Source organism: Amphiura filiformis, chromosome 17 (assembly GCF_039555335.1).
Source record: "Amphiura filiformis chromosome 17, Afil_fr2py, whole genome shotgun sequence".
In the NCBI taxonomy this organism is placed as follows: Eukaryota; Metazoa; Echinodermata; class Ophiuroidea; order Amphilepidida; family Amphiuridae; genus Amphiura; species Amphiura filiformis.
In genome coordinates, this window is record NC_092644.1 from 54,604,303 (window position 1) to 54,724,422 (window position 120,120).

Sequence of the window (120,120 nt, forward strand, 5' to 3'; positions counted from 1 at the left end):
GAAACTAATGGTCAGAAATAAAGTAAAGAAAGAAAATTCCACCATCAGAATAATTTTTTATTATTAATATTATTATTATTGGATCAATCGATCAATTAGAATAGATGTCGATTCACAGGATGATCATAGCGGTCAACGGATTACTGTGTGACAACAATAGCTGAGCGGAAGGTTACCTGTCGTCCCGTAGCCGCTTGTGCAGTTGCACTGCCTTATGATAAAAAAAATGTGCTAGTGTATAAACTTCTCTGCATTCTCAGCTATAATTTCACCACTTGAAACTCACTTGATTATCAGTGAAACGGACAGTGAATGTGCTATTTTGCATACAAGACTACTCATATGACTATACAATCCATGGTCTTGGTTGGCACAGGTACTTTTCAAATAAGTAGTCAGTGTATTTAAACGTCCACAGATCAGATACAATGGCTTCAGAAGCATATAGTAACACAGAAGCAGGTGATGATGTCATTCTTCGCAAGATCAACACATTTGTTTTTCTTGATCTTGAAACTTCTAATCTGGAATCTTTTGACAAACCGAAGATCATAGAACTTTGCATGGTAGCTATCCATCGCAATGTATTGTACAACCAAACTGATGCAAGTGGCCAGCAGCATCAAGCTCATCTTCCTAGAGTTTTGGATAAAATAACGCTTTGTTTCAACCCCAACAAATCAGTGGGCCCACGTACCTACGATCTTACAGGGTTGGACCATTTCAACATTGCAGAGAGTGCCAAAGAAATCTTTGACGAAGATGCTGCTAAACTAATGCAGTTATTTCTTCGACGGCAACAGCAGCCTGTCTGCCTTGTTGCACACAATGGTGACAGATTTGACTTTAGACTTCTACGGACTGAGTTGAAAAAAATTGAGCAAAGTTTGGATGATGGTGTTCTGTGTGCTGATTCACTGATTGGATTTTATGAAACGGATTTGGAAAGCAATCCTGATACCCAGAAAAGTCAACAGCACACAGTTAGCGTTGAGACACCAATAAAACGGGCACGCTATGAACCGGGAGCTGTTCCAACGACTCCTTCTAAGCAGGGACGTCGTATTAATTCCCCATTATCCTACTCTTTGGAAAATGTCTACATGCGGACTTTTGGCCAGTCACCACTTGCAGCTCACACAGCAGAGGGAGATGTGATGAGTTTGATCAGAATCTGCCAAGCACGAGGAAAGAGAATCTGCCAATGGATGGACAATAAAGCTGTGAAACTTAATGATATTGAGTTGTATTACATTCCAAGTCCTCCAAGACATTCCAAGAAAAGTCTACAGTATTGAATTAACATGTACAATGTCTCATCATTATGATCATGCAGAACTTTACAATGTAGTCTCATTCATCATAGTGATAGTTTTGATTTGATGTATGGTGCCCTATGCTTCTGGGCACAAGGCCATGGAAAAAATTGTTTGGATAGGTTTGCATACTACATGTACTAGCTGTACCCAGTACTTGAAAAGTATTTGGTCACTGGTCAGTCAAATCAATATTTTATGCTACATGTAGTAATTTTTTTGCATGATAAACATAGTCCAATGAATATGATCTGTTTTTTTTTCTTCTTAGTTACCAACTATTATAGTACCGGTACTCATAGTGGTCATAGTCTGAGCTGAACATACATTTACATCACAAGCTACATGATATGTAGCTTTGCTCTGAGAGGCCTCAACCAATTTTGGCAGATAGGGTTGGTCGAAAAACCCTAAACAAATCAATTATTTTCCATGGCCTAATAATAGTGTTGTTCAAGAAAATGATAAATTATAACACTATTTGAATTTCCAACACTAATCCCTACACTATATCCTCCTAAAAACCCTAAAACACAGGGTTTGAAGGGTATGTATACTGACAGCAGTTACAAGGGATTGATTCAGCACAGACTGTGGAAAATTATTGAATCATTGACTGATTCGCTCATTTTATATTTTACTAGCGGGAGACCCGCGCTTCGCGCGGGTCCCCGCTAGTTGAGTAAACGGGAGCGGTTAGTAAACGGGAGTGTTTAGTGAACATGGTAAACGGTAATGATAATCATGGTGTCTTGGTGTAGATTATTCATCCAGTATAGTAATCATGGTAATGATCATGTTAGCTTGATAATTATATGTTAGCTCCTGTCATATTAAAGAAGCTAAACTTTAAGTGAATATCCAGACTTGTGATAATGTTGTTACTCACTCAATCCTCAGATTTCTTTTGAAACAGCTCGTGACAAAATGGTTGACTTTAACTTTATCCCAACAAACATAAAACATTAATGTTAGACGAGGTTGCTAGAAAACGTTTCAATTTCGGGTTATAATGGTATAAAATATGTAAGCAACATGTTTAAAAGTTGCAGTAAAACATTTTAAGCGAGCCCGTGTTGTTAATAGCTAGGCCTACATTAGGCCTATAGCCAGGATTTATTTGCGGGGCCGCAGAATTTCCAAAATGTGGACTTTCAACTGAACAGTTGAACGACTGTTGGCATTTTAACATTCCCTCTGAAGAGTGGACTTTTTTGCAAATCGGTCACCCAATGACCCCCTTTTCATCAGCTTATACCCAATTAAATGATCCCCCCGAAATGGCTTCAAGGCCAATTTGCTTTCACTAAGTTTATAATTCTAAGGGGACACAGCCGGCTGCACGGCGCGCGACACAATGGTGCTTCGTGGCCATGCAAAAAGGTGGCGGCAAAAACTTCGAATGTGCCCCCCCCCCCTTTCCCAAATTCCTGGATCCGCCACTGTCTCAGAGAAGCAGTCAGTACACATACGCAGGCCTACCCGCGGTAAGCCAACATTAAGTGCGTCCATACCATGCGCGCAATGTGCGTGAAACCATGGTGCCGATGTACGCACAGGTGCGTGACTCGCCACTTACCGCTGCTGGTTGGACACTGCTTGCATTTGACGCGTTTGCTGTCATGACCTGACCCATAAGGTTATTGACCTCAACGGCCTAGCAACCGATCAATTTTTTGTTATTTCCATAGTGATTGAATAGTTTTGCAAAATGAACGCCAGATGGTTTAATGGCAATATGTCCCCGATCGATGTACGACAAAATCAGAGCTGAAAATAAAAGCATCTCGGAGCCTGCTTCTGGACAAGATTTAGCGACTTCCTTTTATTTATATAGATGTAGATTGATACAAATTTAGATGTACATGTATGTATACGTAAATCTATGCAATATTATACCACTCAGCAATGTGCTTAATATTGTTTTATTTAGCACATTTTTATTGGAATTTTACTTTTTAGACTTGTACATATACATTGTAATACTAATATTAAAATGACTATATTTTCATGTACAACCAGTATGTAGCTTTTAGGTGCAATGTATATGTATCACTATCATTGTAATTTAATTATTATACATAAACAGAAATATATGGATCATGCACTAATTGTAGGTGTACACTCAGGTAGCAATTCAAATGCACTCGTATGGACATTTTGTAAACTCTAATTAACAATTTTTAGCCATGTTTTATGTATGTATGATACATTGTTTTATGTTTGGATATTCTTTCTGAAATGTATCTTAAAAAGGCATTTCGTGATCCACAGCCTCATCCCCCCCCCAGTGCCCCACTTTTCTCAAAAAAGGTTGAGATTTTTATACCACTGGATACCTCTGGCTACATAATGTTTACGTACCAAAAATTTCTTGCAGATTAATTTGTTTAGCAAAGATATTGCCAAATTTGAATTTGGTTCTTGTATAAGTGTAATACACATAATCATGCATAACTCAAAAATCGAATCAACTGAAATTTTTGGGAAAAGCTTTTTCTTGGATATCTACTGAAAAATGCCATAAAAAGAGGATGCTAGGATCACGAAATCCTCCTTTAATTAATTACAAAATTTACATTGTAAATTATGTCTTTTTCCCTGGTCTGGGGTTGTATTTTGATTGCATAATTTGCTTTTAACCAACTACACATGTAGTTGATCCGGGTGGACATGCTTGCTTGGGTCCTGACTCCTGATGGGACCAGGCTCAAACAAATAATTATTGCTCAAGCCAAGTTAAAAAGCTTTAAGTACCGTACATGTATGCTGATTGGTGATAAAAGAAAACAGAATTGATGAAAAAGAAAAGAAATGGCACTCCTAATACTCAAGTAAACAATTTTGTTTTTCGAGGGAAATCCTGTCTTCTTGAAGGGGCAGTTTGAGGGCACATACTCTGGAAATGCACAATATTGACAGCTCTGAATGTTATTGTGTTTGATAACCATATTTTTGTGAGTTTTCTCAACACTAACAGCAATTTGTAAACCATTCATAGTTTCACATACATAATGTACATGTACGCCAGAAAAGTCCATTTTAGGGGTAGGGGGATTTAGAGTCCACTTTTTGAATGTATTTATTTTTGAACAAAAGTCCATGTTTTGGAAATCCCCCTTCATGTAAAAAAAAAATCCTATTCCAACTCTGATGATGATGTGGAAATAGGCTGTCAGGTGATGGTAGAAATTACTAAAGCAAAATGAAATTTCAAATATCACAATTGAAATATTTGAAGGTACATGTTGTTTTGGGATTTCCCCTGGAAGCCTCTGATACCCATCCCAACCTTCCTTTATAACCAATTATTTATTGATATTATAGTATCATGTTGTCTGTAAACTACAATTTTTAGCCTTTTAGTTAGATTAGTTATAATTAGTGTGTTTTACCACTTGTATTATTTGTGATATGATCAAGCTAAATGTGTTGGTTTGTCGGTAATATTGATTTTGAGATGCAGCCAATAATAATTTAACTTCTTATATTTTCATTGTTTTGAGTACACTGAAATAAAGCAAGTTCAATTGTAATAGAATTTTCAGTTGATTTTGCCTGACAAGGACTCGTTTTGCTTTATTGCATCACAATCCACCTTTTAGTATTAAACATTTTCATGATGTGTGCTGTCAGAAAAAAAATTTTAAAATATGTGTGAACTTTGCATGTAGTATAACTTAGGCAATAAAAATATTTGACCGTGACCTCAAAACTTTTATTTGCTGCCTATGTCTGTTCTATTGCATTTTGTGTGTCTAATAGTAAATCTCAGAAGATCGAGATCCTAAATGACATTATTTTTGAACAATGAATGACCCTGAACCCATGTTTGGTGGCCAGCTCTTCAACCCCTTATTTGTGTCTGCTTCTTGTAAGTCACTTGCTTGCTCATTCTCTCACCCATTAAATTGTTTTTTTAAATGAATCTATTTACATGATTGATTATGAGCAATGAGCATGCCAAAAATTGCTGCCCCACCCTCTGTGGCTCCCAAACATACTTGTCTCTAGCCCATCTCGGCCTGCCAAAAATGTATTTTCTGGGCCTAGTGCCAACAAATCCTGGCCTTGCCCCCTTTGCACATGGCAAAGTTTTGGGAACATTAATTTTGGAACCCTGGATTTGAATGTTTCTATATACTGTTTTCCTAAATAAGCCTTTTAGACTGTGCCCATGCATAAATGTGTGACAAAACCCTCCCCTTTCTTTTGGCTTGTCAAATATAATCTTGCCCCCTTTTACTTTCATTGAGCTTGACCAACGCTTAAAAAGAACCCGCTTCGTAAGTGCAGTAATAACACATCCCCCCCCCCTGGATTGACACACATGCTGCAGAGGACACCAGACTTCAGAATCTCATGTCTCACTTTTGAAAAAGAAAACAAAAAGACCTCAAGAAACTCCTGGAAAAGACAAAACACTACAAACAGTGTTAAATTTATCCCTGGGAATTATATTGAAGAAAAAAATGGAAAAAAAAACCTCCCACATTTTATTATCCAAAACATTTATTTTATGCGGCCTAAAAGTTGTGACATCATCTTATTAATATTCATCAGCTGGAAGCGATTGTGGACTTCACAGTACACAATCACACAATCTTTTGCAGACGAATTCGTACACAATGGTGTCACAATTTACAGGGTTTTTGTTGCTTTTCATCTTTATTTCATCAGTAGATTCTGTAAGTATTATTAAATTTTATAGTACTTAGTCTAATAGTAACCCAAATTTGCTTTTAAGTATGGAAAAGCAACGATTTTTTGCTGTGATCATTTTGAGCCTGTCGAATTCCACAGGCACAGCAAATGACACAATTTCTCATGTTTTTGATATTCTCTGTAGCGGATTAAGAGAAAACCCTATTTTGAAATGTGAGTGGTGAGTTTAGTATATTTTTAGCTCTTTTTTTTGCACCGCAAAATAGCGAAAAAGTCAATATATTTTATTAATTTTAAGCATGTTAAGAGCCAATCTCCCTTTTACTTATATCTGGTTCCATACAGCAATACACAGTATTGCTGTCTGGTAAGCAGGTACGAATTGAGACGTTGTGAATTGAGACGTCGGAGCCGGTCAAACACAGAGGACTAGCCTACATCCTGTATCCTACTATCACTCAAACAAGCAAATCTCTTCACGAATTCACTCACCTTGCGATCCTACATCATCAGTTGAAACAAACATCTAAGTTTCCAAAAACAACTTTGTCATTCCTCAAAACTACAAGTAACTTCATTAATAAAAATTGAAATCATACTATTACCCGTTATTGAAAATTTTGTTCGATTTATGTGAACCAAAAGAACGCATCGAGTCGAGTTCAGTTTACCAAAATGGTAGCTCCTGCCTCCTGGTCACCTCAGATATGACGTCAGTATCAAGCTGCTTATTAAACGGTGGATCGGATTGGTTGAAATCAACGCCACGCTTTTGACCTTACAGGGGTCAGAGATATGCATATTCATGTATGAAAACAGCGATGCGGATATAGTATCATCACCGAGAACTGAGAATTGCGACATTTTCGATGTTTGTACCGGGAATTTCAGACACGGAGACTCATGGAGATTTCAAAAATTCGTCCAAAGGTAACCAAAGGGTTGGGGATCGCATTTTTAACTATCACTAAATGTTTCGAATTGAGGTCGGCTAAAAAGTAGACAGTTTCGGGGACTGTAATTGGTGTAGATGTCACATTTTGAACAGTGAGCGATAAGTGACCAATTTCATGCTCAGCACAAGTGACTATCTTTACACAGGGTACCTTTTACTGTCTATTACATGAATAAGGGGGGTTGTGATACAAAAAAAATAGAATTGTCTCTAAAAAATAATTTTGGTACATATTAGCACTAACAACTCACATGTAAAATTTGAGCGTGCACAGCGCCCCCTCGTTCAGCTTTAAAAAATTCTTGAAATTTCAGCCTTTCTGAGACTGAGCCTTACTTTTATGGTAAACTTTGGAGGTGCATATTTAAACATCGTGCGCCATCATCATCCCAACCTGCATTTTGCATTTTTTTAAAGTACCAAATGGTTACATTACAAAAACCAAGAAAAAAAATTGGGATCTTGATGGCGCACAAAATCAGCAAATCCAATGATTTGATGAAAAGCGCCTCGTGCAAACTTCAAAGCATCATAACGGGCTGCACCATCAAGATCCCAAGTCCGAACAAGTTTGAAATTAAAGACCTCCATGGCAAGTTTCATTTTTCAGCAAAAAATTTTTGGGATTTCGTTGGCACAGAGTTAACAGAGGTCAAAGGTCAAAATTTCCTATTTTTGCACGCCTGTATTATCGCACCAACGCCACCTGACTCTCCGAATAGCATTTCATCAAAGAAGAGGTAATTCTCTGCAAGAACTGAAAAAATTAGCTTGGGATCTCTTGATCTTCATATTTTTTTGATTTTTTGAAAATGGACTTTTGGAGGTCAATTTGACCTCTTTTTCCGGATTCCTACTCGAACAATGACGCGCAGCACAATGTGGGCTTTTTACTGCATCACAAAAAGTTGCGCCAACAAGATCCCAATTTTATTTTTCATCGTCTAGCTTCTTTGGTGACCAGTAGACAAAAAACAAGCAACAGCTAATTGGGATCATGTGGGCGCACTAATAGCAGTCAAGTTAGCTCAATCGATAAGGCGTTCGACTGTGGTACGAGAGGTTGCGGGTTCGAACCTGGCGGTGCCTATACGCTCACGTGGAAAAATTGAGTTAGCTTGAAAGTCCCCTGGACAAGGAACTCACTGCTAATTTGTCTCGTTGTAACCCGTACGAAACTCGGGGAGCTGATCCTGGTTGCGATGGTTATTTGTGGAATGTCTAGGGTGTGCGCTCTTGAAGCAGCAAAGTCCCTGATTTGTTGTTTAATGGTTTGTGGAATGATGTGGGGCCGTAGTGGTCAGCGACAACCTGTAAAGTGTGCTGAGGCTTGTGGATCAACGCGTCAGGCGTTGTGCCTGTCAGCGTAGCGCACTATAAATCACTGCGCTTTTTTTTTTTTTTTTTAATATAAAAGAGGTCAAAGGTCAAGCTTTGTGCCAAAGTGACGCATATTTGCCTATGTTGCAGCACGAAAGTGGAACTTTGACCCGCAATAAAAATGTGCGCCATCAAGATCCCATCTTACTTTTTGGATGATTGGATAAAGGGGCTTATGTATAACTGATAACAAGTAAAAAAAAAAGTGGGATCATGTGGGCGCACTAATTCAATAGAGGTCAAAGTTCATACTTTGTGCCGAATTGGCATTATTTTGCCTATGTGTAGCACAAAAGTGGAACTTTGACCTGCAATAAAAATGACATCTCAGCAGTGGGGTTTGACTCCCACCCTTTTTATTTTACCCCCACCCTTTTTATTGAGGCACCCTTTATACTGACAATTCCTGGCCCCCCCCCCCCCCACATTTTTTACTGAGGCACCCTTTATACTGAAAATTCTTGACCCCACCACTTTTTGCTTTTTTCCGCTATAACTGACAAAGTCGCACGCAATTTGGTTCGAAGTATCAAGTACGCCGAATTCTGCACCTATTTCACACGTGCGAGTCCGATGTTTTTCTCTCCATTAAGTTGATACATTACGTGAACAATGCAAAAACTACTACTGTACTGTAAAATAAGCATTTTAATGAATAACTGTACTTTTATTGAGTTCAAATGTTGTTCTTGTCATGAAACTTGACGTATGCTTGTTCAGCGACTATATCCTACTTCTTCCGTGCTGCTTCGCTCAATCAACTATGCATGTTAATGACGTCCACTCATATACGATCAATGTAAAGAAAAATAACACGTCATGGACAATCGGACATTTGCATATGACGTAGGTGTTTTGGCAGCGCCCGGGAGGATATTGTGTACATTGCACTGGATTCACGTAAACAAGCGCGAGCCTGCATCAAATGGAATTTTATCTTGCGACATAGTGTGCAAGTTTTGGTGATTTTCTTGAACTATGATTATTTTATCATTCAATAAAAATATACTGTAAGTTGGAAGAAGCCCCACGCTTTTTATTTTAATCCCACGCTTTATATCAGTCCACGCTTTTTACCCAAAAAGTTTAAACCCCCACGCTTTCACCAATTTTCAGAATTTTGAACCGGCACGCATTATAAAGCGTGGACTGCTGAGTGTAAAAGTGCGCCAACAAGATCCCATCTTACTTTTTGGATGATTGGATAAAGGAGCTTATGTATAACTGATAACAAGTTTAAAAAAAGTGGATCATGTGGGCGCACTAATTCAATAGAGGTCAAAGTTCATACTTTGTGCCGAATTGGCATTATTTTGCCTATGGGCAGCACAAAACTGGAACTTTGACCTGCAATAAAAATGTGCACCAACAAGATCCCATCTTACTTTTTGGATGATTGGATAAAGGGGCTTATGTATAACTGATAACAAGTAAAAAAAAAGTGGGATCATGTGGGCGCACTAATTCAATAGCTCGTCAAAGTTCATACTTTGTGCCGGATGCCGAATTGGCATTATTTTGCATGAACTTTGACCTCTATTGAATTAGTATTAGTAATATGCTACTGTGTACCTGATATTTACTTTACAGCCAGATAAGAAATCAAACTTTTTGAATTGTTTCAGCAAGAGGTATTTATTTTATCATGACATGTTTTGTGATTTCCCCATGAGTGCAACGATAAGTGTCCCTTTGTGTCCGAGAGCGGAGATGGACAGCGAATCCTGGCAAAGACAACCAATGGGATGAACCGATCTATCCCAAGTGACGTCATGCTGACTGAGAGAATAACAGGAATTCCTTTAACAACAGGACTTTGCTGTAATCCTGATATACAGCAAGACAATTTGTTTTTATCAGCGCTCCTCGAGCTAGACGGTTGCATGTTCTGAATAGCGCCATTGTGTACATGTTCTGCGCGAAAAGAATGGTGGCAGGGGTTACCGGAAAATGGGATGATATTGATATTTTGCCATACCCGTTTTCCATTGAATTATCCATCTAGACAACTTGAACAATGCAATTTATGTTTAAAATAGTAACATAAAATAAACTAATTTTTTAAAATAACAAAATATATTTTATTTGTTCCAGCAAAGAATTTCCAATATAAACTGAAGGGGTCAAAATTTACTAGTTAATTTACCAACTCCTAACAAAATTTCTAAAAATCATTTTTTACCACATTCTATTGTATGACATTTTCAAGGGGTACACGGTAATACACAATGTACCTTGGCATTTTTTCGTAGATTGGGTATTGAGTCTGATAGATATCAATGAGAAATGACAAACCTGAAAATTTGAGCCTCTAACTCTGTTTTGTTTTCGCACAGCATCAATTTGAAATTTAGGGGGGTGGGCATGAAAAGCGCATGGTCGCATCACTCGCATGAAAGTCAAACTTTAAGAGGCTATTTCTCCCAAACTACACCCCCCTAGAACATTCAAATACCGTACTGTACTCTGGGTTTCCATATCTTGCTTCCAAGCAAAGTTTATACAGAGCCCCAAAAGATTGAAGAAAAAAAAATGGGAAACATTTCATTTGAACCATACTCTGGGGGCCTCTGCCTGGAAACTAAAAATATTTTTAGTGTCCAATTTGTTGGTAGATAATTTTAAGTATGGTACTAACTATCTCATCAAACCTGTCTGAGCTCAATTAGCTCAGTACTCTGGGGCTGATCAAAAATGACAATTTATTATTTCAGTCATACATGTAACTTGACTCCCCCTACCCCCTAAAATCAATAGATTGGTCCCAGATGAACACCTCTTTGCTTGAATCGATTCATTGATTTACGTCGGATTTCTGAGCCCTCTTTGTTGTTCCCAGCATGCATCATGTTTGACTGTCGATCACTATCCTTATGTATACAATGTAGGACTAGGCTAGTACATGAGTACAACTGCAAGCAAGACTTCAGCTATGTAGGCCCATGCAGCAGTATTGTTAATTATCTTGTACCATTTGCATTAATGTATTTTCAGGGTGTTGAAGAGGAGTTCTTCAAAAGTGGTCATACCAATAACTGGGCTGTGCTGGTAAGTTAACAATATTACAGAAACAAATTGAGTCTTTTCATTGCAATCCTACAAGGATTGAATGTCAGGCATGGAAGTTGACCATTAATTTTAAATAGCCTTTTACTTGGCAAGTTTTCTTTGTCTTGATCAATCAATCAAGTTAGAGAAAAAAATGTTATTTAACAGTTAACTTAAGATTTATCATTCATCTTGATTTCATTCAATTTAAAATACAACAAACAACAACTGATATTGAATTTAGAGGTACTTGGAGGTTGGATTGCCTGAATCAATTCTAGTACCCCCAGCCTAAATTAAGTTCTTTATATATAGCAACAACAAAATATACTCCATCATGTCAACATATAGCTCCCTCCAACAAAACTGTCGAAACTGAAAAATCCTGTTTTTGTGGGGAAGAAAATGCAACATGAGCTAAATATGTGTTTGTTAAATTTTAAAACTAACATATCAACTGTATGTGATGCATTAATCTTATGATGTGATCAATTTGACCCTCCTACATAAATTTATTAAATTGCTACATTTCTATGAAAACTACAAAGTACAATTTAGTACCAGTATACTTCCTGTCATCTTGAGTTTAGTAGTAATGTAGGTGCCTTTGTTGCAGTGCAAGCCTGCCAACAAATTAGCATTGTACGTGTGAGTGTACACTCTGTGGGATAAAGATAGCACAGTGAAATAAGGATCTAGGTCACAACCAAATTTGACGTGAAACAGTATAGTACTTTGTGCGATTAAAGCTTCATAAATATGACTTAAATTTAACAAAATCTTGACTCATTTTGAATGGATGCATCATGCTGTATGTTCCAAAACTCTTTCATTTCAGGTGTGCACGTCTCGGTACTGGTTCAACTATCGTCATGTTGCCAACACACTATCCATATATCGCAGTGTGAAAAGGTTAGGTATTCCTGATAGCCAAATCATCCTTATGTTAGCTGATGATATGCCATGTAATGCTAGGAATCCTAGACCAGGTAAGTTGCAGTTTTCCAAAGTACACTTTCTTCCATTCAATCATTGATATTATTTTTATTCATAGTTTACAACTTAATGCTAGGGCTACTTTGAAACGCTATTGAATCCCTTTCAACAACGAAAACAAGCTAAAGATCATCTAATTCACATGATTCTTTCATTCGGAATGTGTTTGTCATTGCCGCTTAACCTTACAAGAAGATCAATGATTTCTCTGATGATATCAGCAATGAAACTAAAGAATATATAAAGCGGTAATGTTTATTAGCTGCTACTCCCAACAATAAGATGAATTTTACGCGATCATGCGTAACCTTGCGTACACTACTGGACTGTGGATTCATCACCGATTAACAATGCTTGGCTCCTGTACAAAGGTATAGGAAGGGTTATTGAAAACAGTATAGCCCACCATAAAGTTATGATAAGCAAGGTAAGGAGTATTCATAACTTCACAAATCACAATGGATTATTTTTATCATATTTGTTCAAATGTGAAACAGACCCCAGCTCACCGAGTCATCAATAAACATGTTGATTAACAAATAATTTTATGCAGTAAAAAATATTGTTTCCATTCTTTGTTTCTGTTCAGCTACTGTTTTTAACAATGCCAATCAGCACATTAATGTGTATGGTGATGATGTTGAAGTAGACTACAGGGGATATGAGGTAAGCACAATTTGAAAACTCTCAAATATGATTATAAATGTTTGAGCAAAAATCAATTCATTTGCTTGTAAAAGGTTGCATTTAGTAAAACAGTATGAAAATCCCAGTGAAATGAGCATTTTTACAAAATGACTCGATTAGGTTTGGGCAAACTGGCATTTTAAATGAGAGAGTGAAAATATCAGGACTCATCGGGATTGAACACTGGCCCCTTGATAGCTGGTCAAGAGTTTCACCACTGCTCTACTTGATTCATAGCTGGTATTTACAAGTACAGTCTCAATCAGTCTTGATTGCCTACTCTCTCACTGTATGATGTATCATAATGGTCAATTATATTTTACTTTTACAAAGTGGCAATATGTATACTCCTGAAACTTTGTGTACAGGTTGCAGATGTTTCAAGCTTGATATTTTGATCTAATGAATCCTTCAGAGGTATAATTATTTGTCATGTGCTTCATCTTAATTGATTGGCTGATTAGAGATCACAGCAACAACACCCAGGTTACATTTTGCATGCACATAGTGATCCATTTCCAATGTTCATTTACTTCTATGTTTGCATATGAAAGATTTCAGAAGGATTACAAAAATTCCTTTATTGTGGAGCATCATCCCATTCATCTGACAATAAATTACCGGGGTAGATGATAATGTAATATGTTAACCTGAGTAGATATTGTGTGCTACTGCTTACAACAGATGGAATATAAGGACAGATTGCAGAATAGCAAGCAATCTCTGTGATTTCACAAAGTTAATAATAGTAGCACTTTGTTTTCACACACAGGTAACCGTAGAAAACTTCATCCGAGTGTTAACCGGTAGGCTCCCAGCCAGCACACCCCGATCAAAGCGTCTATTGACTGATGACCGTAGCAATGTGTTAGTGTACATGACTGGACATGGAGGAGATGGATTTCTCAAGTTCCAAGATGCTGAAGAAATTTCCAGTATAGAGCTGGCAGATGCCTTTGAGCAGATGTGGCAGAAGAGAAGGTACCAATATAAACAGATTAGATTCATCTTTCTTTACTGATTATAGCGTACTAGCACTGCTTTCCAAACAGGCCCTCACACTTTGATCAACAAATTATCTACCATGCCTGCACCAAAGGTGTCCTCATATTTTCATACCACTCGGGCAGCTAAATCTACCTTCATGATATACTGTAGAATTCCGTCTACAAGCTTATATGCCTCGAAAGGAAGGTTTTGTAACGAAAGAGACGAAAGGCAGACACCTAAACATTACAATAGATTGGTCTTACAATAATACATTTTTGTACATCCGCCTGTTTCAGTAATATAGTTGCTCAAACTCCAAATAATGTTTATTTGGAGAGTGTCTGCCTTTCGTCTCTTTTGTCAAAAAAAACATCATTTAGAGGCATATACGCTTGTAGATGGAATTCTGTAGTATTTCATTTCCATTTAATCAATTGAATGAAGAAGTCGAGAGCTGCACCTGACGAAATCTCAACACCTGTTTCAATCCATTGGCAAACCCGTTTACCTTGTTGCTTGGATACCTACCCTGAAAGCTGCTCTACTTACGCATTGGTCTATGTAAGAAAACACCAAAAGGCAAATTTAAGAACAAGCGATATAGTTCAAAATCAGCAAAGCGGAAAAATTTATCATGAGAATACATCCACTTTTACGGTAGAGCAATTTAATAATTATTTATTTACTTTTTTTTCTTCTCATTTAGATACCATGAGCTACTTTATATTATAGACACATGTCAGGCAGTGTCCATGCTAAATCATTTCTACTCACCAAACCTACTTGGTGTTGGCAGTAGTCAAGTGGGTGAAGATTCACTCTCAGTAAGTACTAATTACATTTCATTACAATAGTTTGCACAAAACTTTCACACTGCCAGATTTGGCGCTGTTTACAGGGTAAACAGGAAGTGCAAAATTTCTGATTGGCTAATTGAGTCGGCACCTCGTTCGCCCAACAAGCTGTGTAGCATCGTATGATGCAGCTGTGACCGAGTATTTTTACACGAATCAGGACAAGTGGTTGGCTAGTATGAAAGGTCTTTGCAAAATGTAGCTTGGTTGCTACTGTTGCTGCTTTTATCTTATTCTACTTTGGAGAGCATTTAAAGTGGGTGAATATCAGATACATGTTAAGTTAACTCCCGCCCCGTGGGTGTAGACTAGATGACAAGTTCAACATTTTCTTTAAGCATTCAAAAATTACAGAATTGTACAAATGCATTAAGATTGGTATTATGGTATTAAGATTAAGTAAGATCTACAAATGCTGCAAATTTGTATGGATTATTACAAATTAGAAATTGGCAAAATAGAAATTGTTCACTGTCAGATAAAATCAAATCATTTCAAAACACTTCATTCAGATGTTTAGGCCAATTTTATGTGTGTGTCTCAGAGCTTGAGAAGATTTTAAATACCAATGCGGTATGCAGTCATCTAACTCAAACTCAGTCAAAATAAGCTAGAGATGCTAGAAATGTTCGAAATATTTTCACCAATTTAAAGTGTTCATCACACAATTTTTCCAACAAATGCTTTTTAAAACATACTTTTACTAATATTTTTATATTTAAAAACAAATCAATTGGGCATCTCTGAGACACACTCTGTTTTTTGCCTTGTATGTAAAGAACCATAATTAATATTTTGTACTGTTTGTCTGCAGGGATATGAAATAATGTAAACATGCATTCTTTTTAAAAATCATTGTAAAGAAATAAACCGGTATTAACAAATTTCACGCACCTATTTTCTTTGCGATACAGCATCATGTGGATCCAGCTATTGGTGTGTATGTGATTGATAGGTATACTTACTATGCATTAGAGTTCCTAGAACGAGTCACGCCAACCAGCAGTAAAACTATAGGAGACTTTGTGAGTATAAATCTATCTGCACAGAGGCAATGCTGTGCCATTGGGGTGTACTCAGTACAAATGACCACACGGGGATGTGCCGCAAACATGGGTCACATTTTTTGGCCATTTGGTATATCAATGACCCCTTTTTCTAGATCAATATTTTCTGAAAAGAAGCCCAGTGTTTCCTATCTGTGTCAAAATGTTCGAAATTTGCTAACAATTTTGGGAAGTAGTAAAAATTCTTTTTTTCAAAAAACCTTGACTTTTGGTGCAGTGATGTGTCCAATTTTTTTTGGAAAATTGGTGTATGGATGGGTCCACTTTCAAGTTCTCAGCAGCATATTTCTACCCCAGAGAAGATGTAAAGAAAGGAGATAGATCCAGCTATCCTCAAACAAAATATGTGTGTTGCCGCTCATTCAAAAGCAATCACGCTATTTAGGTTTAACAATAAAATACAACAAAGGGTTCGAACCCATGACGGGTGTGATACACAAGTTACTGCTTACTAGTTTTAGGGAAAGGTCAGTGTCTGTATACCATCAATACTATGCATACCATGCATGCAGATCCTAACATCCAGTTTATTTCAAATAAAATATGACCAAGTTCCATGGCAAATAATAATTTTGCACGCTTGGTTACGCTTTCGACCTCTACGATTCATGATACAGACTATTTTCAATTATCAAAATATCTTTATTAGGTTTGCAGGAAATGACAGGAAAATACATAAAAACAATAAAATATAGATGATCAAAAATCATCCCTTTTCTAACAAAATCCTAAAACACTCTCCTAAATAATTAATATATGTTCCAAAATGGGCGGATTTTTTTGGAATCTTTACAAAACCACATTTCTTTCTTATAGTATCCACGTGTGGTATCCCTTCAGAGCAACATTAGGTACTTAACACACACGTGTTATACTTTCAAGGATTCTCTATAGAAACATTGGATATGGTTTCAATTCTGGAGTGAAAATTAATCAACCGTAGTCGGCAACACACATCACATCAAAGGCTACTTTCAAGTAGATGTGTAACTACTTGAGAATAAAGGACTATGAATAGGTGCGACAGGATTACCTACGGGATTATCTCAAGGATATAATTCCGTTCTCCCTCCTTTCTTTACATCTTCTCTGTTCTACCCAAACCAAACTTGAATCCCCCCCCCCACACACACACACCTAAATGTGCATGTGACACATAATAAAATAATGGTAATTAATTTGTCACTTAAGCAATTACTCTCATTAGCTCTGCAGATGTTGATAATAAAAGTTTATTTAGAAATGAAATGAGTTCAAGTCCCAGGTTGATAACCTGGATGTTCATTGCACTTTTTCACTGGCTGTCATTTATGTATGTGGAGACTTTTTGTGTTAAAAACTTTTCTCATATGAGTTTGAGTTTATTTAGAAATGTAATGAACTTGAACTAAAAGTTTTGTTATTACAGTACCTTGTGATGTACAGTACACAACGTAAACACAGAAGTTGGGTTCCGATTGTTGATTGAAACATGGCAAAAAAACTTTTGAAACATCAGCACCTGATGAGTTGTTAACCAAGCCATGTCATACAAATGTGGGAACTATTGCAATTTCATCTTACAATTGTTTTTGTTTTTCATGCACAGTTCAAAGTGTGTCCACAGCACCAGTGTCGGTCAACACCAGGATTCCGCACAGATCTGTTCCGCCGTGATTATCGGAAGGTGTTAGTGACAGACTTCTTTGGAAGTGTCCGTAATGTTGAAATCTCCAGTAATAAAATGCAATTGACTAACGCAACATCTGATGAAAGACAAGATGATTTAGGGCAGCAATATGGTACAAAGAAAACCAAAAGGAAGGAAGATGGGACCAAATTGTCATATGCTATACAATTTCCTGGAGATAAAGAAATAGGAAAGGTAAAAACAGTAAAGAAGACAGTTTTGGATTTCAGAGACTCAACTTCTGATTCACCATTTTGTATGCAAAACATATAAATAAAACAATTATGTCAACTTTTATGCCTGACACAGCAAAGTAAGGGGAACTATTTACATTCAACTACATAAACAAGCAATCCCACTGTATTGTATTATACAAATATACTATGAAATAGTTGACCTATTTCCCTGATATAAACCATGTCATAGAAATAGTCCAAAATTATATCTTGGGAAATAGTACTTGTGATTAGTAAATTCCTAAATTGACTAATGAATTGCCATGATTAGTTCATTAATATTTATAAGGTGTAATAATGCCAAATACTAGTAGTATTGTAGTTTTCATCTTCGTTAAGATGGCAGTACTGACAGTCCTGACCATTCTGATTCTTACTATGTTCCTTTGGAAGAAGAACCAGATGTTTGTGAATATATTCTATAACATATTTCAAATATTTTTGAAGAAAATAAAAAATATGTGAAATAAATAATTATATTGCATTCTTCTTTTGTTTGTTTTCAGGCAACACAACCAACAGTGAAATTTTCCAACTTCTTCATCTTGGGTAGCAGTGCATTTCTAGGACTTGCAGCCATTGCTTGCTTTACAAGAACTTTCTCATGATGAAAGAGACGATCAATTGTTTGTATGCAATTTATGTACAGGGCATAATATAGCCGGTATCGCATTTGCATTTTGCAAGACAGTGTAGCCAGTGTATGTCACATGGCTAGACAAATAAAATCTTCACTGCAATTTTGTTATGCAAAATTCTGACACTAAATTATGCCCTACTTATGTACTGTGGGTGATGCGTAACAGGATTTTGTTAATGCCATTTTATAATATGTATACCATTTTCTCTCTAATGTAGTAGTGACAACGTCAACAAGTTGAAGCAGATGTTTCGTGCGTGCATCCATGCGGCATCTTAATTGCATGGATGTGTATACCAGCACTTAAAGCAAATGTTAAGTGCGTCCAATGAAATGCGCACTGACGTCACTACCACACCAGCGTGGAAAATAGTATAGCTTATGTGGTATCACATGTGAGAAAGAACACTTGTAGATGGTTTAAGAAATGACAAAACGGGTGTTCTGTTATCAGTCACTTCACATTTTATGAATTTATATGCAATTTTTGTATAATGAAACCATGTTGTCTTTCATTCTAATTGAGTAGTGCAAGTCTGTGGGAGTATGCTTATCATCAAGCAGCTCCATGGAAAATCTACCTGTTGGATTTCATTGTATAGGGACGGATTTGTGTTCCCATGTAGCTGAAGCAACCTAAGAGATATTTGGTGAAGCAAGGGTGTACATTGCAAAACTTTATACATTGCTAAGCCCAATAATTACAATAGACCTTTTCAAGTTTCCAGATTTGGTTGTTCTGTTGTTAAAAAGTAAAAGTCAATGAGCTAGAGAGCTGTAGTAGAAGTTGAAATTATTTGAATAAAATTAGGCTATCCCTTATTTAAAAGTTAACTTTTTCAGAGTCTTGGTTTAGCTGTGACATAGCTTGTGACACCATCACAGCATCTTCATTCAACATAGTGTTTACAATCCTCCGGTCACATGGCCGTGACAGTGCATCAGACATGTCCTGCTTCCTTGCATCCTTTACCCTTCCAACGTAACCTGCCAGACTCCCTTCATTTGCATGACCAGACACTTTGCATATATCTCGGGTAGCAAAGCCTTCTCCATCGAGGATTGTGATATAAGTTGCACGGAAAAAGTGATTTATGTACACCTTTGAAAGCTCCGCTTGCTTTGATAAGACGTTCATGAAGCTACCCAGTGTTGTCTATCCAACTGGTGATTTCTTGTACCAGGAAGAGTCTGAATCTGCAGGTGCAACTCATTTTGGAGTTCGGAAGAATGCTTCACAGTCAGTATTAAGTTTAGAGACATACGTTTTGAAAGATGCGACCGGGCATTCATCGGTATTGGTTGCATACATTCGCCCTGCATCTGCTCTTGATGCTTGGTTGTCTTCTCGTGTCGTTTTTGTCAATTCTTCTACTGCTTGCACAACATACTCTCGTCCATCTGAATCGGCTTGTACGATAAAGTGACCCTTCTTCAAATCTCTTAAATTCTCTCTGCCTCTACGACAGATATACAACATGAGCTCAAACCAAACCTTGTATTGAAGTCCAGCTGGTGAATCTTGATTAAAAACACCAGAACGATACAGTGTTTCAATGTCATTTTCATCAATTGATGCATGGTGTTTCACATCTCCCTTGCCAATTTTTTTCAGCTGTACCAACACCGCTTTGAAAGAAACATTCGCATCGGTAAACTCAGTATCTTTGATGATGTCAATAAATCCAGGCTATTCGTTCTTTAGATGGCGATTCAGTCCGGTACAAATCGCATTCATGGATTCTGTTTTGTATTCATCATTGTCTGTTTTCCGAAGCTCCGCGTAGAATTTTTCCAACAGTTTTGCTAATTCCACCTAGAGATTCAAAATTTTCAGGCTGCCCCTTTTCCCTAAGATATGCTCGAAGAATATTAACTGATTTTTTTCGTTGCCTTGATTGTGTTTTCTGAATCTTTATTCCTTAAAAGCTTGTTAAATTCTTCTTCACCAAGGCTTGCGAATCTCCCAGGTCTGGGAGCGGCCATTGTTGTTGTCATAGTGGTGCCATGTGTGACTAGGCTCCAATGATCCAATACACACTCATGATAAACACACGGTATCAGCAAAAATATGATTGATCAATATTTAGCTTACATGCTCGGATGCTGTACAATACTTTCATGAATATTGTACAGCATCCGGTAACTTTGCAAAAAGTAAATAATACACAGTTTTGTTGTGATAAAAAGCATGATATAAATAATTATTATTTCTATTTGGCATGAATATTAATTAGATGGTCCTGGCTAATCCACTTGCATTGGCTACCCACCTTTTGAGTGATTTTGCCAGGTGCCATCAACATCCTACGTCAGTTGTGTTTTCAAGCAGTGCCTTCTTAATTATTGATAATTGGGAGAACAATTTTGAAAATTTATCAAAGAAAATTTGATCATACAATTCTGTTTCTTTTTATTTTTACTTACCGATTTAGACCACTGCATGATATTATTAGTTATTAGGTAAGGTTTGGGAGCCTAATGACGATTTATCATACCAAAAAACAACCACACCATCACAACAGTGAGACGTATTCCCTAGTCCTTTTTGCTTCAGTTCAGCCATCGCGGCTTGAAGTTCTGATTTGCCACCCAAAACGCTGAGTCTTTGATAATGTCCATGTCTGAATTGATTGACATTCAGCTTAGCATACCTATTCAGGCTATGTCTGAAGTTGTCAACACTGGCACACTTGTATTCTCTTCCATCAATGGTCCTGGCTGGGAAGTAGTACTTCACTAGTATCCGTGTAAGCTCAGGCGTACTCAGCTGTGCTAGGGATTTCTTGCCGGTTCCCTACAGATAACTATACAGTGCCCATCCGCTTTGTCATTAGCCCTCTGTGTGCTTATATGGGTCGCATTGCGACACTTTGTCTCAATGTCTGCCTGAATGAAAGTGGCAGGGACTGGTTTGGTTGCCTGACACTGAAACGCCATTGTTGTCAAACAGCCGCTGTCATGCAAGTTGCTATGCTAACTACACATACGCTATTTTCTACTGACCTGCTACAGCGCGTTGGGACGCACTCAGGGGTTATGATACGAGAAATATCATGTCAGTAAATTGGGGCGTTTTTCCTGCATCATACATTTGTTCCTCAAGTATAAGAATGCAGTCATCCAGCTTTTCATAGAAAAGCATAGTAATCCACATTCCACAGACATGGTCATCATTTAGTGACCAGTGTTGAAACCTTCACATTTTGTTGTTTGAATATTATTCCTTATAAAACTTCTGAAAATCCTTTCAATTTTTGTTGAACGTCACCCATACAAGTTTGTTGATTTGGAAATTAAATTGCTCGCTACAACAGTCAGTACATGTAGTGTAAACAATGTGCAGCATGTTCAACTGTGTTGACAGTTGATATTGATTCTTAAATATTATTGTTTGCAAACAGCTGATTGTTTATGTAATGACATGTGTATACGACGAACTTTCGGATTGCGAGTATACAGCCAGATGTAAAAGCATGACTGCCAGACACAAAGTCCGGTCTGCAACTGCCATGTCATCATTGGGTGAAAATGTTGGTCTTTGGCTAAGCCACCTGCATTGGCTACCCACCTTTGGAGTGATTTTACCAGGTGCCATCAATATCCTATGTGAAATATTGTGGTGTTTTCAAACAGTGCCTTAATGGTTTATAATTGGGAGAATAATTTTGAAAATTCATCAAAGATAATGTGATCATAAAATTCAATTTCTTTTTATGCATGAGAAACAGAACTGGGATTGCGGGCAATAGTGTTTGGAAATAATTATTTCGGATCAAAAGGATAATCAGAAAAAAATCCACCTAATGTGGTATTGTAATTCAGTGGATGTTCAATGTGCTAAGCTACATCAGTGAACATGCTTAATTATAAAGCAGCCAAATAAAGCACTGGGAAATCATACAATGAATAAATCTTTTAATTTTGACCACCCGCACTCATAAGGTTCAAATTAAACTTTCTCATCAAGGTTGAACATGTTTTTAGCTGTACAAAGCTGTCTTTTATTCTGTCGAACAAGCTTTACTCTGTTCCAAAATACATGTTTTTATTGCCATTTTGGACATAAAAGATCTGAATTCAAAACCAGGGGCTGCTAATGCTGAAATGGTAGTTTGCTGCCTCATATTGCCTGTGATGGGAGTGCCCAATGTTAGGGGATGCTGATGCTGAAATGGCAGCTTGATGCCTCCTTTGCATGTTTTGTCCACTGTATAGTACTAGGTGTGGCTGATGAGGACTTGCACTGGGAGCTTCAGCAGTAAATGCAGAGGGGATGCACAGATATATATCTGTATTGACATCTAATGAAGTGACTAAACATACACCTTTTTTATTTAAACAATCTTTAAAAATCCATAAAAATAAAAACAAGTGTAAATTATGATATGAACTGTAATTTGTTACCTGCTGATGAACTTGACATGTGGTTCCATCAATAACATCTTATCATTTAATACATTTCTTCTACAATATTCTTAATAATATAATCCAAGCAAAAAATTTGGTGTCATACCACTTATTGCATAGTAAATATTACGCAAATTTTCGGTCATAGACCTTTGTCAAGTGTGAAGTGAAAACCTTTTGCGTGCCAGAAAACAAAGGAAGGCATGAACCCACCAAGGTATGTGTGAGGAGTCGTGCGAGAAAACAAAAAGTGCAACGCGCAGCGTCTAGGGTGGCGCAAATGGGGGAAAGATACACAGAAGGTCATCAAGTTACTGCAAAGAAAGAATGGAGAAAGAAAGGAAATTGATAGAAATGAGAAGAGAAAAAAAAGAGACAAAAGAGAAAAGCAAAGAGAGGTGAAGAAGAAAGTATTACAGGAAATGAAAATGAGGTAAACATTTAAATATTAATATTAAAAACATAAAATTGAATGTTCATCCCATTAGGTTGTAGAGTTCCAAGATTGAAGATGACACGTTGTTCAGTGACTATCTGTTCATGTGTGTTATGCACTTGGGTGAGAGCAGTAACGGTGAGGTCAGTGATGACATGAATGTCACCTCTGAAATGTTGCGGGACAGGTCTGGTGGTGTCACGTATGAGAACGTCACTCTCGTCTGTGTTCGGTGAACCTATCTGCTAGGGCCTGGGTTCAGCTACGCCACTGTTCTGTGGATACACATTTGTGATTAGATGCCAGATAAATCCTCTATCAAAATTGTCAACCTTGTCAATTATCCTCTTCCGTTGTCTCTTTTCTGCTCATTTTGGTCCACACTTTCTAATCTTGATAGAATCCCTGTAGCTTACAGACATGCAAATTGCATTAATATGTCATGCACATATACTGTGCTTAACTAATTCAAATCATAGAATATCAATGAGCATGTATATTAATGCAAGCACTTGTGCTACTGCTAATATCATGTCAATATATTGGATACCATACCTTTCATAACGAACGCCACAAGGCGCCTGCAGCGTGCGATTGCAGTATGCACCTTGTTAGTCGCAATTCCAGCTTTGACTACCAGGTTAAGGGTGTGACCAAAGCATTTCATGTGTAGCCAATCCAAATCTCTGACCGTCTTAACCATGTTTGACGTGTTGTCGGTGACTATAGCTGCGAGCTTTTCTTGCCATTTTTCCCTGCCACGTTCCTTTGCTGCTCAATTCAAAAACTTAATTTAAACACGATAAAAATCAGATTTAACAAAATACAGTTGTGGACACACACATATATAAGGTATTCCACAAAAATACAAAGTATTTATAAAAATATGATAACAAAGATCCACATTAAAATACTCAGGACTATAACAATGTTTCAAAAGAGCGCTACAAAATACAATTTAGTTTAAAAAGCAACAATGCCAAATCATATGTGACTCCTCGCCACAACTGAGCCAATCATCATTTTTGAGATATTCAACCAAAATATTCTGCTTGAAATTAGCTTTAAAATGATGTATATCATGTCTATAGTACTTGACATTTAAGTAGTGAAAATCAATAAAACAGTCAATAACTCCTTTCTTTCCTATTGTTTATTGTTAAGTTTGATGGAGCATATCTCAATAGTGGCACTGGCGACATCCGGGCTCAGTTGTGGCGAGGAGTCACATATACAGAATAATTATACATAATATATAACATACAACTATATAAAACATAATACAGTAATGCACAATATACAAAGTGTAAAATTATAGAGTAGAATGTAGGGAGAAAATAAATGTTCATTTTATTTCACCTTGAACTGAGATACATCGTAGGTTGTTTTTAAATCTTCAGGCAAGGAGTTCCACATGAGGGCACCACAATACGAGATAGACCCTTTTTAAAATCCGTTTTGGGTTTGGGGATAGTTATTTCTTGTGTCCTCTTGTAACCAGAAGCTTTGATATTAAACCTATTGACAATGTAATTAGGTGCTTGATCATTAATTGTTTTGAACATAGTTGTGGCAAGATGGAATTGATACCCCCAAATCTGCTTCTACAAAGCTCCACATCATTTCTGATTTAACAACTAACTGCTAGCAGATGTTCAGAACTTTCTTCATACTCCCCAAAGCAGTCAGTTTCATCTTTCTATCTTTATACAGGGCTGTTTAGTGTTAGATTCTTCAGAGAGTTTTTGATCTTTCTCATCGCCCGGTAATTTCTCATGAATGTTTGAAACATACAGTTCTTAACAGTTCTGTTGTGCCCTGATGCATCCTTGCGTCTCTTGGTGTGGACAACCTGTTAATGGTGGAACAGTAAGGAATTCTTGGGCCAGGGTACCATACTGCAGTAGAAAGGATCCAACCATTTTCATCCACAAAAAGTGGAAAAGGCGTGGAAGATTTTGGAATTCCCCGTGATTCCTACCAGGGGTCGAAGGTCACAGTGGGGCCAAAACTTAAAAATAGTCCGTCCCATCGTGTTTTAATGTATCACAAATTGTTCATCTTACCACAGGGAATAAAAAAGTCAATTAGTTCTGGAGTTATAAGGTCAAACAGGTTAAATGTCAAAACTTTCATACACAGGTCAAAATTTAAAAATGGTCCGATTTCATCAGAACAGGTGTCAAATTACTCTCCTTAATATAAGAAATCTCGAACGTATACTTGATTCACAATTTCAGTGCAATTTGTATTGTCATGTTCCCCTTCTGAGTTAATGCTGCCAAAGTCCAATAGAAGTATGTTCATGCTTGATGCATAACCTTTGACCCATGATTTCATCCGATTCCGAGGTTATGCATTTCTCAAATAAATTGTCCTATTTTGTTTGTCGAGAGGAGTAATTTGAAACAAGACGGGATTCAATCGGTGCATTTTGAAATTTTAGCCTCCATTTATGAGATAGTTGACATTTAACCTAATTTACTCTATAAACTCCTGAACTAAGGGGGCTGGCATTTTCTTCGGAAGGGGGGGTCCCAAAAATACTGGGGGGGTCATAGAATTTTCAGACCAAAAATAGGGGGGGTTATAATTTTTTTAACACCCAAAATAGGGGGTTATAGAATTATTAAGGGCTGGTGACTTAAAATTTTCAAGCTCCAGCTACCTTCTTTACACTTACAATAAAAATTTTACCGCGCTCCACACACTTTCTTCACTTTTAAGTTTTGACGCTCCGCGCCTTAGTTCCGCAATGAATAATTTTTCTTGAGTCTGTGTAGTTGGAAGGGGGGGTCATAAAATTTTTCGACCGCGATAGGGGGGGTCGTAAAAAAATTTTTCCCGCGATAGGGGGGGTCATAAAAAATTGACTCCGGTCACCGACATATTTGGGACCCCCCCTTCCGAAGAAAATGCCAGCACCCTAAGCACCCTAGTGCTATATGACAAATGACGAGTATATTCCTAGCAATGAGAGGAACAATTTGAGGTATATTACAACATGATAGAACAAATTTTACATTTTGGCCCCCATTATGACCGTCGACCCCTTGTGGGAAAAAGAGGGCATGAAAAAAAATTGAACCAATTGTAGTTTTATCATTTGAGGTGTAAGGATGACAAAAATCATCGGTTCCACTAATGTAGCAAGACAAAATGCTAACTCATGTGGCACGATCTGGTCCATGGGGGCCAAAGGCGGCAAATTTGAAACTGAGATAAAGGTAAAAACAATAAAATACATAAGAAAATAATCAAAAAACTTCATAACTTGGGGCTGAGTGGACTTTCAAATCATTGAAATAGTCACAAATTGATCAAAGGGTGTTGTACCACCTTAAACCTTTTTCACATGTAACTTGGGAGTACAAATCTAATCTTGATTTTGTCTTTAAGTGACTCACTTGACTTGATGCAGGCAACTTAGAGGTCCCCAGTTTGATGATTGATATAAGAAGAAGAGGAAATTAAGGTTAATTAGTAGTAATTAGTATAAATTAAACTCTGACACAGTAATGACATGGTGTATTAAACAGAACATCTTTCACCTCTGGTATAAAAATTCTTTTTGCTACTAAAGTGTAAAATCAACTTGTAACTTAATTAGTGCAGCAAATGTAGTCACTGACTTTTGTGATTTCAATTGGATGCCAATTTGGAAGGGTAGAGAATCCAACTAGCATGGCAGATTCCTGCAAAAATGAGCAGTGTTGAGAACATCACAAATTTTATATTACTTTATTGCCTCTAGGAAGGCATATGGACTATATTTACTGTTTTGTTTAATAAAACACTGATAGTGACTGGAAGAATCATGATTACAATGTTGTTTTATGCAAGCAGAGGTGCTTATGCGCCCTGCCAATGGTGAGACGGATGTACACCAAGGGCAATTTATAAATAGATGTTGGCTTCATCAATTTTAATGTGGTGCAGCATTTGTTGTTGTTTTTAAGCTTAAAAGTTCTAATCTAACTTGATTTTTCAAAGTTAACACCATTGCAATTAAGTAGAAAAAAGTCAAAAACCAGTGTAATATACATTTGTACATTTATATCCACATCTGAATATTACATTCAATATTCATTGTGTAGTTGTGATCAGGTGCCGGTTTCTGTTGAAATGTGGCCCCTGGGTTACAAGAAGTTTTAGTGAATGTTAAACTATTTTAAGTTTACTTTTCAGGGAAAGCTTTTAACATGGTAAATGAAAAGAACATATTTTATGCAAAGTCTTTTTGAGTCCTATAATTTTCAAGTCAAATTGGGCTCTAAATGCACCATGCTCTTGTACGTTGTAAGATCAAAAATTGTGCACAACTGCTCACAATTACAGGACGAGCAACCCTAATTTAAGGAAGCTTGACACTGGCACCCCCGGCTGGCTCCCAACTCTACTTGATCCTTGTCATATCCATGCATTGGATAGGTGCAGACCTGAAGTCAAACAGGATGTTTTCCCTTTCCTTTTCATGATCGTTTAATATTGCTTTATCAATAGCTGATTAAAGGCAGTTTTCCAAGAAGGTGCATTGCATTGTATTTAAATATTCAACTCAAAAGCCATTCTGTGTGGTACAATGTATACTTTAATAAATTATTCACATTCTTGATCAATGTTGATAAAAAGAAAAGATATTTTGTAATCTTAATTACATAACAAAGGATATGACAACAAAATGTATTTGAAAGCATCGTTTACAGTTTCATTTATTATCACTCTGATTAAGGGTATACGAGGTATTTGTTGGTGGAAGCAGCCAAAAAAAAATTGATTTTCATTATCTGAATCAATATATATTGAAAAATAACACTTTAGTGTTTTGCAAAAGTTCATTCTACAAATCATATACTTTGAAAACTTGCTTAATTTATATTGTTGTTAATGAGTTATGTACATTTTACAAACTGAGTGTTGTTTTTTCAGCCCTCTTTACAACATAACTCAACCACAGGACCTACAAAAGTATATCTGTGATATTTGAATTCTACACGCTCGCTATGAATTGAGCAATGCAATTTTTGCTAAAGCTCACTACCATTCGCAAGATGCTGTGAACTTCTTTTTTTTCTGCTGCTTCAACCCAACAATACATCGTATACCCTTAAATTTGTCAATTGTAGTAGCTTATCTCTTGCGACAAAAAGCAGTCCTTTTCTATGGGCAGGCGGACCGTTCAGGTAACTGGGCATATTCTTCAAAACTTTTTCAGTCACACTTCAAAATGTATCACTTCACAATATTCAGAAAATTTTGGTCTAATCAATCTACTTCAGCAAACAGCAAACCCAAAATCTGGGTTAGTCTAGCTGTAGAGCAGGTGGTGGGATTTTTTCATCGCTAAAGAATATTGATGTGTGTTAAAAATAGGCAGTCTATTTTGTTATGTTGATAGCAATCACTGTTATAAATACAATCTTGAGCATGCAGGAAGTGAATATGCACTTTGCACTTGTTTGTTATGAGATTGATAACATTATTACTTTATTTTACTAGGAAATGGTACACTTTGAGTTGGCCCAGGTCTGTTCACTGTCAAACAGGTTGATTTATTGATTGCTATGTAATTGGATCACAAAGAAGGTAATACTTTTGCTATTAAAGGAAGGTGACCTGATATATTTGGAAAATAGAATTCGTTAAAATTGATGTATAACAGAAAATGTTGTCCCTTTCCAGCAATCCTGCAAAAAGAACACAAATGTTTCTTGTAAATGGGACACTTTATACAGCATGATAATCATTATAATATTATAGTCTACAGTGTTTCTATTAATGATATTCATTTTATAAATTGATATGAGAGATCATATTTTTCTCATTAACATATTGAAATTAGGAGTTCCAAATCTGTATTTTCGAAGAAATCATCAAAAAATGTCAAATTATTCTCAAACGTGGTGGACTAATTCAATAGTTTTTTGATGATTTCTTCGGAAATACATGTATACCAATTTGGAACGCCTAATTTCAATATGTTTATGAGAAAATACGAGCTTTCACTTGATACCAAAATCTGCAATTTGATGGGGTAAAGTGGGGGGATGAGGCTGTCAATCAGGTTACCTACCTTTAAGAACTGAAAGTATACTTTGCATTTTACAGTGTTCAGACAGGAAATACTAATATGAAATTATCAAGCAGTCATTCATTTGATGAGTGAATGAATAATTATATGAATAATTATTCATTAAATGTTGAACTTGTGTAACACTTTATGAATAAATCCAGATGTGTTGTTAACTCTTTAAGCCATCAACCCCAGTGATTACAATATAATTGATGTACTGGTAATAGTAAAATGCCATATGTTGGTTGCTATAGCAACCATCCACCATCTGTTGCAATATTGATATTCATTGCCTTGTTTAATGATGCATAAAGATAATAAAGTTGAATCCATAATAATTATATCATTAAATGGTGATTTTAATGAATCAATAACCCAAGAACAACAGTGACTTGTTTATTTTGATTTTCAGATTAGAGCCAAAAATAGAGAACAATTCTTTTGTAATGTAGTATGTTCAAATGTACAAATGAGAATTTTATGAGGTAATAAAAATTGGACAGATATATTACTGACATTCAAGTTGCAATTCAATTGGAAGTAAGACTTGCGATTTTTCATCATTACAATCACATTTCCAAGGGTTGAGAGCCAGAAATCCTGAACTCACAAAGGATTCCTGTGTGAGCGTTAGAGCTTTCTGGTTGTCAACCCTCTACTTGTCTATTTAAGTAGCATATTATTTGTATCACTTTTTATAACGTGAGCTGTACTAATAAAACAAGTTCACTCTCAAAATGTGAAATTGATTTTGGTTGCCTATTTGTTTGCTTTGTATGTTATACCATTCCTTTAATATTTAATAATTCCTCAAGAAATCTCACCCTTACGAAAGCAATTTACATGTCCAATGTCCACATCTGATCAGGATGTTTGAGCAACTTGTGAAGCAAACTATTGTGTGGTAATCATTGGTGTTATAGCCAAAATAACAATTTCTCGATCATGAGAGGATTTACCTTCTGCATCAGCGTACTTTTCATAGAATAGCACTATCGCGCGACCTGTATGACCGAACCTTGACCTTGCCTAGCAATGACCGTGTGATTGGTCAATTCTCAAAAGTTGTGTTTGCGCCGTAAGCGCCGGTATTTGCGTAGTACGCTCGACGCAAATAACTACCCAAGTTGGCTCTCATGATTGAGAATTTAATATTTTGGCTATAGTGCGCTGTATATGCATGATACATCCTACAATCCCAAACAAAATGGTTGGAACACTTTGATACGGGTACTTCAAATAATACCCCCCCCCCATTCCCCCGATCAATGTTGCCAGTTGTTTATGCGCCCCAAGAGACACCCAACCTTCATTGGTGGAGTAGGGGGAGGGTTGTAGTAATAGGGAAGGGTTCAAACTTAACACCAAAGAAAGCAAATATTTAGGATGTCAGTCCTATTTTTACACAAGTGTTCCAACTACTTTTGACTAGGATTGTAGATAATGCCCTTCATAAGTGCTTCCCAGCAGGAAATTAAGCAGTCTGAGCTTGTTAAGGTTATTAATTATTTTAAACTGTTGTGATTTGGTAGTTCACAGCATCTTACGAATGGCAGTGAGCTTTGGCAAAAACTACATTGCTCAATTCATAGCGAGTGTGCAGAAGAATTAAAATATCACATATATACTTTTATAGGTGCTGCGGTTCTTGAGTTACGTTGTAAAGAGGGCTGAAACAACAACACTTATGTAAAACATACATAACTCATTAACAACAAATAAATTAAGCAAGTTTGCAAAACGATCTTTTGCAAAACATCAAGGTATTAATTTTCAATAATATATTGATCTAGATAATGAAAATCGATTTTTAGGTTGCTTCGACCAACAATGCCTCGTCTACCCTTGAGACTGATAACTCCAAATTGGGAAGTCAACATCAGTTTGCACTGTTCATTCAGGCTACAGGAACTTAGCTAGAAATTAAGGTGTTCAAAACGTTTTTGCTTTTGAGATGACAGATAACAGAGATTCAAGATGTCCAGAAAAAAGGATGGAATTGTATTTTGGAATTGGTACTCATGGTTATACTGAATTAAAAAATGACACATAATAAAACATTAAAGTCAGTTTGCACATTTATTGTATGAAACATTACAATAAATACAATCACAAAATTACAGCAATACATAAATTAAGTATCAAAAAAATAACTTGTGCACCGTGAAACAAATTTGTTAGATCTTTGGATCGACCATCGATGCTGCTCTGATGCTTATTATTAATGAACTAACAAGTTAATTAGTCAGAATTAATGCTATATTTATATTAATCATTGTCAAAGACACAGGCAAAGATTCATTATGTTATCACATTTGACAATAGTCATTTGATTGATTTCATAAATAATATTAAAGAAGACCAAGAATCAATGGTCGATCAAAAGATCAAACTAATTTGTTTCTATCAAGTTCAAGTTTGTTTTCACCATCATCATATTATGTACGGTAACAAAAATATAAAATGGTAGGACAATCACAAGAGCAAAGCTTGAAAGACTCTCTATTGCCTTAGTGGTGCTGCTCTTTTCCCCCATCTTAATCCTGTAAAATCATTCAAGTTTTGGTCCTTTTGGGTAAGGAAACACCTCTCAAAGCCACAGTGGCTCAAAGACAGTTTAAACTAACCTTATGTTCCTGGAGTTATTTAACATTTATTTTCAAAACTAAAAGAGATTATTAGACTTAGAGTCCTGACTACGCCACATCTGCATACATGTCATTCATGTAGGGCAAAATAGTGTGCCTCCGGCCAGGTTGTTTCGCCATGTGCACAGCATGCTATTATGCACAAACTGTTGCAACACTGAGGCTAAGATACAAATTATGGTTTGATTTTGAGCTCTGTCTAATATTTTAGTGTCCATGAATGACAAGCCAAAATGGTTGATTTATGATAGCGTTAAGCACTGGGCTATTTACAGCCTGGCCTCTATGTCTAATCTCTATGACAAAACCAGGGACACACCTCTTGTTTTTTATCTGAGGCAATACTTACAAAGCATGATGGGAGATCCAGATGATAATAGTGAGTTTTTGTTTTTGATGACGGTGGACGATGATAAAATTTAAAAGCCCTTTCAGTGATCCCAGCGAAAGTGCAAAAAAATTAAAATTGTGTATAAATCGCCTAAAAGTGAAGGATAAATCATTAAAATTGTCATTAGATATTTTTGAAATGAAAAAAGTTGGCAAAAAATGAAGAAAACAGCAGTATTGTCACAGTTGAGGCCTCATTCAAAATACTGTCAGTATGTAAATTACAGATTTTATGTAAATGCCTCATTTTGTGTTAAATACACAGCTTTCGGCTGAACCACTAGCAGGCTATGTTAGCACATCTGTAACAATGACAAAGGTACCAAAACCTGAATTTTCAGTGATGATTTTGACGATTGTCCAGATGAGCAAATCACTGAATGGGCCTTTAATTACCACATCATCAAAAAGTCATTGTCATTTTCATAACTCAAATTTGGCATTTGTAATTGTAGAAACTGGAGGACGACGAAAATGATCCATGCCAGCATGACTTGAGATGTCACTTTACTGTCGTAAATCATTCATCGTCAAAAACAAAAACTCGCTAATGCACCACACAAAACAAAAGATACACATTGCATATTTGCTAGAACACATGAAATGTCATATAAAAAGCTATATAAGAACCAATTAATCTTGTAATTAATATGTTTAATTGTAAAATTATGTCCAATTGTCTTTATTAATTGCTACTTTTAATATTAAAATTCATGTCCAATTGTCGCTACTATTATTAATTAATACTAGTCTTTTAATATAAGATTCATGTCCAAAAAGACCTAAATATTTGAGGTATTTTTGGGGAAAAAATACGAAACATCAAAATTTCCAAACGATGGACGGCTTTTCCTCCCAGCTACATGCGCTTTAAGTACATATCATTAGATTTATAAAGTTTACTTCGAGGACTGCTAAATGTCAAAAATATAAATGTTTTTCCAAAAACACTTCACAAGTATAGCTTCCAAATTATACGATTATTTCCAGATTTGAAAACTTACATTACTTAGGGATAAACATTACTGTGACCAAGGTTGTACCTACAATGGTCACTCAAAAGTAAAATATGCAGCATGTGGAACGATATGCACATTATCTAACATACATCTACATGGCAGAGTTCTGGCAACAATTACATTACACATTAAATGTCACTCATATAATTTTTCATATAAATTAATACAAATATCTATTACAAATTTCCTTTCTTGTCAACTAATTTATGATGTTATCAACATATTAAAATTGATATTTCTTGTCCAATAATTTATTCTGTTACCAACTACTGTATGCTTGCATTTCCCCACAAAGTGGTGAATCTTGGACTTTGGTACACATGTAGGCCTACTATACAACACCTAAATCTGATCAAGTCGTCGGTCGCAACACATAGTGGCGTATAGCCATTTTCCAAATTTTCCGTTTCACATAGTGGCGTATAGATTTAGAGCTAGCTAATATCCTATAATAGTTATTCCTTGTTGACTATTAAAGATACAGTTTAATAGTTTAAACCTTGAACTTTAATTTTTAATGGAATCGGGCCACTGAGAGATAACAGTGGAGGAGTATCGACTCCGTTACTAGTAGCATATCCTTCAAAAACGTTTTGCTCGGAGACGTATTTTGCCCTTCACGTTCGCCAGTATGTGTTGCGACCGACGAAGTAATCATGTAATATAAACACTGTTATTTCCCGAATTTTGGAGTGGATGAGGCCGACCTGGCATTAGCAACACACAAAACTTTCCATGTGATTGGCATGTCAAGGTGTGTCGTCCTTCCCACAATGCCCTTTACATTTTGCATTTATGGAGTGAGTTACTTTAATTTATAGAATTTACTTCCCAGAATGCACTATGCCCAAATATGGGTATTGAATGTTTGTCACTGGTTCTTATCACAGACCCTAAGGGCTATGTTTTTATCAAATATCCCACAATGGTAACCAAAAACAAAAACCTTTTTATTTATTTAAATCAATTTTAATTTCACTTTTGTATCAAGTTTTATTGTTTTATTGTATTTTCAAAAATGAGTAAATAGAATTGACATGTGTACTTATATTACTACAATGTTAGACTGCCAAAATATAGAAGCTGGCCCCATGGAGTCACTCTTCCTGTTATCAGAGAAAGTCCAAATTCTCTATGTTGTGGAAAAAAACAAAGATATCCAATCACACACACATATGATATGTTATTTCTTATCTTAACAATATTTTGCCATATTGATCCATATTTTCCAGAAATGCACAACAAATCAATAATCATTTCTAAGAATTCAAGACCCAAATACATTGTGCATGTCAGCAAAACACAGGTGTTATTCTTAGCCGAGTCTCGGATTGATATTCTTAGAAAGCGTAAACTTGTGATTGAACTAATGTGCACCATAATCTTTTAACATCAGCAAATCTTTGGTTTAAATATTTTCACATATAGATGAAATTACACATTCTGAAAGAAAAATGCACAAAAAAGACACCTTCAACAATAACGTCTTATCAGCAAAATTTGGGAATAAATCTTGGGCACTGTTTTTGCAGACTTGCTATGTTACATCTGGAAAGACATGCATCTGGAAAGACCTGTTGGGCTGGTTATGTAAATGGATATTCCAGTTGAAATCCATACACCCCCTATGGAAGACATTGCTTTAATCATCCACACAGGGAGTGTGAATCTCAAATGTATGATTCCTTTTGAAATTGACACTCCCTGTGTGGGAAATTTAAGGCATGTCTTCCATAGGGGGTGTATGGATTTTAATTGGAATAGCCCAATACATGGCTATGTATTGTGTTGATGGCACAGCCCTATGCAAATGAGCAAGTCTACAAAAACAGTCAATTCTAATTTTAGATTTATTCCCAAATTTGCTGATTTCAAATACCAGATGACTGAGAACATTCCCTCAGTAACATCTTATATAACATTAATAATATTACAAAAGTAATAAAATTTCCATCATAAAAATTCATTTTCTATTATACTACAAGTCAATATAAAATGATCAAGCACACTAAATTCTGAGTTATCATTATGGCTAAGATTCTTTTCTATACAGGATCACTCAAAGTGGCCAATTTTAGACATTGTTTTGTATTGTATCTTTAAAAGTAATGATGATAAGTACATAAAAGTATACATTTTCAGAAAGGAAATGATGCAAGAATCCAACTAACGGCAGATTTCTGCAAAATTGAGCACTTTTGAGAAAAAGCGCTAAAATTGATTTTCCATGCCTATTTTTTTCGGTCCGCCATAACAACTTACCCTAAATATCAAAATTGACAAAAATAGCATATCTGTGTTCTAAAGACACAAATCTAGAATGTGTTTTCTCAAATTTATGAATTTTTCTTCGTTTTGAAAATATAGCTTAAATTATCTCCAATTTTGGTCAAAATTTAAAAAAAGTCAAATTTTGATCTTTTTTGACCCATATTTTTAAAACGAAGAAAAAATTCAAAAATTTAAGAAAACACTTTCTAGATGCGTGTCTTTAGAACACAAATATGCAATTTTCATCCATGTTGATATTTTGGGTAAGTTGTTATGGCGGACCGAAAAAAATTGGCATGGAAAATCAATGTTGACGCTTTTCTCAAAACTGCTCATTTTGCAGAAATCTGCCGTGCTAGTTGGATTCCTTGTGTCATTTCCTTTCTGAAAATGTATACTTTTATGTAGTTATCATCATTACTTTTAAAAATACAACACAAAATAATGTTTAAAATTTCCAACTTTGAGTGATCCTGTGTGCCCCCTTAAGTATGTTTTAGCAATGTAAAAATAATCAAACATCAGGAATTGATCATTCCAATTTTAACAAAATTTACAACATTTTAATTTACTGATTGGCTAAGAATGTATATGAAACATGTTCTGCAACAAATCAACTGCTGGGAACACAAAAATGTCAACTACATGGGTTGCTGGGTGCACTGCACACTAAGGTTTTTGTGATCCTAGCAGCCAAAATTGATTCATTTGATTGATTCTATCACACATGGATCATTGATATCTACACAGACCATGTATCAACAGTCAAAGTCCCTGCGCATTGTATGCTGTGAATTATCCCATATTCCCGAGGGCAGATTGTTCGATTATGCTGTGTGATGTAACAATCACACCAGCATTTCGTGCCTTCGTGTATACGCGATAGAGCCTTGCGTGCCTCCACGATTACCCAATAGACCGTAAAAATATGCGGTAAGTGCGTAGCAATTTTGTCTGTCGCATTTCATGGAATAATCGGCCCGTATTATTGGGTGATGCTGAGACTTTGACTGCTTGTACACGGTCTGTTATCTTTTTTATCCATGAGAATCTATATTATCTACACAGGCATCCTCTCCCTGTACGGGTACCCTATAAACTGAGCGATCTCATGGTACTTTTCCCTCTATTCCTCAATCCATAATACATGTATAATCTTTTGCAAGGTTTCTTTTAAGCGTTAACCGTCGTGAATACAAACGTCAAGTGTGTGCATAGGACTTTGTGCAAAATAATATGCGCTGGACGGTCAGCATGCAGTATACTTGATTTGTAAAAGAAAATCTGCAAAATATTATAGGTACATAGGTACTCCCGAGGTACCTCAAAGACACTCTGAAAGTCCATAGCAAGTAACTGTGTGAAATACAGACTTGTAGCTCCATAATTAAGGTACAGTGGAAACTCTTTAATGCAACATTTGTGGGGTCACAAAATTTAGATTGTCTTATCAGGATTTTTTCTCATCCATCACATATTACATAGGGATTCAGTGCCAGGGACCTGAAAATCAAGCTTGTCTTATCAGGTTTTTTGTATTATCAGAGCTTGTAATTAACGAGTTTCCACTGTAATTACCTGTGAATTTATGGTCTGCCTTACCATGAAGCTCTTGTGGCAAAGTGGTAAAGTTTCCTCTTTTAAAAAATATGTTACAATAGTGACACTGTTAAACCCTGTGAAAAAAAGATGGAAGTCTTATGTACATTGCAAGTTTGCAACCATTTTGAATGACTTAGTTTTGATATTGAAGTTTTAATCACAAATGATTCTTAACCTTGAGTTAGCCAAGGAATTACAAAGAATCATTTTTGTTTTCCACTATTTTGCATACATACTTATCACTTTTGTGGCAAATCTTATCATAAATACAGGGGGATTGAGTGTAATTGCACAATCCCATTGTCAGCCAGCAACCATGTTGGGATCTTGAAGACATTTACAAAAACAATATGTCATGATGCAGTCACTGATTTCTACACCACAGTCCAATCCAATACTGTCAAACTCTCAACTGTGAACTTTATTTCTGTTCTCTGAAATATACCTGTACATATTTGACCTAATAAGCACCTAGTTGCTCAAGACAATTATTTTCAGGAGCACTTACTGAGAAAGGTAGAAATGGGAGTTGACATGCATTTACATTCCAAATACTGTATATCAGAAGTCAAGAAGGTTCAGAACATTCCACAAATAGATTAATCAGGATTGTCCATTAAAATTATATAAATGTTCTCAAACAAATCCTTTCTCAAATGACCAGCTTTGACTTTTCTCCTCTGCTGCTTCCTATTGGTAGCTGACGTAGATGGCGCTGTCAATAGCTGATCATACATGTGCGGAAGGAGGTAGCATTTATTAACAGCTACCAATAGGAAGCAGGTGTGGGCTAATTAGGAGGCAGGTCGAGTGCAGATCCGTCGGAACACGCTTTTCAATACGGAATAAATGCTAACCTCATCGTGAAATCATCCAAGCAGCAAAGTTCATTTCCCATTGAAAAAGCGTTATCCGGCGGATCTGCAGTCGTCTATTCTGTTGAATATTGTATATTATGGGTTTGTTATAACCAAGAAGCAACAGGTCTTCTTTTCAAAGACACAGAAGAGATTATTTGATGTCAGGAGGTGCTTCCTCTAAGGATTTGGATGTTGGGCCAATTTGACCATTTACTAAGATTGTTAGCCTAAAGGCTTGGGCCAAAAATCTTAATAAAACTGAACTGAAAATAACCTCTTCTTCCTTTTTTCTTCCTGGACACCATACAGTCTGCTAAGACTGTATTCCCGCTATAGTCTATGTAACTACCTTGAGTCACTGGCACTAGCTTTGAAGTTCAGCGTGTGCTGCATTGGCTTAGCGTGATTTCTTGCGTGTATATATGCGGCATGTTGATCACGCATGTAAAAGTATGTACACGCACCAAGTAACGCTAAGCTAACGCAGAACACACTGAACTTTGAAGCTAGTGCCAGTGACTCGAGGTAGATATATGGACTAAAGGCAACACTTAATGTCAGTAATTTAAATAATTGCACAATTTTAGTATCTGCTTAAGAATTCTAATCGGATGACAGTTCTTTGTCCTCTTGAATTCCTTTACATATGGGCAGTCCCTGTTTTTCATTTTGGCAAACTAAAAATAAGGAGAGTGAAGAGTACATCTGGACAGTTGGCAAGTATATGTTACCCAGTCTGGGTGGCGAAACTGTTGACGGCAGTCTGAAGCAGATGGTTTCCTCCAAGATGGCACCAAGGCAGGCAATCTCCTGATATCTGTGAAGATCTATTCTCAGTTATCCCACAGAGGATGCTTTGAACACTTCTCCAAATGCACTGGGTAAGCTATGTAACCAGTGAGCCAAACAAGCCAATGTCAACTGCACCATGTAAACATGACTACTAAACATCAGTCGATAAGAAATTAATATCTAATCCATATCCTTTTAAAAGGGCATTTAAGTGATCCATAGCCTCATCCCCCCACTTTTCTCAAAAAAAGTTGAGATTTTTATACCACTTGAAACCTTTGGCTACATAATGTTTATGTACCAAATATTTCTTGAAAAATATCATGAAATTTGAATTACGTTCTGGTATACCATAATGAAATTACAACACATTGTCTATGGAGCAGTGTAATACACATAATCATGCATAACTCTGCTGATGCTAAGATCACAAAATTACTCCTTTAAGTAGAGAAAGTACAGATCTTTTTTTAATAACCAATTGACTGGCTGGGTAATAATATGACAGTTTCAAAGTAACATCTTTCCAATATGATTCAATGGGATTTGTTAGCTCAAGTGAGCCAAGTTCTTACATAGTCTTCTTTTTTCCCCAGGTGATTTTATGATTGGACTCCTCAGGAGGATCCCAATCAGGATGATGGAAGTGTATGGGCGGGTTCATTTTAGCCCATTTGGCATAGATAGATTTCTCCGTCACAAATCTATGGGCATTCTTACTTTGTCTCTCCATGGTATAATAATATCCACACTCAGTTCCACCTAAATTGTTGTAATAATGGTATCGGGTGCCTTTCTTCGCATTGTCACGATATCTGTTTGGAAGAATAAAGATATATTTTTAGTTAAGAGACAGCATCAATAGAACTCATGTTCAAATCATTTTGTCTACATTACAAAAAGCATGCAGAATGAGATCAGGTTGCTGAGCATGACAATTAATGGATATTGTGCATGACCTGTGATAATGTGTTTTTCATTCAAACTAGCTGGCAGAAATGTGATGTGACAATGATATAAAGCCAATATTTCATTTATTCAATCAAACCTTGATTTTGTGTTTATTGCATTGAACCAACAATGAGCTCTCATGGCAAATAAACGCTACCTTGTCTAAATAATTACTGTGCTAAGATGTATGATTATGTTTATAACTCAGCTCTGAGTCTCTGACACAGATTAATCTAATGCCCAAATCTGAGTGTATACTGTATAGATGAGTTGATCTCAATGTTTATCAACAAAGGCAAGGTACTGTTATCGATATGCTTAAGTGAACCCAATGCAACCACTACACTGTTCAATGGCCTTATTGTGATGTGGCGGGAGTTTTAAAAACACAAGCCCTGAACAAAATATGATGCGTGCGCATACTGCCAGGCAAAAAACAATGGAAAATGTGATGATGCGTACGCATACTGCCAGGCATTGACGTCAGAAGTCACCTCATCTATACCCTGTGTTGGAATCACAGATTTAAGTAAAATGGAACTGTGTCGGTTACTTTATTTTTACCAAACATATTGTGTGTTTGGGGCTGAAAATTAAAATTTTCAAAGAAGAGTAGTTTTTCTGACCTGTTACAGTTTGGTAAAGGTGTATTTTTCTATTAATATTGACTACCTTAACATTAACTAACGATGCAATAAAAATTACAAATTGCTTTATATTGTCAGTGTTAAAAAGAGAAACAATTCAACAACACAGCAAACTTTGTGGTAAAAAGATAATTATTATTGAAGGATTGTAAGTAAATTTTAAAACAAAAGCAATATTAAAATGAATGAAATCATCATTAGTTAGGCATTCATAGTAATAAAAGGTAAAGATGAGAAGTTGGCAGCGTATATCAATGAAAATGCAAACTAAGACGATTTCAACAAAAGTGGATTTTTTTATTATTCAAAAGTTATAGTGACCAGGGACGGATTTAAGCAGTGGCCCGGTGGCCCGGGGCCAGTGGATTTTGCCTCGGGCCAGTAAACTTCCAACAATGCTGGCCCGGCGGGCCACTAGATTTTTGATCCTGATATAACTCATATGAGGCAAGATATAATCAGTGATGAACACAATTGGACACAGTTTCTGCTCCACTTGTCACCTGTGTGTAATTTATATTTTTATTTAATGATTTTTTGTTTATTTATTCTTATCATTGCATTGCAAGCAAGTTGGAAATATACGGCCGCTATTTACGGCGATAGGCCTACATACTATATTTCCAAGCTCTTTCATGCTCTATCTGATGATGATAGCGATATCGCAAATACCGCATACTTGAATCTTTTCTTTTGTGAACTTTTGGAACTATAGATTAAGGAAGGACTACTGACTGAACTTGTGTTAGTGACCAGTCTCTCTATATTGAGTATGCGCAGTATAAAACAATTAAAATGTTCAGGTTTGCTTGAATTAAAGTGGCACCATCCTGGAAAAAGATTTTTAGGGTCCATGGTGGCACAGAATAATGTTAACACACAAGTAACATGTGTCAAGTTTGGTAATTGGTAGTCTCTAACTTTAAAAGTCGCATTGGAACGTGCAGGCCCATAACCAGGATTTTTAAAAAGTGGACTTTTGTTCAAAATTTGGACCTTTTTTGACCGACAAGGACTGAAAACCTCTATTTTTCGCTTGCTATGCTTGTGAATGGGACTTTTTGGGTCAAAATAGGGGACTTTGTTATTTGGCAAGGGGGGTTCACCACCTACCCCCTGCATGGTTACGGGCATGGAACATATTGAAAAAGTTGGGCCAGTAAATTTATTGCAGGGCCAGTAGATTTGCTGTTTCACTGGCCCGGAGGGCCAGTAGAAAACTGAAACATAAGTCTGTCCCTGATAGTGACTTTGTAAAATTCTCAAAAGAATTGGTCAGAGAATAGTATTGGGCTTGACTGAAGAGGCTCTTGAATAGCATTTGTTATGTTTTATTAATGTTCCCTTATTTTAAAGGAAACAGTTAGTCAGTTACATGTTGTTTACATCAGAAAAGATACTTAAGATACATGCATATCCCACATTATGCAGAAATCAATTATGATACTCTTAAAGCCATATTATAACATTTCTGTAAAAATAGATTAGTATTTATTTTCCATAAAATGTTAGCTTTTACTGTCAGATATGTCCCTTTTAATTTTGAGCCGAACAAGTGAGATAAAGCATAGGAAATTGGAATTTACTACTAGCACCCATGCATGTCATGTTACTCCCGCGGTTGTAATACGGTACGATCCTCGGGGTGTGTGTGTATGTGTATCCCACACGCTGTGTACGTACTGTGCATACGTGTATGACTAATATTTCCATCGTAATAATAAAACGCCAGTTCCATCGTTTTATTCAAAATCTCGGATTTTGACAAAACTACAGCACCTAAAGTCTTGATTTTTGCAAAGTATCTTTATTGACTAAAGTACATTACAATCGTGTAAAAAACAGAATTAAAAAAAATTTTGAGGCGTTCTCCTCAGCAAATGTTATAATATGGGTTTAATGCAAAACGAATAGATTTGATGGAAGACATGCATGTACAAACCTTGATATAGTACATTAGCATCATGACAGTCTATCCTGATGGCTCCCACTTGGGATAGTGAAATGAGATGGTTGGTGAGCGCTTTGCCCATTTGGCGTACACTCCCTTTTCTGTTATGAAGCGATGGGCGTTCTTTTTCTGTTTTTCCATGCCATTATAGTACTGACACTCTTTGACACCTCTGGGCTCATAGTAGTGATATGGGGTAGTGGTTTTATGCTTTCTGCAAGAGGGTTAATGAAGAGAGGGAATGAAATAGCATAAAGGAGATGAAAAATGAGATGGGAAAGAGGAAGGAATGAGAGAAAGTGGAGGGATGGAGAAGCAGAGAAAATGGGAGGAAGAAGAGTAGAAGACAGGAGGAGAAAAAGAGTGAGTGTTACATGTGAAAAAGCTATTGTGATTAAAAGCACACAGAGAATAACAGACACTTTTTTTTATAAGGAGAGCAATAATTCACACCTCTAAATTGTTTTATTTAGCTGAGCATTTAGGAGAGCCATGAGGAGAGCACATGACTCATCTTTTAAATGTTCCCTTTGTTAGCGTGATTTTGTTCTAGGCTATTCCAGTTGAAATTCATACACCCTTCAAATAGTCACCCATTTGGGTAACCCTATTTAAAAGACACACTCCCTGTGTGCCAGTGCTTGGAAGATTAATATCTTACTGGGGTGTATGGATTTCAACTGGAATACTGGAATATCCCATTATGTGAACAAAACAAATGTTTTATATCGATATCGCTATCATTTACTATCATTTCCAATGCTCTACTTGCGTTAAATTAATTCTCTCCCAGCAAAAAGAAAGTGTCTTGAATAACAATAACATAACTATCAATTTCTGAAATGAAAACTGCAGATTCTAAGCTGCAGGGGCGTAGCAAGGTTGTAAAATGTGGGGCGGCCATGACAAATGTGGGGCGGCCATGGCATCCCCGGCTGCCCCGCTTGCTACGGCCCTGCTAAGTTGCAAAAACATATTCCATCCTGTTTGAACTATAGGTCATCACGTAAAATATTATGATAATAATTTCTGCTTCCCATGTTTTTCACTGGAAGCCATAATTGCACTACTTCCAAGAAAACACGCATTTGAAACCAATTAATTTCCCCCTAAATATAGGCCATGTGTGTAGGCCATGTGTCACAGTTAAAACAGCATGGAATAGTGCAGTGCATGGTCATAGACACACTTACAGTGTTTTGAGCATATACTTTTCAACATTTTCAAGCCTGTGTGTCTCTCCTCCCAATAAAATGTTTGGGGTTATGCCTACCTTTTCAAATTTTGGACAGGCAGTTTTGGTGAAAATGACGGGCACTTGTCAAATCCTAACCAAGACACTGATCTTGGTGCCTCATATAATGAACATAGAAATGGGTATTATCATCAGCCACATTCAGCAGACACAAAACTGTTCAAACAAATATTGGGTTTCTACCAATTATTCCGCAGGGGTCATTATCCTGAATTCAGCAAAAGGGCATTATCCGGAATTGAGCAAAACCCTTAATATAACCCGTACCCGTACCCATACCCTAACCCAACCTAAATTTTCAGAATAATTTCCCTGCCTATGGAATGAATAACGCATTGCTCAGTTAAAAATAACTCCTCTTTGAAATATCAGGCAGAATCCACATTGAGACTCAAAGCATTTCTTAGAACTATTGTATGAAATGTTGCATGTAATACAAATTGAAATTAAAGAGTCCAAACTCTTTGGAATTAAAGAGTCCAAACTTTTAATAGACCAGTGCATAATGCTATGGTGGCTGGGCGCATGAACAAATATTAAACGCGGAGGTACACTATTTCATTTGGCCCCGCATGAGTGACACACAAACATGGCCCGGTTGGGACTCCGTAAATATTATTATACACTGCAATACAAACAACATAACTGCATGTAGACATGTTGAATGTTTACATTAGGTCATGAGACCTATCATTGGGCATGATCTATACAGACAAAGCAAAATTAAGGCAAAGGTAATAAGTATCATCTATTCACATGTAAGGGAGATTGGGGTTAGTTGGAACCCGGGGGGGGGGGGGTACTCAGTACAAATGGCCATATGGGGACGTGCCGCAAACATGGGTAGCATTTTCGGCCTTCTGGTATATCAATGACCCCTTTTTCAAAGCCTATTTTGGTATATGAATGGGTCCTTTTTCAAATTTTTTCTCAATTTTTCCTTAATTTAGCCAAAATGTTCAAAATTTCCCCAAAATTTTGGGAAAATTTGTAAAAACTAAGACAATTTTGGTTAAATTCGGCCGAAAATTTGGCTTTTGGTATATCAATGGGTCCAAATTTCTTGAAAATTTGGTATATTTATGGGTCCACTTCCAAAATGTCAGCGGCACGTCCCTACCAAAACCAAACTTGAGTACCCCCCCCCCCGGGTTGGAACGCGGGGTAAGTTGAAACATTGTATTTTTTTCTGACACAAAAAATTAATTTGGTAAAATACTGGCACCTAGTAATAGGTATTAGTAAGGGTCATCCACCAAATTAGCAACAGCACTGATGCCCCACCAGTGTTGGCTTGGGAAAGGAATATCTGTTTTTTGACTTACTGACTAATTTTTATACCCCTCAGAAAAGATTCGTTATATCCATGTTGTTTGAAGATTCAGGAAATTATTTTTTGAGTATCATAAGCACTAGTAGTAAGTCCCAGATTAATGTTAAATAAAAGTTTTATTGTATTTCTTATTTTGTGTAATGAACTTTGAAATGTAAAAATAGGCATCGGGGTTAGTTGAAACTTTTGAGGTGGGGTTAGTTGACACATGAAAATCACATAGAAAAATATGGTTAAAAATTTGACTGTTTCAAAATTTGTAACATGTTTACACAATTTCTTCAATATTGCTTTAATATGGTTAAAAAGCAATAATACAAGCAAAAGTGCACACAGAAAGTACATTTTATAATATTTTCGGCTTCTCATATTTTGGTCCATGGTGACACTCGTCACCTTGTGTCCAAAGTATTGACCCGCACTCCCACATATTTATTTATTCATTTTTTCACACTGATTGTATGTTAAAGGGTGCCTTCAAGGGAAGTATAACCCTAACAACACAATAATAATTATTTTGAAATTTTTACAAGCCGTGTTTCAACTAACCCCATCCTATGTTTCAACTTACCCCAGGGGTGGGGTTAGTTGAAACACTTTTTTTTCACATTTTCAAATTGGATTATATGAATAATCATAAGCAGGTCCAATAAAGTTTAAGGCTGTATTTGTAGCATGTTTGTATATGTTTATACTGATATGGTTAGTGTTTCTTGAAAGTAATCGGTTTGCGTTAAAAAGACGATTTTGTGAAAAATGTTTCAACTAACCCCAATCTCCCCTACTAATGAGTGTTTGTATAATTTTGAATAATTGCAAAACAAATAAAAAAATATTAGTACAAAAGATATCAATATGATTATGAAAAGAAATGAAAATTATGCAAAATTTAAAAAACATTACCAAAAAAGCTTTAAATGTTAATCAATTTTAACTGCATGTCATTTTACAGTTTTGAACATTACACATTTTGTGGGTTTCTCACAAATGGTTAGTAGTTTTAATATTGTATAAGGATTCAACTTTCAAAAAACATGAAAAAAAACCCATTAAAATCTCCTGCCAAAAATGTGCTAGTATTATGGCAGTAGTAAACCCTTTTCCCCATAACCAGATCTATACCATGTTTACACTATTAACATGATTAAACCATGACACCAAATCAAGAAAGTAGCATTTTCATGCATGTCCTCAAATTTACACAATTCAAGTCGGCAGTGTTTGAACTCACATGATATCAAATTTTCAATTTACATTTAGTATCATTATGAGAAGGAAATAAATTTACAAAACTTAATGTGACTTTCTCACGTCTTCTCGGTTCCCAGTTATTGACATAATTTTAGTTTTACGCTTTGTTGAATTTCTATTCAAATTCACCTTTTGACTTATGACTAAAGAAAAAGGATATGACAAAGAAATTATTATGACTTACTCACATTGGGATTTCACTTTGATATCTGTATAGTGTAAACCCAGAGATCAAAATTTAACAGTCCCTGGTGTAAATCAGAGCTCTTATTTGCTTTTTATCAACTTGTCAAGTGGTCTGGCAAGGTGTGTAAGTTGCTGTCTCATAGCTTTGCCACTGGTATTATAGCTGGTCCATGTCTTGTCAGTCCACATCTTGTCAGACTATTTGGCAGTCAAGTTAGACTAATCAATATTATGCAATATGGCATACATTCGATTCCCCTCCCCCACCTCCCCAGTGTTCTAATTATGTTCTTGTGGGAAAGTTGAGATAACTTGAAATTTACCTGAACAAGGAACCTATAGTTAATTGCCCCAGTCTGTCCGCATGAAACATGTGGAGCTGATCCTGGCTGCGATGGTTCTATGTAGGCTGACTAGGGTTCTATGCCTGTATAGAGATGCATCCCTAAATAATGCTAAAATGGTTTATAATGTATGTCTTGGGCCACAGTAGTCAATGAATTCTTGTAAAGTGTGCTGAGGGCTTGTTGTAGGTTTATGCCTTTGAATAGTGCACTATAAATCATTGAGCTTTTTTTTCATACTACATAGACTCAAATTTTCAGACACCTGGGCAGATGATGTGTGATCATCACAGTGTGATGACCATTACAGCAGCACTGAACGGCAACAAATGAGTGTATGTATGTTGTGTCTTAATCCCAAGATTTTCATTAGGCCTATTCAATGTCAAAAATGTTCTACAGATAATTAAACAGACCGTGGATAGGGCCCATAACACCTCTTGCATATTTTGGGGGCTTTGGGGCATGAGCCCCCAGGGTAAAAGCAGAGGCGGCCAAAACAAAGGGCGGCGGAAGAAGAAGGGCGGCAAAAAGAAATAGAGGCGACAAAAAGCAATTAGTAAAGAAAAAGGATTAAAAAATGGTACTATACATAAAAATGTGTTGCTTTTAGGGCGCTAGCGCTTCATCATTATTTCGAAGGTTCGAAGTGCCTATAATCCCTTTTTTTTTTTTGCTCTTCACTTTTTCAAACCACGGAAAAAAATTGGGTCAAACTTTTCGGGCTGTTGAGGAAGGGCCGGCAAAATATTGAATTTTTGAGGAGCAGCCACGGTACGCCACTGTAACAGGAACATATCTGAATGTCACTGCAATCCATTGACAATTATTTATACAGTCATTATATCATATGGATCATTGGGTTCATGCATAGTGACAACATAATTAAATTTTTCTTTGTATCTTTTTAATGACTCAATGACCTGTGTATGAATTCTGTAGCTTTACAGGTAGATCTAGGGCTATTCAATTTTGCTACAATGAAAAATATGGAATGTCTTCCTCTTCCAATTTTGCAGTCATCAAAAGCTTCCAATTTTATAACCATACATTTTGGGTTCAGGATTAAAGCCTTCACAATCATGCAAACTTTATCAAATTAATGCAGACAAATTGATAGATATTAAATATAAATGTACCAATATTTTTTACTTTAAAATAATTCTATGGAAATGGCTTAAAAAGGTGGACTTTTATCCCACCTTTTTGTAAACTCACTACCAAGATTTTTTAAATTCAGTTTATTCTTTCTTTATCACTATGTAAATCTTCTCAAATTTTAGGCTTCAATTGAGAAATAAAAATAAATTATGATCAAACACTATAATTAAAATCAAATATATATGAATATAGTTCAGAATCAACAATAAATAAATAAATAAATAAATAAATAAATAAATAAATAAATAAATAAATAAATAAATAAATAAATAAATAAATAAATAAATACAAACAAACAATTTTAATTCAAACATGATGTTGTGATCTGAACAATCAGATATTGGTTTTCCCCACGTCATCAATATTTTGTACTTTTTATAGCTATCCTTTTCTGATAATAAATCCTGTACATTTTGTTGATAGCCTGTAACATTCTATACTGCCTTTTCATCATCCACACACGTATCACAAGAAACTGGAACCATCTTCAAACTGGTATTATCAATGATGATGATGCTGATTCTCATATCTGCTACATGCCTGGACAGAGACTAATTATCCTAATTAGAATGTAGAATGCTACTCTCAAGTGCATTGCTAGCATGATCCCTGGTGGTTTCCCGATCTAACAAATACCATAATGATTGAGCACTAAATGATCCTGGAAAGCCAACATGGAATTTGTAACAAATTAGTACCCACAGTGTTCTCATCAATAAATTGAAATGGAATTTTGAATTATTCATCTGCAGTGCACTGACATTTGGTAAATATGTTACAATGTTCTTCCTGAGGCGGCTTTTAATAGCGGTAACCAATTTTTGTTGACAATGTTCCAGAACTGGGTCAGCAGACAGGCTTGTAAATCAGAAAATAAACTAAAAATACAAACAGGTATTCGGGTGAATGTTATTATCTGTATTGTATGAAATCTGTATGTTGTCGCTGAAGTTTTAATGTTGATTTTGTGGTGCAAATTCTATAATGAATATGATATCTAAACTAGAGCGGTTCTCGGGCTTCGCGGTTCTCTGCTTTGGTGGTTTGTTTTGGTACTGAATGGTACATGTGTTTGGGTGATCATTGATGGTGTTTGTGATTGATTGGTTTAGGTTGGGTGATGTATGTTTTGTTTCTGTTCAGAACCTTGTGGGGATTTGGCGAGTCGATGGGTGGGGGTAATTAGTTTGTAAGAAGGGAAAGTGAGAGGTTAGAGAGTTAAAATGAGGTAGACGATAGAGGTTTGTAAAGGTTGAAGGGAAAACATAGTAGCATGGACACTTGGCCTGGTGAAATAGTTGTTGAATAGAAGTTGAATGTATAATGTTTGTTGATGAATGAGACCGATTTGACCGAATTAATTACACGTCTGTCTGCAGTGGATACTTTGAAGGTGTACTCCGAGAAAAATAGGTAGAGAAGCGACACTCTCTGCAAATTGCCTATACCGTGCTATACCGCAGCTGAAGACATCTAATACAGCAGAGTGAGCACAGACAGTACATGTACAATGTGATTCTCTCATTTATAATTAGGATTACGTCATTGCCAGAGCTTTGTTTTGTGAGCGGTACAAAGCGTATAAGTCCACCCCCCGCTGTCAATCATTCTAATGAACAAATAAACAAGCTCTGGCAATGACGTAATCCTAATTATAAATGAAAGAATCACATTGTACATGTACTGTCTGCTGTACTAGATGTCTTCGAACAAGTGCCGGAGTGTCGCGGTCCTGGTGTACTTTGAAGGGAAGTGGCGGCCGGGTTGCCAAAAGATTTCAGCCAATTGCGGGTCAAATAATCGAAAAAGTCGCCCAATTTTTTCTCTTTACCATTGGTTTCTATGGGACATGAAATGATCGAAGTCGCGAGGAGCCAATGTTGAAAAGTCGCCCAATTTTTTTTCTTAACCATTGGTTTCTATGGGACAGGAAATTGTCAAAAGTCATGGGAAAATCTTCAAAAGTCGCCCAATTGGGCTACCAAATCGCTGGTTTGGCAATCCTCACTCACTGACGGGCGCATGTGGCGCTTTCTTTGGCGTGGTGTAAACAAAAACATGGAATATAGCATAGGCGTCATGCAACATCATTTAAATTAATTATTATTTACCGATACAACATTGTAGGCGTTTCAATGTACAAAAACTTGTGTCATAGCGTTACGTAATCGCTATCATCATCATCAATTCGCTCAACACGATGAGTCATTCATCAAGTCAAGTACCAATTTCCTTGATGTGTTTATTATACAGGTTTGGGCAAAATCGATTTTTCTTTTATAATATCCCGTGGACGGCAATGCACAAAACGTTTCACGCCATAATATAAATAAGGCTAAATAAAAATAAAATGATGTTTCCGGTAACATGCTCTGAAAAATTGGGACGGAAGGAAGGAAAAAAAATTATTTACACATACTGAAATTTCGACCCAATTTAACACTTGAAGGCTAGCCAATAGAAAAACAGTATGACTCGGGGTCTCAATCGCAAAAGCACTTCTCATACTACACAAGTGTGTCGTACTGTCCAATATCATTTACCTACTCTCTGTCATTCACTGTTCTTGTCTATATATAAAAGCTTTTTCTGTTTGTGCAATTATAGAAAACTGCTACATACAATTTGGAAATTTATGCAATACAAAACACTAAACAGATAAAATAATATTTTGAAATGACCATAATTAGGGGTAGAAAAAAGTAAGGAGTCCAAACTCCAAATGGACCCTCTTATCTTAAATCCAAAAATAGGGTCCATAACCAAACTTTTGGGATCCAAAATAGTCAAATATAATATTAACTTGTAAACAGTTAATGACTTGAACGTGAAATCAATAAGTGTAAATCAAACCAATTTTTAAGTTTACCTGACTTGGGGATCAAATCTCGACAGAGGTTTCTTGCCAATACAACATTTTACTAATTTGACCTCAGATGACCCCTGGTGACCCCCAAATGACCTTACCAAAATATGGCTCTAAATGGTGACTGTATCCACCAAGTTTCATGCCCATATGAGTTTTTACTAATATGACCTCTGGTGACCCCAAAATGACATACAAAAAATTTGGCTCTAAATGTTGACTGTACTAACCATGTTTCATGCCCATATGACAGTTTTAACTAATTTGACCTCAGATGATCTCTGGTGACCCCAAATGACCTTCAAAAAATTTGGCTCTAAATGTAGACTGTATTAACCAAGTTTCATGCCCATATGACAGTTTTAACGAATTTGACCTCAGATGACCTCTGGTGACCCCAAATGATCTTCAAAAATTTTGGCTCAAATGTAAACTGTACTTACCAAGTTTCATGTCCATATGACAGTTTTAACTAATTTGACCTCGGATGACATATGGTGACCCCGAAATGACCTTAAAAAATTTGGCTCTAAATGTTCACTGTATTAACCAAGTTTCATGCCCATATAACAATTTTAACTAATTTGACCTCAAATGACCTCTGGTGACCCGAAATGACCTTAAAAGAATTGGCTCTAAATGTTGACTGTACTAACCAAGTTTCATGTCCATATGACAGTTTTAACTAATTTGACCTCAGATGACCTCTGGTGACCTCAAAATTACCTTCAACAAATTTGGCTCTAAATGTTGACTGTATTAACCAAGTTTCATGCCCATATGACAGTTTAACCTAATTGACCTCAGATGACCTATGTTGACCCGAAATGACCTTCAAAAATGTGGCTCTAAATGTTGACTGTATTAACCAAGTTTCATGCCCATATGACAGTTTAACCTAATTTGACCTCAGATGACCTCTGTTGACCCCGAAATGACCTTCAAAAAATTTGGCTCTAAATGTTGACTGTATTAACCAAGTTTCATGCCCATATGACAGTTTTAACTAATTTGACCTCAGATGACCTCTGGTGACCCCAAATGACCTTCAAAAAATTTGGCTCTAAAAGTTGAGGCGGCGCAACACTAAATAAGCGTCCCATAGGATAACGTGTGATTTTGGCCTACTTCGAGCGCCATCCTGGCGTCCCTGCAATACTTGACAAAATAAATTTGGTATCAAATTAAAGCTCTATTTCTGTAGATTCCAAAACTTTTGTCGGCATATATCGATGACCGTTGACTTTTTTTTCGCTATTTCATGGTGCAAAAAATATGGCCTAAAATATACTAAATTCACCACTCACATTTCAAAATCGGAAGTTGTCTTCATCCGCCACAGAGAATTGCTTTTGAGATAAAATGTCCGTTTTTTTTCTGCATGTTATCATTGAAGACACTTGTCAATTCATATGAGCTGATATTGAGTGATTTAAAGTGAACATGTCGGTAGATATGGTCGCTACAATCTCATACTCACTATGGACTATATTAGCGAATTTCGTTCTTACATAAAATGCGTAGTGATTTAGTGTTGCGCCTTTATAAGGATTTAAAAGTTTTCAAAATCCACATTTGTCACTAATTAATTAAATTAGAGAAAATGTGTAGCTCAACGCCGAAAATTTCATGTCTCTGCGACATTTCGTTCAAGAGAAATGTTGTTTTAAAGATCAGTGCGAAACGCTGGAAAATCGCATATTTCGACTTTTCCTCCAATATGCGAGAGTTTGCACAAAACTCACTAAAACTAGTGACAGACAACAATTTAAGCACGCTTTGAACCAAGTTTAATTTCTTTTCTAGATTATCTGTCTTGCCATTTTGTTTTTAAAGCACTTGTTAATGAGTGTGAAGTACAAACACCCCCCGTTCAGTAGTAACAATTATGGTCTTTTTTTTTTTTTTTACTGAATATGCAGCAAAACGGCTTCATGCAGATTAACAATGCCTATTAACTTTAAAACCCATTTTTGAGCCTTTTTGAAGATTTTTGGATACAATTTCTAGACTTTGCAGGCGCCTGCTCGGCCAATAAAGCATTTTTCCCAATAATAATTCATCAGGGTGACTTGTCGTAATCCTTGCTTATCATCATGAATGAAATAGAACACATTTCATGACGCGCATTTCTTATTTTACGCGAAGAATGTAAAAAGAACGCGTTCATAGCGACGGTCATTACAAGGGGCGCAACACTAAATAAGCGTCCCATAGGATAACGTGTGATTTTGGCCTACTTCGAGCGCCATTCCTGGCGTCCCTGCAATACTTGACAAAATAAATTTGGTATCAAATTAAAGCTCTATTTCTGTAGATTCCAAAACTTTTGTCGGCATATATCGATGACCGTTGACTTTTTTCGCTATTTCACGTGCAAAAAATATGGCCTAAAAATATACTAAATTCACCACTCACATTTCAAAATCGGAAGTTGTCTTCATCCGCCACAGAGAATTGCTTTTGAGATAAAATGTCCGTTTTTTTTCTGCATGTTATCATTGAAGACACTTGTCAATTCATATGAGCTGATATTGAGTGATTTAAAGTGAACATGTCGGTAGATATGGTCGCTACAATCTCATACTCACTATGGACTATATTAGCAATTTCGCTTCTTACATAAAATGCGTAGTGATTTAGTGTTGCGCCCCCTTATAAGGATTTAAAAGTTTTCAAAATCCACATTTGTCACTAATTAATTAAATTAGAGAAAATTTGTAGCTCAACGCCGAAAATTTCATGTCTCTGCGACATTTCGTTCAAGAGAAATGTTGTTTTAAAGATCAGTGCCGAACGCGAAAATCGTGATATTTCGACTTTTCCTCCAATATGCGAGAGTTTGCACAAAACTCACTAAAACTAGTGACAGACAACAATTTAAGCACGTCTTTGAACCAAGTTTAATTTCTTTTCTAGATTATCTGTCTTGCCATTTTGTTTTTAAAGCACTTGTTAATGAGTGTGAAGTACAAACACCCCGTTTCAGTAGTAACAATTATGGTCTTTTTGCATAGGCCTACTGAATATGCAGCAAAACGGCTTCATGCAGATTAACAATGCCTATTAACTTTAAAACCCATTTTGAGCCTTTTTGAAGATTTTTGGATACAATTTCTAGACTTTGCAGGCGCCTGCTCGGCCAATAAAGCATTTTTCCCAATAATAATTCATCAGGGTGACTTTTCAAATCCTTGTTTATCATCATGATTGAAATAGAACACATTTCATGACGCATTTCTTATTTTACGCGAAGAATGTAAAAAGAACGCGTTCATAGCGACGGCCGTTACAAGGGGCGCAACACTAAATAAGCGTCCCATAGGATAACGTGTGATTTTGGCCTACTTGAAGCGCCATTCCTGGCGTCCCTGCAATACTTGACAAAATAAATTTGGTATCAAATTAAAGCTCTATTTCTGTAGATTCCAAAACTTTTGTCGGCATATATCGATGACCGTTGACTTTTTTTCGCTATTTCATGTGCAAAAAATATGGCCTAAAATATACTAAATTCACCACTCACATTTCAAAATCGGAAGTTGTCTTCATCCGCCACAGAGAATTGCTTTTGAGATAAAATGTCCGTTTTTTTCTGCATGTTATCATTGAAGACACTTGTCGAATTCATATGAGCTGATATTGAGTGATTTAAAGTGAACATGTCGGTAGATATGGTCGCTACAATCTCATACTCACTATGGACTATATTAGCAATTTCGTTCTTACATAAAATGCGAGTGATTTAGTGTTGCGCCTTTATAAGGATTTAAAAGTTTTCAAAATCCACATTTGTCACTAATTAATTAAATTAGAGAAAATTTGTAGCTCAACGCCGAAAATTTCATGTCTCTGCGACATTTCGTTCAAGAGAAATGTTGTTTTAAAGATCAGTGCGAAATGCGGAAAATCGCATATTTCGACTTTTCCTCCAATATGCTAGAGTTTGCACAAAACTCACTAAAACTAGTGACAGACAACAATTTAAGCACGTCTTTGAACCAAGTTTAATTTCTTTTCTAGATTATCTGTCTTGCCATTTTGTTTTTAAAGCACTTGTTAATGAGTGTGAAGTGCAAACACCCCCCCCCCCGTTTCAGTAGTAACAATTATGGTCTTTTTGCATAGGCCTACTGAATATGCAGCAAAACGGCTTCATGCAGATTAACAATGCCTATTAACTTTAAAACCCATTTTGAGCCTTTTGAAGATTTTTGGATACAATTTCTAGACTTTGCAGGCGCCTGCTCGGCCAATAAAGCATTTTTCCCAATAATAATTCATCAGGGTGACTTTTTCAAATCCTTGTTTATCATCATGATTGTGTAACAAAATTTGGGCCGAGTAATTAAGACAAATGTAGGGTATTTTTTCGCACTTATTTTGACGGTTAATTTAGATAACGAATTAAAGGAACTGTATGAGTGTGACTGCAGTATGATTTTTAAAGAGGACTAGCCTGTGTTTAGGGAGAAGTATGCTCCGCCAATCATTAAACTTGGTCATTTTCTGTGTGGTCTGCCTGAAAAACCTTATGATCTCTTCCCGCAAAATTTATGATAGGGCTGCTATTAAAAGGACATGTTTTGAACTTTACAAATTTTCTTGTTTATTTATCTTTTCGTATGGTGTCAAATCCATCATTTCTGCAATCATATTATAAAATCCTGGCATTGTTATCGATCAGTTGTTTCAAGTGTATTTTATGTTTTCTTATAGTGGTGTGCGCCCTTATTGTTTATCAGTTATGCAAGTTCAGCAAGGTCATGAACTTTGGTCACTAATATTATTTTGTTGTTGTAGTGTAAGACCCTATAAAAATGTGCATGCTTCCTAATATGACTTAAAATATTTGTGATTGTGTATTAAAATTATGTTTACATCAATGCCCGGTCCACTTACCCCGGGTAACACAACACACAGATAAAAGTGGAAGCCTTGAGGTCAAAAAGCCTGGGGTCAAATATTTTGAGGTCAGATGATGATGTGAATCAAAACAATGGCGAGTGACGTTGATTTAATGTGATGGAACCGGCCGTGATTTGCCGTGAAATTGCACTGATTGGACATGATTATGGATAATTAAACTTAATTAATCAGCTTGGGAGACGATCAAGATTCTTCCGAGGCTGAATTTGTGATTTAGTGAGCTGTGGATCTGGCCAGATGAAACCGATTAAAATGACGACTTTCAGTCATCGTATGAGACTCGTTGTGATTGTGAGACATGAGCATGGTGAAGTGTATCATTAATGTTGCGCTGTGTATACAATGTATGGAGCTGAAATGTAGATTGTGGCAGTTTTGTCGGTGGAAGCTCTATAAAGCGTCGGATTATAGAGCAGTCCCCGTTTGTCAGCGCTCAGTGGCGCTCTGCATTGGGAGTCGGCCTAAAGACATGTACACGTCTTGATACCTGGTGGATCTTGACAAATCATGAGACTGACCCATATCGTTTGTGGCGGATGCTGTTGTGTTGGTAATTTACTCAGCGATTTCATTTCTGCGGAGATTGGCGGCGCCTGTTGAGGTGTTTCGCAATGAAAAGACTCATACTTAAAATCATAATGACCTCAGGTATGCACTCATACATTCGTCAAATATTTGGACTCATTCGCTCTGAATTACAGCAGAGATTGAACAAAATCATAAACTCATTCTTCCAGCATTGGGACTCACACTTTCAAGTGAACAAATCAAGGCAGATCCACGCATATAAAACACCAGTTAAATTTTGGTATTCAATGGTTAAAAATCAATGACAGCAATCAGTAGAGTAAGACATGTAACAATAACATTGTAGATTTTAAGAAGCTTAAAGTGGCTATGATGACACTCGTTTTATTGTTCTTTATATATAAAAAATTGTTTATCTGCTCATATATTTTTCTCTCATGCTCTGCATTGTGTATTATTTTTCCCTAAATATGGTTTTAAATAACCAGCCCACGTGCTGACCGCTCGGATCCCCATTCTTTTACAAAATGGTGTCAGAAGTGGGATGATTTGGCGGTTTTGGTATGGTTGTATTTTATGCATGTGTTTGGATTGAAAAATGTTTGTGAAAGTACTGTCAAATAATGAACATGTTGTTTTGCATTGAAGTGACATTGGTTTTTAAAAAAAGTATATATTCTCATACATGTACCACTGCTTGGCGCTGGTAGCAGAGAGATTGTACGCTACGCCAATACTGCAGGACTCTATAAATTGTTGCCTATTTAGGGAGCAAGTTCTTTGAAAAACTGGAGGCCTTGTGCTGAAGAAATTGACTTTGGTAAAAATGGTTCTGAGCCAGTAATAATCAAATAGTGAGCCTGCTATAGATAGCTTTGTCAGATGACGAACAATAAATACTAGTTTAAACATTGTCTCATCTGCACTTCAGAAGAAGACTTAAGAGTGTGTGCTACGTACCACAATCACAAATGTTGGCATCGAAGAGTGGATAATCAATACCGTGGATCCCTGGCCATGGATTGATACTAAAAAGTAAAAAGGACACTATAGAAGTACCGGTATTCGTATTGTATTGGAGAGTGATCGCATGCGGCCACCGGCCGGGGCCGCCCGTCACGCAAGGAAGAGTTATTAATTATGATGATGGTACATTGTGAAGAAATGTTGTCGACGTGGTACAGGAATGAAAAAGTTAAAAGAAGTGGACGATATAGTAAGCCTACGGCAGTAAAAAGTTTGAAAGACAGTAGCGGTAACCAAAGGACACGGGGCATACATGTGTGGAGATCATGGGAGACAATGTAGACGCAACTGAGCTAAATATAGACTCACTTTTGTGTTATGAAGCAACTACATATACTTATGCTTATGTAACATGTTTGTATGTGCTCATTTATTATTGTGTACCGGCGCCGGTACTTGTATTAATCATTATTATGTCATAACACCGATCGTTAACTCTTGTTTTGTTTAACCCATTTTTTTAAAGTTACATGATGTGTAGCAGCCCAAATTTTGTCTCTTTTTGTTGATGTCAGCCTTTATGCCGGGGCGGCATCGTCTTCGATGGGGGCTCTGTAACAAAATTTGGGCCGAGTAATTAAGACAAATGTAGGGTATTTTTTCGCACGGAATTTTGACGGTTAATTTAGATAACGAATTAAAGGAACTGTATGAGTGTGACTGCAGTATGATTTTTAAAAGAGGACTAGCCTGTGTTTAGGGAGAAGTATGCTCCGCCAATCATTAAACTTGGTCATTTTCTGTGTGGTCTGCCTGAAAAACCTTATGATCTCTTCCCGCAAAATTTATGATAGGGCTGCTATTAAAAGGACATGTTTTGAACTTTACAAATTTTCTTGTTTATTTATCTTTTCGTATGGTGTCAAATCCATCATTTCTGCAATCATATTATAAAATCCTGGCATTGTTATCGATCAGTTGTTTCAAGTGTATTTTATGTTTTCTTATAGTGGTGTGCGCCTTATTGTTTATCAGTTATGCAAGTTCAGCAAGGTCATGAACTTTGGTCACTAATATTATTTTGTTGTTGTAGTGTAAGACCCTATAAAAATGTGCATGCTTCCTAATATGACTTAAAATATTTGTGATTGTGTATTAAAATTATGTTTACATCAATGCCCGGTCCACTTACCCCGGGTAACACAACACACAGATAAAAGTGGAAGCCTTGAGGTCAAAAAGCCTGGGGTCAAATATTTTGAGGTCAGATGATGATGTGAATCAAAACAATGGCGAGTGACGTTGATTTAATGTGATGGAACCGGCCGTGATTTGCCGTGAAATTGCACTGATTGGACATGATTATGGATAATTAAACTTAATTAATCAGCTTGGGAGACGATCAAGATTCTTCCGAGGCTGAATTTGTGATTTAGTGAGCTGTGGATCTGGCCAGATGAAACCGATTAAAATGACGACTTTCAGTCATCGTATGAGACTCATTGTGATTGTGAGACATGAGCATGGTGAAGTGTATCATTAATGTTGCGCTGTGTATACAATGTATGGAGCTGAAATGTAGATTGTGGCAGTTTTGTCGGTGGAAGCTCTATAAAGCGTCGGATTATAGAGCAGTCCCGTTTGTCAGCGCTCAGTGGCGCTCTGCATTGGGAGTCGGCCTAAAGACATGTACACGCCTTGATACCTGGTGGATCTTGACAAATCATGAGACTGACCCATATCGTTTGTGGCGGATGCTGTTGTGTTGGTAATTTACTCAGCGATTTCATTTCTCATGGAGATTGGCGGCGCCTGTTGAGGTGTTTCGCAATGAAAAGACTCATACTTAAAATCATAATGACCTCAGGTATGCACTCATACATTCGTCAAATATTTGGACTCATTCGTTCTGAATTACAGCAGAGATTGAACAAAATCATAAACTCATTCTTCCAGCATTGGGACTCACACTTTCAAGTGAACAAATCAAGGCAGATCCACGCATATAAAACACCAGTTAAATTTTGGTATTCAATGGTTAAAAATCAATGACAGCAATCAGTAGAGTAAGACATGTAACAATAACATTGTAGATTTTAAGAAGCTTAAGGTGGTTATGATGACACTCGTTTTTATTGTTCTTTATATATAAAAAAATTGTTTATCTGCTCATATATTTTTCTCTCATGCTCTGCATTGTGTATTATTTTTCCCTAAATATGGTTTTAAATAACCAGCCCACGTGCTGACCGCTCGGATCCCCATTCTTCTACAATTGAAATAGAACACATTTCATGACGCGCATTTCTTATTTTACGCGAAGAATGTAAAAAGAACGCGTTCATAGCGACGGCCGTTACAAAGGGGGCGCAACACTAAATAAGCGTCCCATAGGATAACGTGTGATTTTGGCCTACTTCGAGCGCCATTCCTGGCGTCCCTGCAATACTTGACAAAATAAATTTGGTATCAAATTAAAGCTCTATTTCTGTAGATTCCAAAACTTTTGTCGGCATATATCGATGACCGTTGACTTTTTTCGCTATTTAGCGGTGCAAAAAATATGGCCTAAAAATATACTAAATTCACCACTCACATTTCAAAATCGGAAGTTGTCTTCATCCGCCACAGAGAATTGCTTTTGAGATAAAATGTCCGTTTTTTTCTGCATGTTATCATTGAAGACACTTGTCGAATTCATATGAGCTGATATTGAGTGATTTAAAGTGAACATGTCGGTAGATATGGTCGCTACAATCTCATACTCACTATGGACTATATTAGCTTAATTTCGTTCTTACATAAAATGCGTAGTGATTTAGTGTTGCGCCCCCTTGACTGTACTAACCAATTGTCATGCCCATATGTCAGTTTTTAATAATTTGACCTCAGATGACCTCTGGTGACCCCAAAATGACCTTCCAAAATTTTGGCTCTAAATATTGACTGTACCCACCAAGTATCATGCCAATGTGATGTGACAGTTTTTACTAATTTGACCTTTGGTGACCCCGAAATTACCCTCCACAAATTTGGCTCTAAATATTGAATCTACCCTATCAAGTTTCATGCCCATATGATAGTTTTTACTAATTTGACCTCAGATGACCCCTGGATGACCTTGACCCATTAACCAATACAAACTTGTTCTGTCTCGGGTCATGATGAACCCACCCACCAAAAAGTTTGGGTCAAATAATAATTGCCCTTGTAAAACAAACTGGGACATCCCCATACCCCCCATTTAACATGTGCTTAATATCTATCTGTATCATCCAAGTATCCTCATCTTCAATGCAACGTTCACTATTTATCGCTATGGAATTATATTTACATGTTGAAAAAGGTAGGCCTAGGGTTGAGTTTCTTGACGGGATAATATGCAGGCCTGGGCGAGCGGCATGAGAAAATAAATGTTGGTTAATCCTGAAATCTGCCAGGTTAGTAGTTTTAATTTTTATTATATCGGTGCTGACAAAATGCACAACTTCCTCAACGTTTATAAATTGAAATGAACAGTCTTTTATTCATACTTGATAGGGGTTTATCGTTGAGTGTCTAGGACAAGATTACACAAATTTTCGCCTACATCATTTTTAGCATTTTAACTTTTTATTACTTGCTCTTTTTAATACGAGCTTTATGGGAATTAGTTCGACAACAACACCGATTTAATGAGCGTTAGGCCTTTGTCTTATAGTGTTAGGCCTACTATTACCGTTTTTATCAAATTTGTTGCGGACACAGACAAAATACCCAGCAAACACAAAACGTTTTCGACATCATTCGCAAAAGTTTATAAAAGGTTGTCAGAAAACGTTTAAATGTCGGGTTATATAAAGGGTATATTAAGAGTATAAAACATTTTCATAACCTTAAAAACATTTTTGATAATCTACTGCTCAGCAAACAAAAATGTTTTACAGAAAACGTTTAAATGTCGGGTTATATAAAGGGTATAAAAACGCTTTTAATAACATTCCAAAAACATTCTTGAAAATCTTGATACAAAACATTCTAAACAGAATTTTATTTTGGGTTTATTTGCGAAAAAATGTTTGCCCAAAATATTTTCAATAACGTTTTAAAAACGTTTTCATGACCTTTATATAACCCGACATTTAAATGTTATTAAAAGGTTTTGAAAAAAACATTTTAAGAACATTTCTGTGTTTGCTGGGTTCAAACATTTTAACATAATGTTATTTAAGTATTGACACAATATTTGGCAAAAATGTTTGTAAAAATAGTTTACAATAACATTTTTTGAAAACATTGAAAAATATTGTTGTATTGTGTTTTCATACAAAACGCTTTAAAACATTATCATGACCTTTATATAACCCGACATTTTAATGTTATTAAAACGCTTTTTAGCTAAACCAAAAGCCAAAATATAACTTATTTAAAACGCTTTTAAAACGCTTTTTGTGTTTGCTGGGTAGTTCAATAGTTTTTCAATAGTTGTAGGCCTACTTAATATTACGAGTCCTGCTGCACGCTGTTTTCATAAATAAAATAGTTGTGCAGTATAGGCCTATATCGCGATAAATATTATCTATCAATTCAACTGTATTTCTTTAATCATTGAATGGCAGAAAGTCGGGGGGAAATAAAATAATGTGATTTCCAACAACTTCATATCAGAATTTCGACACAGACGACTCTTGAAAAATTTTATTTTTTCCAAGTGGCATAAATTATTTCATGTCAGAATTTCGACACGGACGACTCTTGAAAATTTTTATTTTTTCCAAAAGTGGCATAAATAATTTTTTTATGCACCAAAAAAGAGGGCGATGGGTTACCGGAAACCTAATTTTATTTTTAGTAGGCCTAACAAGATGAGTCATACATCATAGTTTATTGGTATCACATTGATACAACCTGATTGGTCCCCATATTTTACTGCTAGAAAGCCGATTGGTCAAAAAGCCACTTGAACATTTGCCCACACATTGATCAGCCACTTTGACCTTTTTATCACGACTTGATCACGCGCCACGATTAGTGACAAGTAGGTCTATTACTAGTAGGGATTTTACGATTTCGATATTACATTCGCATGGACGGTCATTTTTTTTATGGGTCGCTAGGATTCTAGCGAGTAGATTTCTTGCAATATTTGGCTTATTTACCATCCAATTTATATCCTACAATGTACCTGTATATCATTAGCATATCAAGCGCGGCCCAACAAAAATTGTTTTTTGAGGTTTCTGATCGTCACGCTGAAACACTTTTAAGGACACAATTTTCTCCGCTTTTCCCAGCCATTTTGTTTACTCGTTGTTAACGACGTAACTGATTAGTCTCGACCCCAGAGTGCAACGTGGCTGTATCGCGAACATGACTTGAAGACAGAAACCGGCTGTAAAAGAGGTGGGTCATCTCGCGAGATCTTGTGACTTGCATTGTTTCATCTCGTAAGGTCGATGGCTCAAAAATTATCTTTGAAGTATCACAAATTCCAAGTGTAAGGTACTTGGATACATTAAACAGGATAATTATGATTTAGAAATCAGATCTGTGAGTACCAATTTTATATAAATTGACTCAATTGCAAAAAAAATGTTGCTACGCTTGTATAGATCCCAATGACACACACAGTGGCATAAGCCAGTCTCTGTGTACAAACGGCGTTCACGTTTCAATGAAGCGGCGATACCACATCGTTACGACTCTAAAAGCGACCGAGTCAATGGGGGGATATACTATCATGACTATTGGGCAACTTCCACTTGATTGGCCCTCAGCCAGTCTGAGATAGAAGTATAAATTCGTAACCAATGGCAACGGTCGGCAAAACCGGATATGCACGACTATGTGCACGACGATATGGTCCAACCTCTGGTTGGATCGCACGCAATACAAAGTTGCCAATGCAGATTAATAAGGTATAATATTGGGTGACTTTGTGAACGTCCAACTAAATTAGTACAATTCTGAATACTTCGTTATTCTTTTTGTAGATGTCGACTACCATTCAAATTTAATAGGTTTCATCATTAGCACACACTTGACATATCCTGAAAGTGTCACTGAAAAAAAATACTTCGCTTGTCTGCTTTTTTTTGTATACAAGAAACACATGAGACATCTGTTTGTGTGGACTTTGTGCAAGGAGCCCAAATCCCCACAAATATGATATCTAAAATTTGTTTCAATTTAAAGTTCTGCTGTTATAATATGTTTGTGAAATTATAAGGCTTACAAAATTAGGGTGGTTACAATTAATATAACATTAGGTCCCTCTGGTAAAGGAAGATATTTTGACAAATAACAAAGAAATATGTTTATATGTTTAATACCATACAGCACCAATTACTAATCTAGTCTTTATCAGAATATATATTTTAACTAAATGAATTATTCACAATTGGAAATATATAATGTACATTGCATTGCATTTCTTGTATGAAATTATTATGCTCGCAAAAATGTTTGTTATCAATATTTTTATCAACATCAACATGCAATCCTGTACTTCCTGCTCACTACAAAATATCACAGGTCAAAATTCACTGGAAATTATAACATGTCTGGCTTCATGGCCTTATCAAATAGGCCTAACTAAATATCAGGAATACATGTGTGTTGACCTGTTATTGATAGAATTTTTTTCAACCACCAAATTCAAAGAAATAATTTGCAATCAACTGAAATAAGCTTTTTTTGTGGATATTTATTGAACCATGTCCTAAAGAGGGGATGCTAGAATCACAAAATGCCCAAATAAACCAATCGGTTTCAGGCTTAGTTAACCCCAAATGCAAAATTAATATCTTTAGGAGTAATAAACCAACTGTGAGACAGTCAACATATACACATATCTCGTAAAATCGATGACATGAAATTCTACAATGTGTTATTGCATTTTTAACCAACTGCGAGACAGTCAACACATAGAAATCACATGTGTCTCTAAAATCAATGCCATAAAATTCTACTAGACGTGTTATTGCATTTTTGATCAAATTTGTTGAATAATAAAAATAATAAACTTTTTTTGTCATGAAACGCTTAGTGTTGAATTGCACCTGCTAACGAACCCTATCAAGGCACATCAAATCTTACTTAACTGCTTTGCCTACTGAAATTGAAATTCACATTCAATAACATGTGTCAAATGTATTCATGAATTTAGTTAAAGAATATAACACAAGGGGTGCATGAGGGTAGGTGCACACTCTCCATAAATTGGCAAACGCTCCGTGAAATTAGTCTAAAATATAAGCTCCAAAAATCAATTGTAGAGTAAAGGTCTATTTTTGGCTAGAATAAAGAATTCCCTTGAAAATGCCTGCATTTGGAAAATTTGCACCCCCATGAAAAAAAGTTTTGGCTACGGGCCTCCTGAGTACAACATAACATGTCAATATCATTTGGATCTATCTGTCAAGTATAAATGAACAGGCATATTTTACATCAAGACATCTAATGCTTGAAGCTATTTATGTGATGGAATCAAACAAAATGTATCCAGAAAATTGATTTAAGTTATACACAGATATCCCGACAGATATTTTGTTTGTTATTTTAACACAAAACACAGTCATATCTCACAAACAATTTTGACGGCCGTATCAGAATTTTAAGTGTAAATGGACTATTCCAGTAGAAACCCATACTGCCCCACAGAAGCCATTACCTTAATCTCCCATACAGGGAATGTAAATTTCAAAATAGAACTACCTGAATGTGCGAACCCATTTGAAATCTACACCCCCTTCAAATTTAGATTTCAAATGGGTTCACCCATTCAGGTAGTCCCATTTGAGATTAAGGTCATGTCTTCCATATAGGGGTGTGGATTTCAAATGGAATAGCCCTCTATGTATAGGATGTGGAGATGGTAGACATCAAGATCATTTTGCTGTAATCAAGTCACATACTAGTGTATTTTCATGTATGTAATATTTGGCGATTTCCCAGTTTTGAACTCTTCACTTGTTCTTAAATTCATGATTTTGATTTTCCGCACATGAGACAGATGCATAAAAGAACATTTTTATTTATTTTTTATTTTACAAATTCGGCTAAAAATACATCAAAAAGCAAAGTAAAATTACGCAATACATACAAAAGGAAATAAAAGTAAAAATAAACCCAATGGGCTAGCCAGGAAGAGTCAGAAGCATCAAGACACTGTCACCAAAAGGTGTGACTCCTCCAACATATTTGGGTGTTTCAATTTTCATGTTTATAGCTCTGTTGAGCGCGTAAAGCACAAAAATTAGTGTTAAGCAAAAATTCCACTTTTTCCTGATATCAACCTGTAAGGTCATATCATCAGCTACTGCCATCTCCTTTCTAGCTGCTAGTAGCATGATGATCAGCTGAAGAAAAAAATTGTCAGTTTTAATTTATTTTTGATAACTCCCAAGTTGTGAACCTGTACTGGCGTTAATAGCAACCTGATGACAGGATGCTGCTACAGAATATGTAGATCAGGCCAATATTTCAATTGAATTGGCAGTGACTTGACACAAGTGAAGTGCTTTTATTTGATCCCTTTCCTGTTTTTCAATTTGGATGACTGGTACACTTTTACTCTATTGAATCCATTTGATTATCCACTTATAAATAATTATAAGACTTAAATTTCAAATCAAAATGAGCTATTTCCACACAAATTATAGTGTTCAATCTAAGAATTCATTTTGTGCTGATGAGACTATATTTTGTATAAATAAAATGTTAATATTACAAATAAATAAATTTATCAGGGGTCTGAGAGTTCAGCTTACAGCTGATTTCAACATTTTCTATTTTGATTTTCAGCTTTTTGCTGGAGCCAGACCTATGAGTCTAGTCTTGCTCTGGACAAAAGTACAGGAGCTTCCCAAATTATTAGCTTGTTGCATCAACCTTTTTATTCACACTCCTCGGTTCTGAAATAGGATACCTCTGTAATCATGCATTAGGACTCCGGGTACTCCCGACCATACTACATGTTTAATAATAATACTGATAAAAAAATCTACATGAAGCCCATCGCATTTTGCATGTTGTACTTTACTGGTAAGTAATACAATGGTGGTCTGGCATCCGGTGGTCATTAGTGTGGTCAAGCATAGACAGGATTCTCTTCTACCGTCTATATGCCTCAAGTGGTCATTTAATGAGATACTGTCAATGCAACTGATTTCACTAGTATCTTAATTTTGGTCTGTATCGCGTCAACTATGCACAGCATAGTGAAATTTGAATGCCACAATTTTTTATTTTTTTAATATATGAGTGTGGGTCAATTTTCTTCTGCTGGGGTATATGGCTTTTCCCTTTATTCATAGATGCAGATTTGCATAAATAGTGTTGGTTTTGTTTGTTTGTTTTCCTTTCTTTCTATTAGATTTTTAGTATGTGTGTTTGTTTGTGTGCATGGGTGGGGTGTTTGGGTAGGGAGAATATGTGTGTGTGGGGGATAAGCAAACCCTGGTGGCACAAGCATGTGCATACTGCAATCATGCCTATGAATGAAAGCATTATATGTTGTGGGTGTGGGGATGTGTGGGGGTTGTGTGGGTGTGTGTCTATAATACAATCCTTAAATTTACAGAGATCTGAAATGAATTTTTCCAATTTATGGTACAAAAATGAAATGCTTGATGTACTAAATGGAATTGGGTCAACTGTCCCAGTCAGCGAGTGATTTCTAAAGTATAACAAGCACCTTCTTTATCAGAACTGGTAACTCTCATCCCCTCCTATCTACTCTACCCAGGGCTACCAACAATTTTCAGTCCTACTCCCTATTCCAGAAAAATATTATCCTGTTTTGCCAAATGAAACATAAAAAATAACTTCTTTCTCTAATTAAACCATTGGTTTTTATGGGACATGTAACTACCAGAGTTCTGGGGAGCCAATGTTGAAAAGTCATACAATTTTTTCTTAACCATTGGTTTCTATGGGACAGGAAATGGTCAAAAGTTGCAGGAAATATCTTCAAAAGTTGCCCAATTCGGCAACCAAATAGTGGGTTTGGCAACCCTACTACCCAACTAGGATGATAGAACCATACCAGCCAATTTATCCCCTCCTGACTCTTCCCAAGTGATGAATAAACTAAGGGGTGAAATCTGGTCCTTGCACTATAAATGATCTGGTTAAGGTCAAAGGTCATGTTCTAATTTTCAAGTTCAAATCCATGTTTGTCTAGACAACGTCACTGTGGTTACCAGTATAAATATTGACTTCTTGCTCCCACATGTGCTGCTACTTAAATAGGCATACCAATTACCACAGATTCATATCCACAGGAGACAGCCATCCTAAGGTGAACGTCTCCTTTGTTTAAAATTGGTTCCTGTTTGTTACTTGTATGTGTGTGTGGAAGGCAAAATCCCACAATTTGTTCATTTGAATGGAGCAATTTTGCAAGTGTAATGCTAAATTTCTTGCACGATGAAAAGGCAGTGATGACATATTTCCATTTTACAACTTGATTCACTCAGAGGGGCTTTCAGAGTTAGGGGGGCTTAATGGCTAAAACTGCCAAAAAACGGCTGATTTTACATTCATAAGTCCGGGGCTTCAGCCCCCAAAGGACCCCCTCCCCCCACGCCAATGTGATTCACCTAAATTGGTGATGAAAAAGGAAAGAAGCGAACAATCTGACCGTACCAGTATAATGTGCATGTTAACTTCTTTGTGAAATGTTATGCACAGCAAAAGCAAATATATTAGGGATTACAATGTTCCACAATTCATGTGTATACACATGACAGGACCGTACCATGTTTAAGTCGTTCTGTTGGGCCTGACATGTGTGTTACATGTACTAACCAGTTGGAAAAAAAAACCACATTTTTCCTGTTGGTCATGTGAAAGAAAATTGTTAAGTGAATTGTACTGACCGTATCAAAACATTGGTACACACCAGTTTGGATTTTTACTGAAAAGTCTGCTGGTTCTTCCAAATACAAAATTAAATCCTCTTTGTTTACCAAAATGTATAGTTTGGCCTTTTATAGCATTAATCTACTAATAAGGTAGATCTTGTAATGTATTTTGATGTGGCAGTCTTCTCCATAACCAATAGAAACTGATGAATACCAACCATTTTGATACAGCATATACCTGTTACAAAGTAATTATAAAGGTTTAAAAACTGAACACAAATCACACAACCAAAGCACTGACACTCAGGATCTGTGAGCCATACTTACTTGCAGTAATCATCACTAATCATGCCATACATATGAATATCATCACATATATTCCTTGCTAGCTGGATGGTAAACCAACCTGTTGTTAGCCAAGACCCAGATGTTAACCTGCACAAGATAGAAAATACAACACAAATGATTGAAAATGATTTATACATACTGGGAGATAATTTCCTCATAATATTTCTTTAGATAAAAAGAGGTAAACCAGCCACCTGTGAATTAGGAGAGATTATAAAGTCAGTGCAAATTATTTTACTGTGTCATCTTCATATCATGGGAGAATAAGTTTTTTATGCTTTGACATCTTGAATTCATGCTCTCAAGTATCAGAAGAACATATTTCTATGTTGCATTCAACACTCAAATATCATCTTTAGTAATTTTTTATCGTCACATCTTCTGATTTTTCACTTACAGCTAATGACTGGTCCCATTATAGCTGGATAAGAGAATTGGGCTGCATGTAAAAATTAACATTTTTTTTTCTCAAGTTGGAAGAATTTAAAACAATAATGATTGCTTTTATTTATAACAAATTTGTGATGCAAGAAGAGATGTAACAAAAACAATGAAATTCTACTACTCATCAGAGTGTAGTTTGAAGTTTGGTGACATTCAAATCCCTGGCCTAGTTGAGATAAGCACTTACCACACAATTATCTATGCCCGTGTAACGGGGCATAGATATTGTATTTGTTGTGTTTAGTCTTCGGCTTCTCCTTCTCCTTCGCCTTCTCCTTCTTCTCAAGATCAGTCCTTTGCACCCCTCTAGCTCAGGAACTAAAGTAGCCCCTGGGCCCATACTTGGTACAATGATGGCCCATGACCCCTAGATACATCCTAGGGTACCCCCGACCCCAAAGGTCAAAGGTCATGGGCTACAGGGGGCAATATGTGTAAAATTTCAAACAGCTCTAGCTCAACTACTATAGCGCCCTCAGGGTTCATACTTGGAACAATGATGGCCTATGACCCTAGAAGTATGCTATGCTAGCCGCAACCCCAGAGGTCAAAGTTCATATGCTTTAAAAAGCAAAATAGGTACGACCGGTTACAGTGTATCATAATAGGTAGCATTTTGGTAGCTACCTGTATTTGCAATGATGAAGGCTTCAAATATACGTCCAAGACGCACAATGGGGTTAAGAGGTTAACCACTTAAAGGGACACAATGTTTTGGGATTAAAGGGGTATTCTCCAGTCTGGTGGTGTTTCAGAGAGAGTGAGGGTCTGATGGAGTATAAGAGAGAGTGGTGGCTTGGTGGGGTATTAGAGAGAGTTTGGGCCAGCCTGGGGGTGTTTTAGAGCGAGTGAGTGTCTGGTGGATTATAAGAGAGAGTGAGGTTCTGGTGAGGTATTAGAGAGAGTGTGCGCCAGTCTGGTGGTGTTTTAGAGCTAGTGAGTGTCTGGTGGAGTATAAGAGAGAGTGAGGGTCCAGTCTGGTGGTGTTTTAGAGCTAGTGAGTGTCTGGTGGAGTATAAGAGAGAGTGATGGCTGGGGGGGGTATTAGAGAGAGTATGGGTCAGCCTGTTGGTGTTTTAGAGCGAGTGAGTGTCTGGTGGAGTATAAGAGAGAGTGAAGGCTTGGCGGGTATTAGAGAGAGTATGGGTCAGCCTGTTGGTGTTTTAGAGCGAGTGAGTGTCTGGTGGAGTATAAGAGAGAGTGAGGGTCTGGTGGGGTATTAGAGAGAGTTTGGATCAGCCTGGTGGTGTTTTAGAGCGAGTGAGTGTCTGGTGGAGTATAAGAGAGAGTGAAGGTCTGGTGGGGTATTAGAGAGAGTGAGGTCCAGTCTGGTGGCGTTTTAGAGAGAGTGATGGTCTGGTGGAGTTTAAGAGAGAGTAAGGGTCTGATGGGGTATTAGAGAGAGTGTGGGCCAGTCTGGTGGTGTTTTAGAGCGAGTGAGTGTCTGGTGGAGTATAAGAGAGCGTGAGGGTCTGGTGGGGTATTAGAGAGAGTGTGGTCCAGTCTGGTGGTGTTTTAGAGAGATTGATGGTCTGATGGGATATAAGAGAGAGTGAAGGCTTGGTAGGGTATAAGAGAGAGTATGGGCCAGTCTAGTGTTATGAGCATTACATGTATATCAAAATGAAAGTTTAAAACAAGGGGTTTCACATGGTGCTCACCAAGTTTTTGTTTGTGAATAGGGGAAGGGGGTTAGGTGTGGTCATCACGGGCATAGATATTCGTGTTTGGTCAAACACAACTGTGGTTTCTAGTTCATACTGTTTTCCATTTTACACTGAAAGTGGATATTGAAAATGAAAGTAACTTGAACACGACCCTATGAATATAAACTATAATTTGATATTTTGTACAAATAAGTTTGCCTCCTATGACACACTCCAATAATCTTAAAATCGGTTTGGAATTTTACCATGAAAATCAAATGTGCTTGGACTCTAAATATAATGTATTGAACCAGTTTCTTTCTAATAACTTCTGTACTTGTCCCTGCCCCCTCCCACACCACACCAACCCCTACACAAGAACAAACACACTCAACCATGAAACACTCAAAGACAATAACACAAATGCAAGATATTGTGTTTTTCAAAAAGAAATAATTATGCTCTGCGATTAATTGGGTTTTACTTGTTAACACAACTTGCAAATCAAAATATTGAAAGTAGTATAATATTTTGGACTTTGAACTGTAGAGAACATAAATAACCATAATTTATTTGCTTAAATCCCAATGTAACAAACACATAAATGCCTAGATATCAAAAGCAATTATACTTATAAATAGAAATCAAAAGACGTGAACTTTCATACACTACATTGTATACAGCAAGCAACAATTACAAATCCTTGTACATGTAAAGTTTTTGGAGCTTTTTTTAGAAAGCCGCTTTGGTATTTTTCCGCTTTTTGTTTGCATCGGTGTGCACACTGCACCGTATGTATACATGTACTTTGGTTTGTTTGTCTTTCTGTTGTATTATTTATCACAAGAAATCGGACTTAGCAATGTAAGGTACCGAGATATACAGTTACTCACTATGGATCCCAGTAGCCTCATCCCAATAGCATTGTTCAATAACCTTAATGAAACAATAATAGGGCAAAATGTAACCTCAAGTTATAGGGTATGAGTTTTTTGTGCCCAAATTTTCAAAGGTCATTCAATGAATGTACAAATGTATTGGGGTTAAAGAACTTAACCCTGATAGATGAGCATGTTGTGGCTCCTAGTGACTACAGTTTTTAAAGTGAAAATTTTGAACTGTTTCCCTTGTTTTCAAATTTGCGATTCTAAGTTTCTTAACACTTACCTATACATTAAAGGAATATATTCAGAAATAAATGTTGTGCAAAAATGTTCACTTATGGTATAGTGCTCTCTCCCAATATGTACAACATTCTACCTAGTTTAAATCTTTCATACTTCATCATTTTTGTCATCATCATCATTATTACAATTACTTAAATGACCTACTAGTTGTGAAAATAATCCATAATTTCCATTGCCATATTAAATTTCTCTCCACGATATCACTATCAGTATCACCTATGTAGCTATAGCCCTACTACAGGGCCTTATTTTCTTTTTTTTACATACTATATACTCCGAGACATCATGCTATAAACTGAGAACTGCTAAAAACCCAGTGATAGCTCACAACCCACTAACCGCTGTCCCTACTACAGGGCCTTATTTTCTTTTTTTTACATATATACTATATACTCCGAGACATCATGCTATAAACTGAGAACTGCTAAAAACCCAGTGATAGCTCACAACCCACTAACCGCTGTCCCCGAGAAATTCTCGGGGACAGCGGTTAGTGGGTTAAGCAGTTCTCGGGGTATAGCGTGTCTCTGAGTATAGCATGTAAAAAAAAGAAAATAAGGCCCTGTAGTAGGGCTATGTAGCTAGGTGACTGTGCCATTCCCACCAGCCAGCCAGTACTTGCAGTGTTTCCTACTCTTGTTTCCTTTTGATGGCAACCTATACCTCCCTGTATCAAATGATTTACACCTGCTTGCTTACAGTGGCACTAACATCAAAATGGCACAACATTTTTCACATCAGAAAGGAACAGAATAACTAAGCCTATGATAAATGGTTATGTTGGTCTTCATTCTAGGTTTAGGTGTTTCAAGTGCTGCGCCCAACTGCGTGCACACTATTCTATATCAATACACAATGATTAAAGTCTAATTTTTTTCACCAATTATAGACCACTTGGCATCATTGTTTATCAACAAAGGCGAGGGACAGGTCTGTCGATATGCTTGAATGAACTGCTACACTGTTCAATGGCTTTCTTTTACTATATGAAATTGGGGGGATTTAAAATGCACGTGCCCTGAGCAAACTATGATGCGTACGCCAGTCACTGCAGGGGAAAGAACAATGCAAAATGCCATAATTTGCACGCATACTGCCGGGCAATGGACATCACATGTCAAGTGGTCTATTTATATAAGCTGAACAAACTTTAGCCTTATGAATCAGTTCCACTATAAAGATATATAATATAGTAAAAGCATTAAAAAATACATTTTCAGTGTAGTGAATTCTTCACATTTATAATGTACATAAACCATGTGTAGAAAGTATTCCTCACACACAAACACACAGATCTAATCAATCAATGTGTCTAATCAATACACTCTACTTGCTCCTCTTTTAGCATCTCTGAAAAATTGATCCCTATCTTCTGCATCACCTGCAAGCATTTCCCTTTCATCTTTTTGCAAATGGTGGGTGAAAATTAACAGGAAATTTCTTGTGCTGGATGTGAAATACATGCAGGTGATCAATTGTTGCTATCTTGCATTTATTATCCATTCAGATATATTATTAATGATTTTGAATTTTATTTGCAGCTCCAATAGGTATAACAGTACAACAACCCCTGAAAACAGATAATTACACTTTTTGTCAGTTGTCATGGCTGCAGCAAGGTTGAAAATATGGGGCGGACGTCACAAATGCGGGGTAGCAGAAATACAATATACGAGGGGGTATCAAAAAGTTTTAGAAATTGCCCAGAAGTGAAAGAGCTATATCAATGAAATTTTGTCAGTGCAATCACTGGTCCTTATGTACACTATGATGCAAAAATGGTCTCATAAGAATGTTTACTTTTTTTACAGGCGCTAGATGTCAGTACCTGCCTAGTCTTTGTCAAAGACGACTCGCTATCCCTCCCGACGATCCTTGTCAAGTGGGAAGGAGCGGCGGTCAGCGACAGCGAAGTCGCTGAGCGACGAGAAACGAATGCGCGCATCGGCTCCGTGTCGGCGGCGCTATTTTATTACTGGGTATTTTTACTGATACAATATTTATGTGGGAAAATAACCAACGGGCCTTTCAGAAAGGCTAGTACCTGCCTATGTAACCGCATAACCAGCAAAATGGAGACAATTGAGGCATGTAGCATGATTAAGTTCCATTTTAAGGGTTACAGTGCCCAAAAAATTTGTGATGAAATAAAAATTCATTTTCCAAAAAGCAACAGTGACAATATCACAATCACCACCGAAGATAACTTTCATTTCATCATCGATTTTCTAGGCACTGCAACCCTTCAAATGCAGGATCTTAATAACGCTGCTTGCCTCAATTTTCTCAATCTTGCAGTTTATGCGCAGTAACTGGGGCAGCAGGTTATTAGCATCTAGCGTCGCCTGTAAAAAAAGTAAACATACTTATGAGACCATTTTTGCACCATAGTGTACATAAGGACCAGTAATTGCACTGACAAAATTTCATTGATATAGCCCTTTCACTTCTGGGCGATTTCGAAAACTTTTTGATACCCCCTCGTATAGGCCTATGCCCAAATTGAAATCAAGATAAAGAATAACATTATAAGTAATTTCTTCACAATGTCTACTGCTTTTGCCTGCAAAGCTGAAATACTACACTTTATAGCAATCAGTGATTCAGATGACATTGAGGAGGATAGAATGGCATGTGGGTGTGGTGTGCATATAATGTGAGAGGGGTGCATTTGTGAAGACCTGCAAACAAGGCCACATATGCGAAAATAGCAGAGCAATGAGTATACACCGCCAGGGGTAGCATTAAGGCCCAAAAGTTGGGGGTTGTTTTCCTGTGTTTTCACTCCCGAGCTTGTAGAAAATCAAAATACATGGGGTGAAAATTTAATCTCAGGGGTGAAAAATATGTTGCAGTGTAGTCAGGGGTAGGAGTAAGGTCCAAAAGTAGAGGGTCAGAGTTCACCCCTGAGCTTGCACATTCTCAATATATGGAGGGTGAAAAATTAATATTTTTTAAATTTAGGGGTCATTCACCCACGATCGGGGGTTAACGCTACCCCTGTTAACACCGCAACCGAGAATATTTAAGGTTCCCTGTATCTACCGTACCAGCATGTTGTAAATAACATAAAAATGCATGCATAGATGATTGTGCCTTATTTGCCGCGTAGGGTCATGATTCAGATGGATAGCAAGTGTGATGGGTTCAATGGTTTGGAGCCTGGCTTCAGGTGCGCAAGGTCCATTGCTACATAAGAAAAAGTCGTAGCTCCTTGTTTGAAGGGCTTTACAAGTAGGGGTGTGTGGGGGGGTGTGCATGACAGAGGAGGTGGGGGTGTGTAAGTTTATGTTAGACAGCCATTTTGTCCCTGCTTACACTATTAAAAACACATGTACAATTGTACATTGTATATCCCCGCTAATTAATAGGGTAGGGGGCGTGTGTGTGAGGAAGTTTGTGTGAAGGAGGGGCATGCTCCACATGAGGGGTATGCTCCCATGATATAAATGTAAAATTACATGTGCCCCTCTCCATACAAATGTATACATTGCAAATGTGGTGCGATCAAGATAATTTGTTACTACTAAACCAAAAATTGAACTTAGTATTTCATTGTTGCATTCATCATGACAAAATTCTATTGGGAGTCAATTCTAATAGCATTTTCAGTAGCATGACAAATGACTTATGGCACTTAATGGTAACAGTGAAGAATGGGCCATAAAGCCATAAAACTCAACACTGTTGTGACGGAAACGCATATCCCAACTAGGATTTACTACCAGGATGTAACCAACTAATCATTGCACATAAATTGAAATTGATTTCAATTTGTACAAATTAACAGAAACAGGAAAGTAAGAATAGCAGAAATAGCCGATTGGGAATGCAAGGCTCATGCAAGGTGTCGTTCCATGTGGAGCAACTGTTAAATACAGTAGAAATAGATTACAACATTTAGAAGATTGACATGGTTGCCCATGAAAATCTGTGCTAAAGGCACTAATCAATATGAATGCACAGGGAAATGAAGAAATGTAGGGGAATATTTATTTGTCTTTATTGTTACTAATTTTACTTTTTGGCAAGGGGAGGCAGATTTCTTTTTTTCTACTTTCTTGTTTCCTTATAATTATTATGAAAATGTGGAACATACATGAAAAATGTACAATTTAGAAATGTGGAAAAACAGACAACATCAACTTTAGGGTTATTGTATTGCTATATATAATATGTATTGCTACATTGCAAATTTTGTCAAAAAAAAAGGAAAATCCCCCACCCAATGTAAATAATGAATACTTCCTATTTTGAATTTCCCTCATACAATCCCATATCTGGCACTGTTGCTGCAATGCCCTTCCTCCAGGTAATCCCATATATCCCATTCACACTAAGGCCAAGAAACAAATTAAATTGTTTGGTTGTCCGGGTTAGGAGCAGGCTGGCGGAGAATTTTGTTTTTACAATGTATGTAATTTTCCAAACTGGATAAGTAGATGAGTTAACTGTTTTACAATCTTTAACATCGTAACTTAAAATGCAAACATTCTTAAAAGTGAAAAAAAAAAATTCAGCAACTTCAAAACTTGGGTATTCTTTCATGTAGTACAGACACACGTGTACAAAAAAAACTTTTTTTGTCATTTTGTGAGCAGTAGAGGACAACATCAACTTTCATTTTTCTATTTTTATTATTAACTTTTCCCCTTTCTGATTCATGGACCCTGTAAATGATGGCATCAAAACATCATGGTAATGTATGCAACTACATGCATTGCATACCATAGAATTCCATCTGCAAGCGCATGTCTGTAATTTGTAAATGAGGGTTTTTTGACAAATGAAACGAAAGGCAGACACCCTCCACAAAAATATTATTTGCAGTTCCGAACAAGAATATTAGTAAAACATGTGACTATACAAATATGTATTGATGTAAGACCAATCTATTGCAATGTTTTTGTGTCTGCCTTTCGTCCCATTCATAAACTAATATCCGCATTTAGATGGAATCAAGGGTGAAAATAAGTGAGAGATGGGCCTGTTTGAAATGGCCCCTGGTCCCATCTTAAATTTAGTTTTCTCATGAAACTGAAAATATCAAATTCAAAGCAACTACTTCTTTATATTTAAAATCATCCAGCACATGGTTCATCCAAAGTACCCCCTGCTTCACTCCAAATCTTGGTGAACCAGGTGCTACTTTTTTGCCAAAGTGGCCCCTGGATCAAGCTCTCTTATTTTCACCCTTGGATGGAATCCTATGATGTTGAGCTTGATCTTAATTGATTCATACTATCTAATTTATACCTCAGTAGCCCCAATAATTCACACACACACACTTCTATAATGAAAAACAAAATTACCAACCATGATGAAATTCTTAATGGGTTTACCATCAAACCTCAACTGACTTTAAACTTGACAAATCCAATGAGTCTTTTCACTTCAATAACAACATGTCACATTTTATTACATATTACATTTTCTTTTCTTTCTTTGTTTTTAAATGTATTGTTCAACATCTGCTTGAAATTACATTACTTCCTAGTTTCTATAGAATTTTGTAATTTCATGCTGTATAAAATCCAGACCTCAGCTGTAGCAAATTTTCTGTTTCACATGAATGTGACATTTATTGGATTCTGTGTAATGATAAATTCTGTCCACATTTCCTGTTTATAAGAATTGAACTGACATTTACTATACAGCCCATCATAGTGACTCCGGCAGCATGCATTACAGATATGCGGAATTTTCCAAATAATAACAGAATATCCAACAGATGATCTAGAAATCAGCAGCCTGCTTAGTGTCAAGTCATAGGTGTGTAGCAGACAATTATTCAAAAGCAAGCACAGTGGGGAGGGGGCTACTTGAGTTATGTTTTGACAGAATGTCCCACCCAAGCTTCAAAGCCCATCTTCATTTGTAACAGCAATTTTTACTCAAAAACTGGGAAAAATTTGGCATTTTGGGGGTGATTTTTTGTTTGTAAAAACCTACCCCATTTTTGCTGATTATGGAAAACCACGCCAAGACAATAAAACGTTTCTTACATTTGAACCTATGCCAAATATCCTGTTCTATGAAAATGTATAATGTAATTTACTATGGTTTCAACCACACTGTGCTTTATACACTGAGGTAAAGACATCCTTTTTTCTGAGAAGTCATACAATGAACATAATGCATGTTGAGAGGACTGCACTGATTAAAGGCCCACATCAATGACATTGAAAGAATATTATTACATACAGACATATGCGTAAGTTGTCTTACCTTTAAATAATAATTGAACTTCAATGGAAAAGGTTAATTATGAGCCAGGGGAGTAAAATTTTAAAATGGTATGCCAAAAATTGCCCTCCCCCCGTTGCACATGCCCTATTTTTTGGTTACCGCTTGGAAACTTTTGGAATGGTCTAGATATGATACGAGTGTGGCGAGAGGAAATTTTGCATATTTGAACATTTCTGTAACCTTTTTATACACTTTAAAATATGTTCAGTTCAGTTTTGTTTCACCACATACCAAAATAAATAATATGGTGCCCTGTAAATGTGTGCCAAAAATTGCTTGCCCCACCCCTCTTGGCCTGCGATTGATAAAACAATAAGATACAAAGAAAATATAAATTGATATCTATTTTGAAAACTGTATATCCGATTTGCTTCAAACAAAAAGCACATATTGATTGATAAGTGTGCTTTGCTCTACTCAATTATTCTGTTAAAAACATGCTTAGACTTTTAGAGCACTTCCATAATGCCTCAAATACCCTCTGCTCTGCTCCACATTGTAGTAAATGAAAGCTTATAAATACTTGCAAGAATCTTATCAGGTCCCTACAAAGTGCTACACATTTTGAAACCCTGTTGATCATGTTTGTACACCCAGTACTTCAGACAGGAGCATCTCCATAAAGTGCCTCAACTTGGCCTTTATTATCTTCCAAGAACCACTTCAAATATTATTGGCAAAAAATAGCTCTCCGGAATAGCCAGTCTATGTGTGAAAATAACATAACATATGCTATGCATTGCCACCGGCTCACTCATGAATTGCAAACAAAATTAATGGTCGGTCCGGTTAGTAAAACGCAACAAGCTATAGCAACCTGCTCAGGATGCTGTTAGTTTCATGCTGCTGACATTCAGGCCTATCTGTCTGCTACTCCATTTTTCACACCAACCAGTTTATGGCAATTGTTTTAAATTTCCAAAAACAAAGTGAGTCAAAAAATTAAATTAAAGCATGTATATTGACTCAGTGCGTCAGTGCGACCTAGCTGGACATATATTATAAATTTTGTTTGCATGTTATGAATTAGTAAATTTCAAATGAGCAATAATGAATGATTAATGAAAGTAAATAATTCAATGATCATTGAGCAGCCTTTGCAATAGGAATATATTAAATTAAGAACTGATAATGAAACATACAACACAGTATCCCAGACCAGTAACTATTGTTTTGGGGGAAAAGTCCCTAAGATACTTAATTTGTATCATTTTAGACTGGTATGACTATATATAATTTTATACTGAACCAAAAATAAAGTCCAGTGCTGGAAATTGATGATTTGGTTATACACAAAATTCACTGGTGCAGATGAAAAATAATATGTTAATTCCCTAAATTTAGTAAAAAAAATATATAAATAGGAATTATCTAGGGATATTTTGTAATAATATATAGGAAAATATTGGAAAGTATGAAATATAGGACCGCTTGATGCCCTGCCTTATCCAAACCTAAATCCTAAACCCTATCTTAATACTAATTATGGCGTGTCCGTCCCTCTGTCCGCGCGCTATCGCGTCCGCGTCCGCGCGGTTCACGTGGTGCACTATAGGGTGCTCGCGGTGCGCTGTCGCGGAGTTTCAACGGGAGTGTGCGCGGAGTACAGTGCGTGCATCGGAAAAGCATTACAGTGTGACTAACAGACGCATCTCATCGGACCAATTATTATAGGCCTTATTTTCAACACATATTTCAATACCGAACCGTGCACACACCAAACACATGCATAGGCCTATTTCAGCAGAACATGACTATTTCCGGAATCCTCCAGAATGGTCAACATAAAAATTATCCGCTGTGGTAAGGCCTATAACCGTTTTTGTGTTCACGTTTCTCGCGACTGATTTCATTACTTTAGTAACGGCCTATATCAACGTCCAGATACTAATTTCGGTTTCTCTAAATGTGGTAACAGGGCAGGGCTTGGAAGAGGCGAATGATGGGTTTCCAGATTATGGGTAGGGTAGGCCTACCGAAGTAAGCATCACACCTATAAAACAAACAGAGTTGATTAAGTTGTGTCAAGTTGGGTCTTGATCATATGAGCTTATATAGGTAACGGGTTTGGGTAATTAGAAATAGGCCTATCACGAGAAGCGCCCAATCCGAGAACCGCGAAATCTAGTCTCTAATAATATTTAAATCTCTAAATATCCGCTGCTATAATAATAGTGACAACCCACTTAAATTTAATGGTAATTCAAGAGATCGATGTATGATGTATGATAATCACATGAACTATGTCACCCTTCTCAAATTGAATTGTTTGAAAACTTTACATTAGAAATTTAGAATGAACATAATGAACATAATTAAGCATCCTACATGTATAGAGTCAATAAAGTAAAATCAAATTTTGACATTTTCTCAATAACTATTAATTTTTGTAGGAATCTGTTATAAATGCTAGTTAGATTCCTTGCATCATTTCATTTCTGAAAATGTATACTTTTATATACTTCTCATCATAACATTTGGAGATACAATAAAAAACAATATCTAAATTACTGACTCAAGGAAGGTGTAGACTGTAGCAAATAAACTAATGAATGACATTGAATGACATCAAAGCTTGGCATTATATCAAATTTTGGATTGTCATTGTACAGGAAGATGATTAGGACAGGTCGAGATTAAAAAATATTACTGCAATAGTGCAATGAAATATTTAATGAATGCCAACAATTCTATCAAAACAAACCTTCACATTAAGTATTTATGGATGCGGCTAACCCTGGCCATTAGTGTACATGTATGTTTTTCCTAGATTTATCATTGTTTATGTCTCGTTAACCCTAACCCAACATAAAAGCTCACTATTAAAATCACTGCTTGTGCATGCATTCCATGTGATGCAATGACACAATCAGCCTAAGTCATATACTCAGAGAATCGCTGACCGGGCCAGCGTAACCCCCTTGGCTAGTGCTGGTGATCATCTGCGTGGCATACAAGGGGTCTGCTGTTCAAATCCCAGGGGTACAAAGTGACTTCTTTGTTTATCTTCTCTCCTTTTTTGTTTCCTCTTTCCCTTCCGATAGCGAAAAAACCATGGGCAGGCCCACCTTATTTCAAGGCATGCACAGGGAATGACATACTTTTCAACATGTTTTAAGTTCTAGATGCTTTTGGTATTAAACACTCATATTTTTTGTTGAAAATTGCTATTAAATAGGAGAGTTTTATGTCTGCCTCTGCATTTAATCCCTTACCATACATGTATAAAAGCTTCCACTTACAAGGTGTGTATTTTCAACTGCTAGGAAGCAAAATTTTCGCCTTAACATCCTCCAGACCATGTACTTAACCCCTTAAGGTGAATATACAAGAAGTGCCCATCATTCTGTCATAAAATAATGTTCATATTGTGCCAATCATTATGTGCCAACACGGCACACAGCCTTGCTAAATCATGCACAACTATCCCAACACTGTTAACCATTTTTGTGTGAATTTGATTCGGGTAGAAACTCTCCAACATCCCTAACCAAAAACATGTCAGAAGTTGGATCATCATGATTATCCGGAATATTTTCAAACAACATTTGCACAAGGGTCACAGACCTGGTTCAAAAGAGTAGCAAAAGAATAGTCATAAGCCAAGCATTTGTTCAGTGATTCTTAGAATATGAAATCACCTGAAACCAGTAATTTTGTAAGGGGTTATCTTACAAAGTATTTGACTACTTTACACCTGTTATGAACTCAGACAGGAATTCATCTGGTTGCTATCTTCATATCTTGGAGGCAAATTGTTTCGGTTGAACGCTATGTGACCCCTCATTTAGCACATTCTGTTCCATTGTCCATGATGAGCCTATATCAAGTAAAACCATGACTGAAAAGATCAACTTATTTACATTGCCTTTAGCTTGTTTCGAAGAAGACAGGAAATATTTCAAGATTTAATGTGGAATACTTGGATCAAAGTATTGCAGCCCAATATTCATTCAATCACATCAGAGAAATCTGGCATATATCTAACTTGTCAAAAAATGGATCAATCATACTCATAGTGATATTTTTAACATATGACAAGAGTTTTATCTCTTTATTTGTTTATAGTCTCTGTTTATCTTTTCTTGTTATAAACATATTGCTGCACATCCACACATGTATATATTTGTGTCCTACAGAACAAGCTCAGGACTACATGTATGCAACAACCACGCCAAGAATTATATACATTTTTGTACAAGCAGGTCTGTGCCATAGCATAGCAATCTTCTTGGATTTCCTATGGATCATGTATCACCATCCTGTTTCAAACAATCTTGTTTGTATTTCATTGCATATTCCAGATCATATTTTCCTTTCAAATGAATCCACTGTGTATTTCTAAAAGCTATAATGATTAATTTTCAAGCACAATATTTATCTTGCAAACCTGTGTGTACAGCATTCAATTTTATAGGCTGAAAAAATAAGTTGACTTGCTAATTAATATCGTACGAACATCTCTAATTATATAATAAAATGTGAAAGCAATATTTATCTTGGAATGTTTCTTTTTTCTTGGAAAATTTCTTTTTATCATTTTGTATTCCCCTGTTAGCAATTGTGGCAGGGTAATTACCACATGAGAACTTCACTGGGAAGGAAATCCCTACATGGTGTGCAACAGGATATCCTGAGCTGCCTTTAGTGCAGCAGCACGTACTGCTCATATAGGATCGACCTTGAATGTTTGCCACTATTTTGGGAGAGGAAAATAAGCTATATTTTAGCTTTGGGAAAAAACGACAATGAATGAAAATTGGGTCAGGGGTTTACTTTGTGACCAATAACATTGAAATAAACCATAAAAATCTTGTTTACCCACAAATCTGCCCTTCGAAACTGCAACTTGGGACTATATTTGGGGTCTCACAAAAATTGCCACAATATCATTGAAATTCTTAACAATAGTCACTTAACAATTTATTGTCAAGGTTCAAGCAAAAGTGAAAATATTCATACAGGGAAAAAAAGGTTCAATCTTACCATTGTTGTCATTATATTCCAAAGAATAGCCCTTTATCCATGCACTCAATGACCAATTAACTTCAATTGACCTGATGAGATTGATCACTTCACTTGTATGATCACTCTACCTTGACCAATACTAAAATGTTGACCTAGTACATGTATTACCATTTGGGCCGATTCATGCTCTATATGACATATAATATTTGTTCAACTAGTATTCGCTATTCAATCTGTTTCACTTCATTTTTATCTTCTAAAAGTTAAACAGGACTGGAAATACTGTGAAAATAACTTGAATAATGAATACTTCTTGCATTGAATATATTCAATATCAAATAAAAAGTATAAATTTGGTCAATAGGTAAAATGTCAATAAATAAGTTTTCTGCATCATTTGTTGTTTTCTCAAAAATCAATGATGCTTGTCAATAGTGCTACTGCACTGAGCATTATATTCAATTACACCTTGATACACAATCAAATATCACATTGATAAAAGAAACCTTTTCAGCGAGTCAGCATGGCCTGGGAACATGTCCTAAAAGTACAATTTTAATCAAATTCAAAACATCAATTTGTCTTCGTTTTTGAATATTATGGTATTTAAATTGTATTTTAAATCAGAGCAGGAAATCAAGGGACAGATGTTCAACCAGGGTTCGCAGGTTTATGCCGCAGGTGGAAAAACCCGCGGTTTAAACCGCGGTTTTAACCACTTGGCAAAAACAGTTTTTGCCAGTTTTTGCTGGCAAAAATGGCAAAAACTAAAAAAAGGGATTTATTGTTCAGTTTTTTCATCTCAAAACAAATTATTAAGTTACAAATATAAGTTCCCGAGTGTAACAAGGCCAGATTTTGTAATTATAAGCAATATATTAAGAAATTAAAGGCATGCATTTTCATTGCTCAAGTGCATTTCAGTAAAAATTGAAATATATGGCATGTATAAAATTCAAAACTTTTTTTATTTCAAGGACTTGATGAGATAAAAAATATGTTGGTGATTCATTAAAAGTTGTGTGTTACTGTTTATTAGCTTTCTGTGCCACTTTTTAATATTTGAGTGACTATATGTGAGTTTTTGCCAGTTTTTGCCATTTTTGCCGGTTTAAACCAGGCAAAAACTGGCAAAAACAGTTTTTGCCACTTTGCCGGCAAAAACAAGTTTTTGCCGGCAAAAACCGAACCCTGTGTTCAACACTACATGCATCCAGGAAACTGTGGACGTCCACAGTTCCTGTGCCCCTGCTCTATCTCACACAAAGATTTCTAATGTTTCCCAGTCATTTTGAACAAAAGTGGTGAATGTATTATTAGGTCAAAAATTAATAATCAAGAATTGATCTCAAATCAATTTTTCACTCTCCTGATGCCAACTTTTGCAGGGACTGCCTTTTGAGGAGAGCGAGAGATATCGCTCTCTACTGCTCTAGGAGAGTGATATAGGAGAGTGACTTTTAGCTCTCCTTAGTTAACCATTCTATTGTAAATGCTCTAAACAGCACTCCTTGAAAGCTCCAGAAGAGCTATTTAATGCTCTCCTGCAAATTCCAAAAGACAGTCCCTGCTTTTGAAAGAGTATGATAGAGAATCCTTATACCCACACTTGTGAGAGAGTTATTCTCCATTTGTCAATTAGTCAATGTCAACCAAACACCAACAAAGACAAACTTCTACCCAAAATTCCAACCTATCTCACCTGTTTTTACCGGTCTCCATTTCAAAACTCTTGTCAGCAAAGTCCATCTGTACCTGAGTGTGAATATAAAACTTGGTATCCTTATAAAGCTTGGCCATAAGCTTCATCGTATTTAATCCATAACCTCTGCCATCTGTCCTTAAGCTTCTCTCTGGACCCCACATGATCACATGTTTTGGTTGACCAGTCCCTAATAAAAGTGACCGCTGCTTGGTTTTCAACGGTCCTGAAGCTGAGTGGCCAACCACTCTTATTGTAGTCCTTTTACCTACATCACCTTCAAACTTCTTGACGGGAGCATCGTTCATACGAATCACACACTCATGTTTATCAATTTCCGGACCTGCTTTGGTGTTTAACATCTGTCCTGAACTGGATACTATTGCACATGTGCTACAATGAATGTCAAGTGCCTGGAAAGAAAACCAAACCTGATGTCAAAGAAAATTCAATTTCAGCACATGTGGGTAACTTCTTGAAACTAGTTGATACCCTACTTAACATATCGTAGAAGCGGGGGAGGGGGCACATCCCCTTACATTTTTCTTATGGAGTGGCCATATTCATGCAATTGCAGATACCTAGTCCCCTCGTCCCCTCCCCTCTGGCTGGTCTAAATCCACCTGCAGTCCTGCACCCATCCCCCTACATTTTAATGAGATCCACCTGCATCTCCTTTAAATTTTCATGATACTTTCATTGCCAGATCATCCTTCAGTATGAGTTGATCATTACATTGGGGGGGGGGGGGGCACCGACCATGATTGGGTGGCATCGGGTCTGATTGGGGGGGGGCACAAGCCGTTTTTTTGACAATTTTCCTATGGGATTTTTAAAATTTCAGATCGATTGGGGGGCACATGCCCCCTCCACCACCCTCCATTGCGTTTGGGCAGCACAGTGGATTAATGAATTTGGTTCCGCCAGAACAGTCAGACAAACAGACAGCCTGATAGACACCCAGCCAAACAGAAATCCATTTGATGATAACATTAGCCCCACCTATATGCGTGGGCCAAAAATTCAGCTTTTTTAGTACCGGTACTTTGTTTCTTGTACTTTGTTTTTCGTCCATGCAGACCCCGAGGTGCGCGCCCTCCCTCCTGCATATGTCACTAATGTACAAGTATAGACTCACCGTTTTTAAGTTTGTAACTTCTACATAACCACTCAAATTAGGATTTGGTCTGTCAAAATGCTTGGGCTCCTTAAGTACTGTTGGTGCGCTGGTTACATTTGTTGAGACATGTGGTTTTGATGGATGTGATTCCAGTTCAGAGTTCTTCTGCCTCTCAACAGATGTGTTGCTCACTTTTTCATTATGTAATGTTGAATTTACTACTGACGATACTGCAGTCTTTACTTCTTTGGTTTGACTATCATTATGCATCACCTCACTTTGCTGAACGTCTGATTTTGGTGGAAGTGACTCCTGTACGGAGGTATTTTGCCCCTTAATGGTTGAGTTACCAACTGTTTCATTATGTAATGTTGAATTTAATACTGTAGTCAATACTTCTTTGGGTTGACTATCGTTATGCCTATTCTGCACAACTAATTCTTTAAATGACTTCGGTGATATAGTTGTTACGTTATTATTAATAAATATCTGAAATATTTGAGTTCTCTTCTCAGTAATATTGCCATTCCTTTGGTCACTTGTTCCTGTTGTTGCAGCTTTAGATATTTCCATTTTCCCATGGCTATTTATCTTTACATGGGGTTGTTGTGTACTTATAAGGAGTCGGGATATAGTACTGTTTTGCTGGAACCTTCTGGTGTTGTAGTAGAAATTGTTGTTCTGTTGGAAATATGGTGAGAAATTATCCACATACACGAGGAATGATGCCAGGACAAGACCAGAAACGATCACTCCGCCGATTAGACACCGTTTGATCTGAGGGGGAAAATAAAATAATTAATTAAAATGTATGATGGTCATGTTTTTTGAGGTGGGACCCAATTGCGTCACATCTTGCAATTTGTCAAAAATCAACTCCTTTTTTGCATTTCTGATTATATTTAAAAAAGTTTTCACCCAAACTATGTAAAAGTATATATTTTTAGAAAGCATATATTGTCAGGATTGCAAATCTGTTAAATTTGAGTGGATATACAGGGTGTGCCAAAAAATATACAGGGTGATTCCATTGAAAAAATACCTAAAAAATTACATTTCGTTACCACTCCAATATTTCTACATTGTATATTAAATTGGAAAATGAACTTGATATTTGGAATGTACACAATTAGTCCTTTCATTAAATATTTAGTTTGCACTATATTTGTTAAGTCCATTGTGTTATACAGGGTGTGAAAAAAGTTGTATTTTAAATTGTTTAATTTAATGTAAGATTTCCCTAAGTGCCATTTGTAAGCAAATTTTATGCACTTTAAATTTGGAAACAAAATAGTTTAAAGAATTGCTATAATATCACATTTAAATATCCAATTCCATATAGGATGTTTCAAAAATCAATTTACAGTGAATAAATTGTAATAATGGTACATGTACATGTAGGCATATATAGATGCACAATTAGCCTACATCAATAAACTATTTAATAATAACCAGAGATCAGTATGTCATCAGATTAAATCCTTTGACTGCAATAATCTCCTTTGAGAAGATTTATTTGATAGATATTTCAAAGATAAAACAATTGGATCTATTTATGACAGATGAGATTTATTTTCATTCCTTACTTCATGCATGCAAATTAAATTTAAAGCCCATTGCATTGCAGACACACATTCCCCTGCATTAATTAAAAGCTTGTTAAATCCTTAATTACTAAATTTATTAAGATTAGCTAGGCAATTATAGTTATAGAAAGTTAAAAAATAAGATTAACATTATGCAAAGGCATTTTCACTTCTACTAGGCAACAAAGTGCATGTATTTTATTATTGAACACCAGCTTCTCATTGGATTTACACAGAGCTCCTCCTCTACCGGCTCCTCCTCTACCGGCTCCACACCTGGCTAATTAACTTAATTAAGCAGTTGTAATTAATTAATACATTTGTTCAACTGTATTTGTTACTATTTCATTAGATTAATAATTTATCTTCAAAATGAGACCAAAACCATTTCTTCATGATGGATTTTAGCAAAAATATATGAAGAAGAAGAAAATTGTTTTTGGAAAATGTGACAGCTCCACCTTTTTTGGGTGCCCACCTCAAAAAACATGACCTGATACTATTAGTTATTAGGTTCATCGTCGGTATGGTACGGGAAATTATCGTGCGCGAAGTGTCATACTGGGTGAAGCCGAAGGCTTCACCCAGTATGACACTGGGCGAACGAATTTATCATACCACTAAGTCATTCTAAATATTGAAATAATTATGTTTTTAAACATTTTAATTGCTGCTAAATAGGAAAAACATTACAAAAAATAGATGACTGCGTATTACAGATTGCCTTCATTTTACGCGCCGCCCCGGTTTACGCGAATCACCTTTATACGCATACCTCGTCGTACACACGTATTGGGCTTGCGAAATACGCTCTGACTGTCTAGATATAAAGCGTAAAATACACACTCACTGACTAGATACGAAAATATATCAGGTTAGCGGTGTTCTTTGATATTTCCCTTAGTGGGATGATAAATACCCATATCTGTGTACCCATTTTTTTTAAATTTGAAATATGGTGTTCAAAATCTGATACGCATATAAATTTACACAATTTTGATTTAGTCCATTTTTAAAAATATGCAGAGATATCTAGCACAATTTCAGTCCCGGTTATCTTGATTTAAACTTGACTTTTTAAAATGTATAAAATTAAGTAAGCTTTTATCTATAATTTATTTTTATTTATTGAGTGATTTATAGATTTATTTTAAAATAAAAATGTTAATAATAATTATTAATTTGTCAGTAATAAGAGTGACTTGCACTGTAAACATTATTGAGCATGTACATGTAGATCAATAATTCAAACCAGTCAGCATTTAATATGTTCAATATTATTAAAGTCAGGATATTGATCGTGTAGTAAAAGACAATTGACACCTGTTTGAACCGTGTCATTTTTAAAAAAGTCATGTTGTAAGATAGAACTGGATACATTTTATTCACAAAATATAATGTTAGTTTTTTTAGGTAAAACAAAGAAATTAAGCTACTTAATATGTCACCAATGCCTTACACTCTGTTGGAGGTGAGTCCTTTTTTTATGCATTATGACCATCCTGCCAGGGGCGTAGCAAGAGCATCAGGGGCCCATAAACAAGGAGCAGCACAGGCCCTTTTAATCAGGGCGGGATTTACCTTATGGGGGCCCTGGGCCAGGCCAAAATTTGGAGGACCGCACTCACGTGGCGAGGAAAGCATACGCACTCAAGTCAGTGGCCAGGTTTTGGTTTACGTATAATATAGAGGTGTTACTATGACATTTGCGCGCAAAGCACATGAAAAAATTCAATTTCAGACTATTTTAGCCCCGGATCAACATGAATTTTGCTATTTGAATCCGCGCAAAGCGCAAAAACTTTTATAATTTTGCCCTATTTTGGCCAAAAAACATGCTGTTATTGGGGTTAAAAGAAAGATATGCATAATATGGTCATTTTGGGGCCTCCAAATTTTGGGGGCCCTGGAACCGGACCCATCTGGCCCAATGGTAAATCCGGCTCTTTTTTAATTTTTGCTTTCCTGCTCGGGGCCTCTGAACCCTCGGGCCCATGGACTTCAACCAACCTGTCCCCCCGTTTGCTATGGCTATGCCCCTGCATCCCATGTATGTAGTATTCAACGTCACGTATGTGTCATGTTTGACTAATAAAAATGACTTATTCCATCTAAACGACTAATTAAAATACTTATTTCATCGTTTTATTCAAAATCTCTTATTTTGTTATGGCCATGTGTTTTAACCTCGCCGACTTTTCGTCACACACTGATTTTTGAAATTTGCGACACTCTTTCACCTTCAAATGCCCATATTTTTCAAACCATACCCCCCAGCATGATAAAAGTATACATTTTCTGAATGGAAATTGAACAAGGAATCCAGCAAAAGGCTCAGAAACACTGTCAGATGTAAGGTTCTAATGCTACATTTATGTGAATGAGACAAAACATCAACTGACAGTGGTATAGGGGTATAATGTCACTAATATTTCTGTGTTACCCCTGCATCTTATTTTATGTCATTTTCTAATAGATCAGTATAAGGGCTCTCCTGCAATATATAAATGTATGGGGGTTATCACTTTCGTAAAATGATACAACCCTTCAAAAAGTGACCAAAATATAATTAATTTTTCTTATTGTCTTGGAGAACATTGGCCTATCATATACCCTATAGCAGCTAACTATTTTAACTTTGTACAAAATACAAGTGTAGGTAATAATGTCAGCTTTCTTTTGATACCAACTTTATTGATAAACACTCATTTTTAAGGAAATGGCAACATATTTGCACACCGACTGTGAGGCTCCCAAAATGAAAACTTGGCTTACAGTTTTGTGCAGAGTGCCCCGCTACCTCCACCACCCCTGCCTTTGCCAATTGGATTGAGTCCCATTCTATAGATGTTCAAGATATCTTATTGACACTTTTCCATAATTAATATTTGGTGTTTTAGCTGTCATTTGATACCAAATTTACTATAAAATCTATTTTTATTCCAATGATACAGTATAAAAACCTAATGATTACAGTGAAAAATGTGATGCCACTCTCACCCATTTTAGACGCAGAGTTCAAAGCACATGCCCCTAGCATTAGCTCCAGGCAGTTTAATGTTTCAACTATTTTACAATAAAAGTTTAGATAACAATGTCAGCTTTCTTTTGATACCAAATTTATTGATATACACTTAGTTTTTAAAGAAAATTTCAACATTTTTGCACTGCGAGGCACCAAAAATAAAAATTCCCATTGAGTTTGTACATAGTGAGCCGCTGCCTCATGAGCCGCTGCCTCCACCACCCCTGACTTGGGTCACTGGATTGAATGCCATTCTGCTTCTGTTCATGATACCTTCATGTAACTTTCCATAATTCATCATTAATATATTAGCTTTCATTTGGTACCAAATTTATTGCCATAGCTTCTTTACTTTTAAAGATATGCTCAAAAAACAAAACGATCATGGTGAAAAGTGTGACACCACCACCCTTTTTGGGTGTTCAGTTCAAAACGCATGGCCTTATCGGTACCGTATGAACACAGTACTGAATAAGCTCATTTGCGCCAGTAATTCATCAGTCACTGATTTCTTGAAAGTGTCTTTTTTTCATACATCAATTGAAGATTTCTTAAAGCCATAATGTGTGACTTGCTTCACAGCGGCGCCCTCAATTTTTCTTGGATTTCTACTTTTTGCATAATTATGCCCAGTGGTGGATTAAAATACCACGTAAAAGACTAAGCCTGAAGTGCTTTAATTTAACTTTTTATATTACAACCGGGTCGACCCAGTTTTATTCAGAGTTCATCGATTGACTGCTTGCTAACACCTCACGTGAATGTCAGCTTATGTGTACACACGTCGAGCGCGATACTCCGTGAAGTATTACATGTTACGATCGCCAAGCGTAGTACACGCTAAGGCTGGCATTTTCGGGCGGGCTAGCGGGTACCCGCCCGAGATTACATTAGAAATACCCTGCCCGGGTACCCGAAATTAAAAAAAGTTTTTTATTTTTTCAGTTTTGAAGTGTCCCTGGACCTAGACCTAAATGCTAGGATCATTCATGGTTGACCTGAAAAAATAAATAAAAAAATTTCAAGATGTTTTGTATTTTTAAGGGGGTACTACACCCCTGTGGTAAATTTGTGACTATTTTTGCATTTTTCTCAAAAAATAATAACACACTGGTAATAAAAATTATGTTTATTATTGGGGCAAGGAATCCAATTACTACACTGAATTTCACAAGACAAGCGGTTCAGTATATGATAGGAAACGAGGTGCATGCTAGGGGTACCTTATTTCTTGTCATAAATAACAAACCACTTGTCTTGGGTCACTGAAATTCCATTGTAGTAATTGGATTCCTTGCCTCTATAATATACATAACTTTTGTTACCACTGTGTTATTAGTTTTTGAGAAAATTTCAAAAATAGACTAAGGGTGTGAGTGAGTCCCGGAATTGAGTCCCGCCCGATAATCCTATTACCCGGCAGGAAATTCCCTGCCGGGTACCGAAATTAAAAAAAAAAAAAAAAATTGAATTTTGCACATTGTTTTGTAATTTTAATATGAAAATTGATACATAGTTTTTCATGTCATACTCTATTAATGATATCAAAATGCATTCAAATTCAATGCATTTTGATATCATTAATAGAGTATGACATGAAAACTATGTATCAATTTTCATATTAAAATTACAAAAACAATGTGCAAAATTCAATTTTTTTTTAGGTCAACCATGATCCTAGCATTTAGGTCTAGGTCCAGAGACACTACAAAACCGAAAAAAAAATAATAAAATTTTTTTTTTTTTTTTTTTTGCAATTTTTTTTTTTTTTTCAATTTCGGGTACCCGGTTACCCGCCAGAAAAATGCGCCGGGTAACCGAGCAAAAAAATAACAGAAAATCACACCCCTAAAATAAAATAGACACAAATTTATCGAGGGGTGTAGTACCCCTTAATATGAAAATTGATAATTTGTATTCATGTCATACTCATAGTCTATTAATTTAGTAATAATGATTTCAAAATGCATTAAAAACACGCTATAGCTAAAATAATAGTTTCTCGATCATGAGAGCTCAATATATAGGCACGCAATGACAATTGCGTCGGCGTACAATGCCTACCACATGACATGATTTGGGTAGCGCTGCATTTCCTGTGCGTGCACAATCGATTGCGCTATCGTGTCATTCCACTAAAACTTGCGACATTACGCAGTGCACGCAGTACATTCATACTCTCATGATCGAGAAATTATTATTTTACTTTTTAGCTATAGCCCGGTAGTAGAAGAAAGTATACACGCGCCTTAATCATGTTAATACACACTGCGTACACACTTACATTGACGCAACAAACGGCATGCGGCATGCGCATGTTCTAGTCTTGCCAGCAAGACTTCAGTCTTTATCATAAACATAATGACATCTACGGACCTGAATGCTGAGTTATAGTTACTAGAACTAGCGCATGTTCCAGTTTTTTGGCCAAGAAATACTTAATTTGAATATATTGATATATTTTAAAAAACAATTAGGAATGCTTCTAGTTTACTGCATGGTATAAAACTAGCAAGTAAAATGTACTCACCGGCATCTTCACAGCGATGATTTATATGTTGTGTTATGGGTCACCACAGTCCAATAGCACTATGCGTGTAGCAGCAATCTCGATGCTGCCCGTCTAGCGTCTCGATGTTTTGATCGCTGGAGAAATAGTCTCAGTTTCATTTTGGCTTGCTGAAAGGAATCTTCACATATCTCACAAAACAATACCATGGAATCTACCAATCACTAAATACAATGGCATGGCGGTAGAACGTGAGCAATCTAAGATTAATTTATCACACTTCTCATCATGATCTCGTTCATGTACTTGCTCAGTTGTTGTGCTGCCTGGCTCTGTGAAGAAAAATAACCCGGTTGCCAAACAATTTACTGTAGTGAGTCACCATTTTTTCACCCAATATTTCTCTCGACCTTACTTTTAGTTTCAAATTTTTATTCGGAAATCATTTTTACAGCGACAATGGCACTCAGCTATCCGATAGTGCATCCAAAGCATTAAATAAACAAAATCTTTATTTATCATGATTATAATTTACAATATTTTCACTTCAAAAATCACCCAATTGGGTGCTAAAGCTGTAAGGATATCAATAAGCTTGTCAAAATCGCCGGCGATTAAAACAATGTCTTGACCAATAAGCTGTTTTATTTTTTTTTTCTGCAGGTTAAACAACCAATGACGTGGCAATCGCTTCGAGCTGACAACCGCGCTGTAAATGCAGACAGCCACAGGGACTCTAAGCGGCAGGGCTGATGACTGCCCTCTCTGCCAGCATTAAATTCTATCATGAAAAGAATTATTACTCAAAACCAGTGGCAGCGCTACGAGGAATCTCAGGAAAAAACAGGCAAGGTGCCAATTTATAAAAACTTTTTTGTTCCATAGGCCTACACACAGTGGCGTAGATTTCTTTTTGACATTGGGGGATGGGGTTGGAAATTTTTTCTTGAAGTAGGCCTATAGTGAATCCAGCACCTTTTAGTGACAAAATAAGGTTATGGTATAAATGCGCGCGAAATTTTTTTTATATTGAACCCGATATTGAAGCTAAACTGGTGAAATACGGTATGGTACAAAAGTGCAAATTTGGGTTTTTTAGGTTATAATACGGCCAAATATGAGGTTAATTTGGTCAGAACTCACATACCTGCGTCAACATTTGGGGGATGATTGTATGTGATGTTAGGATTATAGGCCCACACTGGATTATGTAAATCAAGAAGTAGGCCTAGACTATGCCATAGTCGAATTTTTATAAATAAAAAATGTTATTATTAGGCCTAATCATGATGAACGCATCCTGTTGGGACAAAATTATACTGATGTTTATTAAAATTAATAGTAAAATGGTCACAAAGACTATATATAATTAGTGACAGTAAATGTTAAGTATACGTAGGCCTATGTTATTGAATGCATATCTTGCATAATAAATGGCTCACTTCAATATTGAACAATTCTGATTTTGGAATCTACCAGTTTATTGATCGCGAAAGCAAACTTGGGAAGCTAACAAGCAGAGGGAGTACGGTGACTGAAGAGATCAGATACGATAATCTATCAATTGCACACAAATTAATACAAATCAGAGTTTTATGCTTAAATGTAAATACCCAGAGTAGGCCTATGCAAATGGGTATAGATAGCTACTTTATCAATACCAGTATCATCAGTAGATAGCTACTTCATCAATATCTGTATTGGCAGTTATATTTACTTCAGCAGTACCAGTATCGGCAGTAGATGGCTACTGCTTCAATATCAGTATCAGCAGTAGATAGCTACCTCATCATACCAGTATCGGCAGTAAATAGCTACTTCATCAATACCAGTATCAGCAGTAGATAATTACTTCATCAACAACAGTATCAGCAGTAGATAGCTACTTCATCAATACCAGTATCAGCAGTAGATAGCTACTTCATCAATATCAGTATCAGCAGTAGATAATTACTTCATCAATACCAGTATCAGCAGTAGATAATTACTTCATCAATAACAGTATCAGCAGTAGATAGCTACTTCATCAGTACAGTACCAGTATCAGCAGTACATAGCTACTTCATCAATACCAGTATCAGCAGTAAATAGCTACTTCATCAATACCAGTATCAGCAGTAGATAATTACTTCATCAATAACAGTATCAACAGTAGATAGCTACTTCATCAATACCAGTATCAGCAGTAGATAGCTACTTAATCAATACCAGTATCAGCAGTAGATACCTCTTTCATCAATACCAGTATCAGAAGTAGATAGCTACTTTATCAATACCAGTATCAGCAGTAGATATATACCTCATCAATACCAGTATCAGCAGTAGATAGCTATTATATCAATACCAGTATTAGCAGTAGATAGCTACCTCATCAAGACCAGTATCGCAGTAAAGTACTTCATCAATGCCAGTATCAGCAGTAGATAGCTACTTTATCAATACCAGTATCAGCAGTAGATAGCTATTATATCAATACCAGTATCAGCAGTAGATAGCTACTTCATCAATACCAGTATCAGCAGTAGATAGCAACTTCATCAGCAGTAGATAGCTACTTCATCAAAATCAGTATCAGCAGCAGATAACTACTTCATTAATACCAGTATCAGCAATAGATAGCTACCTCATCAATACCAGTATCGCAGTAGAGTACTTCATCAATACCAGTATCAGCAGTAGATAGCTATTTTATCAATACCAGTATCAGCTAGCAGATAGCTACTTCATCAATATCTGTATTGGCAGTATATATTTACTTCAACAATACCAGTATCGGCAGTAGATGGCTACTTCATCAACACCAGTATCGGCAGTAGATTTTAGCTACTTTATCAATGCCAGTATCAGCAGTAGGTATCTTCTTCACCAATACCAGTATCAACAGTAGATATAGATACTTCATCAATACCAGTATCAGCAGTAGATAGCTACTGCTTCAATACCAGCAGTAGATAGCTACTTAAACAGTACAGGGACCAGCAGTAGATACCTATTTCATCAATACCAGTATCAGAAATAGATAGCTACTTCATCAATACCAGTATCAGCAGTAGATAGCTACTTCATCAACACCAGTATCAGCAGTAGAGAGCTACCCAGCAAACACAAAACGTTTTAAATAAGTTATATTTTGGGTTTTGGTTTAGGTAAAAACGTTTTAATAACATTAAAATGTCGGGTTATATAAAACGTTTTGTATGAAAACACACTACAACAATATTTGTTTAATGTTTTCGAAATGTCATTGTAAACTATTTTTGCAAACATTTTTAGCCAAATATTTTGTCAACACTTAAATAACATTATGTTAAAATATTTGCACCCAGCAAACACAGAAATGTTCTGAAAATTTTTTTTTACAAAACGTTTTAATAACATTTAAATGTCGGGTTATATAAAGGTCGTGAAAACATTTTAAAAACGTTATTGCAAATATTTTGGGCAAACATTTTTGCAAAATATTTTTCAACCCCAAAATAACATTCTGTTTAGAATGATTTGTACCAAGTTTTCAAAAATGTTTTTGGAATGTTATTAAAACGTTTTTATACCCTTTATATACCCGACATTTAAATGTTTTTATGTAAAATATTTGTGTTTGCTGTGCAGTAAATTACCAACAAATGTTATTTAATGTTATGAAAACGTTTTATACCATTAATGTACCCTTTATATAACCCGACATTTAAACGTTTTCTGACAACCTTTTATAACCTTTTGCGAATGATGTCGAAAACGTTTTGTGTTTGCTATACTTCAACAATACCAGTGTCGGTAGTAGAAGGTTACTTCATCAACACCAGTATCGGCAGTAGATAGCTACTTCATCAATACCAGTATTAGCAGTAGATAGCTACTTCATCAATACCAGTATCAGCAGTAGATAGCTACTTCATCAATACCAGTATCAGCAGTAGATAACTTCATCAATATCAGTATCAGCAGTAGATAATTACTTCATCAATACCAGTATCAGCAGTAGATAATTACTTCATCAATAACAGTATCAGCAGTAGATAGCTACTTCATCAGTACAGTACCAGTATCAGCAGTACATAGCTACTTCATCAATACCAGTATCAGCAGTAAATAGCTACTTCATCAATACCAGTATCAGCAGTAGATAATTACTTCATCAATAACAGTATCAACAGTAGATAGCTACTTCATCAATACCAGTATCAGCAGTAGATAGCTACTTAATCAATACCAGTATCAGCAGTAGATACCTCTTTCATCAATACCAGTATCAGAAGTAGATAGCTACTTTATCAATACCAGTATCAGCAGTAGATATATACCTCATCAATACCAGTATCAGCAGTAGATAGCTATTATATCAATACCAGTATTAGCAGTAGATAGCTACCTCATCAAGACCAGTATCGCAGTAAAGTACTTCATCAATGCCAGTATCAGCGGTAGATAGCTACTTTATCAATACCAGTATCAGCAGTAGATAGCTATTATATCAATACCAGTATCAGCAGTAGATAGCTACTTCATCAATACCAGTATCAGCAGTAGATAGCAACTTCATCAGCAGTAGATAGCTACTTCATCAAAATCAGTATCAGCAGCAGATAACTACTTCATTAATACCAGTATCAGCAATAGATAGCTACCTCATCAATACCAGTATCGCAGTAGAGTACTTCATCAATACCAGTATCAGCAGTAGATAGCTATTTTATCAATACCAGTATCAGCTAGCAGATAGCTACTTCATCAATATCTGTATTGGCAGTATATATTTACTTCAACAATACCAGTATCGGCAGTAGATGGCTACTTCATCAACACCAGTATCGGCAGTAGATTTTAGCTACTTTATCAATGCCAGTATCAGCAGTAGGTATCTTCTTCACCAATACCAGTATCAACAGTAGATATAGATACTTCATCAATACCAGTATCAGCAGTAGATAGCTACTGCTTCAATATCAGTATCAGCAGTAGATAGCTACTTAAGGTGGCTGTGTACTCTCAGACATGCATGTAGTAAAAGTGCAATAACTTTGTAATTATTCGCGCAAGACATATAAAAGTATACATTTTTATAAAGGCAAGACATCAATAAATCTTAATATAAATACAGATTTGGGGTAAAAACAACAATTATGAAGAAAATCACAAAAAAGTGAGTTTTTGGCAATATTTGTTAGGTACATCATAACAAAAAGACACTCTTTCCAAAATATTTTATTTTGTTTTTAGCTCAATCTTGAGGCTCCATTCCAAAAACGGTTTTTTATTTTTTTGATATTGGCCTTAGTTTTTGAGATATTGACCATATAAGGCATCAAAATGAACTTTTTAAAATTCAAAAACGCCTATTTGCACAAAATGATGCCTAAAATCGGAAATAGACCAAAATATAAAAAATGAGAAAACCGTTTCTTGAGTCGATCATGCTTTTTACGATGATCATATTTGCTTACCTATAGATGCTGTATTTATTGAGTTATCGTGTACCTAAATCGTCATTTTACCGAGAAAATGAACATTGAAATAATGGCCGTTGAAGTTTAAAGTGGTCACATTTTGCCCTTTCATCGAATCTCACAGGAGAATGCGACAGTTTTCGTTTTTCTACCTTATATTACGTGAACATCGGGTAAATCCACAGCCCGTTGAGAAGTTTGAGCGAAATCCATTCATAACTTGATATTCAAATCGAGGGAGAGAACTTGAAAAACCCCACATTTTATCAGCTAAAACGGAGCCATTTGACCACTTGAAATTAGTGTTTCCAAAGGATGCGCCACGCATGCAGATAAGCGTCGCGTATGCGTAGCGTATCTGTGCGTTAACAAATTGCGCGATACGCAGCGCGATGCGTTGTTGCGCGCGTGTACCTCGCTGATACAACAAAGATTTTCTTTCTTTTAAAATTGCAAACACGAATGAAATAGTGAAATAAAATCCATAAAATAGCGCAGTTGGAGTTTATAAATCTGGATTTTCTTTCCTTGTATTTATAAAAAACATAACAAAGTAACAAATATCAAAAAATCTCAATTTTGCGAAAGAAACTACGTCTTGAGTACACAGCCGCGTTAATCAGTACAGGGACCAGCAGTAGATACCTATTTCATCAATACCAGTATCAGAAATAGATAGCTACTTCATCAATACCAGTATCAGCAGTAGATAGCTACTTCATCAACACCAGTATCAGCAGTAGAGAGCTACCCAGCAAACACAAAAACGTTTTTAAAACGTTTTAAATAAGTTATATTTTGGGTTTTGGTTTAGGTAAAAACGTTTTAATAACATTAAAATGTCGGGTTATATAAAACGTTTTGTATGAAAACACACTACAACAATATTTGTTTAATGTTTTCGAAATGTCATTGTAAACTATTTTTGCAAACATTTTTAGCCAAATATTTTGTCAACACTTAAATAACATTATGTTAAAATATTTGCACCCAGCAAACACAGAAATGTTCTTAAAATGTTTTTTACAAAACGTTTTAATAACATTTAAATGTCGGGTTATATAAAGGTCGTGAAAACATTTTAAAACGTTATTGCAAATATTTTGGGCAAACATTTTTTGCAAAATATTTTTTCAACCCCAAAATAACATTCTGTTTAGAATGATTTGTACCAAGTTTTCAAAAATGTTTTTGGAATGTTATTAAAACGTTTTTATACCCTTTATATACCCGACATTTAAATGTTTTTATGTAAAATATTTGTGTTTGCTGTGCAGTAATTTACTAACAAATGTTATTTAATGTTATGAAAACGTTTTATACCATTAATGTACCCTTTATATAACCCGACATTTAAACGTTTTCTGACAACCTTTTATAACCTTTTGCGAATGATGTCGAAAACGTTTTGTGTTTGCTATACTTCAACAATACCAGTGTCGGTAGTAGATGGTTACTTCATCAACACCAGTATCGGCAGTAGATAGCTACTTCATCAATACCAGTATTAGCAGTAGATAGCTACTTCATCAATACCAGTATCAGCAGTAGATAGCTACCTCATCAATACCAGTATCGCAGTAGAGTACTTCATGATCATCAATACCAGTATCAGCAGTAGATAGCTACTTCATCAATACCAGTATTAGCAGTAGATAGCTACTTCATCAATACCAGTATCAGCAGTAGATAGCTACCTCATCAATAACAGTATCGCAGTAGAGTACTTCATGATCATCAATACCAGTATCAGCAGTAGATAGCTACTTCATCAATACCAGTTTCAGCAGTAGATAAATAAACAAAATTTTATGCAACTAAACTGATTTCTGACAGAGGAAAACTGTTGGCAAATACCGCATTGCTTCTATTTAAACAGGGAATCTGCATGCTGGCAAAGCCCATAAATAAGGGCCAAAACCTCATGATTTTCCCTTCGTGCTGCCACTTTTTGACAGCGAGATTGGCTGAAAGCACAGACCCTCTTTTCTAGTGTCTGTGCTGAAAGCCCACTCGACTGAGCCATATTTGGTAAACCCGGACTACTACAATAATTATTATAAACGTCATATACCGTTATATTTGGTACCAATGCATAGCTATGGGTCTCTTCTACCCAGTAATACCAAAATAAGTACAAACATGCCCCACATAATGCAACTATGACATCATAACGTGATGGCGCCCATGCAAATTTGTGAAATTCTGGCTATGTACGAAATTGATTTTCGGCTTAAAATTCTATAAAAATGCGATTTCTTTTTTCCTCCATATAAAAGGAAATGATTATTTCAACCTAACTCACAAGAAAAAAGTCAGTACCGTAGCTCTTGGAACAATTTTACAGAGCCAAATGAAATTCATTGATTTTACTGTATAAACCAATAGTGGGTCTCACCAACTCCCCCCCACTATGGTCATCTTTGATGGCCGGAGAAACCAATAGTGGGCTTCACCAACCCCCCTCCCCCTCTATGGTCATCTTTTGACGGCAGGTCCTACCTCCGGGTAAGGTCCTGGGGTAAAACTTTTATCACTAAAATGAGCGCAAAGGATGGATCGACGATTAAGGCTTAGGTCGTTTGGGCGAAAACGCGTGCGGTTTTTTTGTGACGGATAAAAATCTTAGCCCCCCCGAGATTGACGTCCATGACAGAGGGTTAAAATGACCGATGATCGTTCGTGCCACTGCTTTCTTCTTTTCCTTGTAGTAACCGGAAGTGTGGCCTCCTAGAATTCCAGGCCTCCTTATAGAGATACGGAACAGGGGCAACCACCGCCTTTGCACTTTCATGGATCCGTCACTGATTTATATATGCATACATGATATACAGAGTAGGTCTATAATACCCTAATAATACGAGGGCCAGCCCAAATTTGATTTCGAACAACTACCCAGCAAACACAAAAATGTTTTAAAAACGTTTTTAATAAGTTATATTTTGGCTTTTGGTTTAGATAAAAACGTTTTAATAACATTAAAATGTCGGGTTATATAAAGGTCATGAAAACGTTTTAAAACATTTTGTATGAAAACACACTATACAACAATATTTTTAAAATGTTTTCAAAAATGTTATTGTAAACTATTTTTGTGAAAATTTTTTGCCAAATATTTTGTCAACACTTAAATAACATTATGTTAAAATATTTGCAGCCAGCAAGCACAGAAATGTTCTTAAAATGTTTTTTTTTTTTTTTTTTCAATAACATTTAAATGTCGGGTTTTATATATAAAGGTCATGAAAACTTTATAAAACGTTATTGCAAATATTTTGGGCAAACATTTTTCGCAAAATATTTTTTCAACCCCAAAATAACATTCTGTTTAGAATGTTTTGTATCAAGTTTTCAAAAATGTTTTTGGAATGTTACTAAAACGTTTTTATACCCTTTATACAACCCGACATTTAAACGTTTTTTGGAAAACATTTTTGTTTGCTGAGCAGTAGATTATCAAAAAATGATTTTTAATGTTATGAAAACGTTTTATAACCTTAATATACCCTTTATATAACCCGACATTTAAACGTTTTCTGACAACCTTTCATAACCTTTTGCGAATGATGTCGAAAACGTTTTGTGTTTGCTGGGTATGTGCGTCTATATAGTTTTCTGCTTTTAACATACCATGCCTACGATGACTTAGACTTGCACGTATTTTAATATAAAATAAATAAGTGTGGTATTACTTGACGTTTTAAAGTAAGTCAACATCTTGCAAATCAACAGCCCCTGTGTTGCCGTCACTCAGTGAAATGTCAAGGATTACGACATGGACTGATAGTGATACGACTCAACTTGGTGTCGAATCCAGAAGTCCGGGCTGTGAACACCGCAGGCCTAACTTGAAGGTTTCGGCAAATACCAGCAGTTGGCATATAATACATAAAGTCCCCGAAGCAGCTTTTATCACACAAGTCTCTTCTGTCGAATCACTTTATAATTCAAACTTTAACACAGAAAAGTCCAAAACCAAACGTCAACGAATCCAAATCACAGCTCAAAATTCACACCCAAATTGTTTCCTGCCTGTAACGGCGTCAAAAATACATGGCGGTGTCTTAGGAAAACGAGGAAAGTACCGACCAAGAAAATCTATCATGCCAATGGTTGTGCGCAATGAGATTAACTTTCCACCAATAAGATCAAGTCGTACCGCGCCTGGAACTACGTCACGTGGAACGTCACAAATTGTAACTCGAAGTATGACATTTTACACAAAAACTGGAAACAAGTTAAGTAATCTGAGTTTGGATTTCAAAAATTGGAGACCGCTGACCGAACCAGAAAAGGCTACACCGTGTTCCAGATATGGAAGACCCTATCATCGAATGACAACAAATGATACTAATGGTGCAAAAGCCGTGTCATCATCGATGACGCAGTGGAACAAAAAGGGGAAATCAAACTAAAAAGTGCCATTGCAAGTGTGAATGTAAAAAAGACAAACTTTCATGTTCGATGGGCGTCTTGCAAAGGTACGGAAGCGTCTAAGTGCCACGACTTGGCAAGATAATTATCTTGCCATGTCGACTTATTATCAGCATTATGTCAACATGACGATATTATCTCGCCAAGATATAACTTATACCAAAGATTAATTATCATGCCAAGTCGACATACCAAAAATTGGATATCGTCTTGGCGAAATAAATATTCATTCCAAGTCAACTTAGCAAAAAATGTCGACATGGCAGGATAATTTGTCACGTCAAATATATAACCGGGTGCCAAATTACATTAAGAATACTGTTTATCAATGTTACATTAAGGGTACTGATTACGTTAAGGTTAGGCCTACTCTTGCTTTCTTGCCCTGCGGGGCCCTTATATTGGGTCCCACTTGGAGCGTTTAATCGTCGTACGGTATGGGAGTCGCCATCAAATATTAACAAGCAGGGCCGGCAGGCCCGCGACTCCCATATGACGACTAAAACACTCCACATGCGACCCCAATATATATGGGCCCACAGGGCAAGAAAGCAAGAGTAATCTTAATGTAAATAACGAAAGGGGTAAAAGTGTAAAACATTAAAATTAAGAGTAGAATATATATTCTGTGTTATGAAGTTACATTAAGGTTAGTAAGTAGATAGGCTTTCACAATGGGATTCCATAACAACTGAATTTTATATACGGGTGCGCCGTCGGATATCACATTACCAGTGCAGCCTGTCAATGTGTGAAAACTACTATGTTTTACACTTTTACCCCTTTCGTTATTTTTCAAGCCCTACCCTCTATCGGGGACTTATAGTTTGTTTAAGCTTGCTGGATTTCCATATTTCGCGGTTAGTGGTTCTTTGTAGCCCTGCGGGGTAAACTATAGTTGGATATCCTAATTTAACGGGTAGTGCTTCTTGTAATTATCTTGCCAAGTCGTGGCATCTAGACGCTTCCGTACAAAGGCAACTCATTTTAATTTGTTGGAGAAAGGAATATATAGGCCTATATAGAGAGCTTATGATTTCCAAACGTAGGCCTATCATACGCCCGTGCAGCTATTCAAAATCCCGTACATGAGAGTGATTTTGAATAGATGGACGGCCGTATGATACGTACGTTTGAAAAACGAAAGCTCTATATATTCTTCATTTTCACTCGCGTATGGTATAGACAATTTCCGAAACGGATGAACTGTGAAGACCAAACGCTCAGTATAATTATAGTTTACCAAAAATATCAAGCAGTCTGTTTTATAGAGCATGCAGTGAACGAATATCGAATACATTTTTATAGAGAAGATTGGTAATGTCAGGCATGAGAATTATCAGGTTTAAACAGGTTTTCTTTTGTCTGTTTGTTATCAAAATTTACGCAATTTTCAGGCCGTTTTGATTACTTTCATGCACTTTTTCTATCAGTTTTAGATAGGGGTGCATGGGGCACTCAAAACAAATGACCAAGTACGCTCCCCGAAAGGACCCCTGTTTTTGGACCGTGCAGTTCCGAAAGAAAGAAAAATGTTAAAAAGACCATTAATTTTGACCGTTCGCAGCTACATGTAGCTCCGAAAGAAAGACCCCCCTTTTTTTTTTACCGGTACGCCCGTCATCACCCAAAGAGCCAAAGTCTCCAATTCCGGGGGGAAACATATACCCACCAAAATTGATGATGTGCCTCCTCCTGGTTTCAGGTTTTTCCATGAAAGTTCATTATCATACTAAAATATAGCATGCTATAAACATTATAAAGGTATATGGATGATATGAGAAGCTTGACGAGTCCACGCAATGTTGCTGAGAGAACTGATCCACTTTGGGGTCTCGAGGTTTCTGGTCCTTGCTGTTCCTGTCAAAAAAGTTTAAAAAGCTGTTTGTAAATAGCAATATGCTAGTGGTTTTATAGAAGCCCCAATAGAGTCAAATTTTTGGACGGTCATTTTGGGGTCATCTGGGGTCATCCAAGGTCAAATTTCTAAAAACTGTCGTATGGGCATGAAACGTGGTGGGTACAGTCAACATTTAGAGACAAATTTTGGAAGGTCATTTCGAGGTCACAAGGGGTCATCTGAGGTCAAATTAGTAAGAACTGTCCTATGGGCATAAAACTTGGTGAGTACAGTCACCATCAGCCAGGTAATCGCGACAGCCGAGAACCGCCAAATACGGGTAACCGCCTAGTTAGCAGTATTCTGCATCATGTATTATCAGTATAAGCTAGTATAATATCAACAGGCTGCAGTATAGAGAACTGCTTCATTATTCCACACTAACTTTAGAAACATCAATATCGGAATTGCTGAAGGCTCTATATTGGAATTCCTCAAGGCTCTATACTTAATTTGGTCCCTAGTTCTCTTTATCATTTTTGTAAATAATACCTGATGCTGTTAATTGTTAATGTACTATATGTATGCTGAGCGCTGAGGACTCCAGGCGAACTTAAATAATATTGCTGATTGGTCCGTTCAAGAGTAAAAATCTTAATTTAATGTTAAGAAAACTAAGTTTATAGCCTTTGGTACTCGTCATAATTATATTGGAAAAGTTCAAAAATGTTCATCTATATTATAATATGATGATAACATTGAGCGTGTTGAAGAATATAAGTACCGGTACATTGTCTTGGTCAAATCACATTTCCAAACGTTGTGGTATTATTAAATATTATGTTCCAAAAGATACTCATTATGCTTGCTATATGAACTTGACATACCAAACTTCGACTATTGAAGCTCTGTTTGGTCAATTTAATGAGCTTTCTAACTCTCTTTAAATTCTGCATAACAGATTAGCTCGCATTATCCTATCAGCTAATATTAGAACACCTGTTAATGATATGAAGTTTCAGCAGTTAACAGTATCAGCAGTAGATAGCTACTTATCAATACCAGTATCAGCAGTAGATAGCTACTTCATCAATACCAGTATCAGCAGTATATAGCTGCTTCATCAATACCGGTATCGGCAGTAGATAGCTACTTCATCAATAGTAGCAGCAGTAGATAGCTACTTCATCAATAGTAGCAGCAGTAGATAGCTACTTCATCAATACCAGTATCAGCAGTAGATGGCTACTTCACCAATACCAGTATCGGCAGTAGAATAGCCACTTCATCAATACCAGTATCAGCAGTAGATAGCTACTTCATCAATACCAGTAGATATCTACTTCATCAATACCAATATCAGCAGTAGATAACTACTTCATCAAAACCAGTATCAGAAGTAGATAGCTACTTCATCAATACCAGTATCAGAAGTAGATAGCTACTACACCAATACCAGTTTCAGCAGTTACCAGTATCAGCAGCAGATACCTACTTCATCAATACCAGTATCAGCAGTAGATAGATACTTCACCAATACCAGTATCAGGAGTAGATAGCTACCCAGCAAACACAAAAACGTTTTAAAAACGTTTTAAATAAGTTATATTTTGGCTTTTGGTTTAGGTAAAAACGTTTTAATAACATTAAAATGTCGGGTTATATAAAGGTCATGATAACGTTTTAAAACGTTTTGTATGAAAACACACTACAACAATATTTTTTAATGTTTTCAAAAAATGTTATTTTAAACTATTTTTGCAAACATTGTTGCCAAATATTTTGTCAATACTTAAATAACATTATGTTAAAATATTTGAAACCAGCAAACACAGAAATGTTCTTAAAATGTTTTTTTTATTTCCTTTTAATAACATTTAAATTTCGGTTTATTTAATGTTTATGAAAACGTTTTTAAAACGTAATTGCAAATATTTTGGGCAAACATTTTTCGCAAAATATTTTTTCAACCCCAAAATAACATTCTGTTTAGAATGTTTTGTATCAAGTTTTCAAGAATGTTTTTGGAATGTTATTAAAACGTTTTTATACCCTTTATATAACCCGACATTTAAACGTTTTCTGTAAAACATTTTTGTTTGCTGAGCAGTAGATTATCAAAAAATCTTTTGTAAGGTTATAAAAACGTTTTATACTCTTAATATACCCTTTATATAACCCGACATTTAAACGTTTTCTGACAACCTTTTATAACCGTTTGCGAATGATGTCGAAAACGTTTTGTGTTTGCTGGGTACTTCATCAATACCAGTATCAGAAGTAGATAGCTACTTCATCATTACCAGTATCAGCAGTAGATAGCTACTTCATCAATAGTATAGCAGCAGTAGATAGCTGCTTCATCAATACAGTATCAGCAGTAGATGGCTACTTCATCAAAACCAGTATCAGAAGTAGGTAGCTACTTCATCAATACCAGTATCAGCAGTAGATAGCTACTTCCCAATTCCAGTATTGGCAGAAGATAGCCATTTCATCAACACCAGAATCAACAGTAGATAGCTACTTCATGAATACCAGTATCAGCAGTAGATAGCTACTCATCAATACTAGTATCAGCAGTAGATAGCTACCTCATCAATACCGGTATCAGCAGTAGATGGCTACTTCATCAATACCAGTGTCAGCAGTAGACAGCTATATATTTCATCAATACCAGAATCAGCAGTAGATAGCTACTTCATGAATACCAGTATCAGCAGTAGATAGCTACTCATCAATACTAGTATCAGCAGTAGATAGCTATTTCATCAATACCATTATCAGCAGTAGATAGCTACTGCTTCAATATCAGTATCAGCAGTAGATAGCTACTTAATCAATATCAGTTTCAGCATTTAACAGTATCCGCAGTAAATAGCGACTTCATCAATACCAGTATCAGCAGTAGATAGCTACTTCATCAATACCAGTATCAGCAGTAGATAGCTACTTCATCAATAGTAGCAGCAGTAGATAGCTGCTTCATCAATACCATTATCAGCAGTAGATGGCTACTTCCCAATTCCAGTACGGTATCGGCAGAAGATAGCTACTCATCAATACTAGTATCAGCAGTAGATAGCTACCTCATCAATACCAGTATCAGCAGTAGACAGCTATATATTTCATCAGTATCAGTATTGGCAGTAGATAGCTACTTCAACAATACCAGTATAGTTACTTCATCAATACCAATATCAGTAGTAGATGGCTACTTTATCAATACCAGTATCAGCAGTAGATAGCTCCTTCATCAATACCAGTATCAGCAGTAGATAGCTACTGCTTCAATATCAGTATCAGCAGTAGATAGCTACTTAATCAATATCAGTTTCAGCATTTAACAGTATCCGCAGTAAATAGCGACTTCATCAATACCAGTATCAGCAGTAGATAGCTACTTCATCAATACCAGTATCAGCAGTAGATAGCTACTTCATCAATAGTAGCAGCAGTAGATAGCTGCTTCATCAATACCATTATCAGCAGTAGATGGCTACTTCCCAATTCCAGTACGGTATCGGCAGAAGATAGCTACTCATCAATACTAGTATCAGCAGTAGATAGCTACCTCATCAATACCAGTATCAGCAGTAGACAGCTATATATTTCATCAGTATCAGTATTGGCAGTAGATAGCTACTTCAACAATACCAGTATAGTTACTTCATCAATACCAATATCAGTAGTAGATGGCTACTTCATCAATACCAGTATCAGCAGTAGATAACTACTTAATCAATACCAGTATCAGCTGTAGATAGCTACTTCATTAATACAAGTATCAGCAGTATAGCTACTTCATCAATACCAGTATCAGCAGTAGATAGCTACTGCTTCAATATCAGTATCAGCAGTGAATAGCTACTTCGTCCATACCAGTATCAGCTGTAGATAGCTACTTCATCAATGCCAGTATCAGCAGTAGACTTCTCCGTAGTCCACTTGCCCATTTTGCATACATTGGCTATTAGTACATTTAAGCATAAAACGCTGATTTGTATAATTGTGTGCAAAAAAATTGATAGATTTTCACATCTGATATGTTCAGTCACCGTACTCCCTCTGTTTGTTAGCTTCCCAAGTGGACTACTTACTTTGGATTGCGGTTAAAATTCTTAACACGGGTATCTATGTAAAGTTAGGCCAATTTCTGGCCTAACTAAAATTGGCCATGATGTAATGCATCTTTAAATGGATCTGGCTTGTGATTGGTCACCCAGATCTCGCTGGTTTAACTCCTCGTACCATTAACTGCATCGTACACAACAATCTCTGAAATTTGCGTTAAACTATCACGGTGCATGGACGTACGTTTAGCGCGTCATGTATACTTCGACTGTTGTGCTTGCGGTTAATGTCAGGCGGTGATGGAAGCGATATCGCCAATTTTGAGGTCGCCATTGGATTAACACATAATCATGAAATCTTCACAAACAATTCTAAATTTGTTATGTGGTGTCAAAACAAAATTATCTTACTCTAAAACCGTCGGGGTTCAACAAAGTACCCCACTGCAAGTCCCGCTGCAAGTATGTTAATTTTCCATTTGTAATTGCTAACCGTGTATTTTGAATGGGGCTGTCAGCCCTGTATCTTCGTCAGCCTCGTACGTCACGTGTTGCGCTTCCTATGCCGCCTGGTTAATATTGTATTGATAAACAAGTATGATTGACAGTGTGTTTTAGAGAACAAAGTCCCGGGGTAAAGTCATGCGGCTTAAAATTCAAAGTACATAGTCGGATTTTTTACTCGGGCTTTCGCGATCAATAAATTGGTAGATTCAAAAATCAGAATTGTTCAGTATTGAAGTGAGCCATTATAATTATGCAAGATATGTTGCATTCGATAACTTTTATTGTCACTAATGATATAAACTATCGAACACTTTAGTTTTAATAAACATCGGTATAATTTTGAGTTCAATAACGGAATGCGTTCATCATGATTAATAATAACATATTTTTTATTTATAAATTACCTATGGCATAGTCTAGTACCGTACATACTGCAGTTCTGTCCGTTTTCCTATACACAATACACAGAGCTCTCACAATTGACGCGTGACCTCTACAAGTAGTGTATGTTAGAAGTATAGGCAATTGCCTAGTTAACGTCAATGTGTGAAAAATAACTGGCCAATATTTAAAGTATTCTCTGAAATTCTACAAAATATAGTTTTGTAACATGTCCTAAATTTTTAGCTAATTTAGGTGTTTGGAAATATTCGCACTTTGGTGTTTTAGTGTATGTTATAGGTAATAGGACATTGCCTAGTTAACGTCACTGTGTGAAAAATAACCGGCCAATATTTAAAGTATTCTCTGAAATTCTAGAAAATATAGGTTTGTAACATGTCCTAAATTTTTTAGCTAATTTAGGTGTTTGGAAATAGTCGCACTTTTGTGTTTTAGGAAGGATATGTAAACGACAGATAACACCAAAAAAAATATGAAGAAATTATTTCCAAACCATTATGCTTCTCATTTTCAAGAACGCTGGTTAACAATAAGCAGACTATTGTCTCATTTCGTAAACAAAAGCCCACACAGTATTGTTACCTTGCGTTCGCTTTATAATAGTTCACCCAACTGAAACTATAATACCAGCTCATTGCTCATTGCACAGGTAAAACAGCAACATGTGTAGTGTGGATTTAACCAGAGAAGATCTGATTTAATCAGTTGAGCTGTTTTCAATGAGTGTTATCTTGGTTTAATAGCTTTTAATGGGGTTTAAGTCCTGCAAAGGTCGTGGTGAATTCTACTGTAGACATGACTGCATCATGATCAGCAGTAGATAGCTACTACTTCAATATCAGTATCAGCAGTAGATAGCTACTTCATCAATACCAGTATCAGCAGTAGTAAGCTACTTCATCAATACCAGTATCAGAAGTAGATAGCTACTTCATCAATTCCCTGTATCAGCAGTAGATAGCTACTTCATGAATACAATCAGAAATAGATAGCTGATTACAAGTATCAGCAGTAGATAGCTACTCATCAATACCACTGAGTGTCAGCAGTAGATAGCTACATCATCAATACCAGTATTAGAAGTAGATAGCCACTTCATCAATACCAGTATCAGCAGTAGGTAGCTACTTCATCTATACCAGTATCAGCAGTAGATAGCTATTTCATGAATACAAGTATCAGCAGAAGATAGCCACTCATCAATACCAGTGCCAGCAGTAAATAGCTACTTCATCAATACCTGTATCAGCAGTAGATAGCTACTTCATCAATACCAATATTAGCAGTATATATTTACTTCAACAATACCAGTATCCGCAGTAGATAGCTTCTTCATTAATACCAGTATCGGCAGTAGATAGCTACTTCATCCACACCAGTATCAGCAGTAGATAGCTACTCATCAATACCAGTGCCAGCAGTAGATAGCTACTTCATCAATACCAACATTAGCAGTATATATTTACTTCAACAATACCAGTATCCGCAGTAGATAGCTTCTTCATCAATACCAGTATCGGCAGTAGATAGCTACTTCATCAATACTAGATCAGCAGTAGATAGCTTCTTCATCAATACCAGCATCGGCAGTAGAAAGCTACCAGTACTTCAGGATTACCAGTATCCGCAGTAGATAGCTACTTCATCAATACCAGTATCCGCAGTAGATAGCTACTTCATCAATACCAGTATCAGCAGTAGATAGCTACTTCATCAATACCAGTATCGGCAGTAGATAGCTACTTCATCAATACCCGTATCAGCAGTAGATAGCCACTTCATCAATACCAGTATCAGCAGTATTATATTTACTTCAACAATACCAGTATCAGCAGTAGGTAGATACGTCATCGATACCAGTATCAGCAGTAGATAGTTACTTCATGAATACAAGTATCAGCAGTAGATGGCTACTCGTCAATACCTGTATCAGCAGTAGATAGCTACTTTATCAATACCAGTATATACAGTATATATTTACTTCAACAATACCAGTATCAGCAGTAGATAGCTTCAGCAATACCAGTATCAGCAGTAGATAACTTCTTCATCAATACCGTATCGGCAGTAGATAGTTACTTCATCACTACCAGTATTAGCAGTAGATAGCTACTTCATCAATACCAGTATCAGCAGTATATATTTACTTCAACAATACCAGTATCGGCGGTAGATAGCTACTTCATCAATGCCAGTATCAGCTGTAGATAGCTACTTCATCAATACCAGCAGTAGATAGCTACTTCATAATACTAATATCAGATAGATACTACTTCACAATACCAGTATCGGCAGTAGATGGCTACTTCATCAACACCAGTATCGGCGGTAGATAGCTACTTCATCAATACCAATATCAGCAGTAGATAGCTACCTCATCAATACCAGTATCGCACTAGAGTACTTCATCAATACCAGTATCAGCAGTAGATGGCTACTTTATCAATACCAGTATCAGCAGTAGATAGCTACTGCTTCAATACCAGTATCAGCAGTAGATAGCTACTTTATCAATACCAATAGCAGCGGTAGATAGCTACTTCATCAATGCCAGTATCAGCAGTAGATAGCTACTTCATCAATACCAGTATCAACAGTAGATAGCTACTTCATCAATACCAGTATCAGCAGTGGATAGCTACTTCATCAATACCAGTATCGGCAGACAGCGGCTTCATTATCAGTATCGGCAGTAGATAGCTACTTAATCAATACCAGTATCAGCAGTAGATAGCTACTTCATCAATACCAGTATCAGCAGAAGATAGCTACTTCAACAATACCAGTATCGGCAGTAGCATCATCAATACCAGTATCAGCAGTAGATACCTATACTTCATCAATACTAGTATCAGCAGTAGATACCTACATCATCAATACCAGTATCAGCAGTAGATAGCTACTTCGTCAATTCCAGTATCCAGTAGATAGCTACTTTATCAAAATCAGTATCAACAGTAGATAGCTACATGTACTGCTTCAATACCAGTATCAGCAGTAGATAGCTACTGCTTCAATATCAGTATCAGCAGTAGATAGCTACTTAATCAATACCATTATCAGCAGTAGATACCTATTTCATCAATACCAGTATCAGCAGTAGATAGCTACTTCATCAATACCAGTATCAGAAGTAGATAGCTACTTCATCAATACCAGTGTCAGTTATTACCGGTGCAGCTGGAAAACTACAGTACTGGTTGCAGCCAGTCACATGCCATGGTGAGAATGGTCAAAGCTTTCGTCAGATGTGGACCCGACTCTCAGAGCCCTCTCAGAGCCACATCTGACGAAAGCTTAACCATTATCACACAGTGACTGGCTGCAACCACTAATGTAGTTTTGACCGGCTGCACTGGTAATGTGATACCCGATGGCGCATCCGTATAAAAAATTCAGTTATTAAGGTTACCGTTTTACATTAAGATTAGTCTTGCTTTCTTGCCCTGCGGGCCCATATATAATTGGGATCGCATGTGGAGTGTTTAGTCGTCATATGGGAGTCGCGGGCCTACCGGCCCTGCTTGTTTAAAATATTTGATGGCGACTCCCATACCGTACGACGATTAAACGCTCCAAATGGGACCAATATAAGGGTCACAGGGCAAAGCAAGAGTAACCTTAACGTAATCAGTATCCTTAATGAAACATTGACCAACAGTATTCTTAATGTAATTTGGCACCACAGAATATATATTTGACGTGACAAGTTATCCTGCCATGTTGACATTCATTTTTTGCTATAAAGTTGACTTGGCATGAATATTTTTTTCGCCAAGACGATATCCAATTTTTGGTATGTCGACTTGGCATGATAATTAATCTTTGGTATAAGTTAGGTGCCTATATCTTGGCGAGATAATATCGTCATGTTGACATAATGCTGATAATAAGTCGACATGGCAAGACAATTATCTTACCAAGTCGTGGCACTTAGACGCTTCCGTACTTTTGCAAGACGCCCATCGAACATGGAAGTTTTTCTTTTTTACATTCACACTTGCAATGGTACTTTTTAGTTTGATTTCCCCGTTTTTGTTCCACTGCGTCATCGATGATTGCTCGGCTTTTACATCGTCATTATCGTGTTTTGTCATTCGATGATAGGGTCTTCCATATCTGGAACACGGTGTAGCCTTTTCTGGTTCGGTCAGCGGTCTCCAATTTTTGAAATCCAAACTCAGATTACCTAACTTGTTTCCAGTTTTTGTGTAAAATGTCATACTTCGAGTTACAATTTGTGACGTTCCACGTGACGTAGTTCCAGGCGCGGTACGACTTGATCTTATTGGTGGAAAGTTAATCTCATTGCGCACAACCATTGGCATATGAGATTTTCTTGGACGATACTTTCGTTTTCCTAAAACACCGCCATGTATTTTTGACGCCGTTACAGGCAGGAAACAATTTGGGTGTGAATTTTGAGCTGTGATTTGGATTCGTTGACGTTTGGTTTTGGACTCTTCTGTGTTAAGGTTTGAATTATAAAGTGATTCGACAGAAGAGACTTGTGTGATAAAAGCTGCTTCGGGGAATTTATGTATTATATGCCAACTACTGGTATTTGCCGAAACCTTCAACATGTTCAAGTTAGGCCTGCGGTGTTCACAGCCCGAACTTCTGGATTCGACAGCAAGTTGAGTCGTATCACTATCAGTCCATGTCGTAACCCTTGACATTTCAGTTATAATTTCACTGAGTGACGACAACACAGAGGCTGTTGATTTGTTGCCAACACTTGATGTTGACTTTGAAAACGTCAAGTAATACCACACTTAGGCATGGTATGTTAAAAGCAGAAAACTATATAGACGCACATAGTTGTTCGAAATCAAATTTGGGCCGGCCCTCGTATTATTAGGCTATTACAGGCCTACTCTTTGTCCATGCAATTCACGACAAATGAATGCCATTTATATGGTGCTCAATACACCATAGACCCTGAAGACATGCACTTATATTTCTGATCATCATGGGATGATATGAGAAGCTTGACGAGTCCACGCAAGGTTGTCGAGATGTTGCTGAGAGAATGGGTCCAATTTATGGTCTCGAGGTATCTAGTCCTTCCTGATCCTGTCGAAGAAAGATTAAAAAAGCTGTTTGTAAATAGCAATATGCCAGTGGTTTTACAGAAGCCCCAATAGTATAACATTATACTGCACCATGCATCTCCAAGTCCAATGTAGGCCTACCTTTTATTTGGCGGCAAATGATTGATTACTAACCAATGAGATGGATCGTTTCATGGCGTCAAAAAGAGCGAATCATTTAAACATGTTTAACCTAATTTCATTAATGTCAGTCGCTCGTTGGTTGCTATGAACATTAAAGTATATATGCTCGATATTAGCACAGGGAGAAATTTAAGTAAGTATTTGCCTAAGCCCTTAAGTTTAAGGGAGCAAGTTTGCTTAAATTATTAAAAACTTCGTCAAGAAGGAAATGAAGGTTATCAAAACACAAACTTTTAATATCTGTTTGAAAGGACTGATTTACCTATTCCACAATTCCAATGTTGGAACAAAAATCAATACCTTCATGTACTTTCATTTATGGTGATTTGTTACTATGCCTATACAGGCACTTGTTTTCAGACCATTCGTTTGCCATGTTTGCGTAGACATATACAATATGTGATCGTGAACTACCGATATATAACAAAATGAGAAGCCATGTCCTAAAGCAAAAATCGAACCAAGGACCTCAATAACTCTAATTTAGACATTAATGTCCCCAGACAGAGCTATGTCTACGCGTAGGCTATATATTGATGCATGTTAAAAGAGCCAAGCATTGTACGTGCTGTGTTTTCACACCAATCAGCGCAAAATCCAGTCTTTGTCAAGCATTATTCAGAAAAGGAAAAGCGGGGGAAAACAGATAAAAATCAAACGCAAATTCTTCTCTGTGCTGAGCGAACTCATCTTTATAATATTTATTCTAGGAAAATGCAGTGCACTTTCGATGATTTTTATCAACAAAATCAACGAGACAACATATTTAACTTAAACGAATAGTTAACCAACTTTTAGTTTTGACTGAACCAACTTTAAGTTGATATAGTACATGCCTATCTTTTGACTGGCTTTTGAAGAGTGGAGAAACTATATGTCTCCATACGATTTAAAATTAAAGATGCGATTCTATCAGTGTTCCAACTGGTGTGAAGTTAAATATGTCTGAAGTTTTCAACCAATGCAACAACTGAGTTGAGTAGGTCCTACTTACTTTTATACTGAAGTTCAATCATGAAATTGTCGCAAGTTGCATAACATGCATTAGTCCCCATCATGATGAATCACATCGCCACTGATCATTTGCTGTGCAATACATATGGTTAAACTGGATCTGAACCAAAGACATGCCCGATCCGGACTTCGCGATGCTTAGGTTGAAGCTGGTTTAGATGATATGCAAAAATTCAGAAGCTCACTGAAAATGAAAAGTTTGCGATCACGCATCCATTCCAAACTGTTCCGTTTTATTCGTCTCAGGTTCCGCTCGGCCAAAAGATGCCCAGACACCTGCACCAGGCTGTACTGACCACCAACATGTAAAGTGCAATATTTTGAAAACATGGCACGAGAACAAACAACATTCAATGAAGTCGACCTTGGTTGTCTTTTGTAAATTATTAAGTGTTGTCATAATAATTATCAATACCCGATATTCAAATTATTGATTAAGCTAGCTCATACAGAGTATGTCTGAGAGAAATGAAATTTTAACGAATCTTTCTTCTTCTAATCTTATGTTTACAGCATGGATTGTGATTTATATTTTAACCAATCAACAGACGCTACTCCTGCCAGCTTGACGGTATTGGATCGAGTTCGTTAAAACGAAGACAAACGGAAATCAATGATTACATATAATCAATGTATAAATTTTGCATTAAACAATAACATTTTTATTTCATTTCCATTTTACACTCCCAGGGGTTACACTGTCGACGCAGACGTAATATAATATATAAACTTTTTATACTATTTTAAAACTCTAAAGTATACATGTTTATATATTACATAGTATAAATACTATCAACCGCTTACCATGCTTACAAATCTATATACAATGTGTCTTGAATAAGTTGAATTCGGTAATAACGTATTACCTAAGTAACAAAACTTTATTTTATCTTTCTATAAACACACAATTTTTTGGTAGGCATTATAAAATAAATAATCACTTTTTTTTTTTTTTTTCAATATTTACAAACAGCCAATCTGACAAGATCACATCACACAAATTTGTTGTACGTGTGTTTGTTTTGGTAATGAAATGAAATTCACGAAATTTGGTGTGCTTACAACTAATTATGAAGATTTCTTTTTGAGCACGTGCGCAATATTAAATCTTTTACAATAATGTATATTGCATTATATTATAATCTACAAACGATGCCTTTTTGGATACTGCATATACCGTATTACTATTATTAGTCTCAAATAAGTAGTTGGCATTTGGCTACCAGATATAAGAACTTCAAGAGTGTAAACTACAAAAATAACATTATATATTATCTACAAACATGAAACGAAGATACAATCATTGATAGATCAATATTCTAAACACCAACTTTCTTTTAAGTCTGGTATGTAGCACGTTTATATATTTGCTGTACCAATACCGTAGTAATATTTTGATGGAAGGAAAACAACTTTTACATATTCATACAATTAATGGTAATACGTTTTCAGCTACTTTCGTCTCAGAATTATTTAATAACTTCACCACAATCCGTTTTCTGTCCAATGATTTCATGTATGATTAGTTTGAGCAAACCAATTTCAAATAAAAAAAATTGAAATAGAACAGAACTTCAATTAGTTTAATGTTATTGCAATCTGGACATTTTTGATCTGTCTTTGTGTTTTATTGTGAAAGTATTTTGCTTGTATTTGCATATACAATTTCAGCTACAGCCCAACAAACATGGCCCTTTCGTATTAATTTCAAATAGGCGAGCAAAGGTTGATCTTTTTTAAATTTTAATATTGGGTTATTTAAAATAATAAAAACGTCTAGACTTGACCATTTAAAAACATTTTCAAATATTACTCAACATTTGTAACTAATATCTTGATGTAGATTATTCATCCAGTAGTTTAAAACATTATTTTGAAATTACATCTAATACTGGAACTCTGTACTCTGTACTGGAACTAAAATGTTGGTTTCTGACGCAACCAGCAGTGAGTTGCAAAATAATATTTCCATTATTATATTTAATTTCAAAATAATATTTGCAACTAATAAACTTTTTCTTTCAAAATGTTTTGTAAAATATTTACAGTATCATTTTGTCAATATCAAAATAGATTTGGTTGTGGTTTTTGTTTATGATCTTGATATAATATCTTGGTGTAAATTATTGATATAAATAACTCAACATTTAATTACCGTTTCGATATTTTATGAAAAGTATTTTAAAAACGTTCTAAAAACATGTTTGTGTTTGTTGCATGGGAAGCTGTTATCTGAGTATATCAACTCAATTTGAGGAATTTTACTGTTCACTTTTCTTTGGTACTAATGGTTGTTGCGGACGCGTCAAATGGTGTAAATGTGGTACCTGCTGTCTTCTTGACAATCCTACCCTATTACGACGGTTGCACGCTGGTATGGGTGGTAAGCGTGCTATTGGACCTGTTGCTTGCTGCCCTGCATCTGAAAAATGTAAGACCAACATGTTTTACAAGCAAACTCTTCAATTATATCTGAAAAGTAAAGAAATGGTTACTCTGTAATTCTTGTTATCTACTGAAGATAGCAATCATGTTGTTAACTTGTAGCCAGCTACTAAAGATAGCAATTTTTGAAATAACAATAAATCATAAAAATTCATGTGCTATCTACTGAAGATGTTTCGAGTTGCACACACTGCTAAGCATACAGATGTATCAATTTTATATTAAAAGAAAGAAAGAAAGGAAGAAATTAAGAAAGAAAGAAAGAATGAAAGCACCAATAAAAAAATAAACAAAAAGAGAAAGAAAGATAATTGACATGAAAGAAAGAAAGAAAGAAGAAAGATAATTGACATAAAAAAAAAAAGAAAAAAAAAAGAAAGAAAAAAAAAAGAAAAAAAAGAAAGAAAGAAAAAAAAAAGAAAGAAAAAAGAAAAGAAAGAAAAAAAAAGAAAGAAAGAAAGAAAGAGAAAAAAGAAAGAAAGAAAGAAAGAAAGAAAGAAAGAATGAAAGAAAGAAAGAAAGAAAGAAAGAAAGAAAGAAAGAAAGAAAGAAAAAGAAAGAAAGAAAAAAGAAAAAAGAAAGAAAGACAGAAAGAAAGAAAGAAAAAAGAAAGAAAGAAAGAAAAAAGAAAGAATTAAAGAAAGCACCAATAAAAAAATAAACAAAAAGAGAGCAAGAAGAAAGATAATTGACATACACATGTAAATCATGTTGATGAATAGGACAAAAAAGGGGAGGGAGAAAACATTTAACAAAGTAGGAGTTTATATATGAAGAGTTTGTTTCCAAAAGGCGCTAAATCCAACGGCTGCTTTATGTAAAATTCAATTGCAGATATTCCTGAGAGTAGCAGTAACCTTGCCAATCTAATAACATTGGACCACTAGAATAGTTCTAACAATTCTTTGGATATCTTTAAAAAAATAATTGCAAATCTCTTTAACCTCCCACGTGCGAAGACAAAAACAATAAATATAAAAGAAAATAATATTTTCTGTTCCAAAAGGCGCTAAATCCAATGGCAGCTATTTTAAAACATTGTATTGGAGACTTTTTAGGGGACAAAATGATTTTGAAAATAGTTAGAAAATAAGACAGAGTTACTAACATATCCATTCCAATTGTTAAATGTCATTTAAACTTTAAAAATGTTAAAATATACCATAAAAATGTGACACAAGGCAGCTATTGGATTTAGCGCCTTTTGGAAACAAACTCTTCATATATATAGTTACTTAATCAATGATTATACAAAACTTACAAATAACAACATTATTATAAATGTATTGAATATATCCCAATACTTACTAAATACTGATGCAAAATTGGGAGGACCTCCAACTATAGCCGGATGTTGAGTCTCGTACTGGAGTGTTTGTAGAATTTGAGAAGAGCTCATTTGTCCATCAGTCATATTCGATCTTATAGTTGGCACCATTTGTGGATGATTGCGATCCTCCTCATTGTTACCTGTTTTTTTTGGTAAAGAAATATTGCTTTTAATGTGCTTAATCATCATCATTATGTATATCATCATATCATGACGTCAAGATGTGCAGATATCTCCAGCATCTTTGAGTCTAAAATGCTATAAGTTTCATAGTTTCACATAATGCCATTCAGTAAAAACACCTGCAAGAATTAAGAACTTGGTCTTTTGGTGAAAATGAGCTCGTTTGCCAGATATGAAGTCTTCTCATGTTTTTACAATATGACATTAT

General features: G+C 36.2%; 3 protein-coding genes across 4 annotated transcripts; 2 read left to right on the forward strand and 1 right to left on the reverse strand.

Annotated features, from left to right (window-relative positions):
• The first annotated feature begins 205 nt into the window (after window positions 1-205).
• On the forward strand, window positions 206-1,950 carry LOC140138003 (three prime repair exonuclease 2-like). Its single transcript, XM_072159831.1, has one exon. The coding sequence runs from the start codon at window positions 429-431 to the stop codon at window positions 1,296-1,298; it is 870 nt and encodes a 289-aa protein (XP_072015932.1). The 5' UTR covers window positions 206-428; the 3' UTR covers window positions 1,299-1,950.
• A 3,969-nt stretch (window positions 1,951-5,919) lies between these two features.
• LOC140138002 (putative GPI-anchor transamidase) lies at window positions 5,920-18,939 on the forward strand. The gene is made up of 9 exons (XM_072159830.1): window positions 5,920-6,004; window positions 11,311-11,364; window positions 12,203-12,353; window positions 12,950-13,026; window positions 13,820-14,028; window positions 14,744-14,861; window positions 15,806-15,916; window positions 17,547-17,822; window positions 18,370-18,939. Exons 1-9 carry the CDS (start codon window positions 5,945-5,947, stop codon window positions 18,469-18,471), a joined length of 1,158 nt encoding a protein of 385 aa, XP_072015931.1. The 5' UTR covers window positions 5,920-5,944; the 3' UTR covers window positions 18,472-18,939.
• Window positions 18,940-39,407: 20,468 nt separating this feature from the next.
• Window positions 39,408-93,448, reverse strand: LOC140138004 (alpha-N-acetyl-neuraminyl-2,3-beta-galactosyl-1,3-N-acetyl-galactosaminide alpha-2,6-sialyltransferase-like). 2 transcript variants are annotated; one of them, XM_072159834.1, is made up of 6 exons: window positions 93,025-93,444; window positions 85,902-86,660; window positions 84,764-85,176; window positions 68,547-68,654; window positions 42,545-42,767; window positions 39,695-39,819 (listed from the first exon to the last, which is right to left on the reverse strand). In XM_072159834.1, the coding sequence occupies exons 1-5, from the start codon at window positions 93,028-93,030 to the stop codon at window positions 42,575-42,577; spliced, it is 1,479 nt and encodes a 492-aa protein (XP_072015935.1). In that variant the 5' UTR covers window positions 93,031-93,444; the 3' UTR covers window positions 39,695-39,819; window positions 42,545-42,574. The 2 variants fall into 2 exon arrangements, with proteins under 2 accessions (XP_072015934.1, XP_072015935.1); XM_072159833.1 differs by lacking the exon at window positions 42,545-42,767 and having other exon boundaries at window positions 39,408-39,819; window positions 93,025-93,448.
• Between the last annotated feature and the right edge of the window lie 26,672 nt (window positions 93,449-120,120).

What these genes read in the sequence shown, in the direction of transcription:
- LOC140138003 (XM_072159831.1), top strand. Translation starts at nt 429, where the DNA reads ATGGCTTCAGAAGCATATAGTAACACAGAAGCAGGTGATGATGTCATT.
- LOC140138002 (XM_072159830.1), top strand. Translation starts at nt 5,945, where the DNA reads ATGGTGTCACAATTTACAGGGTTTTTGTTGCTTTTCATCTTTATTTCA. An exon ending in TTATTTCATCAGTAGATTCT is followed by an intron (nt 6,005 to 11,310) that starts GTAAGTATTATT and finishes ATGTATTTTCAG; the next exon opens with GGTGTTGAAGAGGAGTTCTT. An exon ending in TAGACTACAGGGGATATGAG is followed by an intron (nt 13,027 to 13,819) that starts GTAAGCACAATT and finishes TTTCACACACAG; the next exon opens with GTAACCGTAGAAAACTTCAT.
- LOC140138004 (XM_072159833.1), bottom strand. An exon ending in AAGTTACAAACTTAAAAACG is followed by an intron (nt 85,177 to 85,901) that starts GTGAGTCTATAC and finishes TTTTCTTTCCAG; the next exon opens with GCACTTGACATTCATTGTAG. An exon ending in ATGGAGACCGGTAAAAACAG is followed by an intron (nt 68,655 to 84,763) that starts GTGAGATAGGTT and finishes TATCTTGTGCAG; the next exon opens with GTTAACATCTGGGTCTTGGC.